Here is a 117746-nt window from a genome sequence, read left to right on the forward strand (position 1 = left end):
TTCAAATTTATGTTGTTAAATTCTAACACCACCTCTGCACACTTCTGGAGACCTCGAGTTTACAGAATCACACCACATTCCTCTCTACCTCCTCCAGGAATAACTTTCTCCCGAAATACTGCCAGTTCCTCAGATTACTTGGCACCCCCGAATAAAATCCACATGTCAGGAAATCTCTGGTGCTGCCCCGACACCAACAGTCACCCTTGGAACTGAAGAAAATGCAGAAATCTAAGGTGCAAAGAGACTTGGGTGTTCTAGTCCAGGATTCTCTCAAGGTAAACTTACAGGTTGAGACAGTAGTTAGGAAGGCAAATGTAATGATGACATTTAATTTGACAGGACTTGAATGTAAAAGTAGGAATGTAGTTGAGGCTTTGTAACACTCTGGTCAGGCCATATTTGGAGTATTGTGCGCAGTTTTGGGCCCAAATCTCAGGAAGGATGTACCGGCCTAGACGTGTGTTCAGAGGAGGTTCACGAGAATGGTCCCAGGAATGAACATTTGAACAAATAAGGAATGTTTGAGGACTCTGGGTCTATATTTAATGGAATTTGGAACAATGACGGGGGATCTAATTGAGACCGACAGAATTCTGAACAGACTGGATGTTGGGAAGATGTTTCCTTTGGTAGGAAAGGCTAGGAGCCGAGGGCACAGCCTTAGACCAAAGGGAAGACCCTTTAGAATGGAGGTAAAGAGAAACTTCTTCAATAGAGTGGTGAATATATGGAACTCACTGCCACCAAAGACTGTGGAGGCCAGGTCATTGAGTACATTTAAGCTGTGAAAGATAGTTCTTGAGTATGAAAGGGATCAAGGGTTACTGGGAGAATGGGGTTAAGAAACTTATCAGCCATGACTGAATCGCAGAGCAGTCACAATGGGCTGAATGGCCTAATTTCAGCTCCTATGGTCTTATGATACACTGATGTGTGGAGGGGTGAGGAACGGGGGGGGGGGGGAAAGAGATGAAGAGAGGAATACAATTAAGGGGAAGCTGGATACAGATGAGGGAGAAAGGAAGAGAAGGAAATACAAGAAGCGTACATTAAATTACAGAACGCATTGGAGATCTGGCATACAGAGGGATCTGGGCATAGAGATCCCTGAAAGTGGCAAAGCAGGCAGGCACATGGTAAAGAAGGCATACAGCACGCTTGCCTAGAGTATAAGAGTTATCGAGTTATGTCACAGCTATTTATTCCGGCCACATTCATAACATTGCGTGCAGTTCTGGCCAGCATGCTACCGGAAGGACGTGGATGCTCTGGGAGAGGGTGCAGAGAAGGTTCACGAGGACGTTGCCTCTCATGAAAGCAAAAATCCTCTTTGGATTTCTTTTGATTAGCGAAAACAGGTACTAATGTGGGTCTTTTGTAAAAGCAAAGTGGCATAAAGCAAACGTGTGATAAGTGGGGGATACCAGTTTGATGATGAGGGATGGGAAGGGGCGATGAAGAGGGGTGGGTGGAGGCTCAGGCAGAGCGAAAACACTGGTAGAGGCCAATTCAGCCGACCAGCCTAGCCCTGTGCTGGAGCCTCAATGGGACAGAGACAAATGTATCTATTTCAGACCTACATGCAGGGGTTGGACAAACATTACGCTCCATCCAGGGTAAAAATGTTCTCTATCTGCTCCTGCAGATCAATTCCGTAGGGAAGGTGCTGTCAGACAGCACTGGAAGTAAAGTGGGTGCAAGAGCAGCAAGTCCGACATAAAGGATCCTCTTGTCCCTCCCACTTCACCCACTAAACAGGGATCAAGGTGTGACTCAGCGGCAGTAACAGCAGAATATACTGGCACTAGAGTGTGTCCAGCAGAGATTCACACAATCGATCCCTGGAATGGTACGCCTAACATACGATGAATGGCTGATGATCCTGGGATTGTATTCATTAGCGTTCGGAAGGTTGTGGAGAGATCTAATAGAAACTTACAAGATTATGCTTGGCTTAGAAAGGGTGGATACTGGGAAGTTGTTTCCATTAGGCGGAGGAGACTAGGATCCAGGGACACAGCCTGATAATTAGAGGGGGTCAATTTAGAACAGGAATGAGGAGATATTTCTTCAGCCAGACAGTGTGGGCCTGTGGAATTCATTGCCAGGGAGCGCAGTGGAGGCCAGGACGTTAAATGTCTTCAAGGCAGAGATTGATAAATTCTTAATTAAGGAATTAAGGGCTACGGGGAGACTGTGGGTAAGTGGAGCTGAAATGCCCATCAGCCATGATTAAATGACAGAATGGACTCAATGGGCTGAATGGCCTTACTTCCACTTCTATGTCTTATGGTCTTAATTCATTGATGTTGGCTAGATATTCTAAATTAATCTAGTCCCATATGCCACCACATGGCCCATACCCCTCTGAACCCTTCCTATTCAGAAACCATCCAGATGCCATTCACATACTGTAATTGTACCAGCCTCCACCATTTCCTCTGGCAGCTCATTCTTTACGCTCACTAACCTCTGAGTTAAAAAGTTGCCCTTAGGTTTCTTTTAAATCTTTGCTCATCCACTTCACCCTAAAGCTATTACACTTTAGTTCTGGACACCCCCAAACCCAGGGGACAATATCTTGTCTGTTTACCCAATCCATGCCTTTCATGATTTTATAAATGTGTACAAAGGCCTTTGCCACACTCGGGAAAACAGCCCAAAACAATTCAGTTCAAACCCTTCAAACTGGCAGCATCCTTGTAAATCTTTTCTGATCCCTTTCAAGTTTCACAACGTCCTTGTGATAGGAGCGAGAGCAAAAGTGGCCCATCCAATGTCCTGTACAGCCACAACATAACCTCCGAACTCCGATACTCAAAGGATTGGGAAAGTTGTATTTTGTGGGTTTTGAAAACTGGGAAAGAATGGAAGTATAACCTGAACTTTTGAGGGTCAGTTTGGAAGCATCAACACTTCAGGGGGGGGGGGGGGGGGGGTGGTAGCAGAAAGAAGAGATGAGGGAAGGAAACCAAATGTGCTGCAGCCAACACAGAGCAAGAACAGAGGATGTCAAACTGTTGCAGCCAGCTTGAAGCTGCAATGTGGATCATTGCACATGCTGTACTTGAACCTGATGCATTTATTTGTGGGAATCAGATGCATTTTAAAAATAAAAATAAAGTATCTCCCCCTCCCCAATTGCTATCATCCGTCCCTCCTCACCCAGGTAATTAAGACACATACCTGAGTTGACAGAGTAGATTCCCTCCTTGAATTCACTCCAGTTGCTACAAGTGAACAGATTACCCCCTCCCTCTCTCCCTCCCAGGATGAGGAGTTGCCCAGAGGAGGGTGTTTCACATTGAAACTGATACGGCCACTTCCGCGTTGTGATGTCAAAAATGGGGCAGGGAGCGGGGACAGGCCGACAGTAGAACTCTGCAGCAGATGGAAGGAGAGCAGTTTGCAAAAATCCCTTCCCTTCAAAGAATCCTCACAGTGTGGAAGCAGGCCACTCGGCCCAACAAGTCCAAACCAACGTTCTGAAGAGTAACCCACTCATACCCCTCCCCTTATTGCCCTACGTTTATCCCAGAGTAATACACTGAACTTACACATCCCTGGACACTATGGAGGGAATTTAGCATGGCCAATCCACCCTTGAAGATATGGATCCCAGGTGGGACCCCTCCGTCTCGAGATCGGTCAAAGAACGAACGGAATGCGGACTGTACAAAGCAAAGTTATCAGTTTAATAAAGCAAGGCAGTCTGAACCAATTCTGTCCAGCAACACAGAAGTTAAAGCTTCTGAACTCGAGGGGAAATTGCAGAATTACTTTCGAAAAAAACATGTAAACGATGTGTAATTTAAGAGACAGCACAGCCTTAAAAGACCAATCAAATGTAATAAGGTGACATGTTTGACAGCAGGTTAGTCCAACATTTCCTAGGAAACAGATTGTTTTACTCTCAAAATCATCCCGTGTTTGCTAGTTCAAGGTTAGTTCGAACACCAAATTCATGATTCATATTATTAAACTCCATTGTTTTCTTTTCCCCAAAGCTAATCAACTCAGCAAAGCAGCAATTCAAGTTCACAGTATCAAATCATAACCTGAAGCAATTTTAAATTGAAAAGCCATTTTGTGGTTAATAAAAACCTACATACACCTGTTGCTCCTAACAACAGCCTAAATTCAAATTTTAAATTCTCATCTCCCCCTGGGTTCATCTCCATCATTGCAAGCTCATCAGACGAGCCCCTTGCAAGCCAGGGTGGGAGGGGGAATGATAAAGATCGAACTTGCCCTGCTGTGTGGACTTGCCATTGCCAGCAATGGTGCACAAGAAGGGACAGTTTACCTGTGCGATCCTGAGCAACCAGAGACTGTGCACCAACTATGCCAGGAACATGTCCTCGTCTGCTGAGGGACTGAACATTACCAAGAATGACTATTGCAGTGGTCAGAGATTGAACAGTTCATTTACAGAACAAGTCTAAATGGTCTTTACCCTGGAAAGGTGTTGTGTGCCAGTTTGATACCAGTTGTGCTATGAGCTACCCTGGTAAGCCTTGCCCCATCCAAATAGGTCACACCACAAAAGAGAAGATAGGGAAATGTTATCTTTCAGTCACAATTTGTTTCTTCAAAGTCACAATAGAATATTTGGCAGGGATGAAGTGGTCTGTTATGTGCTGACTTCAGCAAAAGACTCTTTGACCCCTACTGGCACCAATGTCTTCCCAATTATGGGATGGGTGGAACTGTTCTGGGTCAATAACCGCATCTCTTACCAAAAGACCTATCTATTGAACAGCCTCAAGGAAGTCACAAAGGCAGGCATGCCTCTTATTGGCAAGGTCCCTCCCTTACCTACACTAAACCTGGTTATTATTTTGAATAAAGTAAGTACTCCTCGTGCTGTAACTGTAGGAATATAGTCTCCCCTGAGTTTTGCGTAGAATGGAAGAATCCAAAAGCTCTACAAAACAGTAATATCACTCTTTGGGATATGCAGCACTCAGTGACTTTTTTCTGTAGGAGGATTTTCAGGAGTTATTAGCCATCAAAACCGTACTTATATCGTTTGTGGTCTCGCCATTTTGGGTAATGAGACAACTGCTGCTTTATTGAGATCAGGATTTAAAATTTGAATTTAGGCTGTTGTTAGGAGCAACAGGTGTATGTAGGTTTTTATTAACCACAAAATGGCATTTCAATTTTAAATAATATTTTAAAATAAATATAACAAAATGGCTTCAGGTTATGATTCGACATTGAACTTGAATTGCTGCTTTACTGAGTTGGTTGGATTTAGAAATAAAAGAGAACAATGGAGTTTGCGTAATATGAATCATAAGTAATTTGGTATTCGAACTAATCTTGAACTAACAAGCACGGGACGATTTTGCGTGTAAAACAATGTTTCCCAGGAAATATCATAGGACTAACCTGCTGTCAATCATGTCACCTTATTACATTTTATTGGTTTTTTTCTTGTAATTCAGGCTGTGCTGTCATAAAAATAAATAATGCGCAATTTTCAAATGTAATTGTGTAATTTTGCCACGGAACACAGAAGCTTTTAACCTGTGTTGCTGGACAAATCTGTGCTAGGCTGCCTTATGTCATTAAGCTGATAACCTTGCTTTAAATAGACCGTACTCCTAGTGATTCTTTTGACCGATCTCGGATCGAGAGCCAATTGAGGGGGTCCAGACCTTCACCCTAACCTGCAGAACCCCGAACACTATGGATAAACTTACCTCGGCCAATCCACTCTAACCTGCACATCTCTGGACACTGGGGGTAAATTAGCATGATCAACATACACTAACAAGAACATCCTTGGGCATTATCAGTAATTGAGCATGGCTGAACCCCCCCTAACCTGCACATCGCTGGACAGTCTGGGGAATTAAACTCGGCAAAGGCCGAGGTTACCACGAGGTTGGAATTCTCTCCCAGAAATGACAGTTGATGGTTCCCTCACCAAGATGGCCGCCCGCGCTCCCCGCCCCAAGACAACATGCGCCTGACCCTCACAAAGATGGCGGCCGGTTGCCCGGGCAACCCGAGAGCGCCTTCGCCGGTGAAGTAAACACTGGGGCCTGTGGTGATTTTATTGGAGGCCTCAGTCCTCCCCCTAGGAGTTTATAAACTCCCCAGTCTCCCTCCTCCCGCGGTTCCCAATCCTACCCTGTCTCACTGTCTCCTCTCCCCGGGGGAAGGAGCCAGTTCTTGCCGCTCGGGCCTGGCGACCTCCCCGGGATGTTTCTGAAACCTGGTCCTGTTCTGAAGGAGGATCACCGGGACCCCAAATGATTTCTCTCGGCACGAGCTCCCGGACCTGCTCAGCTTTTCCAGCGGTTCTTATTACTTCAGCCACCGGCACCATTCTGCTTCCACACTCAGTAACACCGCCTCAGTCCTGCTGCAGGACCTGCACTGCACATGCGCCAGCTCACAAGGGGTGTGGCCCAGGTATGTGACGTCTCCTGGGTTGAGGGGGCGTGGTTGGGGAGGCCACCAAACAATCGGTGACAATGGGGGCGGGGCGATCGTTTTGCCGGCCCCCAGCCTCCAGAAAGGGGCGATTTCAAAAAGTTTAAACTTAGTCTTTTTTTAACTTTTCAGCCTGTTGTGAAATGTTATTCTGGACCTCTGGAAGGGTCAAACATTAGGAAAGTTTCAAACATAAATAAAGGGATATTAAAAAATATAAATAAATATAGGTAAATTAACTTACAAAAGAGACCTGTTGGTTTGCTAAGGGGAACAGAGTCGCTGAGCTCAGTGTGGTACCTTGGAAGATGAAAACTGTGAGTTCATGGGGGAACATTGAAGTGGCAGAGATGATCTCAGTTTTTATGTTGGCAGACAACAGAACTATTCCTATTAGAATTGGCAAGTCAGGGGCTAGAGAAAGGGTAGAACTTAAACAATCAACATTGTGAGGGTAAAGGTACAAAGGAAACTATTTGGATTGAGGACAGACAAGCCCACTGATGCTGATGGCCTACACCCTGGGTCCTGAAGGAAGTGGCAGCGGAGATAGTGAACTCATGAATTACAATATTCCAAAAATCTCTTAACATGGGAAAGATTCAGTGCGTTTATTTAAGACTGATATATATATATATGTTCCTGATTGTCAAGGGGATCAAAGGTTATGGGAAGAAAGCTGGAGAATGGAGTTGAAAAACATCTCAGCCATGATTGAATGGTGGAGCAGACTCGATGGACTGAATGGCCTAATTTCTGCTCCTGTGTCGTATGACCTTACGGTTCCATGGGATTGGAAAAATGCTAATGTAACACCTGTATTCAGAATGGGAGGGAGGCCATATGTGGTAAATTGCAGACCAGCTCGTTGAACGTTTGTTATAGAGTCATAGAGATGTGCAGCATGGAAACAGATATTCAGTCCAACTTGACCAAGTCAAAAGATATCCTAACCTAATCTAGTCCCATTTGCCAGCACTTGACTCATATCCCTCTAAACCCTTCCTATTCATCTACCCATCCAGATGCCCGTTAAATGCTGTAATTGTACCAGCCTCCACCAATTCCTCTGGCAGCTCATTTCATACAAGCACACCCTCTACATGAAAAAGTTGGCCCTTAGGTCCCTTTTACGTCTTTCCCCTCTCACCCTAAATCTATGCCGACTAGGTCTGGACTCCCCCACCCCATCGAAAAGACCTTGTCTGTTTATCCTATCCATGCCCGTCATTGTTTTTCTTCACCTCCATAAGGTCACCCCTCACCCTCTGAACCTCCAGGGAAAACAGCTCCTGCCTATTAAGCCTCTCCCAAATGCTCCAACTCTGGAAACATCAGTGTAAGTCTTTTCTGAACCCTTTCAAGGGATCAGGTAGGAAAATGGGGGTGATGAGCAATCTTGATCGAATGAAGCAGCAGACTTGATGGGCTGAATGGCCTAATTCTGCTCCGAAATTTGTGAATTTTTGAACTCTGGAGCAGGCAGGACTTGAACCCGATCCAGGGTTAGGGTCACTACCTCTGTGTAACAAGACATCCAGAAAAATATCAAATCCTCCCCATCGGGGAATTGCACCCCCAGTCTCCTGAGTCACAGATGGGGATACTAACCACTACACTACCGAGGATGCTGGACAGTAGCAAGATGATGGGGATAGGGTTGGAGAATAGGTGGGTGTTTCAGGAACTATTATACACATTAAAGTGTGAATGGCATCCTTATATACTGTGTAAAAACAAGGACTGCAGATGCTGGAAACCAGAATATAGATTAGAGTGGTGTTGGAAAGGCACAGCAGGCCAGCAGCATCCGAGGAGCACGACTAAGCCAGCCACTGGCCTGACCTCTGCCACACAATCACAGTCCCCCTGGAGTGTTACCAGAGGTATGTTCAGGCTGTAGGAAGAGATCCAATTCCCAGTTTGACCTGGAATGTATTCCCCACAGGCACAGAGGGACTGGTGATCCACTTGCTCCACATGTGGGAAGGGATTCACTGAGTCATTAAAACTCAAACACATCATTGACTTCCTACTGGACAGAAAGGATTAAACTTCTCAGCAACAACCGTTTTTTAAAAAAGCCATTTTTATAGTCGTAGTGAGAATCACAGTTTTCCAAACTGTGGGGAAATACTAGTGATGTTGAGAGACCAGGTTTGGAATGCATGGCCGCCCAGGTAACAATGGTTGATGTGGGGCTCACAGTGATGACTGAGGGGCCGTCCCTTTAGATGCTCAGTTGTTTCTGTGTTGTTGATGAGGCTTGGCCTCATGGACTGATCTCTGAAGTCAGATTCAAAAGAAGGTTTGAAAATTATGAGAAAAATCATACCCAGAAAAGACATTGAAAAACTGTTCACCATGGTAAAAGCATTGAGAATAAGAATGCAGATTTCAAATCCATTACAAGGAAGAAAATGTGATGTGAGAAAGAAATTTCACACAGTGAGTAAATAGATCTGGAAGACATTGCATGGAACAGTGGTTGAAGCAGATTCAGTTAAGAGCATTGGAAAATTATTTGATGACAAGCAATGTACCAGTTTCCAAGGAAGCGTCAGGAAAATGGCACAACATCAGAAAGCTCATTTAGAGAGCTGCATGGACACGATGGGCTGAATGGCCTGCTTCTGTGATTTAGTAATTCAGTGGTTCATAATTGCTTATCAGGTCTTCGTCAGTTGTGAACGTCAAGCTAGCATCTGCTATTTTGTATGGTCAGTCAGATCGATGTTTTATAACTGCAGGGATTGGGACTAGGACCCCAGGCATTCACAGTATGTCTCAATGATTTAGATGAGGAAACTAAATGGAATATATCACAAATTGCAGATGACACGAAGCTGGGTGGAAGGGTGAGCTGTGAGGAGGATACAATGTTATTTGACAGTCTGAGTGAGTGGGCAAATGTATGTCAGATGTAGTTAGCGTGGATAAACGTGAGGTTATCCACTTTTCTAGCAAAAATAGAAAAGCAAATTATTTGAATAACTGTAACCGAGGATATGGGAAGGTTCACCAAGAACTAATCCAAGATGGAGGACTGGAAAATTTGTGGCTGTAAGAGCTGCTCCTTTTTTGAGGTATTTTCAGTGTTGGAGGCAATTTCCTTGAATTCCAGGAGCAGCAATTAATGTTTTATATGCTGATGCATTGTTTTGGAACTTTAGAGTAAAAAAATCAAGACAACAGCAATTTCAAAATGGAGAAAGACAGCCAAAGGCTGCAAGCACATGGTCTGTAAGGGAGAGAGAGAGGGAGAGAGAGAAACTTATACTACTAACGGATACAGCAGTGAATCTGCATAGTTACTGCCTTTGCTGTTTGAAATCATATATCTCTGAACATCTTGGAAAAATTAACAAACAGCAAAATTCACAGCTGATCGTGGAGGAACATGTGTAGGAGAGCTCACAGCACAGGAACAGATTAGTGCAGAGTTTTTAACATGTAACCTTGCCGTAAGTCTGCAGTAGTGAATAGAGTGGGTTCTTTCTTGATGATATGTTTTGAGATTTTAGAAGTTCACCAGCGAGTCCACAACAGGGAATGGCTGATCACCTGCTCCAGGCACAGGAAGGGATTCATCAATGCTTCCAGCCTGCAGACACACTAGCGGGTCCACACCAGGCACAGCATGCTCACCTGCTCTCAGTGCGGGAAGGGCATCACTCCCTCCTCCCACCTGCGGAGGCACCAGTGAGTCCATGTGCCATCACAGGGTGATTGAAGGAACAAGGGCCGAGTGCCATTATCGACTGGACTATCAACCCAGTTCTGGGGAGTCCTCGGAACTCCTGGGTTTGAATCCGACCACAGCAGATGGCGGAATTGGAATTCAGTCAGAAATCTGGAGTTCAGAATCTAATGATGAAATCATTTCTGGGGAAAGAAAACCCTCTGATTCACTCATGTTAGAGTCTGTCTGCAACCCAATCTTGAGTCAGATTGGTTCTGTTTCCAAAGTAGGGATTTATCACATGACACATGGATTGACTACCTGACGATTGTGTGCTTTTTGAGCAAAATATAATATATCTGCAAATAAAATTCTGCAATTGCAATTTCAGCCCATAAACTCATGTGTGTGCATGCATGCGAGCGTGTGTGTTTGTGCATAAGAGCATGTGTTTGCATTCGACCATGCTTGGTAACGTGTGTGAATAATGGGGTACAAGTCTGTGTGAGTGCGGTCACTTGTAGTGTGACATGAAACCAAGGTCCGTGTTGAGGCCATCCTCATGGGTTCCGTACGTGGCTATCAGTTATACAACACACATTGGAGAGGGCAGGGTGGGGCTTGTCTTTCAATTTGCAGAAGGTGGGAAGCTCTGGATGCTGTGATCCAGGGCAAACACATCCTGGAGGACATTCGTTCAGAGGGATGGAGCGGGAAGCCAGGCTGCAGACATGTTGAGGATAAAGTGGGAAAGTTAACCAGGCACTTTATTCTGGGAGATGGTCATTCCCTTCTGGAGAGACCCTTTTGTTTGCATCAGTGGACAGGGTCAGGAGGGTGTAAGTGCAGGTCTGGCAGGTAAAGGGGATATGATAGAGGGCTGCAGGTGGTAGGAGCTGACTGGTTGGGCAGTGGGAGTAAAAACAACACTGGGGAGGGGGAGGTGGTGGTAAGGTACAGAACAGTGACAGGGATGGTCTCCATTCTCTGCAGTTGTCAGCAGGAGCACAGATGGCATTGGTGTCTGTTTGGTGCCAGGATTTAGGAACCGATGTGCTCAGGGCTGGAGAAGGTTGCAGTGGGTGTGGTCCAACAATGTCAGGAGGAGAGAGCCTCTGCTAAGGGCACATGAAAAGTTAGAAACTACTAGGACAAAGCAGAACATCAAAGCTCTGAGCAGCACAGTGGCTCAGTGGTTCATACCACTGACTCACAATGCCAGGGACCTGGGTTCGGCCCCACTCTTGAGCAGCTGTCTGTGTGGACTTTAACACGTTCTCACCCTTCTGCCTGCATGAGATAACTCTGGGTGCAGGTCAGGGTAGATCGGCCGTGCTAACAATAGCGATGACTCTACCTGGAAGACAGAGGTGCGCAAGAAATGGCTGATCTTTAAAATTAAGAACAGCTAAAATGATATAATCAGAAACATTGTTAACATCTAAAAGCATATTAATTTATTTTTTTTAAAAAGCTGCAGTCATGTTTCTGAAACTTGCATTAAAATAGACGCATAGAGTCATACAGCACAGAAACAGATCCTTCAGTCCAACTCGCCCATCCCCTCCAGATCTCCTAAATTGATCTAGTGACCCATTTGACAGCATTTCGCCCATATCTCTCTCACACCTTCCTATTCAGATACCCATCCTGACCCCGATGCCTTTCAAATGTTGTAATTGTACCAGCCTCCACCACTTCCTCTGGGCAGCTCATTCCATACACACACCACACTCTACATGAAAGTTACCCCATAGGTCCATTTTAAATCTTTCCCCTCTCACCCTTAACTTATGCCGTCTAGTTTTGGACTTCCTCTAACATGGGGAAAAGACATACAAAGCCGGACGAAATTCAAAAGGAATAAAATGTCGAGCCACAGGGAAAAATAAAATTGTGGCTGCAGCTTTTTTTCTGCTATTGACATTTGGACGCTTAAAATCTGTCAGTAAAGCCAGCACCTCCACAGAGCATACTGCGCATGCTTCTCGGTGTCAGCGACAACTGCGCATGTACTGCGGTGTCAGCAACAACTGCGCATGTACTGCGGTGTCAGCAAAAATACTGAGCATGCTCTTTGCTGTCCGCGGAAACGGTGCTTGACTTCCTCCTGAAGGACCAATGGTGAGACCCGGAGGACCAGAAGGAGCCTGGTCCTCCGGCCATTCAGAACAGCATTTTTGTCTGAACGCGGAAGTTGTTCAGAGTTTCTCAAGATGCGGTTGTTTCTCTCTCTCTTTGAATGAAGGTTGAGCTTCACCCCAGACTGCAACTCTGTCCAACATCTGTGGGTACGGCACTCTCTTTTCTCACCCACTTTTTCATTTCTTTTTCGTTCTGGGATTCAGTTGCTGACTTGCACGAACTGAAGGGAAAGGGAGTGAATCCAGGGAGGGGACAGACCTTGGAAAAGTTGGTCCACGTCTGTGTCTCAATTGGCAAACGCACAGCAAATGCAGTACCACAATGTAAAGTTAAAGCCTATTTTAAAAAAGGCAGAAAGTAGGTGCATGGTTTAAATGAATAATATATTGGTATGTGGAGAAAGTGAGGACTGCAGATGCTGGAGATCAGAGTCAAGTGTGGTGCTTGAAAAACACAGCAGATCAGGCAGCATCCGAGGAGCAGGAGAGTCGATGTTTTGGGCACGAGCCCTTCATCAGGAATGATGTGTGGATGAACAAAGGGACCTCACCGTCCTTCTACACCAGTTGTCAGGTGCAGCAAGCAGTCAGCAAGGCAATAGGAATTGAGTTGAAAATGGGGATGACTTCCTGTAATTAGGGTGGTCATTGAATATATTCAAGGCTGAGGTCATCTGACTTTTGAACAACAAAGAAGTGGATGGTTATAGGGGAAGGCAAGAAAATGGTTTTGAGACCATTACAGAATCATACAGCACAGAAATAGACACTTCAGTTCAACTAGTCCATGCTATGTTCGCATGCTAAACTAATCCCATCTGGCAGTGTTTGGCCCATATCCCCCTGTCACAAAGCTGGTCCTTCTTCTCAAGGATACTGTGTCCTTGGTTTTTTTCAGAGTGGTGGTAAAATGGCCCTGGGCTCCAAAATGGATGGTTTAGTACAGAAATGAAAAGGGTATTGGTCGGCTTTTTTGTTTACACGTCAACAGTTGAGACTTTAGGCCCAAGCTTTTATGTTTTCGAAGTGACCTGCATAATGAAAGACAAGTGATCTGTTGTGAAAGCTGAGGCCTTGTTTCAGTGAGTTCAGCAGTGGACTGTGTGGAGAAAGGTTGTTAAACTCTCTCTCCTTCTGCCCTTCTAACTTTGACCTGTCAGCCTCTGTTTCAGTTTTACTGTATGTTTAAGGGGTTTGTTTATTGGGACAGTTGTGTACATTTGGAACAGCATAATTAAGTCTAGTTTAGACAGACTGAGTTCTGTGAGTATTCTATATTCTGTTCTTTGTGTTTCATTCTGTATTCTTGTGAATACATTTATCTGTTTTAAATCCTGGTAGTCAACCTAGCTAACCTTGGGTAATTTTCACTGTGCACTTACTGAAATAAACAGCAAAGTTACGGTCTGTGCTGCCTGCTTCAGAATGTTTTGAGTGGTCTGGCCTAGTCCATAACACGTCCAAACCTTTCCCATTCATGTCCTTATCCAAATGTCTTTTAAACGTTGTAACTGTACCTGCATCCCCGCTTCCTCTGGACATTCATTCCACATACGAACCATTCTCGATGGGAAAACTAAGGTGTCCCTCCTGTCTTTTTAAAATCTTTCTCCACTCACCTTCAAAATTTGCTCCCTAACCTTGAAACCCCCACTCTAAGGAAAGGGAACCCATCATTCACCTCATCTATACCCCTCATGACTTTATAAAGCTTGATAAGATCACCTCTCAACCTCCTATGCTCCAGTGAAAAAGGTTCCAGCCTATCCACCAAGATGTAGGTATATTCATATCCAGTTCAATGTTGGTGCAGGCTTGAAAGACCAAATGGCCTACTCCTGCTCCCAGTTCTCTCTAACTATGTCCAGGACAGCAAGAGACCATAAGACCTAGGAGCAGAAATTAGGCCATTCAGTCAATCAGGTCTGCTCCACCATTCAATCATGGCTGACAAGTTTCTCAACCCCATTCTCTTGCTTTCTCCCCGCAACACTCAATATCCTTGATACACAAGAACCTATTTATCTCTGTCTTGAATATATTCATACTTGCCCAACACAGTCTCTGTGGCAATGAATTCCATAGGTTTCACAATCTCTGGCTACAAAGGTTTCCCATTTATCTGCGTTCTAAAAGGTCTTCCCTTTACTCTAAGGCTGTGCCCTTGGGACCTAGTCTCTCCTACCAATGGAGACATCTCCCCAACATCCACCCTGTCCAGGCCAATCAGTATTCTGTATGTTTCAATTAGATCCCCCCAGCGTGGGCTGTAAATCAGCGTAAACTGGACCCTTCAGGATGAGGTACAGCATGGATTAGATTCAGCAAAGTGAGAATGGAGGGAGAATGTGTGGGATGGAGATTTTCAGCGTTTAGGAAATAAGAGAGGAAAGAAAGTTCAATCTAAATTAGAATTGAACAGATGGGCTGATGGGCCGAGGAGTGACAGATAAAGTTTCATTTAGATAAATGTGAGGTGTTGCATTTTGGAAAGGCACATCAGGGCAGGATTTACACACTTAATGGTAAGGCCGTAGAGAGTGTTCCTGCATCAAGAGACCATGGCGTGCAGATTTGTAGTTCTGTGAAAGTGGAGTCACAGGTAGACATGGTAGTGAAGAAAGCGTTTGGTGGCGCTTGTGTTTATTGAGCAGAGCATTGAGTACAGGAGTTGGGAGTCATGTTATGGCTGTACATCACATTAGTTAGGCCACTTTTGGAATACTGCATTCAGTTCTGGTCTCTTATGTTAGAAAGATGTTGTGAAACTTTAAAAGAGTTTGGAAATTATTTACAAGGCTGTTGCCAGAGTTGGAGGGTTTGAGTTATAGGGAGAGGCTGAAAAGACTGCGGCTGTTTTCCCTGGAGCGTAGGAGGCTGAGAGATTACCTTTTACAGGTTTATAGGGGCATGGATAGGAGGCCAAAATGAGGGAGAGAGAAAAAGAAATTTACATTGCAGTGAATCTGCACAGTTACTGGACATTGCAGTGCATCTGGGAAAGGTTAATGAACAGCAAAATTCACAGCTGACCATGGAGGAACCTGTGTGGGGGAGCTCACAGAACAGGAACAGAGAAGTGTATAGTCTTTAACGTGTAACCCAGCTGTAAGTCTGCAGTCGTGAATGGAGTGGATTCTTTCATGATTATATGTTTTACTGACATCTGTCTCTTGATTAAATTTTAAAAATATAAACCACAAGTACTGTGTTAGCCCAGAGCACTTTTTTAGAGCAAAAAGACGGTGCTATTTTCTGGGTCTGTAGATTGTGAAGGCCTTTATGAGAGTGATATGTTCTTCCTGTCAGACGTGGGAGATTAGGGAAGAGTATCCATGTTACTGATGATTATGTCTGCAGTTAGTGTGTTTGCTTGCAAATCCTATTGGATCTCGTGGATAAATTGCAGCGACAGTTCGAGGTAATGCGGAATTTACAAGACCTGGGGGTATGATGGTTTGGCAATGATAGGAAGGGAAAAAAGCCGCAGCTACAGTCAGGGAGATGGGTTAACCCCAGGAAAGGTAGGAGGGGTAGGCAGGTAGTGCAGGAGTCTTCTGTGGCTGTCCCCATTTCTGGTCGAAGTGGATGAGTTGGACCAAAGGGTATGTTTCTGTGCTGTGTCTTTCTCTGACTCTGGCTTGCCACTAACGTTTGCCACGTCTCTATGTTCAATTTCTTTCTGGTGTCGGTGTCAATACCTTGTTGTCTCATTCCGACCCCACCTCCCCCCGGATTGACAATGCTGACTTTTGTAATCTCTTTTTACAGACTATCTGAAGACGGAAGTTTCAAAATTAACAGCTGATGCTTGACTTTCCTGTTCCTCGGATGCTGCCTGACCTGCTGTGTTTTTCCAGCACTACACTTTTCGACTCTGAACTCCAGCGTCTGCAGTCATCATTTTCACATCAATGTCTGACAGTCACTCAATCCATCGGGACAGCAAAGACTTTCAACTATGATTCTGTGAGATGGAGCAATGCTTTTTGGTTCCTGTTTCATAACGTTTTCAGCATCAGTGGGACTGGATGAGAGACCCTACTGTTGCAGTGCACTGAGTGTGGAGCCAGAAACAGTTATACGGCCTGGAAAGAGGAATTCACACCGGGGAGGGGCTGTACACACATTTGTGTGCGGCTGAAGCTTCAGCCATGGAGAAACCCGAGGAATCCTGCCTCATGGAGAAACCGTGGAAGTGTGGCGACTGTGGGAAATGCTTCAGTTTCCCGTCTGCCCTGGAGACTCATCGGCGCAGTCACACCGGGGAGAGACCATAAGACCATAAGACATAGGAGTGGAAGTAAGGCCATTCGGCCCATCGAGTCCACTCCGCCATTCAATCATGGCTGGGCATTTCAACTCCACTTACCCACATTCTCCCCGTAGCCCTTAATTCCTCAACACAACAAGAATCTATCAATCTCGGCCTTGAAGACATTTAGCGTCCCGGCCTCCACTGCACTCTGCGGCAATGAATTCCACAGGCCCACCACTCTCTGGCTGAAGAAATGTCTCCGCATTTCTGTTCTGAATTGACACCCTCTAATTTTAAGGCTGTGTCCACGGGTCCTAGTCTCCTCACCTAACGGAAACAATTTCCTAGTGTCCACCCTTTCCAAGCCATGTATTATTTTGTACATCTCTATTAAGTCTCCCCTTAATCTTCTAAACTCCAATGAATACAATCCCAGGATCCTCAGCCATTCCTCATATGTTAGACCAACCATTCCAGGGATCATCCGTGTAAATCTCCGCTGGACACGTTCCAGTGCCAGTATGTCCTTCCTGAGGTGTGGGGACCAGAAGTACTGGACACAGTACTCCAAATAGGGCCTTTATAAAGTCTCAGTAGCACAACGGTGGTTTTATATTCCAACCCTCTTGAGATAAGTGACCACATTGCATTCACTTTCTTAATCACGGACTCAACCTGCATGTTGACCTTTAGAGAATCCTCGACTAGCATTCCCAGATCCCTTTGTACTTTGGCTTTACGGATTTTCTCACCGTTCAGAAAGTAGTCTATACTTTTATTCTTTTTGCTAAAATGCAAGACCTCGCATTTGTTCACGTTGAATTCCATCAGCCATTTCCTGGACCACTCTCCCAAACTGTCTGGATCCTTCTGTTGCCTCCCCACTTCCTCAGTACTACCTGCCTGTCCACCTAACTTCGTATCATCTGCAAACTTCGCTAGAGTTCCCCCAGTCCCTTCATCCAGATCATTAAGATATAATGCAAACAGCTGTGACCCCAACACTGAACCCTGCGGGACACTGCTCGTCACCGGCTGCCATTCCGAAACCATTCCCCTGCCCAGAGTGCAGGAAGGGCTTTACCAGCTCCTCCAACCTGCTGGCCCACCAGTGGATCCATACTGCGGAGAGTCCATTCTCTTGCCCCGCGTGTGAGAAGAGCTTTGCCCATTCCTCTACCCTCGTGGCCCACCAGCAGGTCCACACTGGGGTGAGATCATTCCCCTGCCCTGAATGCGGGAAGACCTTCAGCAAATCCTCCCACCTGCTGACCCACCGGCGGGGCTACACCGGGGAGAGGCCCTTCATCTGCCCTGAATGTGGGAAGAGCTTTAAACGCTCCTCTCACTTGCTGGACCACCAGCGGGTCCACACGGGGGAGAGACCGTTCAGCTGTCCTGAGTGCAGGAAGGGCTTTACCCAGGCCTCCAACCTGCTGAGGCACCAGTGGGTCCACACCGGGGAGAGGCCGTTTGCCTGCCCCAAGTGCAGGCGGCGGTTCACGTCGTCCAGTAACTTGCAGAGACACCGGGGGGGCACCAGCAGATTCCGCTGGTGACGCTGATGTGGGTCACCCCCAGGACTGAACCTCCTGCCTGTTCTGACAGTGGGTGCAGTGGGACCATCAGCGAGCTCTCTTTGTTTTCTGCGAGACAGCACCCCCACATCCCTCCCATCTTCCCCCAACCCCAGGTTGGCTCACGGGCAGCACAGTAGCTCAGTAATTAGTGCCACTGTGTCACATCGCCAGGGACCAGGGTTCGATTCCACCCTCAGGTGACTGTCTTTGTGAAGTTTGCGCATTCTCCCCCCATGTCTGCAAGGGTTTCCTCTGGGTGCTCCCACAATCCAAACATGAGCAAGTGAATTAGCCAAGCTGAATTGTCCCAGTGTGTTCAGGGATGTGTAGGTGCAGTGTATTGTTTAGGGGGTAATGTAGACTAATAGGGTAGGGGAATGGGTCTGGGTGGGTTACTCTTCAGAGGGTCGGTGTGGACTTGTTGGGTTAAAGGGCCTGTTTCCCTGTAGGATTCTGTGAGCTTTGCTTGCAGTGCTGCTCACTGAGCCCGGGACTGCACGTTCCCACTGAAGTGATTCGCACAAACCTCAGATGGCATCCAAACCAATGTACCAAACTAAAGGGGTAGCCATGGGCACCCACATGGGACCCAGCTATGCCTGCCTCTTTGTCGGGTACGTGGAACAGTCCATTTTCCTTAGCTACACCTGTTCCTCCAGTACATCGATGACCATATTAGTACCACTTCATGCTCTCCCAGGAGTTTGAACAGTTCGTTATCTTTATCAACACCTTTCACTCCGACCTCAAATTGACCTGGACCATCTCCCTTTCCAGGACCTCTCCATCTCTGGCAACCGACTAACCGTGGACATCTACTACAAGCCCACCGACTCCCACAGCTAGCTAGATTACGCCTCCTCCCACCCCACCTCCTGTAAAAACTCAATCCCTTATTCCCAATTCCTCTGCCGCATCTGTTCCCAGGATGACCAATCCCATCGTAGAAAATCCCAGAGGGCCTCCTCCTTCCAAGTTCGCAATTTCCCTTCCCACGTGGTTGACAATGCCCTCCAGCACATCTCCTCCACATCCTGCAACACTGCCCTTGAACCCCATCCCTCCCAATGGAACAAGGACAGAACCCACCCCTAACCGTCCTCAACTTCCACCCCACCAACCTCCGGATACATCACATCAGCCTCTGCTCCCTACAAACGGACCCCACCACCAGGTATATTTTCCTCTCCCCACCCCTACCAGCATTCCAGAGAGGCTATTTCCTCTGCGACTCCCTCGCCAGGTCCATGCGCCCACAACCAGCCCACACCCCACTCCCGGCCCCTTCCCCACCACCACAGGAAGTGTAAACCATGTGTCCATACCACTCCTCTCACCTCCATCCAAGGCCCCAAAGGATCCTTCCACATCTGACAGAAATTTACCTCGACCTCCACCAGTGTCATCCACTGTATCCATTGCATCCAATGTGGTCTTCTCTACGTCGGAGAGACAGGACGCCAACTTGTGGATTGTTTCAGAGAACCACTCTGGGACACCCACAAACCCCACCGCCCTGGGGCTGAACACTTCAACTCCCCCTCCCATTCCATCAAGATCATTGAGGTTCTGGGCTGTCTCCATCGCCAAACCCTGACCACCTGACGCCTGGAGGAAGAACACCTCTTATTCCACCTTGGGACCCTGTAACCACATGGGATCAATGTGGAATTCAAAAGTTTCCTCATGTATCCTCCTCCTCCTCCTCTTTCCCCCCCCCCCCCCCCCACCTTATCACAGCCCCAAGCCTCCACTCGCCCTCCTGACCTGTCCATCACCTTTCCCATCTATCTGCCCCACCCTCCTCTCCGACCAATCATCTTCATCTGCTTATCGCATTCTCAGCTACATTCTCCCCAACACCACCCCTCTTCCATTTATCTCTCAGCGCTCCCGGCCCACAAGCCTCATTGCTGATGAAGGGTTTATGCCCTAAACGTCAATTATCCTGCTCCTTGGATGCTACCTGACCTGCTGTGCTTTTCCAGCACCACACTCTCGACTCTGTCCACTGATGTTGTCAGAGATATAGGACCTGCTCCAAACTGATCCACAGTCCAGTTGATGGCACAGGAAACCGCTTCCTTTCTCGAGACAAGTCTCCCGAAGAGAACTTGCTGGCTAACTGATGTACTGAACTTCACAGTGCCCCACTGCTCTCAGTTATCTGGAAGGGGTCCACACATGTGCCTAAGGTGGTGCTTGAGACCTTTAATATCCCTTTGGGATTGGTCCCCATTCATTTGAGGCTGTGAAGTCATACAGCCTGGAAACAGACTGTTCAGTACGTGATCCCCAACTAAACTAGTCCCACCTGCCTGCTCCTGGCCCTTATTCGATAGTCATAGTGAAAGAGATGCACAGGACGGAAACAAACCATTTAATCCAACTCATCCATGCTGACCAGATATCCTAATATAATCCTACCGAAGGACGCAGGATTGAGAGTACTCTTTGGCAAGAGACCTTAACAAGCTGTAATAATGGACTCAAAGTATGCAATCATATTTCATCTCATCTTTTAGAGACATGGTAACTAGATTTAGCCTGTCTACAATAATATATATAAAGAGGGGGGGGGGCGGATCATAAGACAGGTAATGGGAAAATGAATAAGGAATGGAAGGGGTGGGGGGGAATGGTAGCGAAAATACAGTGAAATGGGGGGATTTCATTCCAACCTAATTTAGAGGTATGTATGAAAATATAGAGACTGCAGTACTGAACATGACAGTAAAATGTCCCTTTCCGAAAGTAGCATGTGCAAGAAATCAGACAGAGATACATAAAATCCCGACAGTGCAGAAAGAGGCCATTTGTCCCATTGAGCCTGCACTGACACACCAAAGACCATCCCACCCAGGATCATCCTGTTCTCCTGCATTTAGTATGACTAATCCACATAACCTACACATCACAGAGCAATTTCGCATGGTCAATCTACCTAACCTGCACATCTTTGGACTGTGGAAGGAAACCCATGCAGACAGAGAGAACATGCAAACCCCACACAGACACTCACCTGAGGCTGGAATTGAACCTGGGTCCCTAGTGCTGTGAGGTCGCAATGCCAAGCACTCTGCCACCTCAATATGATATAAAATTTAAACAAATGCTCTAAGCTGCAAATTTGTCCATGTGAAGAACTTACTGCAAATGATTTGAAGCAAGATCCATATGAATTGTGTTTTGGGAGAGATCCAGAACATATTTCATTAATGATTGAAAATCTTCGATCTTTGGAATGGTTTGTGAGAGAGTGTGTTGGAGTCAGATTCAATTATGGCATTCAAAAGATAGTTGGATCATTAAACTGAAAAGGAAAGTAATCCGTGTTCGGTGAAGAGTAGCACTGGATACTGTGGTGATTATAATTAGGTCAGTCAGGTGAGTTCCCTTATTGGGGGTGTTCACCTGCTCTTCTTAACATTTCACTTCAATAACCTTTAGCTTCCCAATATCTGTCGGGCGCTTTCTCTGTTCAAGCGTCGACTCGAGTGACACAGTGTCAAATTTTGTTTATGAACTATTCCTCTGATATCTCATTAGAGGGGCTATGATATTAACAGTGGGATCTAAATCGTTGTGGGTCACAATGTGCTCAAGTGAGAAAGAATAAACTGACCATTCTTAAATATTCATTTTTAAACCATGGAAATAAAATTTATGTTTGGAAAATATACAACTTGTCATGTATGAAGAAGATCAGAAATAGGAATGGGAATAGGTAATTGACTGTTGAGATGCTCTGTCTTTCATCACCATCCATGGCTGATCATTTATCTGAATTCTCTTTCCTGCACATTTCTTTCCAATGACTTCACCTGATGAAGAGGCTACGCTCCAAGCCCGTGCGATTTCAAATAGACGTGTTGGACTATAGTTGTGTAACTTATGACTGAAAAAAATTGAGTATGTTATTACACAGACTGGAGCAGTGGGATTTAAACCTGAGCCTCAGGGCTCTATGGGAGACTACAGCTGCATCACAAAAAAAACCTCTGTAGTAAATAGGTCCTCTTCTGTTGAATGAGAGGAAACACCTTCCTCCTCAACATGAGACATGACCACTGTACCCCCACAGCCCATTACAGTAAATTGAGCCCATCTCCTGTTGAATGAATGAGTGAGAACACCTTCCTCCTGAACCCCTCGAGCCCATTGTAGTAAAGGGGCGGGGACAGTGAGGGGCCTGCGAACCTCTCCACCAATCCCAAAGGCTGCGGTCGGTGCGGACGAATCGGAGAGCGACATTCCGAGTTGTGGCTTCCTTTTTAACTGCAAAGCCGGCCGCCATTGGTCAGGTGGAGTAAGGTGCGCTCTGATTGGAGGGGGCGGGGCGTGGATGACGCGCGTCACTGAAGGAGGAGACGGAAAGAAGGAGGAAAACAAAGATGGCGGCGCGAGGCTGCGGTTTTCTCATCGACTCAGCGGACGGTTTCTGACGGAGGGAGGGGGGCAGACAGACATCGTTTACCTCAGAAAATACCTTTAAAATACATTTCAAATTAAAGTCGGAACTTTTCAAACAAAAGTTGTGAAGAAAAGGAGACAGTCCCCGGTGGGGTTTATTGTTTATTTTTGTATAATTTCCGGGGCCCGGGAAGGGGGAGGTGACGGTTACCGGGTGAACGAGAAAACAAATTAAAAATGTCGGCGGTGGAGGAGAGAGAGCCGGCGCCCGCGGCTTCTTCGGCGGCGGCCGGAGCCCAGGAGCTCAACAACCCCCCGGAGCTGGAGGAAGGTCCGAGCTCCAAGAAGCGGGGGGTCCGGCTGGAGGCTGGATTTGCTCAAGGCTTGTATCTATTAACTTATTTAAATGGTACCTACTGTATGGGGCTATGGTTTACATTAAAACCGGAGGATCATGTCAGAGTGTTTGTTTATATTTAGCAGTTGTAGTTGGTAAAATACACTCCCTGGAGGAGCACCTTCTGTGATGCTGCATTTCTTGCATTCTGCCCTTCCCCCATTTGTTATCTCACATCTCGATTTTACATTTTATTTGGTCAAATTTAATTTCATATTAATGATACTTGGTATTCACTGTGTTATTAATTTGTTTGTTGGATTATTGTAAGAAAAAATTAATGGTGTCATGTCATTTCTGATGTCAGAGTTGGACATTGAATGTGCAGATGTGAATATCAGTAAGTTGTGAAAATAAATCAAGAACTTGTGGTTCTAACAAAAAAGCAGTTCACTGATTGTGAGAAACAAAGCTCGCACACCTCAATAATTGCAGTCCGAGACAAAATCTGAATCAGCAGTGTCCTTTAGTTTACACTTGCAAGTGGGTGAGATGTCCAGTGCCTATAAGGCAGAGGACATACACACACCAAGTTCAATTCATACATAATATTTATATGATTTGATGTCTTTTGTTTTACATCGCTCCTCCCCTGCTTACATCGTCCACTTCCCTAAGACCGGCCCCCATTACCCCTGTTTATCTCTTGCCTTATCCGGCCTTGTCTGTGACAAAATGCTTATTTCTGGCCTCACAAGGCTGTTTGACCTCATCCTGCTGTAGGTCATTGTTGGGCATATTCTTTCTTCATCATTATCTACCCCCTTCACCTGTGCCTTTCCCGAGGCTGTTCTGATCCCTATGACCCTTTTAATTGGGGTTTGTTCCTGTGTTTTTGTAAAAGTGGGAAGCAGATGTTTATACCTACTGTTTGTACAGGCGTATCTGGCTTAACTTCATCCCCTCACAACATCTTATCTATTTGTCCGTAATGTCTGCCATTGTTTTACTGGCACATCTCATTCTGACATACAATTTTAGCTAATACAAAAACAATTATATATTTCCTCCAATCTACATTTTATTAATTGTTACCCACCAAAAGAGAGCTAACACAAAGCCTGCTGCAATCTGGTTACGAGCCTTGAATTCATCAGGTAGCCCCCTAGGGACTCCTACAGAATCGAGATAAATCCTGCCATCGAAAGAAGTGTCTAACAGTAATCTCTTACCCCTTCCCTTTTTCCCTCCTATCTTTTCCTTCTCAAATGCCAGGGTAAATGGAATTGCCAATTGTACAATTGTACACATCCCTCTCCAATCTGGAGGTAGCGTGGGTCTCAATATTTTGCCTCCACAGTCCCACTACAGATCCGCTCGGGGAACCTTTAGTGCTGAGTAGTTCCCTCCCTTCTCCGTTTCGGTAACATTCTTAATCTCTGTACATAATTTCAGCTCCCCCAAATCTTACGACCGACTTGTACCTCGTCTACGCACACACGATGTGTGATTTCCAACTGCGCCAGAAAGCAGGGGGGGAACTTTTGCATCTTTCTTCTCCAAGGGAGGGAACATCAGAGATAGGGAGGTACAATTCCTATCATTCCACGCAGTCTCATCTTGATACAGGGCTATCATACATTTCATGCCCTTCCTGTCTCGCTTCCACCTGGAACCACCTGGAAAGGGAACCACCTGGGCCACTGGCCTACCGGAGGCACATGCATAGCAATTGCTTTTGTTCAGACTTTTCACAGTATACTTTACCCATTCAACCCAGGCATTTGCATCCCCGTACCCAGTTTCTATTTCAATGGTCTGTTTCAAGTCCTTTACCTCTATAAATTTTACTACTTTAGGATCATCGGGAGGGGTGAAAGATTGTATCTTATTACCCAGTAGTTCTACCCGTTTTCCCTGTCCTACACTAATTGAAGAACAATAGCCCAAGAAATCCTTCCCATTTGCTTTCATTTCTATCCCAAACGTTTCATTTCATTGTATCTCATAGGTGTCCAGACTTCTTCCTCAACTGGAGATTCCACTGGCCCTTTGATCCGAGTGTAATGAGTCCAGCCTTTCTCCGCTGTCCTTATTGCCGTTTCGGGAGTCAAAAGAGCCTGGTACGGCCCTTCCGAGTCCGGCTGCGATTTAGTCTCTGTCCATGATTTTCCTAAGATTCAATCGCCCGGCTGGATGGGATGAACGGTGAATTCAAGGGGTGGAGTTTGTGCCAATAAACCCTGTTTCCTGAGGAAAAACAAAGAGGAGGACAAGCCCAGTATGTACTTCTTGAAAAACAAATCTTTAGTTTCGGGAATTGGCAATTCTCCATTCGTTCCCAAGTAAGGTAATCCAAATAAGATTTCATAGGGGGATAGTCCCAAATCTTTCCTTGGGGCTGTTCGTACTCGCAAGAGAGCTATAGGTAAACATTTGGTCCAAGGGAGTCTGGTTTCTATTATCAATTTAGAGAGCTGTCGTTTGAGTGTTTGGTTCATTCTCTCAATCCTTCCCGATGATGGCGGGTGCCATGGAGTATGGAACTCCCAGGAAATTCCCAACCATTTCATTACCCCCTGTAACACTTTAGATGTAAAGTGAGTTCCTTGGTCGGAATCAATATGGTTCACGAGCCCATATCGGGGAATCATGTGGTCCAATATTGTTTTAGACACTCCACTCGCAGTGGCGGTAGCTAGGGGGTATGCCTCAACCCAACCAGATAGATGATCTACTATGACTAGCATATATTTTAGTCTTCCTACCCTGGGGAGTTCAGTATAATCTACTTGTATACTCTGGAAAGGTCTCAATCCTGGGTCTCTTCCTCCCGAGGTCTGTTTTCTCAAGACTTTCTTATTTACCTTTCTGCATATTATACATCCCTCACATATTTGTTAAGCAATTGTATATATTTCTTTACAACCATATTCCCTAAGAACTAAATCACACATTGCTTGTACTCCCCAATGGCTGCCTTGGTGTAGGACAGCCATAATCTCTCGCATCATCATTTTGTTTAACATTTCCCTTCCATCAGGTAACCTCCAATGCCCGTTTGCTGTTTTTACAGCCCCTAAAGCTCTCAATTCATTTTCTTCGCTTTCAGTAAATATAGGAGCTTCCCTAGGACTTGGGACAATAGGTATTAGGGAATGAATCACCACTTCTTGTGGGTTCAGGGCTGCTTCCTTAGCCACTTCATCGGCTAATCTATTTCCCCTAACTTCTAGTTCATTTCCTTTCTGATGACCATTTACATGCACTACTGCTATTTCTCAGGGAAGTAATAGGGACTCCAAGACCCGTTTAATCAATTCTTCATGTACTAATTCTTTCCCTCGGCTATTGATCAGCCGTCGTTCCTGCCATATCTTACCGAAAGTGTGCACAACACCAAATGCATATTTAGAGTCAGTGTATACTGTTCCCTCTTTATTCTCTAATGCCCTAAGGGCTCTTTCCAATGCATAGAGTTCACAAGTCTGAGCTGACCACCCATTTGGCAACCGTCCTGCCTCCACCACACTACTGTTTGTCCCGTCTACGACTGCATACCCATTATGTCTTTTCCCTTCAGTCACCCGGGATGATCTGTCTATAAAAAGTCTAGCCCCTGCATGAAGTGGAACATCTCTCAGGTCCATGCGGACCTTAGTTTGGTATTCTATAATGTCAAAGCAATCGTGCCCTGGATTCTGAGGAGAGTCTCTTTCCCCTTTCCAAAGAAAGGCAGCTGGATTTAAACAATTGTCAGTGACCAACACTAGATCATCCTTTTGTATTAATATTGCCTCATATTTCAGAATCCGCGAGTCTGTCAACCATCGCCCAGCTTTTTGGTTTAGGATTGTTCTCACTTGGCGTGGAGTGCTTACTATTAGGGCTCCCCCAAATGTAAGCTTTCTGCTTTCCTCCACCAACAGTGCAGTGGCAGCCACAGCCTGCACACACTCAGGCCACTCCCGGGATACTGGATCCAGTAGCTTTGAAAGATATGCTACTGGTTGTCTCATTCCTCCCCACCTCTGGGTCAATACTCCCAAAGCCGCTCCCTTATCCACGGTAGCAAAGAGGTGGAAAGGTTTATCTAGAGAAGGTAAGGCTAACACGGGGGCATGGATCAGATCTCTTTTGAGTTTCTCAACTAGGTCTTTTTCCTCATCATCCCAACTTAGACATTTTGGTTCCCCTCTAATAGTTTGAGATATAATTTCTTAGTCTTCTGTGCAGAGGAATCAATCCACAATCTGCAATAAACCGTTAGACCCAAAAATTTGCGTAACTCCCGTTTCGTGCTGGGCAGTAGCATCCCCACTATTCCCTCTATCCGTTCCGGGCTTACCTTTCGCTTTCCCTCACTAACTAAATGTCCCAAGTATTTCACTTCTTGCTCCACATATTGTAGTTTGTTTTTAGATGCTCGCAGTCCCTGCTGACCCAGGAAATTCGATAATTTGTTAGTGGCTTCTACTACTCTTTCTCTTTTTTTTTCCTGTTACTAAGAGGTCGTCTACATACTGCAACAGGGTAGTCCCCTTGGGGCTGCTAAATTTCTCCAAAATTTGTTCTAACATCTGTCCAAATAAATTCGGGGATTCCTGGGGAAGCACAGTACACCGGTATTACTGTTTCTGTCCTGTCTTAGGGTCTTCCCACTCAAAGGCAAACAAATTCCTACCTTCCTCTGCCAAGGGACAAGCCCAAAAGGCATCCTTTAAATCTATCACACTAAACCATTTGTGGTCATGAGGGATCTCACTTAATAAGGTATAGGGGTTTGGCACCACTGGGTGCCTGATCTGTACTATTCAATTTAATGTTCTCAAATCCTGCACCAATCGATCAGTTCCATCAGATGTCCGCACTGGTAGAATTGGGGTATTATAAGGAGACTTACATGGCTCCAACTCTAATCAATCCTTCAATTACTGGCTGCAGTCCTCGTTTACCTTCTATGGAAATGGGATATTGTCGCTCACAGACAACGTCCCCTTTTCCTTTTTTTAAAATTTACTTCAAGGGGAGGGATGTGTAGTTTTCCACAATTCCCTTCCCTAGCCCATACAATAGGGTCTATCTCTCTCTCCACATCCTCTGTCAACATTGCCTTTGTACAACTAATTCTTTTTCCTGAATTCCAATCCCCAGTCCTAAGAGGATAATTAAGTCTCTCCCTAATATGTTACTTCCTATCTCAGAGATATACAACAGTTCCCCTGTGACCCTATCCTTAGGACCTTCTGTCATCATAGGTTCAAATACTGGAACAGTAAATCCTTCCCCTTTTACCCCCGAAACAGTAATTGACCGTGTTGATATTCCTACTTTCTTTGGTTTAAAATTCAGCGATGACTGTGCTGCCCCGTATCTACTAGGAAGACTACCTCTTCCCTACAGGGTCCCACCTTCAGGTTTATCAAGGGTTCCTGGTGGGCCCCCAAGGGCAGGAACCCCTGACACCCCTATTCTTCATCAAAATTCATAAGCGGAATTGCCCTCTCTTCCCTTTTCAGAGCAGGACACTTCCGCTTAAAGTGCCCTATCTTTCCGCAATAATAGCATCCTGCCTGTGGAGACCTCCAGCTCTGCCCCTGTCGCTCGAACCCTCTATCAAACGCTCCCCCTTGTCCTCTCTGTCCGACATGCTGCCACCCACCGCTCCGGTTGCTCACTATTGGTTCCACTCTTTTCTTAACTATCTCATCAACCGCAGCTACCATCATTTTCACCTTCTGTTTCTGTCTCTCATCCTCTCTCTTTACAAACACTTTCTGTGCCTCTCTTAACAATTCATCTAATGGCTTTTCACTCCACCCTTCTATCTGCTGTATCTTTCTCTGTATATCTGGCCATTCCTTTGTCACAAAATGTACTTTCAAAAGACCCTGTGCCACTGGGTCCTCAGGGTTCATTCCAGAATATTTCCGCATTGAGTCTCTTAATCTTTGCAAGAAAGCTGAGGGAGTCTCACCTTTCTCCTGTCTAACTTCAAAGGCTTTAGTCAAATTCTGTGACTTCGGAACTGCCTCTCTTATTCCTTTTAGAATCAGGTCTTTCAATTCCCTCATTTCTTCCCTCATTAATTCTTTTTCCTGAATTCCAATCCCCAGTCCTAAGAGGATAATTAAGTCTCTCCCTAATATGTTACTTCCTATATCAGAGATATACAACAGTTCCCCTGTGACCCTATCCTTAGGACCTTCTATCATCATAGGTTCAAATACTGGAACAGTAAATCCTTCCCCTTTTACCCCCGAAACAGTAATTGACCGTGTTGACATTGATTTTGATTTTCCCACTGGGGGTTTCTGAGGGGAAACTTCACCTCTCCCTGTCCAGCATCCTCATCTCCAATGGGGTGTTCCCTGTCCCAATTTTAATGGCTGCTCCCCATATAAGTCCCCTTTCTTCCCCAGTAAATAGTATATTCAAAATAGACATTAACTCAGCCCAGGTACACAGACCGGGCCCCAAAAATTGATCAATTTGTTCAGACAACCCTACCGGATCCTCAACCAGGATCTTCATTTCTTTTTTAAATGTTCTGACCTCCCCACTGCTGAGGGGGACACTTACAAACCCAATCTCTTTGTCCCCTATTGGTCCCTCCCGAAGGGGATAAGTCATTACGTTCTTCCCCTTTTTCTTTTTTAAAGAAATATTGCAATATTTCTAGCTCCCCATAACTTCAAACACCAATTCATCAATTCATGCTTGACTAACTTTAAAGCCTGTTCCAACTTGTAAATATATTTTACATTTTGAATATTAAATACTGAATTCAGTATTTAATATTCAAAATGTAAAATGCATACAGTTCTCAATTTTGAAATCCACTGTAATCACCCAGTTTTAGTCCCTTAATTTAAATCCAAAATTAGTTTTCTCAAGTAGTGCAGACCAATCATTGCTCAAGTACAATACTATAGGTCGTGAAATAATCAGAGCTGCCTTAAAAGAATTTGTCTATTCACGTTAAAAAAAAAACTTCTAATGCATGAACAATGGCCGAATCCAAGGTCACAGATATTAACCAAAGAATTTTGTTTTTACCACAATCTAATGTTGAACTGAAACTTCAACTGTCCTCCATAAATCGTTTTTATGTAAAGATAAAAGAGATTAGTTAGAAACTGATAGTAAGGCAGTCATGACCTGGAAGAAGAACATTCTGTTTTTTCATAATCTCGATAGAATCCTTAACCTTAAAAGAATTCATGTTAAGTTTCCATAATAAAAATCAGATTCAAAACAGTCCCGGAACTCAAATTCCAGGGAATAAAACGCAAACATTCAATCACCAACAAACAAATTGGTGCATTCAAACCAAATCACAAAGGGTTAAACTTTCTACCAGCTGTACAGCTCTTTTCATTCACTCTCTCTCTCTCACTCTCTCTCTCTCACTCATTGACAAATAAATTCAGATATTTACAAACCCAGTCTTTGTCCGACCTGTATTTTGGCCAGAAGAGGCGGGACGAAGAATGGATTCCTTAGTCCATACGAAGCAACAATATTTAATCATCTTTTTCCCTTGTACAAGTATTATTTTGCCAATTCCACAACATCCTCCCCAAAGGACTTTCTGGAGGCATGTTGTAAGGGACCCCCCCTCCATTTCCATTGCTTTTTCCTTCTTTTGTTTTCCCGGAGGCTTTTTCCTTACCCACGGCACAACCCATATTGAGTTCCTTCGTTAGTCCCTTATTAACTACTAAAACTCAATCCCGGCCACCAAGGCAATACTTAAAAGTCAGGTTTCTTACCTTGGTCTGTGCACAGAGTTGCCTGGCCCCTTGTCGCCGTATTTTCTATCGTACGCCTATCCCTGTCTGATTCAGATGTCTCTCTTGTGGGATTCGTACCAGTCGCCCAAGGGAGCAGACCAAACCAGGACACGAGACCGCTCCTCAATGGGGAACAGGACGCGTCTTCCCAGTGTCCAAGGCCAGCCACTCCCCCCGGTGATGGAAAAAAAATCCCAGACAGCCCCCAATTGTGAGAAACAAAGCTCACACAACTCAATAATTGCAGTCCGAGACAAAATCTGAATCAGCAGTGTCCTTTATTTTGCACTTGCAAGTGGGTGAGATGTCCAGTGCCTATAAGGCAGAGGACATACACACACCAAGTTCAATTCATACATAATATTGATATGATTTGAAGTCTTTTGTTTTACATCGCTCCTCCCCTGCTTACATCGTCCACTTCCCTAAGACCGGCCCCCGTTACCCCTGGGATGCACTAACTACATAGGATCAATGTAGATTTCACCAGTTTCCTTATTTCCCCTCCCCTCCACCCACCCCCACACCACACACCTTGTCCCAGATCCAGAGTTGAAAAATGTGGTGCTGGAAAAATGCCTAGAGGCCATACCTCTCGGAATTCCCTGGCTGTTCTCTGGCATGGCACTCATCCACAGATTCGATCAACAAACACATTGACCTGGACCCAATATGGCCACTGCAGCGGACAGTTGGAACTGACAACCGGAAGCGGCAGAGACAAACCACTATAAATGCTGGAGGAAACAATACAGAAGCACTTCACAGGAGGCTCCCAAGCACTGAGGATATCACCTAGACAGGAGATGAAACGTCTGGAACACAAATTCCCAGCTCAGCGAACAGAACCACAACAATGAGCACCCGAGCTACAAATCTTCTCACAAACTTTGAATTGAGCATAGGAGTTGGGACATCCTGTTGCAACTGTCACACATGTCACACAACACAAGGCATGGTCCTTCTCTGACTGACCATCCCTTTGAATATCAGGGGGAAGACACCCCTTTAATTGTAACATTCAGGAAAGATGCCTTACTTCAACAAAGATGTGCTGTGCTCACAGATGTTTGGACAGAGGAAGGGAATTGAAGTCTGGGGTGAAGATCAATCTTCATTCAGAGAGAGAGAGGAGCAGCAGTAGCTTCAGAAGCTCATGGTCCAACCTGTGCATTCAGACAATAGGGGGGCTCTTCTGGGCAAAATCTGGGAGTGAAGCAATGTCTCCCCCTTTCCATTCCTTATCCTGGGAGGGAGAGAGAAGAGGGGAAGCACTGTTCACTTGCAGCAACAGGAGGCAGAGAGTATGAATCCAAGCAGGGAGCAGACTCTGCAAAAGTCAGCTTCAGTCGGCTTCTTCTGGAAAATTGTGTGCAATTATGGTCTCCCGCCTATAGGCAGGATGCTGTGAAACATGAAAGGATTCAGAGAAGAGTCACAAGGCTGTTGCCAGGGTAGGAGGGTTTGAACCACAAGGAGAGGCTGAATAAGATGGGGCTGTTTTCCCTAGAGCATCGCAGGCTGAGTGTGTGTTTTTTAAAGAGGTTTATAAAAACTTGGGTGTGGATGAGGTGCATAGACAAGGTCTTTTCCCTGGGATAGGGGGAGTGCAGAATTAGAGGGCATATGTTTAGGGCGAGAGGGGAAATATTTAAAAGGGACCTTGCAGTCAACCTTTTTTTGCAGAGGGTTGTGTGTGTATGGAATGAGCTGCCAGAGGAAGTGGTGAAGGCATCTGGATGGGTATATGAATAGGAAGGGTTTAGAGGGATATGGACCAAGTGATGGCAAATGGAACTAGACTAATTTTGGATATCCGGTCGGCATGGACAAGTTAGATTGAAGGATCTGTTTCTGTGCTTTATGTCTCTGACTCTATGACTGGTGAAAAGCGTTGGCATTCGTCGAAACAGTTATGCAACAGAAAATTATAAGAGGGTAAAGATAAGCCTCACGTTATTGATCCATGAATCCTGGTGGTATGGATGTATTTCCAGTAATAGAGTCAGTATAGCATGGAAGGAGTCCAAAAGACGGCTTCTTTTACAAAAAGTCACTCTTAAAACTTAAATCTGAGTCTTTTGGAAATGTAAGACAACCGTGTGTTAATATAAGACAGATAAGTCTGGGGTATATGGTACATATTTGATGGAATGTTTGTGGCTCTAAAAGCCTGATTTGCAGTTGTTTCTGAGCTCATAATATTGTACTGCAGAATATTGTATATCTTCAGTAAGAATGTCAATACCGCATGATAGATGTCAATTCAGCAACTTGAGTGAACTCTTCATGGAGTATGCAATCCACCACATTACCCTGCTGTATACATTTATATATAGATCAGCACAAAGATCTTGGGTATTAAGAGAGGAAAGAATGTTCCACAGAAACTAGAATTGTGTGTTTTGATTTTCTATTGTGGACTGACAGAGATGACCTTTGCAATCTCTTTCCACAGGAATATTACAAGAGAAGAATTTGGAGGCAGAAATCTCAGACCAAACATCACATCGAAGTCTGACAGTCGATTGATTCACCAGGCCTTGGATATTGATGGCCTTGAAAACAAAGGGGAGAAGGTCTGCCTGCTTTGTTAGGTTTTAAGCGTCAGTGTGACTGGAAACTCAGAGTCTCACATACCCACACACCAGAGCAGTGACTGGAACATGCTATACAGACTGAATGAGAGTCCTCCAATTATCAGCGGGTTCACCAGTCACACCACACACAGGCTGTAAGCGTGAGCGAGTTTCAACTGATTGTTGAACCTGGAGAAATACGAGGACACCCGCACCATGGAGAAATCATGAAAATGTGGGAACGGTTTCCCTTCCCCGCCTGCCCAATATTCATCAGCATTTATACACCGGGCAGCGGCCATTCACCTGCATTCAGCACGGGAAAGGCTTCACTCAGTCGCATCACCTCTTGGTCCACACCGGGGAGAAACTGCTCATCTGCCCTGTATGCTGAAGCAGATGAAGGACATTTTTTTTATCCTGGATGGAGCATTCTGCAGGTATACCTGAAATAGATACATTTGTCTCTGTCCCATTGAGTCTCCAGCACAGGGCGAGGCCAAGCTGCTCAATTGGTCTCTGTGTTTATTCTCCACCTGACCCTCCATCCACCCCTCTTCATTGCACCCCCATCTCTCCTCCATCAGCATAAAGGTATCCCCCACTTTTCCAAAGTTCGCTTTCCACTACTTCACTTTTACAAAAGACCTACATTAATACCTGCTCCCACAAACCGAAAGAAATCTGAAGAGGATTGTCGTTTTTACAAAGAAAGGCATAATACAAATTAATTCATGGTAATTGCTTCTTCGCTTTCGGCCATTTCGGCTTATGAAAGGAACACTCTACTTTCAAATAGTGGGGGAAAGCTGTATCAATACAATACAGCACAGTCTCAGGCCCATCTCACTTGGTTTAGGCACACACACACCCTCAAGCCTGTGCTCATTCTTAATCCTTACTTAGACCTGCTATTTATTGCCCATGTGTGGTTTCTGTTCCTCTGTTCACCTCCCGTTCATGTGTTTATCAAGATACACCTTAAACATTGTTAAGGTGCCTGCTTCCACTACCTGCACTGGCAGTGCGTTCCAGGAACCCCCACCACCCCTCTGTGTGATTCCCCACCCCCACCATCTCTCCCCCAAACAGTCCCCTGCTCACCTTGAACCTGTGCCCTCTTTTAGTTGACCTTTCCACTTTGGAGGGGAAAAAAACACCTCTGACTATCACAGAATCCCTCGAGCGTGGAAACAGTCCATTCAGCCCAACAAGTCAATACCGGCCCTCTAAAGATTAACACATAGAGACCCGTTCCTTACCCCTATTATCTACATTTACTCCTGACTAATGCACCGAACTTACACATCCCTGAACACTGGGGCAATTTACACACAGACAATCCAACTTAACCTGCCGCTCCCTGGACACTATGGGTAACATAGCATCGCTAATCCACCCTAACCTATACATGTTTGGATTGTAGGAGGAAGCCGGAGCAGCCAGAGGAAGCCTACGCAGACACGGGAGGTGGGGTGCAGGGATAATGTGCCAACTCCACACAGATAGTTGCCTGACACTAAAATGGAACGCAGGTCCCTGGCACTGTGAGGTGTCAGTGCGAACCGCTGAGCTACCCTGCCACCCCTGTCCAGCCAATCTGTGTCTCTCATCATTTTGTCGAGGTCTCTTTTCAGCCTCTGTTTTTCCAAAGAAAACAATCCAGGTTTATGCCTCCTCTACTCGTAACGAGTGCCCTCCAGACTAGGCAATGTCCTGGTGAACCTTGTCTGTATCCTCAGCCAGAGCACCCACATCCTTCCAGTAGCACAGTGACCAGAACTGCACACAATATTCCGAATGTGGCCAGAATAAACAGCTGTAATGTAACTCTTACACTCAAGGACGCGTGCTGTGTACCTTCTTGACCATCGTGCCCACCTGCATTACCACTTCCACGGATCTATATGCCCAGACCCCTCTATGCCAGTGCTCCTATGTATTCTGCCATTTATCATACAATTTTTATATTTCCTTCATCTCTATCGAGCTTCACCTTAACTGTCTTTCTCTCTTCATCTCTTTTCCCCCCTCCTCACATCAGCATACCATCAGACCATAGGAGCAGAAATTAGGCCATTCAGCCCATTGAGTCTACTTCGCCATTCAATCATGGCTGATACGTTTCTCAACCCCATCCTTCCTGAGATATGGGCCCCAAATCTACATACAGTACTCCAATTGTGGCCTGACCGGAGACTTACAGAGCCTCAGAAGTACATTCCTGCTTTTATATTCAAGTCTGATCAAAATAAATGCCTTCATTGCATTTGCCTTCCTAACCACTGACTCAACCTGCAAGTTTACCTTGAGAGAATCCTGGCGTAGAACTCCATAGTCTCTTTGCACATCAGATTTCTGAATTTTCTCCCCATAATCCTTCTGTTCCAGAGTAGCAGCAGAGATTTCCAGACACCTCGATTGTTTTCAGGGATACCAAGGGATCTTGGGAATTGCCACTATCGCAAGAGGAGGCAGAGGGGAATGTGGTGTGGTCCTTTAAACTGCAGAACTTTCCAAACTCCCTGAGTCAGCAGGAACTCTTTCTGGACCAAGAAACAAAAGGGCCACTGAGAAACTGCTACATCAGAAGATCTCAGAGGCAGAAATTAGGCCATTCAGCTCATTGAATGGTGGAGCTGACTTAATCATTCTTAAGTATCAAGGGTTACGGGGAGAATTGGGTTGAGGAACGTATCTGCAATGATTGAATAGTGGAACAGACTGAATGGCCTAATTTCTGCTAGTTAACCATCCCTGGGAAGAAGGACGCAAAACAACAAACTGTTTCCTGGGACAGATGAGCTAAGTGTTTAATAACCTCATGACAAAAGGACAATTAAGTTTGTCTGTGGAAGGAAGGCCCTGACATAAAAGGGTTTTTTGCAGGAAAGGCTGTATCAAACAAAGCACTAAACCTCGAGGATAAGAAGGTAAGCTACAGACCAGAGATCTCCAGAAGTGTGGGGAGGTGGTGTTAGAATCGAAAGAAACATCACATCACAGATTTGAAAGTGAGGAATCTCCACCAGAATTCAACCTCAGAATGATGTAGCAGCAGTACTTGGAAGAAGAATGCTGCATTGAATCCCTGACCACTTCCAGAGACATAAACTGTTGGTGGAAACTCAGTTAAATTCAGCCATCAATTGGGAGATAGCCAAGTTGTGAGTGAGGTTGAACTTGGTTACTTGAGGAGTTTTATTTGTGTTGTTACATACAATAAAGTGTAAATCATTGTTTCAGCAGTTAATTGTGTGCAGTTTCTGAGTTAAGAGCCAAATTAAGGTGATTCACCCACAACCACAGTGAGAGGCTGCGATTCATGTTGACTCCATTGCATTCAGCAGTACATCACGTCAATACTCTTATAAAGCGAAGGCTGACAGCACCGCCTTTCTCAAACAGAAACACCCAGAGGAGCGTGTCGCCCAATAATCTGTAAAATTAGCATGAAAAGTGGTGTAACCTGCTCTAGTGATAAGAATAAATCCCCAACACTTTAAAATCAACAATCAGCAATTTATTTATCCAACTGTCACGGTGAACAAATGAACAAAACTATTAACAAACTGGATACAGGCCAGGAGCAGATGGGTGGCACTAGTTTAGTTGGGGATCATGGACTGGTTGGTCTGAAGGGTCTGTTTCCAGGCTGCATGACTCCATAGCACGGAATGAATGGGGATCCATCCCAAAGATGATAAAGGTTTCAAGCACCACCTTAGGCAAATGTGTGGACTCCCTCCAGATAACTGAGGGCAGTGGGGCACTGTGAGGGTCAGTAGATCAGTCAGCCAGCCAGTTCTCTCCAGGAGACTTGTCTCAAGAAAGGAAGTGGTTTCCTGTCCCATCAGCCAGATTATCCAGTTTGGATAATATTTGGTCCTCTTTCTCCAACAAAATATGTAGTCAGGGCAGTGTCTATAACAAATATGTTATTCAACTTGGAAGAGTGCTGAAGACATATACAAGGATGTTGCCAGGACTCAAGGGTCTGTGTAAAAGGGAGAGGTTGGACAAGCTAAGATATTTTTATTTAGAGCATTAGAGACTGAGAAAGGCCCTTAGAGAAATGAAGAGATCGTGAGAGGGTGAATGCACTCAGACTTTTACCCCAGGGTTGGGGATGTGAGGGCTAGAGGGCATCGGTTTAAGGTTAGAGGAAAAAGTATAAAAGGGAACGTGAGGGGCAACTTTATTTATGCAGACGGTGGTAGACATATGGAATAAGATGCCAGCGGAAGTGGTTGAGGTGGGTACATTAACAACATTTAAAAGGCATTGGACAAATACGTGGATAGGAAAGTTATGGAAGGAAATGGGCCAAGTGCAGGGAAATGGGCTTAGTGTTGATGGACAGTATCGCTTGAAGGAAATCTTTTTTTTAAGATTAGATTCCCTACAGTATGGAAACAGTTCCTTTGGCCCAACAAGTTCACACTGGCCCTCGCAGAGTAACCCAGCCAGACCCATTCCCTTATCCCTATTCCTCTACATTTACCCCAACTAATGCACCATACCTACACATCCCTGAACACTATGGGACAATTTAGATGGGCCAATCCAAACTAACCTGCACACCTTTAGATCGGGGAAGGAAACCGGAGCACTCAGAGGTAACCCATACAGATGTGGGGGGGGCATCGTGAAAGCTACACACAGATTGTCATCCCGAGGGTGGATTTGAACCCAGGTCAGCATCGTGAGGCAATGGTACTAACCACTGAGTCACCATGCCACCCCTGAGCCACATAGGTGGGCTTGCGGGGGGTGGGGGGGGGGGGGGGGGGGGGGGAAAGGGAGGAGGGGGGGATGGTGAGTCCAGCACAAAACAAAAAAACCCACTACACCCACTGTCAGAATGGGCAGGAGGTTCAGCCCGGTGGGTGACCCACTGCAGCGTCACTGGTGGAATCTGATTGTTGGATGCACTGGTGCCCCCGCTGATGCCTCTGCAAGTTGCAGGACAATGTGAACCTCCGCCCACAGTCGGGGCAGGCAAACGGCTTCTCCCCGGTGTGGACCCATTGGTGGGCCAGCAGTTTGGAGGAGCGGGTGAACCCCTTCCCACACTCGGGGCAGCTGAATGGCCTTTCCCTGGTGTGGACCTGCCGGTGGGACAACAGGTCAGAGGAATTGCTGAAGGCCTTACCACACTCAGGGCAGGCGAATGGCCTCTCCCCTGTGTGGATTCGCCGGTGTCTCAGCAGGTCGGAGGAATTGCTGAAGGCCTTCCCGCACTCTGGGCAGCTGAAGGGCCTCTCCCCTGTGTGGACCCGCTGATGGGCCAGCAGGTTGGAGGATTTACTGAAGGCCTTCCCACACTCTGGGCAGCTGAAGGGCCTCTCCCCAGTGTGGACCTGCTGATGGGCCAGCAGGTTGGAGGAATTGCTGAAGGCCTTCCCACACTCTGGGCAGCTGAAGGGCCTCTCCCCCGTGTGGACCCGCCGGTGCCTCAGCAGGTTGGAGGAGTCGCTGAAGGCCTTCCCGCATTCGGGGCAGCTGAATGGCCTCTCCCCCGTGTGGACTCGCCGGTGCTTCAGCAGGTCGGAGGAATTGCTGAAGGCTTTCCCGCATTCGTGGCAACTGAAGAGCCTCTCCCCTGTGTGGACTCGCCGGTGCTTCAGCAGGTCGGAGGAATTGCTGAAGGCTTTCCCGCACTCGTGGCAACTGAAGATCCTCTCCCCTGTGTGGAATTGCTGGTGGGTCTGGAGGTTGTCCACCCAAGTGAACCCTTTCCCGCATACGGAGCAGTAAGACGTCCTCTCACCAGTGTGTATATGCTGGTGGGCCAGCAGGACACAAGAGCAGGTAAAGCCCTTTGCCCGCTCGGGGCTGGAGAACGGCCTCTTCCCAGTGTGATTGCACTGATGAGCCGCCAGGACAGATGGGACACGGAAGCCCTTCCCACAGTCGCCACACTTCCATGGTTTCTCAACAGGTTGTGTTTCCTCGGGTTTCTCCATGGCCGAAGCTTCACCTGCACACACACGTGTACAACCCCGCCATGAATTCTTCTTTCCAGGCAGCAGAGTTGTTTCAGGCTCCACACCCAGTGCGCTGCAACAGTAGGGTCTTTCAACCAGTGCCCCCGTACTCAAACAGGAACCAAAAAGAAAGCTTTGCTCCTTCTCACAGAATCATAGTTGAAAATTGTTGCGGTCCTGATGGATTGAGTAACTGTCAGACACTGACGTGAAAGTGAGGACTGGAGACGCTGGAGAGTCAGAGTCAAAAACTGCGTCGCTGGAAAAGTGCAGCACGGCAAGCAGCATCAGAGAAGCAGGAGAATCAACATTTTGGCCATGAGCCCTTTATCTGTTGACTTTGAAACTTCTGTCTTCAGATAGTCTGTAAGAAAAGATTACAAAAGTCATCACTGCCAGTCCGGTTAAGAATGAGATATCAAGGCATTGACACTGACACCAGAGAGAAACTGTACATCTAGATGTGGCAAATGTTAGTGGCAAGCCAGAGTGATAGAGATATTAGGCACAGAAACAGACCCTTCGGTCTAATTCATCCATGCCAACTAGATAACCTAACCTCATCTCGGCCGATTTGCCAGCATTTGGCCCACATCGTCTAAACCCTTCCTAATCGTATACCCATCCAGATGCCTTTTAATGTCATAATTGTACCAGCACCCACCACTTCCTCTGACAGCTCTTTCCTTCAACACGCCACTTTCTGCATGAAAGACTTATCCCTTAGGTTCCTTTGTTAAGTTCTTTTGCTTGAGCTTCTTACACTGCAATACGCCAACTTCTGTGAACAACCAAACTTTATTAAGTACAGTACAAGCTGTCGAGAAACTCTTAACACTCTTCGCAATGGTACACAACAGTACCAAAAAACAAACCCCTTAAACAAAGTAAAACTGAAACAGAGGCTTACAGTTGAAGTTAGAAGGCCAGAAGGAGACAGTGTTAGCAGCCTTTCTCCACATAGACCACTGCTTAACTCACCCAAATGAGACTTCAGCTTTCAGGACTGACCACTCCCCTTTCATTGTACAGGTCACTTCTAAAACAAAAACTTGGGCCTCAAGTCTCATCTGTTCACATATAACCAAAAATGCCTCCCAATACCGTTTTTCATCTCTGTACTAAACCAGTCGCTTCGGAGCCCGGATCGTTTTAATCACCCCTCTGATAATAAAAACTAAGGACACAGCATCCTTGAGAAGGACCAGCTTTTAGTAAAAGGACCAGCTTTGTGACAGAGGGATATAGGCCAAACACTGGCAGATGGGATTAGATTAGTTTGAGAACACAGCATGGAGTAGTTGGACTGAAGGGACTGTTTCTGTGCTGTTTGACTCGGTAACTGTTCTGCAATGGTCTGAAAACCATTTTCTTGCCTTCCCCCATAAACAACCACTTCTTTGTTGATCCAAAATCAGATGAACTCAGCCTTGAATATATTCAATGATCCCATAACTGCAGGAAGACATCCCCACTTCTGGACTCAATTCCTCTTGCTAACATAACACCTGCTTTGCTCATTGCTTGCTGCTCCTACCTATCTGACAACTGGCATTGACTGGTATGGAAGGACACTGAGGCCCCTTTATACACATTTATGATGAAGGGCTCGTGCCTGTAACGCGGACTCTCCGGCTCCTCGGATGCTACCTCATCTGCTGTGCGTTTCGAGCACCACACTTTTTGACTCTGATCTCCAACATTTGCAGTCCTCATTTTCTCCACATCCCAATATATCACCATTTAAATAATGCATCTCCTTTCTGCTGTTTACCCCCCAACAGGGAATGCTATCACTTCACATCGTGGTACTGCATTTTCCATGAGTTTGCCAACTGAGACACAGACTTGGCCCAACTTTTCCAGAATCTGTCCCCTCCATTAATTGAGATTGAGTGAGAAAGAGAGAGAGACACACACACACAATAGGGGTGTCTCTGATTAGCAGGAGGACCACGCTCCTTCCGGTCCTCCAGGGCTTTCTATTGGCCCAACGCGCAGGTTTTGCTGACACCAGCGAACATGCGCAGTGTGTGTTGTCACCGAGGAGCATGCGCAAGATGCTGTGTGAAGTTGCTGGTGTTACTGACAGGATTTGTGCCCAAATGACAATCGGAGATAAGAAAGGCTGGAGTCACATTTTATATTTATCCTGCGGCTCGACATTTTATTTCTTTTGCATTTTATTTGACTACTCATCTTTTCCTCAGGATAGGGGACTCCCAAACTGGAGGGCATAGGTTGAAGGTGAGAGGGGAAAGATTTAAAAGGGACCTAAGGAGTAGAAAAGAAGTGTGAAAGTTAATTCCCCTCAAGAAGTGCCCTCTCCAAACCTGCACATCTTTGGATTGTGGGAAGAAACCGGAGCACCCAAAGGAATCCCACGCAGAGAAGGTGCAAACTCCACTCAGACAGTTGCCAGAGACTGAGATCAAACCCGGATCCCTAGCGCTATAAGGCAGCAGTGCCAGCCACTGAGTCTGTTCAGAAAAAGCAGCAATTGATTTATATTAGGGTGAGAGGGGAAAGGATTAAAAGGGACCTAAAGGGCAACTATTTCACGCAGCGGGTGGTGCGTGGATTGAATGAGCTCCCAGCAGAAGTGGTGGAGGCTGGTACAATTACAATATTCAAAAGGCATCTGGATGGGTATATTAGATTACTTACAGCGTGGAAACAGGCCCTTCGGCCCAACAAGTCCACACCGACCCATTCCCCTACACCTAACACTACGGGCAATTTAGCATGGCCAATTCACCTGACCTTCATATTTTTGGACTGTGGGAGGAAACCGGAGCACCCGGAGGAAACCCACGCAGACACAGGGAGAATGTGCAAACTCCACACAGTCAGTTGCCTTAGGCAGGAATTGAACCCGGGTCTCTGGCGCTGTGAGACAACAGTGCTAACGACTATGCCACTGTGCCATCCACGGCAGGAAGGTTTGGACAGGAAGGTTTGGAGGGATATTGGCCAAGAGCTGGCAAATGGGCCTAGATTAATTTAGGATATTCGATTGGCATGGAACAAACAGTTTGTTTCCATGCTCCACTACTCTATGACTCTATTTCTACATAGTCAGAAATGTTATGACATGGACTGCACCCCCCACTAATTTAAACCCATAAAAGATTTACCCCATGTGGTATTGTGAAAATTCAAGAGGCAAGGAACTGTTTCTAAAAGTCACTATTTAAAGTTTTATTTAATGATCTAGCACACTAACTTGCAAGTGTTTAAATCTGCTGGGATTTTTAATACCCCCAAATCTATTCAAATCTGTCTAAACCAGTTCAAATCTCTGACGAAAGCCCCCAAATTTTACAACACTGGGTGCAACCTCCCCCACCTAATTTAAACCAGTAACATAGAGAAGGTTTAATCCATGCAGTAATCTGTGAAAATTCAAGAACCAAGAAACTATTCCCAAAGGTCAGTATTTAAAGTAAAAATTAACAACTTTATTTATTAAAGTCTAATGGAGAATAATTAATTAACAACTATTTACAACTCCTTTCTCTAACCTATCTTCTAACTTCCCCTGTATGATACCAGTCCAATAAAAACCCCTGATTAAGATTTACCGAAAGATTCAAACTTCAAAACCAGCCAGCTGTTAAATCTTCTCTTTGTATCTTCCTCTGTAGATTTGCTCTCCAGGTCAGTGTCCATGTTTTTTCTCTGTGCAGACTCCTTGTCTGGACAGGTACCTCTCAGAGTTCTCACGAGCAGCCTACATTTGTTGGTCTTTTGGCAGTTCTCCTGTAACTGTTCAACTGTATTTTTTGATTTTGTACTCCAAAGCATCAAATCATTTCATTGGTGTTAATATTAGATTAGATTAAATTCCCTACAGTGTGGCACCAGGCCCTTCGGCCCAAGCAGTCCACACCGACCCTCCGAAGAGTAACCCACCCAGACCCATTTCCCTCTGACGAATGCACCGCACACTACGTGCAATATAGCATAGCCACTTCACCTGACCTGCACATCCTTGAACTGTGGGAGGAAATTGGAGCACCCAGAGGAAACCCATGCAGACACGGGGAGAATGTGCAAACTCCACACAGACAGTCACCCAAGGCTGGAATCGACCCTGGTGGTGTGAGGCAACAGTGCTAACCAATATTCTCAAAATACTAAATTCAAACTTGATTGGAATTCAGTATTTTAGGGCAAGATCTAAATCGATTGGCCAAAATTGAGTATGTTTTTGTCTCCAGGCAACCCAGCTACCTAGCTGTTCCACCAAATGTTAAATTGTTACCTTGTTCAGAACGTTTGGTGCTATGTCAGGTGGTTCTGGTCACTTTTCAACTCTCTTGAAGGGAGAATACACCAATACACCTTCTAACAGAACCAATTATTCAAGACTAGGAATCGGCCATTCACCCCTAACAGGCGAAAGTGAGTACTGCACATGCTGAAGATTAGAGTCAAGAATGTGGTGCTGGAAAAGCACAGCAGGTCAGGCAACATCCAAGGAGCAGGAAAATTGACATTTTGGGCAAATTGACATTTCGGGCAAAAGCTCATTTACCCCGAACAGCCTGTCCTCAACTGCACATAGTTCAAAGCAAGTTTGAGAAAGATGGCTGCAGCTTTGTCTTAATATACAATTGAACATGCGTTCAAACTTTAATGCTGTTTCTGAATATATTATTTTAGCTATAATCAATTTGAAAGATCAGCCATTTCTCGTGCACCCCTATCTCCCAGGCAGTGTCATCACCAACCATTCTCTCTCTCTCTTCTGAGATGAGCTTGATACAGCGATCAAAGAGAGCTCGAGGCATGAGAAAGTTTAGTGGGAGTTGGAAGAGATACAGAATGGACAGGGTGACAGAGTGTGGGGGCCATTGAGAGACTGGGGGGAACAGAGGGTGGTGGGGGCAGAAAAGAAAGACTCGGGGGTCAAAGGGTGGAGGAGGAGAATGAGGGGGAGAGAGAGAAAATGGGGGGCAGAGAGTTGCGGGGCGAGAGAGAATGGATGGGGACAGTGGGTGGGGAGAGAGACAGCACAATTCCCACCTTCCCCAGGACTGGGGCAGTGTCCCATGAACTGGAACCTACTCCTCCCACAGCAGTCATTTCTCAATCCACATATGGCTAAAGCAGGAGAATTATATAATCCCTGCAGGCCATTTCACCTATCAAATTCACACCGACCTTCCACACAGCATCCCACCCAGACTCATCAACCTACCCTACAGCCCTGCAGTTCCCCATGGCTAACCCACTCTAACCTGCACATCCCTGGACACTTTAGCACAGCCGATCCATCCGAAACCGCAGATCCTTGGACTGAGAGAGGAAACCAAAGCATCCAGAGGTAACCCACGCAGACAGAAGGGGGAGAACATACCAAAGCTCACATAGACAGTCACGAGAAGGTGGAATCAAATCGCTTCTAACAATTCTCCCACACCTGCAAAACCCTGAGCACTATGGGTAATTTAGCAGGGCCAATCCACCCTAACCTGGGCAAAGATAAAAATCACATGACGCCAATCCAACAGGTTTATTTGGAAGCACTAGCTTTCGGAGCACTGCTCCTTCATCAGGTGGTTGTGGAGTATAAGATCATAAGACACTGAGTTTACAGCAAAACATTACAGAGTCATGCCACTGAAATGATACATTGAAGAAACCTGGATTGTAAAGTCTTTCATCTTTTAGAATGAATTGCTGGTGTCATGAATATGTAAATCCCAGAACTTCTTATAAGACACCTACTCGAGATAACTTAAGGCTTTATAAGAAAAGATGACAACTCAGCTCAGACAATGCATGAAAGGTGTGAGGCCAGAGTCTATCTGTATCCCAGTTTTTGAGTCAGACTGGTTCTATATCCAAAGTGGAATTTATAAAATATTCTATGTATTGTCTGCTTGCAGATTGTGCATTTTTTGAGCAAAATGGAATGTATCTGCAAATACAAATTCACCCCATAGACCTTGGTGTGTGTGAACACACACACACACACGAGAGAAAAAGTCTAGTTCCATACTGTATATCTCTATGTCTATTGCATAACAGATGCTTTATTTCTGTTGATGTAAATATTGTTATAAATCATAGCTGGGTACTAATACCTAGATGTAAGGGAGAGACAATTCTTCAATTAGGGCACTATAAGATTCTTGGCAGACCCCTATTTCTAGTTTACTTGCCAATGAACAGACACAAGCACCTATTTAATTCTAACTTTTCATCTTTTTTTTATATTTTCTGGTATGATACTCTGTGTCTGGATGGTTGACAGGCTGGGAGATTGTGGGTTGGACTTTGACTGAATGATTTATTGTTCCGGAAGGTGTCAAAGGAGGTTAAAGCTTCAGCAGAAATGAAGCAGAGCTGAGAACGGACAACAACTGTGTGGGAACAGGGAGATCAATAGAGGACAAAGAAACCAGGACCTGAAATCCGAGCTGACACCAGACGACCCTGTGATCAGTGCTTTGATTAGCAGTGTCAACCCTCTACCTTTACCGAGCTTCCCATTCGACTTGAATGCCACAAATCCCCTCAATATTTAGGATCCAATCCTTGTCATCCTGAAGTCATGTCTCTGTAAGGAGTCCCAGATCAAAATCATTCTCTTCAATGTGTGCAGTCAATTCATTCACTTTTGTTACGTTGCAGCACTGTTACGACACGGGGTAACCCCCTCTGCTAAATTAGACCATCAACACAGAAATTATTCACCCCATGCAGTAATATAAATATTTAAAGTAAAAATTAACAACTTTACTCTTTATGTCCAACACAGAGTGTTAAAACTCACAAAAATGCCTGGTTTTATACTCCAAAACATCGGATCATTTTATTGGTGTTAATATTATCAAAATACTTAATTCAAACTTGATTGGACTTTGGTATTTTGGTGCAAAATTTAAACTGATTGGCCAAATTTGAATTAGTTTGTGCCTCATGGCAACCCAGTTGCTCTATTTGTGTTGACCAAATAATACAATCTCATCTTGTTTAGAACACTTTGTTCTGCTCGCTTTTTTAACTCTCTTAAAGGTACAGTACCTCTACCCCTTCATAACAAGCACACATTCAGATACTGACCTTTTAGTTTTATTGTTTGTAATCTTTTGAATCCAGTTTTAATTGCTGGTACGTTTATTCTCGTTGTTCCTTTCTATTGTTCTCTGACGTCCATTTTCCACATCACTACATTGCTCACCTGCCTTGATTTGGATTGGCCATACTAAATTGCCCACAGTGGCCAGGGATGTACAGGTTAGGTGGGTTAGCCAATGGGAAATGCAGGGTTATAGTTTTGTAGTAATAGAAGCAGGAGTAGGCCATTTGATCTATCCATCATCTCAGCTCTTCTTACTTGCATTATCCCGAACCCCTGATTCCCTAAGGGGTGAGGGTGGGAGGGGTGTATGAGCAGGATGCTCTTCGGAGGGGTCAGAATGGACTTGATGGGCTGAATAGCCTGCTTCCACACTGTAGGGCTTCTATGATTTACCGCAGTTCACAGCTCAGATCACAGCTCCCGGAATCTCCCACCTTCTGCAAATCGAAAGACAAATCCCACCCTGCCCTCTCATTTGTATGTTATCTAAATACTTAATCGTTTCTAGTGAACACAGCCCACACCTCCCTCTGCTGCCAGTCACCTTTACAATGCTGATGAAACAATGCCGATGAAACAATGCCATTCCTGCAGTACTGAAAACCGTAAGGCTTCTAACAATACCAGGTACACACAGCTCCTTCTGATGGACAGCATTGGAAATACAATGTTGGAGGCTGGCCGAAATGAGCAGTTTAACTCAAAAATCCACCTCACCCTTCACTGGGCACCCCAATCAGCACACTGTCCTTCCTGCTGGGAAGCCTTAAAGCACTTCACCCCCACAGTGCAATGAATTCCCACTTTCCACCAAAATCCTAGATGTACTCACATACTCAGTTGCTGTCTCACCAATGAAATACTTCATTGTCACTTCTTCTGCTTCCAGTAAAGGCAAAACATCTTTGAAAGCTGCTCTGAAAGTCCAGTCTTCACAACACTTCTGCTTTCATGCAAGATGATTAAAGTCATACAGTACAGAAACACAGCCTTCGGTCCAACTCATCCATGCCGACCAGATATCCTAAACTCATCTAATCCCATTTGCCAGCATTTGGCCTGTATCCCTCTAAATCCTTCTTATTCATTTACCCATCCAGATGCCTTTTAAATGTTGTAATTGTAGCAGCCTCCACCACATCCTCTGGCAGCTCATTCCAAACATGCACAACCCTCTGTGTGAAAAAGTTGCCCCTCAGGTCCATTTTAAATCTTTCCCCTTTCACGGTGAAACCTATGCCCTCTAGGTTTGGAGTCGCCTACCATGGGGAAAAGATTTTGGCTATCCAACCTATCTATACCCCTTATAAACTTTTGTAAGGTCACCCATCAGCCTCCAATGCTCCAGGGAAATTATCCCTGGCGTATTCAGCATTTTTCTATCGCTCAAACCCTCCAACTCTGCCTATATCTTTGTAAATCTTTTCTGAACCCTTTTAAGTTTCACAACATTCTTCCAGAGGAGGGCAACTGGAATTGCACACAGTTTTCCAAAAGTGGCCTAACATGACCTCCCAACCCCTGTACTCAATGCTCTGATCAATAAAGGAAAGTGTACCAAATGCGTTTTTCACAATCCTGTCTCTCTGCAATTCCACTTTCAAGGAATGATGAACCTGCAAGGACACTTTGTTTAGCAACACTTCCCATTAACCATGTAAGTCGTGCCCTGATTTGCCTTACAAAATGTAACACCTCACATCTATCTAAATTAAACTCATTTTGCCACTCCTTGGCCCATCAGCCCATCCGATCAATTCTAATTTATATTGAACTTCGTTTCCTCTCTCATCCCCCAAAAGCTGATAATCTCCATCCCACACACACTTCCTCCATTCTGACTTTGCTGAACCTAATTCCTGCTGTAACTCATCCTGAAGGGTGTGGTTCATGCTGATTAACAGGCCCACACTTGGGGAGGGGTGAGATCTAATTCAAACAGACAGAATTCTGAATGGCCTGGAGAGAGTGTACATGGGGAAGATGTTCCTATTGGTAGAAGAGTCTAGGACCCGAGGGCACAGCATCAGAGTAAAAGGAATATCTTTTAGAACAAAGATAAGGTGAAACATTTTCAGCCGGTGAGTGGTGAATATGTGGAATTCATTGCTACAGAAGGCTGTGGAGGCCAGGTCACTGAGTAGATTTTACATGGAGATAGATAGGTTCTTGAGTATCAAAGGATTGAGGGTTACAGGGAGAAAGTGGGAGAATGGGATTGAGAAACTTATCAGCCAGAACGTAATAGTGGAGCAACCCTGATGGGCTGAGAGGCCTAATTTCTGCTCCTGTGGTTTATGGTCTCTTGCTGTCCTGGACTAGGAGTGTTCAAACTGGGGGCAGGAATAGGCCATTGAGCCTGTCGAGCTTGCGCCAGCATAGAACAGATCATAAGTAGATATGAGTATACTGACGTAAAAGGTAAAAACAAGGACTTCAGATACTGGAACCAGAGTCTAGATTAGAGTGGTGCTGGAAAAGCACAGCAGGTCAGGCAGCTCCTCGGATGCTGCCTGACCTGCCATGAATATACCTACATTCAGGTTAATAAGCTGGAATTTTTTCCACTGGAGCAGAGGAGGATTATAAAATCGTGAGGGGTATAGATGAGGTGAACGGCCAAAATCCCTTCTCTAGGCTGAGGGTCCAAGACTATGGAGCAAATTTTGAAAGAGAGAGAGGAGAAAGATTTTAAAAGGACATGACGGTCGCCGTCGCCATTCCCAGCCCCCCCCCCCCCCCCCCGAGAGTGGTTTGCGTGTGGAATGAATTTCCAGACAAAGGGGTGGATGCAGATTCAGTTAGAACATTTAAAAGACATTTGGATTAGTACATGAATGATGAAGTTTAATTTAAATTAAGTGTGAAGTGCTGGATTTTGGAAAAACAAATCAAAGCAGGACATATACACTTTATGTTAAGGTTCTGGAGAGTGTTGCTGAACAAAGAGACCTTGGAGTGCAGGTTCATAGTTCCTTGAAGGTAGAGTCCCAGGTAGATAGGATAGTGAAGGCAGCATTTGGTATGCTTTCCTTTATCGGTTACAGCACTGAGTAAAGGAGTTGGGAGGTAGGTGATGTTGCAGCTCTACAGGACATTGGTGAGGCCACATTTGGAATATTGCGTGCAACTCTGGTCTCCTGCCCATCAGAAGGACGGTGTGAAACTTGAAAGGGTTCAGAAAAGATTTACCAGCATGTTGCCAGATTTGAAAAAATTAGCTCTCGGGAAAGGCTGAATAGGCTGGGGCTGTTTTCCCTGGAGCGTCGGAGGCTGAGGCTGAGGTTTATAAAATCATGAGAGGCATGGATAGAGTAAATAGACAAAGTCTTCTCCTGGGGTGGGGGAGTGCAGAACTAAAGGTTTTGGGCGAACTGGGAGAGACATAAAAGAGATCTAAGGGAAGCCTTTTCACACAGTAGTGCATGTATGAAATGACCAGCCAGAGGAAGTGGTGGAGACTGGTATAATTACAGAATTTAAAAGGCATTTGGATTGGTCTATAATAGAAGGGGTTCGAGGGATATGGGCCCAGGGCTGGCAAATAGACTAGATTAGGATAACTGGTAGGCATGGACAAATTGGACCGAAGGGTCTGTTTCAGTGCTGTACATCTCTAGGACTCCAATATATAAGGTTCAAAGGGATATAGGTTAAACACAGGCAGGTGGGTCCAATTTAGTTTGAGAACATAGTCAGCATGGACTAGTTGGAGTGAAGGGTCTGTTTCTATAACTGATCTGGATTGGTCTTGCCTTCCCCCATAACCATCACATCTTTGTTGTTCAAAAATCAGATGAACTCAACCTTGGATATATTCAATTACGCCCAAACTGCAGGAAGGCGTCCCCACTTCTGAACTCAATTCCTCTTGCTAATATACCACTTGCCTTGCTCACTACTTGCTTCACCTGTCTGACAACTTGCACTGACTAGATTAGAAGGACGCAGAGGCCCCTTTGTTCGTCCACACATCATTACTGATGAAAGGCTCGAGCCTGAAATGTCAATTCTCCTGTATTTGCCATTGAAAAAAGACCTGAACTAACTTTCCAAGAGTCTGTCCTCTCCCTGGATTCACTCCGTTTCCCTTCAGTTCCTGCAAGTCAACAGCTCAACCCCAGAATAGAAACGGGGTTGAGAAAAGAGTGTGTTGTACTCACAGATGTTGGACAGAGGAAGGAAGTTGCAGTCTGGCGTGAAGCTCAATCTTCATTCAGAGAGAGAGGAGCAGCAGCAGCAATTTCAGAAGTTCATGGTCCTACTTCCGCATCCAGACGATGGGTTTGCTGTGATTGGCAGGAGGACCAGTCTCCATCCGGTCCTCCAGAGCTTCTCATTGGTCCATCAAAACAAGGTCACGGAGTGATTCCCCTTGTTGCGTGAGCATGCGTAGTGCTTTGCTGACACCCTGACACATGCGCAGTGCGTTACTGACACCCAGTAGCATGCGCAGTATGGAAATGTTGGCATTACTGACAGATTTTCAAAGTTAAAAATCACACAATGCCACGTTGTCGCCCAACAGGTTTATCTGGAATCACTAGTTTTCGAAGCGCTGCTTCTTCATCGGTTGGTTGTGGAGCAGAATCATAACACACAGACTTTATAGCAACAGGATTGCAGTGTCATGGAATGGAATATCAAACAACTTTAGCTGACCTCTACCATCTTTTAGAATGATCATGTTAGTTTTGATTCCTTCACATGTAAATTCTAGAACTTTTCAAAAGTTACGTTCTCAAAATAGCTTTTAACAATAGGTGTCCTCTCAATCAGATAATGCATTGAAGGTGTTAAGTTAAAGTCTGTCTGTGTCCCAATGTTAGGTCAGACGGATTCTATTTCTATCGTGGTATTACAGAATCTTACGTGTCTGAGCTTTTGAGCAAAATACAATGCGATTCTGCAAGTACAAATTCAACCCACAAACTTTTATGTGTGTGAGTGTGTGCAGGAGAAACTGAGTGATCATGTGTGTGTGAGAGAGTGTAATGGGGTACAAGTCTGTGAGAGGGTGTGTGTGTGAGAGAGAGCATTTGAGAGAGCGCATGTGTATGTGAGAGAGTCTGTGTGAGTGTGTTGGTTTGGAGGAGCACGTATTTGTCTAAATGCATGCTTGTGTGTGTGTGAGAGACAGAGAGAGACAGACAGACAGAGAGAGAGAGAGAGAGAATGTATATTATAGTGGGGTCACCTGTAGTGTGACATGAACACAAGGTCCTGGTTGAGGCTATCTCCATGGGTATTGAACTTGGCTATCAGCCTCTGCCCAGCCACTTTCCGTTGTTGCCTATCCTGAAGTCTACCTTGAAGGATGGTCATTCGAAGGTCCAAGGCTGAATGTCCCGGACCGCTGTAGTGTTCCCCGACTGTGAGGGAACACTCCGCGCTGGTGATTGTTGTGCAGTGTCCATTCATCTGTTGCTGTAGCCTCTGCTCGGTCTCGCCAATATACCAAGAGACAGGGCATCATTGCCTGCAGCGTATGAGATAAACAATGTTGGTTGAGTCACATGAGTACCTGCTGTACTCACGGTGGGTGGTGTCCCCACGTGTAATGGTGGTAATCGTGTCAACACTCTGATACGTCTTTCATCATCTGCCGTGACAGAGTTGTTTCGTCTTGTCCTGAAGGCCAGGCAGTTTTCTGAGAACAATCTGTTTAAAGTTTGGCGGTTGTTTGAAGGCGAGAAGTGGAGGCGTGGGGAAGGTCTTGGCGAGGTGCTCATCCTCATCAATAATGTGTTGCAGGCTGTGAAGAACATGGCGTTGTGTTTCAGCTCCTGAGAAGTACTGGGCAACAAATGGTACCATTTTGGTTGCAGCTCGTGTCTGTCTCCCAAAGGAAGTCATTCCAGTTTCTTGCTGTGACACATTGGAACTGGCAGTTGATGAGTTGAACATTGTACCCCGTTCTTATGAGAGCATGCTTGTGTAATTCCATGTGTCTGTCACGTTCCTCCTCACCTGAACAGATCCTATGTACGTGAAGGGCTTGTCCAGAGGGGGTGGCTGTTTTAATATGTTTCACTAGAGAAGTGTAGCACTGTCAGGTTATCCGTGGGTTTGTGGTACAGAGAAGTGCTGAGATATCCATCCTTGATAGAGCTGCATGTGTTCAAAAATGAGACAGATACTAAAGAGTGTGGCGAGTGTGATGGTGGGATGAAACTTGTTAATATCACAGTATCGTTGTTTCAGTGACTCCTCACCATGGGTCCAGAGGAAGAAATGTCATCAATATATCTGGTGTATAGTGTTGGTTGGAGGTCCTGTGCAGAAAAGAAGCCTTGTTCGAACCTCTGCGTGAAAATGTTGGCATACTGGGGTGTAAATTTGGTCCCCATGGCTGTTCTATGTGTCTGGATGAAGAACTGGTTGCCAAAGGTGAAAATGTTGTTGTTGAAAATGAAGCAGATGAGTTGTAGGACAGTGCTCAGAGATTGGCAGTTGTTGGTATTGAGTACTGAAGCTGTTACCGTGATGCCATCATCATGAGGAATGCTGGTGTAGAGTACTGACACATCCACGGATTCAACTAGTCCGTGGATGCTGAGCTTCTGGAAGGATTGGATCAGAAGTCTTGATGAATGCTGTCAGTTCACGGTTGTGCTCTTTGGTCAGATCAGCTGGTAGTTGCCTATCGTGTTCCTGGTCAGTTGTTTGTACACTTCCTTGCAGAATTCCATTTATTCCGAATTACTCAAAAACTGCATAAATCCATGTAAGATTCTGTAGCTCCCACTTTAGAAATAGAATCAGTCTGACCTAACATTGGGACACAGACAGACTTTAATGTCTCACCTTCAATCCATTATCTGAGCTGAGATGACAACTATTGTTAAAAGCTATCCTGAGAATGTAAGTTTAAAAAAGTTCTGGGATTTACAAATGAAGGAACCAAAACTAACATGGTCATCCAAGATGCAAGCTCACCTGCACACTTTAGCACAGCTGATCCACCCTAAAGTGCCAGAACACCCAGAGGTAACCAACACAGACACAAGGGGGAGAACATGCCAAACTTCACACAGACAGTCACCCAAGGGTGGAATCAAACCCAGGCTCCTGGCGTTATTAAGCAGCATTGCTAACCGCTGAGCCACCATCCCACCCAGTGCTTTGAGGTTCTGCTTTGTCTTTGCAGCTTTTATCTTCTCATGCAGCCTCAGCAGAGGCTGTGTCCTTCTGACGTTGTTGGACCACACCCATTGCACTTCCCTTTCCCACTTCTGCAGCCCAGAGCACAGCGGTTCTTGAATCCTGGCATCAGATTCTGATGCCATCTGTGCTTCTGCTGCCAACTGCAGAGAACGGAGTCAATCCCCGTCACTATTCTGTCCCTTATCTCCCCCTCCCTAACGTTGTTCTTACTCCCACCACCCCACAGTTAGCTCCTCTCCCCTGCAGCCTTCTCTCAGGTCCCCTTTCCCTGCCTGACCCAGGCTCACACCCTCCTGACCCTGTCCACAGATCCCATCAGAAGGCTCTGTCCGGAGGGAAAGACCATCTCCCGGAATAAAAAGCATCTGATTAACTTTCCTCCTTGCCCTCCCAGCGTGTCAGCAACCTGGCTTCCAGCTCCACCTCTCTGAGCCGAAGGTCCTCCAAGTTGTGTTTGCCCTCGATCACATCATCCAGAGCCTTCCACCTTTGGCAAATCGAAAGACAAGTCTCACCCTGCCCCCTCCCGTGTCTATTGTGTCACTGCTTAATCATTTCTAGTGGCCGAGCAGAGACTGATAGCCAAGTTTGGAACCCATGAGGATGGCCTCCACCAGGACCTTGGGTTCATGTTACATTACAGGTGACCCCACTACACTGTACACATTCTGTCTCTCTGTCTCTCACACACAGCCATACATTCTCACATACTCACGCAGGCACTCTCTCAGATATATGCGCTCTCTCAGATGCATACACATATACCCACCCACACTCTCACCCACACACACATCCTCTCACAGACTTATCCTGCGCACTCTCACTTTGAGCAAAATAGAATGTATCTTCAAACATAATTCTGAAAATGCAAATTCACCCCATAGTCTTATCTATGTGTGCATGCATGAGAGTGAGTGACTGTGTGCATACACTTGAGTCTGGCTGCGAGAGTGTGTGTTTGCATGTGTTCATGCTTGGTAAAGTCAGAGTCCGACGGTAGGTTCAGGTAACTTTTGTTGGGACCCAACTTTGTTGCAGCTTCAGATCGTCCCAGCAAAAAGGTGCACACAAAGTAGCTTTTTTATAAACACACACACACACACACACACACACTCCCCTGCATCCCACTTTCTTCACTATTGGTCAGCTGAGTTGTCCCTTTGTAATTCGATCCTTGGTGCAGCCTTAGCCTGGAGGAAGTATTGCTTCACTCAGCAATTGCAACCCAAGTAAGATTCTCCCCGTGCATTTGCAGAGGGGCTGTCAAGAATCAACCACACTGCTGTGGGTCTGGAGTCACATATAGGCCAGACCAGGGAAAGGATGCAGCTGGGACGACTGAGTGAATCCTTTCCCCCAACGGCAGTTTCCTCCCCTAAAGCATGAGTGAATCAGATTGGGGAGTTTGTTCCCCGAAAATGGTTTCATAATGAGCTGCTGGACTCCAGATTTCTGACTGAACTCCAAATCCGCCATCTGTTTTGGTGAGATTCAAACCCGGGAGTCCCCAGAACTGGGTTATTAATGGAGTCGATAACGGCACTCGGCCAAAGCTCCTTCAATCCCCCGGGGATGGTAGGTGAACTCACTGATGTCTCTGCAGGTGGGAGGAGCGGGGGAAGCCCTTCCCGCACAGAGAGCAAGTGAACGGTCTCTTTGATCCTCCAAGCTGAGTAAGTGGTGTGAAGTACTGTACTTTTCACAGTCACTGCACTGAATCTCCCTCATTCGGGTGTATCAGTATTCTTCCTGCCACACCAGGGTCCAAGCAGACAAAAGCAATCATTTCTTCTCGACTGGAATGGCTGCTGATATTCAAGTCCCAATGAATCAAGTGGCTCTGTCAGAAGCTGATGTATCTTTTAGTTTCAGGTTTCTTTCCCCATGTCTTCCTGCAAAAGAAATCACGAAATAAGTCACGGTCGGTACAGTCAAATGAACGGAACGTCGGTGACAATTCCTTAGATTGCCAGATACCTGTTGATCATATATTATCCATGACACAGAAACCTGAAAGCCCTCATTCAGCAAGGTAGCATTAGGTATATAAAGAGGAAAACTTCATTTAGGTGACAATGACCTGGAACAACCTTCCTACAAAGGTGTTGGAAATGGAGCTGAATCAAGGATATGAAAATGAAATGTCAAGGCTGCTTCAGGAAAGAAAGCCAGTAAAGTTGCCGAAAGACTTCCTGCTGACCTGTTCAATAAAAATGATACAAGAAATACAGGATGTAATTCCATTACTATGTTAGAAGGTGAAAAATCATAGCCATGCAGCGTGTACAACAGCGAATATCAGATATACACCAGATGAAGCAATCATAAAATCCCTGCAGTGCAGAATGAGGCCATTTGGCCCATCGAGCCTACTCCGCCATTCTTTAAGGTCATGGCTGATCTATCCATCATCTCAGCTCCTCTTACCTGCATATTCCTGACTACCCTAAATTCACTTACCATCCAAAATCCCATCGAACTGTGTCTTGAATATGCCTGCTTCTATTGCTTCCTTGGGCAAAGAATTCCATAGATTCACCACTCTCCAGGAAACGTAGTCCCTCCTCCTCTGCCTTAAACCTCCCCCTAATCTTGTTAACTAGTCTAACCCACCTGCAGAAACAACGAGATAGGGTGGGTCTGGATGGCATGCTGTTCGATGGGTCATTGTGGACTTGATGGGTTGAATGGCCTCCTTCCACACTGTAGAGCTTCTATGATTTACTGCAGTTGTGTGTGCCCAAAACCACAGCTCCCACAACCTCCCAACTTCTGCAAATTGAAAGACAAGTCCCACTCTGCCCTCTCATATGTGAGTTACCTAACTGCTTCATCGCTTCCAGTGAATAGAGCCCACATCTACCGCTGCTGCCAGTGACCTTTACAATGCTGATACAACAATGCAATACCTGCAGTACAGAAAATCGTAAGATTTCTGATGATACCAGTTACTCATTCACCGCTCCTTCTGATGCACAGCATTGGAAATACATTGCTGGGGGCTGAAAGAAATGAGCAGTTTAAAACAAAAACCCACCTAACCCTTCACTAGGCTTCCCGCTCAGGACACTTTATTTGAAACACTTCAACCCCACATGGCAACAAATTCCCACATTCCATCAAAATCCTGGATGTCCTCACTTACTCAGTTGCTGTCTCTCAAATGAAAGATTTCATTGTAGCCTCTGTTCCCAGTAAGGACAAAATATCTTTGAAAGCTGCTCTGAAATTCCAGATATCCCAAATTAACATAGTCCCATTTGTCAGCATTTAGCCTATATCCCTCTCAATTCACCCTGTTACCAGATGCCATTTAAAATGCTGTAATTATACCAGCCTTCACCACTTCCTCTGGCAGCTCATTCCATGCTTGCATCACTCTCTGTGTGAGAAAGTTGACCATAAGGTTCCTTTTAAATCTTTCCCCTCTCACCTCAAATCTATGGCCTCTAGTTTTGGACTTCCCTACTATGTGGAAATGTTTTTGGCTATTCACCCTATCCATGCTCCTTATGAACTTCTATAAGGTCACCCCACAGCATCCAATGCTCTAGGGAAAACAGCGCCAGCCTATTCAGCCTCTCTCGATAGCTCAAACCCTGCAACTCTGGCAATAGACAAACCCTTTCAAAGGTTCACAACACTTTTCCTGTAGCAGGGTAACTAGAACTGAACACAGTATTCCAAAAGTGGTCTAATCAATGTCCGGTACATGGGCAACATGACCTCCCAACATCTGTACTGAAATGCACAGACCTATAAAGGCAAGCACTGTGGAGCATGCTCCACCGTGGAGCATGCTCAGTGTGCAGGGATTTGTTACAAATTTTACAGTTAAAAAGCACAAAACACCTGGTCATAGTCCAACAGACTTATTTGGAAGCACTAGCTTTCAGAGCGCTGCTCCTTCATCTGGTGGTTGTGGAGTCTAAGATCGTAAGACATAGAATTTATAGCAAAAGATCAGTGTCATGCAACTGAAATGATATATTGAACCATCCAAGATTGCTGTTAAGTCTTTCATCTTTTAGAATGGGTTGCAGGTTTCAGTTCATTAATGTGCAAATCCTAGATCATAAGACACAGAATTTATGATCTTATCCTCCACAACCACCTGATGAAGGAGCGGCGCTCCGAAAGCTAGTGCTTCCAAACAAGCCGATTGGACTGTAACCTGGTGTTGTGTGACTTTTAACTTCGTACACCCCAGTCCAACACGGGCACCTCCATATCATGACAAATTTTAAGTGTCCAAATGAGAATACGAGAGAAAAATACCAAAGCAATTTTTTGTCGAAATGTTTTTTCCCTTGTGCCTCGACATGTTATTCCTTTTGCATTTTGTCTGGCTGCTCAACGTTTCTGTCTTTTCCCAGGGTAGAGGTATTCCAAAACTACAGAGTATAGGTTTAAGGTGAGGGGTAAAGATTTTAAAAGATTTAAAAGACTAGGAATATAACATTCACCCCCTACAGGGCGAAAGTGAGGACTGCAGATGCTGGAGATTAGGGTCGAGAGTGTGGTGCTGGAAAAGCACAGCAGGTCAGGCAACATCTGAGGAGCAGGAGAATCGACGTTTCGGGAAAAACCTTTCATCAGGAAATAGCCATGGGGAACTGCAGGGCTGTGGCGTAATCGAGTGAGTCTAAGTGGGATGCTGTTGGGAAGGTCGGTGTGAATGGCCTGCAGGGATGATATGCCTTCGCCATGCTTATATTGAGAAATGGTTGCCCCAAAACTGCTGTGGAAAGAGTGGGTTCCAGTTCGTGGGACACTGACACCAGTCCTGGGGAAGGTGGGATTTGTGCTGTCTCTCGCTTCCCATTCTGCCCCTTGTCCATTTTGTCCCCGCCCTTTCTCCCCTCTTCATACTGCACCCCAATTCTCTCCCCAACCCTCTGAACCCCAGTCATTCTCTACTCCCCAACCTCTGTCCCCTCTCCATTTCTCTCCCTTCTCCACCACCACCAGTGCCCCCGCCCGTCCTTTCTCGTGCCTCAGCCCTCTTTGATCTAGTGGCCGAGCAGAGGCTGATAGCCAAATTTAGAATACATGAGGATGGCCTCAGCCGAGACCCTGGGTTCACGTCACACTACAGGAGACCCAGCGACACAATACACTCACACACACAAGCACACTCTCTTACATACTCACACGCTCGTACAGACCCACTCTGATAGACATGCTCTCTCTCAGACACACAGTAATACATCTCCACACTGAAATCTTCGCATACGCCATCTCACATGCTTATACTCCATCACACACACACACTGTACCCAGCATGCACACGCACACACACGCTCTCTCATGCATGCACTCACATATAGAAGTCTTTGGGGTGAATCTGCGTTTGCAGGATTATATATTTGGAAATTGAACCAGTCTCACTAAAGATTAGGATACAGATAGACCCTACCCTCACAGCTTTCATGCATTGTCTGACCTGAGGTGTCACCTCCGTTTATAGAACCTTAAGTTACCTGGAGAATGTGACTTTTAAAAAGTTCTGGGATTTGCAGATTAATGAACCGAAATCTACAACCCGTTTTAAAAGATGAAAGACTCAACAGCAATCTCGGTTTCTTCAATATATCATTTAAGTTGCTAACACTATAATATTTTATTCGATATTCTGTCTCACCATCCTCCTCCACAGCAACCATAGGTCCAAGGAGATCTGTCCCAACTTTCCAATCTACCTTCAGAACTGACACTCCTCAGGCGCGGCACCATTCACGTCAACCTGTTCATACCCTGAGACCAACGAGCCACACGCCATGGGCGCAGAAGCAGCTGAGACTTGCTCAGCACGAAATACATTGTACATTGCTCCCAGAATTTCAAGCAGCAACGAGTTTCAAGAACATCTGCTTCTCAGTCTGTCTCCCTGCTCCCAGGACACTGCTGTTTGTCTGGTCCCCAGGGACTGGGCTCTCTCCACTAGCGGATAATTGAACCATTTTGTTTCTCCTTCCAAGCTGTGCTGGTGGAAGGCAGAGCCCATTCGCTCTTCTGCTCTCTCTCCCTATCACTTGGGGGAGGAGACGTCATTGACACGAATCCATCAAATGGCAACTTTAAACTTGTTCCAAAGGTCTGTTCTCGGAGAAATGACAAGGTGATGTGGTATCGGGACAGGCAGAAATGGACACCGGAGACTCTTCCCTCAGGTAAATTGATATGAGTGCCTTCTTGTGCAGCCTGTTTGGTGTTCAGAATTTGCCTTGACACAGCAATCCTGCAGAAAGTATTTTGTTACAAGGGCGTCTGTTTCTTTACCGCAGGAAATGGACAAAAACAGCAAGTCATGTGTTTCTACTTCACCAGTTCATTCCCATCTGAGGGAAGAGGTTTCACACTTGAGATCAGAACACAGCGACAGAAGAGGACAAGACAACTCAGAGCTCTACAAGGGTGCCAGCGCAACTGTGTAAATCTGACCCTAACCACTCTCTGCACGAAAACGTTCTTCATAATGTCATTTTTACTTCCTTTGCTCTGCCTAATTGTTAGCGATCCTTTCAGGCGTGGTACCATTTTCATGGTAATATTTTCTCTGTCTAGACCCCTCATGTCTTGGAAAACGTCAACTGGGCCAGATTTCAAATTTCTGTTCTCCAAGGAGAACTGTCCCAAATTTCCAATCTGCCTTCATTATTGACATTCCTCATACACGGCACAATTCACGACAACCTCTTCAGCGCTGTCTCCAATCACTTCAATTCCCCGCTTCCTGAAATTTCACTCTCAGATTTTGAGCAATAACACAGCTGGAGAATTCATTCAGACTCGGATTGTGTGGGCGAACAATCTGCAAAACATGTTCTAACTTTGAACAAATGTTTCCCTTCGCAGTGTTCGCTGCAATGGTAGCTCAGCCTCATCCCCGACTTCTGGCAATCCGATCTCGTTTAACAAAGATACTTTTGTGGAACAGTGATCAAGCACTTTTGCGATTCAGCTGTTTCCCTCTCTCTGAATCCCTTGGGTGAGAGGTGTCAGTTTCACTAAAAAGGCCCTAACTTTGCGGTTGCCTACCACTTTAACACATCACCCTGTTCCCTGGCCAACATCCCTGTCTCAGGCTTGCAGCAGTGTTCTAGCTCCAGATGAAAGAACAACATCTCATTTTCCACGTGGCGACCTTACAGCCCTCCAATCCCAGAGACAGGCAGTGGCACGGCATAAACACGGAGCATCATTCTCGCGGAGACAGAAGCCATTCAGCCCATGGAGTCCACGGCGACTGACTGTCACTTGTCTCTCTCTCTCTCTCTCTCTGAGGGTATTCCCAATCGGTGGTATCCGTCCTAATAGTGGGGGACGATGTCTGAGTCGTGATGCGGTTTCTGACATGCTTGTCATTCACGTCTGAACCAGGGTGGCGAATTACTGCAGGGAATGGCCGAAACCGCAAGGCATGGGTTTCAACTTTACCAGCTCATTAGCATCCCAAGAACAGAATACCACTGAGACCTCTAAAACCATGCCACTGGAATGGAGGGGAGTGGCTCGATAGGAAAACCGACAAGTAGATGCAGAGGCAGCTTGTTGAAGAAAGCAGATCAAGGTGAGAGGGAACGATAGCAGAGGATGGTTACGATCCATCGACCTCTGGGTTATGGGCCCAGCACGCTCCCACGGCGCCACTCTGCTCCCGCTGGGGGAGCCCGTTGCACAGAACACTTCAGATTTTTGTCTGGCACGCGGCAGGCACCTTCGAGCCTGATGTCAAAGACCTCCACTGCTGTCGTGTGAGATGCTGTTTCGCAGACGTATGAAGGCTGTGTAAATATAAACTTTTTTCTAAATTCCCACATTCTGTCGGTCGAACTGTGATTTCACACTGAATCACAACATGTGTCACAGCGCAGACGGAGGCTCTGCGGCCCACCTTCGCTCTGCTGGTTCTACACTTAAGTAAACGTGTGACTCGAGTCGTTTCATTCTCTCGCCTTCTCAGCGGAAATCTGCACATCTGAACGTGACCACCGAATTCCCTTTTGGGTCCATTGAATCTTCCTCTTTGTCAATGTCAGACAGGGACTTACTGACCCTCACCACTCCCTGTACGAAAACGTTCTTCCTAATGTCACTTTGACTTCTTTTCCTCGTGACTTAAAATTCTGCCGAATCGTTATGGATCCTTTCAGGCGTGGGAGCATTTTCACAACATTATTTCCTGTTTCTAGGTCCCTCATGACTTGGAAAAGTTCGGTTCTCCGAGGAGAGCTGTCCCAATTTTCCAATCTACCTTGATTGCTGACATTCCTCAAACACCGCACCACTCACGTCAACCTGTTGAGCACTATGGTAAAAACAATGACTGCAGATGCTGGAAACCAGATTCTGGATTCGTGGTGCTGGAAGAGCACAGCAGTTCAGGCAGCATCCAAGTAGCTTGTTGAACACGATCTCCAACGATCTTTCTCTGTTTTCTGCCTCATTCGTACTCCAGGCAGCCCACGCTGGTTTCACGATGGTGCTTTTTGAGAAAGTTAATCAGGCAGTTTTGCACAAGTCAAGTTAAAAAACGCGGGCTCGTCCGGGATTTGAACCCGGGACCGCACGCAAATCAGCGCAGTAACAAACCCTAAGCGAGAATCATACGCCTGGACCAACGAGCCAGAAAGCACGCACGCAGGGAATGCCCCAGACCTCTTGAGCGAACTGAGACATGCTCAGTATGAAATACATTTGAGATTGCTCTCAGAATTGCAAGCGGCAAAGACTTTCCCGAACAGCTGCTTCTCATCCAGTCTCCCTGCTGCTATTTCATTCCACCGCATTCGCTGTTCACAGTGTCGTTTCCCCAACGTAGCATGAAGCATAAACTGGGTGACTGCTTCGCAGAACATCCCGCTTCTGCCCGCAGAAACTAAAGGCCCTGACCTTGCGGTTGCCTGCCTTTTTAACACATCACCCTGTTCCCTGGGCAACATCCCTGTCTCAGGCTTGCAGCAGTGTTCTAGCTCCAGATGAAAGAACAACATCTCATTTTCCACTTGGAGCCCTTACAGCCCTCCGGTCTTCAATATCGAGTTCTATAACTATAGGGCCGGAACTCCCCCATGTCCTTTACCCGTACCACACAAAAGACTCCTGGTTATCACCTCGTCTGCTATGACACACGACGTATTGTTAGCCACTAACAGTCTCCATTAACAGTTATTCGCCCTCTCACGAGGATCGTTATTCACTCCTACGTCCTTCCTATTGTTCTCTCTCTGAGCTGGCGGCAAACACAGCAATGAACATTGGAGACTCTGAGCCAGCTGAAACTTGCTCAGTGTGAAGTACATTCCACATTGCTGCGAGAATGGCAAGCAGCAAAGCTTTTCCAGAACATCTGCTTGTCATTCTGTCCCCGGGGGGCTGATGTTTGTCTCATCCCCAGGAACTGGACTATCTCCACTGGCGGATAATTAAACCATTTTATTTCTACTTGCACGTTGTTCTGGGGTGGAGGGGGTGTGGGGGAATGTAGGGTTGGGGGGAGGGTAAGAGTCCGTTCGCTCTTCTGCTCTCTCTCCCTCTTTCTCTCTCTCTCTCTCTCTCTCTCTCTTTGAATCTCTTGGGGTGAGAGGAGTCAGATACATTAATGCGGGGAACATGAACAACTTTGATTGTGAACTTTCTCCAAAGGTCTGTTATCGGAGAGACAGAAAGATGCTGTGCTGGCAGGACAGAGAGAAATGAACACCGAGGACTCTTCGCCCAGATAAATTCACATTGTTGTGCAGCCTGCTTGGTGTTCAGAAATCGTCTTCACGCAGCAATCACACGGAAAGTCGATTGCAAAGTGGGCATCGCTTTCTTTGCTGCGACCGCGCAGCAGTTAACATCTGAGCCCCAAGTGTCCCAGATGAAGAGAATCCGTGTGAAACCTTTTACTCACTGAGACTCATCCCCACGGCCCTGAGCTGAGGGACTGCAGGCAGTCCAACACGGAAAGGACGGTTAAAAATGAACCATTTTTGTTGTTCAGCCTGTCTGTCCCAGAGACAGGCAGTGGGACGGTATAAACACGTAGCATCATTCTCGCGGAGACAGAAGCCATTCAGCCCATGGAGTCCACGGCGACTTACTGTCACTTGTCTCCCTCTCGTCTCTCTCTCTCTGAGGTTATTCACAATCGGTGGTATCCGTCCTCATAGTGGGGGACGATGTCTGAGTCGTGATGCGGTTTCTGACATGCTTGTCATTGACGTCTGAACCAGGGTGGCGAATTACTGCAGGGAATGGCCGAAACCGCAAGGCACGGGTTTCAACTTTACCAGCTCATTTGCATCGTGGAGAACTGGTTTTGCGATTCACTTCGGAGGAAACCGACCAAGAACAGAATATCACTGAGATCTCGAAAACCACATTTGGCGCGTGCGTCGATACGAACATGCCATTTGGACACTCGGCAAATGGATGCAAAGGCAGCGGGCTGAAGAAAGCAGATCAAGGTGACAGTGAACGATAGCAGAGGATGGTTTCGATCCATCGACCTCTGGGTTATGGGCCCAGCACGCTCCCGCTGCGCCACTCTGCTGCCGCTTGGGAGTATGACACGTAGCATCATTCTCGCGCAGACAGAAGCCGTTCAGCCCATCAACCCACGGCGATTCTCTGTCACGTGCCTCTCTCTGAAGTTATTCACAATCGGTGATCTGTCCTAATCGTGGGGGAATGTGTCTGAGTCTGATATGCCGACCGTCTTATCACTCACGTCCGAACCGAGGTGGTGAATTACTGCAGGGAATGGACCAAAACGTAAGGCATGGGTTTCAACTTTATCAGCTCATTGACATCTCAGAAAAGTGGTTTTACGATTCAATTCAGAGGAACTCGACGGAGAGCAGGAGAAGACCACTCAGACGTCCAGAAGCGAGTCACTTCACTTGCGTGAATTTGGCGAGTGTATCAGTATGATCCATGTCACTCAGACACTCGAAGTTTTGGGGAGCAGATGCAAAGGCAAGATATCGAACAGGGCCTCACTACAAAGGAAAGCTACTCAAGGAGAGCTTGAGCCATAGCAACAGAGGATGGCATCGATCTAGGGGCCTCTGGGTGCCACACGCTTGCATTGCGCCACTCTGCGTTTGGTCTGCCCAGTGTTTTCCTCAGAACCCTTCAGCTTTTCGACAGGCGTCTGGCATGCACGTTCCAGACTCATATCAAAGATCTCCACGGCTGTTATGTAATATACTGCTGTGCAGAGGTGTGGAGGCTGTGTTGATATGAACATTCTGTTGGTCGAACAAGACCACCGAATTCAATTGTATGTCCATTGAATCTGCCCCTTTGTCACAGTCAGACAGGGATTTACTGACCCTAACCACTCCCTGTACGAAAACGTTCTTCCGAATGTCACTTTTACTTCTTTTCCTCGTGACTTTAAAACGCTGCCGAATCGTTCCTGATCCTTTCAGACGTGGGAACAATTTCACGACATTATTTCCAATCTCTAGACCCCTCATGACTTGGACAACTTGCCACGCCGGATTTCAAACTTCTGTTCTCCGAGGAGATCTGTCCCAATTTTCCAAACTACCTTCATTGCTGACCTTCCTCAAACACGGGACCACTCACGTCAACCTGTTCAACGTTATCTCCAATCATTTCACTTCCCCGCTTCCTGTCCCATTCGTATTCCAGGGAGCCCAGCCTCGTTTAACGAAGGTGCTTTTTGAGAAGTTTAATCGGGCATTTTTGCACAAGTCAAGTTAAGAAAGCCGGGATCTCTCGCAAGACTGCGCGGTAGAAGACCCAATGCAAGAATCATACCCCTAGACCAACGAGCCACAGGCCGCTGCCTCCAGCACCTCCGGAACCAGCTGAGGCTTGCTCGGTGTGAAATACATTCGCCATTGTTCTCAGAATTGCAAGCAGCAAAAGAGTTTCCAGAACAGTGCTTCTCATTCTGTCTCCCTGCTCATTTTGTTCATTTTCAAATGAACAAAACCAGCAGGTCTAGTCCATATGTGGAGAGAAAGGAGAGATAATGTTTTGAGCCCAACGATCCGTCTTCGGAACTGATGGGATGTGTGGGCGGGTAAAGACCGTGGAAGAAGGTGGACAGGTTCTAAAATGATTGAACTCGGTGTTGGGTCCTGAAGGCAGCACGGTCTCTCCGGAGAAAATGAGGTTTCGCTCTTCCAGGTTGCGCTGTGCCTTGTCGGAGCACTGCAGCAGATCAGAGACTGAAATGGTGTCATGGGCACACAGTGGGAGGTTGAAGTGACAGGAAACTGGAAGCTGACGGTTTATGGGAGAAAGGACACAGAACGGGGGATATGCTACAAAAGTGTATAGAAAAGCCAAGACCAGATCCTGAACTACAACACCAAAACACAGACAAGAGAAGCTGCAGAAGGACGCTGTTCAAAAGGGCGACAACACACTGCAGCACTGCCGACCTGTGAAGGGAAGAAGAACACGTCTACAGAGGCTTCACCAAGAACGGATATCACCGCAAGTTTATCCACAATTGCCAAGCAGACAAACAACGGGACGAGGATCTGCCACGACCCAACACACTCACCACTTTACCTTATATAATAAACCTCAGAACTAATAGCCAGACATCTCCGACCACTCGGATTCATGACAGCCCATAAACTGACATCCACGCTCAAACAACAACTCACCAGAACAAAAGACCCAACCACATCATGTGGACAACAAATACAGTTTACAAGATTCCATGGAAAGGCTGCACGAAAACTATACAGTACAGGACAAACAGGCAGACAACTAGCAATCCGTAACCATAAACACCATCTACCCATTAAACACTGTCTCTGGTACCCACACAAACACAGATGACAAGGACGATAAAATCGACGAGGACAGCACAACGGTCATAGCACAACTGAACAGAGGACAGCCAGAGAAATCAACAAACACGGCACTCACCCACGGACTCCACCAGTAAACACATTGACATATGCCAATCACTGCAAAGAACAACCAGAACCGTCACACAAAAGCAGCAGAAACAGAACCAAATAAATTCCAGAAGACACAGTACAGCAGCGCTTCACAGGTGGCTCCAACGCACTGAAGATATCACCTCTACAGAGGATGCAACGCCTGCAAATCAACTTCCCAGCTCGGCGAGCTACGACAATCGGCAGCCGAGCTACAAAGCTTTCCGCAAATCTTGAACGGAAGTGTAATTCCTGTCGAAATTTGAGAGCATCCTGTTTATGTCACTCAGTTCCTGCAAACAGAAACTTTATTGTGGTTCTGTTCGCCGAACTGGGAACTTGTGTTGCAGACGTTTCGTCCCCTGTCTAGGTGACATCCTCAGTGCTTGGGAGCCTCCTGTGAAGCGCTTCTGTGATGTTTCCTCCGGCATTTATAGTGATTTGTATCTGCCGCTTCCGGTTGTCAGTTCCAGCTGTCTGCTGCAGTGGCCGGTATATTGGGTTCAGGTCGATGTGTTTGTTGATTTAATCTGTGGATGAATGCCATGCCTCTCGGCATTCCCTGGCTGTTCTCTGTTTGGCTTTTCCTATAATAGTAGTGTTGTCCCAGTCGAACAATGTTGCTTGTCATCTGTGTGTGTGGCTACTAAGGATAGCTGGTCGTGTCGTTTCGTGACTAGTTGTTCTTCATGGATACGGATCGTTAGCTGTCTTCCTGTTTGTCCTATGTGGTGTTTTGTGCAGTCCTTGCATGAGAATTTGTACACCACGTTGGTTTTGCTCATGTTTGGTTTGCTGACCTTCTATTTTTTTGGATTCAGTACCACCTGACCCATGCCGAATTCATATTCATGTTTCTGGGGCCAGTATCATTATTGCGTCACAATAGCTGCAGGCCATCGCTGGGCATGTCCTATGACGTCGTGTTGCGGCTGGAATTTCTGGTGACAGTTTTTTAAAGAGGGTCAGGCAGCTCCTGTATCGGGGCTTCCCTTCCTTCCACTTAAGTTCAAGGCCTATCAAACCGAAATTCCACAGGTATGTCTGGAAGCACTTTTTCCCGATGTTGGCTAATGATTTCTGCAGACATTTGGTAAAGTTTGAACACGGTGAGAGCCATCGGCTTCCAAACCACGTTCCCGAATTACTCGACCAATACTTAAAGCAGTGATAGTGCTATAAAAGCACCGCATGATTACGGCCGAGAAAGACTGTATTTCGCTCAGTCAGTTCGTGTTTCTAAAGCGAGACAAAAGTGACAATGCAAGTGAAACGAACGAAATTGCAGACAGGCTGCCATACCACTCTGTTTGTATCCCCACACAGGGGTGGTTTCTGTGACATGGGTGTGTCTGCAGTGTCTGTGGTCAGACCGTTTACAATGAATGTTCCAGCCTTTATTTTGTTAAAGTCACACTGATAAGGGACAATTGCTATTTCAGTAATTGTAGTCTGAAGCTGGAATTCGCTAACACTCGGGTTTAGTAATCTTACTGATATTTTACATCTCAGACTCTTTGGTGCATTTAGTCAGCAAGTCCGGCTGTTCACCAAAATAGTTGTAAGTCGAAATGGAGCAAAATTGTAGAATTAGGGCCAGACTTTTCAGGGTACATGTTCAGAAGCACTTCTACACATTGGGTTTGTCAGATGTTTGGAAATATCGTACATAAATGGCAGTGGGTACAGGATAATTTGTCAGCTTTAAATCCGAAACAGATTTTTTTTTGTTCAGGAAAGGTATAAAGGGACATGGGCCAAAGACAGATAAATGGAGTTAGGCCTCTGATCAGACATGATTTCTTTGAACGTTGGAACACACTTGAGGGGCTAAATGGCCTACTCATATTCCTATGTTCCTATAATCTTAACCGTTTCCTTGTTGCACATTTGCGGCCTGTTATCGGGGGCACAATCTGCAAGAAAATATTCTCCAATTATTTGTTCTTGAAATATCGAATACAGACACACCCAGGCATCTTATACCAATATTCGGACAAACACAGTCACAGAACAGTTAACTGATCGAATTCCTGCACTTGAATCTTTAGAAACGTAATGTTCTTGGTTTCCCGATAATGATTCGCTTTCCTCAGTCCCAGATGGAACGACACAAGAAAAAATAGAAAAGCAGCAATGTTCTGGTCCTATAATCTACAATCTTCTGCTGCCAGTGAAAAACAACAACGCAACTTAAGTCGGGGTCGACTGCAACCCGGGCCTAATCTCCCAATGAACCGAGCACAGGCTCAGCAAAACTGAGGGAGATTATGTCCTGATCACGAAACCTGCGAGCAGCGTTGGAAAAGGCCCAAGCGAGTCACCCATAAAAGTCAGTCATCTACTTTCTAAACGTGCTCAACTGCTTAGTTCCTTTATTTTATTGACCTTTGCAAATCTGAAAGTGAGAATTGGGGATATGTGGTAGCGAATGGCTGTTTGTGTGTCAGATTTGCCTGTCAGTTTTGTTGATATTGAAGCGAATTTGCTTTCAAAAAAAGGCAAAAAAAAGACAAACAACTTTACATTCAAGAAGAGAAACTGAAGAAACTGGATGTTAGCGTTGAGAAAGAAGCAAAAAGGAAGTGGAATCTTAATGATTTTCCTGAGTTTTGAGCAGAAAGCATTGGAGCTGTGGACTTCTGCTGATCAATGTATTTGTTTTCATAAAGTTTAAAAAGTTATTTCGCCTTGATAAAAGAACTGGTCACACCCTGACTAGATGTTCGAATACCTCAGGAGTAGAACAAAAGATTTTTATTCTGAGGTCGTGAGTTTGACACTCATATTGTACAATGTTCCCGTGAAACTTTGCTTTTTGTGCGGAACATTCGCTCTTTCTTCAACTGGCAATCTAATCATATTCAAACTGAGTTTTACTCCCGTTCGTTTTCTCCCTGTCCCTGTTGCTCGGTTTTGAGGGAAAGCTGAGAGTGAACGGGAGACAAGTTTGTAATTGTGGCTTAATGGTGGCACTTGAAAATTGACAGATTCTACTCATGCATCGAGGCCAATAAACGGCTCAATCACAGAATTGGAACGGTCAAGTGCTATGGGAATTAATACCAGTCCATATTAAAGAACACTGAAATGAGTAAGATGTGATTCATTTCGAGGAAAGAAATTAGGAAACTTCGTCACCCAGATTATCTCAGAGCAATCGTTGGCTATGGTATATTTTATGTTACTTTCAAAGCTCATGCATCCACTGCATTGTGACCTGATCTGGTACTCAGGCTTTAATAAGTGATTTTGATGCATTTTGTTACAGAGTTGCGACATAGGCTGGGGAGCAATTCCGGTACATAGAGATGAGGAAGTTCGAATCAATTAAACAAGAGGGCTATGCTAAACGAGGACTGTTACCAAATACATTTACCAATCTACGTTCATCCTATCGATTGTATTCGCATCATCAACACTTCTCATCAAATAACTCGAGAGACTTTAATCACAATTTTCTGTGAACAGTTCTACATTAGCTTTGCTGAATGAACCCCAAATTTCTTGAAGTGGCTCCTTATTTTCGGCCCTGATTATTAATCTCTCTACGCATGGGAATAGATCCTTCCCAGCCGCTCTATCTTTCATCAAGGTGTGTAGTTCAATTCGATCTCCCATCAGCCTCCTCTGTCCTGATCAAATCCAGGGGAACAGGGTTGGGGCTGTGGCGCGAACAGAGACAAGCTCAGTACTCACATTTCCTGTTAGAACAATTCCATGAGATATTTTAGACCACAACTTTGGGCGTGTAGTTGTGGCCGAACACTTAAGGTGTTGGCGTAGAGATCCTTTGGGGCTCCCCCGCCCAGGGTGGTAACCTGCTGGCTATGCTTTCTTCGCTGGCGATTTTAAATGACTTCCTGTTGGTTGCATTATCGCTCAAACTTCACAAAACCCGTCTCAATAAAGTCCCGTTTTCTCATGTCTGGGAATTGATTGCCATGCAGGAAACTCGGGTTCTGAACAAACAACGTACCAGACTCACGACGTCAGCTCTGTTTATCTTTCCACAGATGCAGCTCGACCTGTTGGCTTTCTGCAGTATTCTCTGTGTTTATTAGGCACAAGTGCTGCTTTTCATTCAAGAACTTCAATCCCTGTCCTCTGGTAACTGACTCTGGTCAGTGGCAATTGGTTCTTCTGATCATTAATCTGACCATTCCCACCGCTTCTTCTCCCATCATGACCAACAGCCCCAGGAAATCTCCAGTTATCCTTCTTTGCTCCAAAGCGAACATTCTCAACCTTGGCAATGTCTCCCCAAAATGGAAATTCCTCATCCCTGGACATGAGGCAAGGCGTACAATTGGGAAGAAATTTTGGCAAAATATTGTCAGTTAGGCAATGGAAAAATGTTCAAATGTTCATGAAGCAAAACAGAAATCCCAGTCTCCAGCTTTGTGAACCTTTAGAAACACTTTGGGAAGCGGATTTAGAGGAGAATGGAAGATGACCTGTCCGATTGAGCAGAGACAGTCCAGACACCGTCCCCTTGTTGAAGAGGCCGGGAGGTTGACTCTGATGTTCTCGGCACATGAACTGATCTGAGACATTGAAAGAATTGTCGTTCCTGCACATCAGGAATTCAAACCCCTTCTCCCCTCCGAGCCAATGAGAGAACTCGGGAACAGGCAAAACGCTGAAAGGCTGGAAGGGCGACGGCCCCGGAGTAAGAAAGCTAGTTCCTCGTGACATGGATGTGTCTGCAGACTGTCCCCGGTATCTCCACAAGAGATCTCCCAGGCTTGATTGTGGAAAAGTAAAACTGATAGACGACAATTGTAATTCTAGGCGGGGGGGCTGAATTATAAAATCACTACGCGATGGCGCAGCATCCGCCGGTGCCTGTCTCTGTGGCGCAATTGGTCAGCGCGTTAGGCTGTTAACCGAAAGGTTGGTGGTTCGAGCCCACCCAGGGACGGTGTGTTCCCTGCTCTCCTTTGGCATCGAAGCTGTGCGCTTTTAATGGGGTCAGGAAAATGTTCCCCAAACGGAAATCTTCTCCACAAAGGGGTTTCTGAATTGAATTAATGTCTAACGTAAGGGACTGCGTGTGCTGAGAAGACGAGACCAAAAGAGAAACTCGGCAGCTTTGACAATACCTGTAGGAGAAAACAGAATTCTGGAATCTTGCCTCTGATTCTCTTTCCACAGATGTTGCCTGACCTGCTGAGTTCCTCATGCCATTTCTAACTGAAAGTTCATTTCATCTTTTGGGGTGAAACACCTAAATATCTGCAAAACCATGTGAAGATATTTAACCCTTTCGAATCACTGTGAAGTGATTGGATTCAAACAAACTCTGCGATGATTGACTCTTTCTCAGCTCCACAGGCAGACAGACCTGGGAAGTCAAGCTGTCAGTGTGGTTCTGTATTCGTGGGCCGAGTGGTTAATGCGATGGACTTGAAATCCATTGCGGTTTCCCCACGCAGGTGTGAACCCTTCCGAGTACAAAATGAGAAATGTCGTCGAAAAGAAAGGGAGCTTGCTCCCCGGCTTCTTCTTTAAGATTCAAATCAGTGGAGGGGGAGGAATATTTCACTCAAATTGGGACTGGTGGGAATCTGCAACCCACTGCCTGTTCGGGTGGAACAAGCAGTTTACCGCAGAGCTTCTTTTGAGGCTCTGAGCAAAGTGTTTGGAAATGAGACTAGAAGAGTGAGGGGCTTGAAATCGTGATCGAAATGAAGCAGGCACCTGAGGACAAGGGTGTTTCCTTTGCCAGTGAAAGATACTGCTTCACCAAGTTGGGCCTGTGGAAGGGAATCAGTGACGGTGATTATCTTTGGTTGTTCACCTTGTGAATGAACCCATTGCTGCGCATGTCCGTGTTAACGTCAGAACTCTGCAGCATGGTGGTGTGAGCAACGCACAGGACCGGGGCGCAATGGATGATGCATCTGACTCCACCTACCTGTTTGAAATGCAGCTCACAGCTTCTTCACACACCCCAATTAATCTTTCTCATTGTCCTGAAGCCGGCATACGGTTTGAGTTCCCGATCTGCGGGAATGAGAATCCTTTCACTGTCTCGCGTCAGTAAATGTCCCTGAGAACATCTGAGTCAACTCACAGCGCAGTCAGATGAGGGGAAGCTGAAATAGCCCCACATGCTGCTCACGGGCACATTTTATTCTCCCCAACTCAACGCCTCAACCACTGTGGCTACTGGGAGTGGAAAAGAAACAATCACCAAAACCCAGTCTAAGCTCTGTGAGTCTTCAGAAAATCAGCAAACGTTCATCCCTTCGGATTTTCTATCCTGGGCTGACAGGGATGGGTTTTGTCACTCTTTTGTAGGACATTGCAAGTGGATGTTTTGCAGAAAAGCACCGCAATGCAATCTGATTAATCAGGACCTGGATGTTTTCGGTCTTTGAATGTAAGTGTTGTGCTCCAGAACTTTGTTGTTCCCAGTTTATAATACTTATCTTCCCCGTCCCCTGTATCACTTGTCGAAAATGTTTAATTTGTGTCTTGTAATCCTTTCACTGTCTGCTAATGAGGATAGCGTTTCCGTGTTTTACCTCAATTATCTTGACCTTGCATACCTCAAGCCTCAAGCTAATTTCACGAGAAACCTTCTCCAGTTCAAAAGCCAACTGTTAATGATGGCTCTGTTCCTTGTCACGTGTCCAATTTCAGATCGATGTTGTTAATGTCCCTTATACTCCTTCAGATCCAGGTTTCGCTCACAGGGCTAGAACAGAACTGTCACCAAATACATTGACCAATCTACGTTCATCCTATCGATTGTATTAGCATCATCAACACTTCTCATCAAAATAACTCGAGAGACTTTCATCACAATTTTCTGTGAACAGTCATACATTAGCTTTGCTGAATGAACCGCAAATTTCTTGAAGTGGCTCCTTATTTTCGGCCCTGATTATTAATCTCTCTACGCATGGGAATGGATCCTTCCCAGCCGCTCTATCTCTCATCAATGTTTGCAGTTCAGTTCAATTTTCCACCAGCCTCCTCCGTTCTGATCAAATCCAGGAGAACAGGAAGCATTGGGGTTATGACGCGGCCATGACAAGCCCAATACTGACCTTTCCTGTTGAACCCATTCCACGAGAAATATGAGACCACAAGTTGGGGCCTCTAGTTGTGACCGAACATTTACGCTGCTGCCTTAGACATCCTTTGGTGTTCCCCCTCCCAGGGTGGGAACCTGCTGACTATGCTTTTTTAGCTGGAGATTGTAAATGACTTATTGTTGGTTGCATTATCGCTCAAACTTCACAAAACCAGTCGCAATAAAGCCATGTTTTCTCACGTCCGTGAATTTATTGCCCTGCAGGAAACTCGAGTTCTGAACAAAAACCGGAGCACACTCAAAACGTCGCCTCTGTTTACCTTTCCACAGATGCTGCTCGACCCGTTGGCTTTCTGCAGTATTCGCTGTGTTTGTTCGACACAAATGCTGCTTTCCATTAAAGAACTTCAATCCCTGTCCTCTGGTAACTGACCCTAGTCAGTGGCAATAGGTTCTTCTGATCATTAACCTGCCCATTCCCATCACTTCTTCTCCCATCATTGCCAACAGCCCCTGGAAATCTCCAGTTAATCTTCTTTGCTCCAAAGAGAACATTCCCAACCTTGGGAATGTCTCCACAAAATGGAAATTCCTCATCCCTGGACATGATGCATGTGTTACAATGGGGAAGAGGTTTTGGCAAAATATTGTCAGTTAGAAGGTGGAAAAATGTTCCGGAAGTAAAACATAAATCCCAGTCTCCAGCTTTGTGAATCTTTAGAAACTCTTTGGGAAGTGGAATTAGAGGAGAATGAAGGATGAACTGTTCGACTGAGCAGAGACAGTCCAGACACCGTCCCTTTGTTTAAGAGGCTGATTGACTCTGATATTCTCGGGACATGAACTGACCCGAGACATTGAAAGAATTCTCTGTACATCAGGAATTCAAACCCATTCTCGGCTCGGGGCCATTGAGAAAATTCGGGAAGAGGCAAAACACTGAAAGGCTCGGAGGGCGATGGCCCCGGTGTCGGAGAGCTCGTTCCTCGTGACATGGATGTGCCTGCAGATGGTGGGATCAGGCTGTCCCCATGTCTCCATAATGAATGTCCAAGGCTTTATTATGGAAAAATAAAACTGACAGAAGACAATGGTAATTTTGGGCGGGGCGGGTTGAATTATGAATTGATTAGTAGGTTCCTCAAAGACACTGTGGAAGCGGTGCTGGGGCCAGTCTCTGTGGCGCAATTGGTCAGCGTGTTCGGCTGATAATTGAAAGCTTGGTGGTTCGAGACCACGCAGGGGCGGGCTGTTTCTTGTTCTCGCTCCTTCCGCTTTCTTGGCTGCGAAAGTGCACGTTTTTAATGGTTTCAAGAAAATGTTTCCCAAACGGAAATCTTTTCCACTGAGGCAGTACAAAGGGGTTTCTGAATTGATTGAATTTCTAACGTATAGGACTGCGGATGCTGAGAATCCGAGACAGAAAGCGAAACTGCTGGAGAAACTCAGCAGGTTTGGCGGTACCTGGATGAGGAAAAAAACGAGTTCTGAAATGTTGTCTCTGATTCTCTTTCCACAGATGCTGCCTGACCTGCTGAGTTGCTCCTGCAATTTCTGTTTTTGACTGAACGTCCATTTCATCTTTCGGTATGAAACACCCAGACTCGCCATTTGCAGATATTTAACCCTTTCGAAACCTGTGAAGTGATTGGATTCAAACAAACTCTGCAATGGTTTACTCTTTCTCAGCTCCACAGGCAGAGAGACCTGGGAAATGAAGCTGTCAGTGTGATTCTGTTTTGGTGGGCCGAAGTGGTGAATGCGATGGACATGAAATCCATTGCGGTTTCCCCACGCAGGTGTGAACCCTGCCGACTACAGTTGAGAACTGTCGTCAGAAAGAAAGGGAGATTGCTCCACGGTTTTTTTTAAAATGCAACTCAGTGGAGGGGTTGAAGTATTTCAATCACATTGGGACTCGTCGGGAATCTGTAGCCCACTGCCTGTCAGGGTGGAAACAAGCAGATACCTACAGAGCTGCTTTTGAGGCTATGAGCCAAGAGTTTGGAAATGAGACTAGACCAGTGAGGGGCGTGAAGTCCTGATCGAAGTTAAGCAGGCACCTGAGGATTAATGTGTTTTATTTGCCAGTGAAAGATACTGCTTCACAAAGTTGGGACTATGGAAGGGAAGCAGTGACGGTGATTATCTTTGGCTGTTCCTCTTGTGAATGTTCCCATTGCTGCGCATGTCCGTGTTAATGTCAGAACTCTGACCCATGGCGGCGTCAGGTTCGCACATTGCCAGGGGCGCAATGGATGACGCATCTGACTCCACCTACCTGTTTGAAATGCAGCTCACAGCTTCTTCACACACCCCAATTCATCTTTCTCATTGTCCTGAAGCCGACATATTGTTTGAATTCCTGATCTGCAGGAACGAGACTCTTTTCATTGTCTCGCGTCAGTAAATGTCCCTGAGAACATCAGAGTCAAGTCACAGCGCTGTCAGAGGAGAGGAAGCTGAAATAGGCCCACACGCTGCTCACGGGCACATTTCACTTTCCCCAACTCACCGCCCCAACCACTGCGGCTCTTGGGAGTGGAAAGGAAACAAACACCAAAACCCAGTCTCAGCTTTGTAAGTCTTCAGGAAATAAGAAAACTGTCCATCCCTTCGGATCTTCCATCCTGGGCTGACAGCCTTGATTTTAAATGGCTGTCCAGTCAGTGCCGATTCGTTTAGGCTGAAAAAAATCTTCCTTATCTCATCCCAGCATTTCTTGCCACAGAGACCTGTGTGGCAGAGTTCATGCATATATTTCCTTGTATGGTATTTTGTTAAAAACATTCGTTTGCGGGTTGTTTGTATCGGGTATTTCAGGTTCATTAGCCGCTGTTTAAGTGTGTTGGTAGGTTTGTGGGCTACCATGATGCTGAGAGGGTTGAGTTGTCTGGACATCATTTCCCAGATGTCTTTAATGTAAAGTAATGTGGCTAGGGTTTCTGCAGACGTTGTGTCTACTTGTGTCAGTTTGTTGATGTGAAATCGGCACACTGGGTTTATTGGGTATGCAAAAGTGAGGACTGTAGATGCTGGAAACCAGAGTTTAGATCAGAGTGATGCTCGAAAAGCACAGCAGGTCAGACAGCTTCCGAGGACCAGGAAAATCGACGTTTCGGGCAAAAGCCCTTCATCAGGAATAGAGGCAGGACGCTTCCAGGGGTGGCGAGATAAATTGGGGGGTGCTGGGCCAAAGGTAGCAAAGAGTACAATAGGTGAATGGTGTTGGGGACGTAGGTGACAGGTCAGAGAGGAGGGTGGAGCGGATAGGTGGGAAGGGAGATTGACAGGTCCTGAGGACAGCGCTGAGCTGGAAGGTTGGAACTCAGGGAAGGTGGGGGGAGGGGAAATGAGGAAACTGGTGCAGTCCACATTGATGTCCTGAGGTTGAATGTATCCGAGGCAGAAGTTGGGGCGTTCTTCCCCCAGACATCGGGTGGGAGGGAGGGACGATGGAGGAGGCCCAGGTCCTGCAAGTCCCTGGCAGAGTGGGAGGGGAGGTTGAAATGTTGGGCCACAGGGCGATGGGGTTGATTGTTGCGGGTGTCCTGGAAATGCTCCCTCAAACGCTGTGACTTGACTCTGCGACGGGGCTCCAGTCTCCCCAATGTAGAGGAGACCGCATCGGGAGCAATGGATACAAGAAACAACTTTTGTGGAAGCCTTCTAACTACCGTGACCCGTGTTCGATTTCCGGGCAGGGAAGCAATTTTCAGTAGAGCTGTCAAACTTCGCTACCGTTACCCTGGTGGTCTAGTGGTTAGGATTCGGCGCTTTCACAGCTGTGGCCTGGGTTTGATTCCCGGTCAGGGAAGCAATTTGCAGTGTGTTTTTTTGGCTGCCCATTCTCCTTAAATGCGCTGTCGAGTTAATGTTTGGTCTTCGGAGTCACTGGGTGCTGCACTGCGTTGTGGTTCGTTGAAATAGTGCCCTTGTTCACATTTGTTTGTATGTGTAGGGATGATTACTTCTGTAGCCAAGTACTTGGTTCACGTGTGTTGCTTTCCTGCAGAGGCTGTTTTGAATTTATCATTGACTGTTCGCTCTACTGTGACATCTCGAAATGGCACTTTGTTGTTGTTCTCCTCTTTTGTGAATTTTATGCCAGGAAGGAGATTGTTGATGGTGTTGTAGGTTTCCTCTAATTTGTTTCATTTTTTGATGACAGAAGTGTTTCATGGGTATTTCGTTGATTTGTTTGTAGGGCTTGTTATTGAATATGAAGTGGGTGGTAAGGCACAGTTCCACGAGGTTGACTGTGTTATCTTTGCTGCTGAAGTTGGTTCTGTGTTTTTGTCTTTAGTTCTTCGAGTAGTGTCTTCAGTTTTCTTTGGCCACGTTGATTTTAATGGATGTGAACAGGGCTGTTATGTCAAAGGACAACATTATTCCATCCTCTTCTATCTTCGTGTCTTTGATGTTCAGGAATTCTTGGATGGAGTAAATGGAGTAGCATAAATCTTCGACTTGGTGTTTTAGTCCTCAGTGGAGGCCTTTGACTAGTCTGTATATTGGTGCTCCAAGTAGTGAGACTATGGCCTGAGGGGGGCTCCTAGTTTGAAAAAGAGGAGAACAACAACAAACTGAATTCTTCGATGTCACAGTAGAGCGAACAGTCAATGGGAAACTTCAAACTAGCATCTACAGAAAAACAACACACACAAACCAAATACTTAACCACAGAAGCAATCATCCCAACACCCACAAACGAAGCTGCATCAGGACATTATTTCAACGAGCCACTACACACTGCAGCACAGAAAAACGACGAAGACCACAAGAGAAATACGTATATAGTGTATTTAAGGAGAACGCGTCCCCAATAAACCCATTCTGCCGATTTCCCAGTGATGCTTCCAAGCTCACTCTCAAAAATTCGGTTTGTCCCTCCATTCTTTCCTGTTTGTTTTTTGTGGGTTTTGAAAGCGTTCCCAATCCTCTGACTGAGTATTAGAGTTGGGAAGGTAAAAACAATGACTGCAGATGCTGGAAACCAGATTCTGGATTAGTGGTGCTGGAAGAGCACAGCAGTTCAGGCAGCATCCAAGTAGCTTCGAAATCGACGTTTCGGGCAAAAGCCCTTCGTCAGGAATAAAGGCAGTGAGCCTGAAGCATGGAGAGATAAGCTTATCTCTCCATGCTTCAAGCTCACTGCATTTATTCCTGACGAAGGACTTTTGCCCGAAACGTCGATTTCGAAGCTGCTTGGATGCTGCCTGAAGTGGAGTTGCGAAGTTATGTTGTGGCTGTACAGGACATTGTTGAGACCACTTTTAGAATATTGTGTGCAATTCTGGTGTCCCTCCAAGCAGAAGGATATTGTGAAATTTGAAAGGGTTCTGAAGCACCAATGGGTCCACAGAGGGGAAGAGGCCCTTCTGCTGCCCTGAGTGTGGGAAGGCCTTCAGTGATCCCTCTGCCCTGCTGACGGACCAGTTGGTCCACACCGGGGAAGGCTGTTCTCCGGCCCCAAGTGCGAGATGGCCTTCAGCAGTTCTTCCCACCTGTTGAGACACCAGTGGGTCCACACTGAGAGGCCGTTCTTCTGCCCCAACTGCAGGAGGGGCATTGCTCTTTCCTCCGACGTACTGGCCCATTGGTGTGTCCAAATGGTAGAGAGGTCGTTCAGTTGCCCTATGTGCAGGAAGGCCTTCAGCAATTCCTCGGCCCTGCTGAGGCACCAGTCTATCCACACCGGGGAGAAGCCGTTCTCCTGCCCCGAATGTGGGAAGGTCTTTACCCACTCCTCCACACTGCTGAATCACCAGCTGGACCACACGGGGGTTTGGGGGGCGGGGGGGGACAGTGGCGGAGGAGGGGAGGCCATTCTGCTGCCCTAAGTGTGGGAAGGCCTTCAGCATTTCCTCCGCCCTGCTGAAGCACCAGTGTGTCCACCCTGGGGAGAGACCCTTCAGCTGGTCCGAATGTGGGAAGAGGTTCATGTTTTCCTGCAACTTGCGGAAGTACTAGCGGGGGCACCAGCGCTCCCAGCAATCAGATCCCACCAGTGACGCTGCCTTCGGTCACCCCCCAGGACTGAATCTGCTGCCAGTTCTGACAGTGGGTGCAGTGGCAGAGTAGGTGGGCTGTTATTGTTTTCTGCTGGAATGCAATTGCCTCCCCTACACCCCACAAACCCAACCCCAAGGTAGCTCAGGGTTAGCACTGCTGCCTCATGGCACCAGGTACTCAAGAATAATTCCACCCTTGGGGTTCTGTGTGCAATTTATGGAGGGTCGGAAAATGGATCTGAGTGGGTTAGTCTTCGGAAGATCAGTGCAGATGTGTTCGGCTGAAGGTCCTGTTTTTCCACAGTGTGGGTGTGCTATGATTCTATGAGCTTTGCCTTCAGTGGACACTGTTGCTCATTGAGCCCGGGACTGCACATTGCCAATGAAATAATCCAGAGAAACCTAAGACCGCAAGACCATCGGAGAAGAAGTTTGGCCTTCTCTGCCATTCGTTCGTAACAAAAGTATTGGATGAGATTAGCTACAGTGTAGAAACAGGCCATTTGTCCAAACAAATCCACACCGACCCTCCGAAGTGTAACCCATCCAGACCCATTTCCCTCTGACTAATGTACCTAACTCTATGGGCAATTAAGCATGGCCAATCCACAAGACCTGCACATCTTTGGTTTATGGAAGAAAACAGGACCACCCAGAGAAAACCCACGCAGACATTGGGAGAATGTGCACACTCCTCACTGACTGCCACCCAAGGCTGGAATAAAACCTGGGTCTCTGGCACTCTGAGGCTGCAGGTGTAACCACTGAGCCACTACATATTGCAACCCGAGGTTGGCAAGCCGGGGGTTGGGAGAATACAGCAAGCCAGGCAGCACCAGGATGTGGAGTAGTCAGCGTTTTGGGTATTAACCCTTCTTCATTACTGAAAGAGTGACTTATCTATGAGAAAAGATTTACATGAATGTTGCTGGGGGTTGGAGGGTTTGATTTGCAGGGAGCGGCTGAATAACGTGGGGTTGTTTTCACTGGATCATCGGAGGCAGAGAAGTGACCAAACAGCGGTTACAAAATCATGAGGGGCATGGACAGGGTAATAGACAAGGTCTTTTCCCTGGGCTGGGGGAGTCCAGAACTAGAGGGTATAGGTTTAGGGTGAGAGGCGAAATATATAAAAAGGGACGACATCTTCATGCAGAGGGTGGTACTTATATGAAATGAGCTGCCAGAGTATGTGGGTCAGGTGTTGTCAAATGGGACTAGATTAATATAGGATATCAGGTCAGCATGGACAAGTTGGACCGAAGTGTCTGTTTCCATGCTGTACGTGTCTCTGACTACTGGTCCTGATGTAAGTTTAAAATAGAGTCCAAGTAACTTTGAATAGTTCAATCTTGTTGAGCTCACCTCCTGAAAAGTTTCAGATGAATCCCTCTGAGAGATACTGTTTAAACATGCTGAGTTGGACAAAGTATCCCATCAAGTTCAACACAAACCCAGAGTTGAAGAAGTTCAGAAGTCAGAACACCAAGGGGACCAAAACTGATCACAATATTCCAGGTGCGGCCTCATCAACGTCCTGTATAACTACAACATAACTTGCCAACATCTGTACTCAATTCCCTAACTGATGAAGGCCAGTGTGCTGAAACCTTTCTTCACTACCTTGTGTACCGATGTTGTCAGAGATATAGGACCTACTTTAAACTGATGCAGAATCCAGCTGCTGAGAGCCCAGAAGCAGAGTTGTGCTGCGTGAGTGTGCTGGGCTTTAGATTTTGATACCACCTCCCCACACCTCTAGAGACCTCAGGTCTGTAGCTTGCCTTCTTATCTTTGAGGGTTTTCCACCTGTTTGAAACAGCCTGTCCTGCAATTAACCCCTTTATGCCAAGGCGTTCCTTCTACAGGCAGAATTAATTGTCCTTCTGTCACACAGTTATTAAACACCATTATCTCATCTGTCCAAAGGAACTGCTCATTGTTTTGCCTCCTCCTTCCCAGCGATAGTTAATGTATGTTATTTGTTAACTCCCTTGTAGCAGTTTCTCATTGGCCCTTTCGTTTCTTGGTCCAGAAAGAGTTATTGCTGACTCATGAAGTTTTCAAAATTCTGGAGTTTACAGGACCACACCACATTCCTCTCTGCCGCCCCCAGGAATAACGATTGCTCCTGAGGTACTCACAGTTCCTGACGTTCCTTGATATCCCCAAATACAATCCATATGTCAGAAAATCACTGGTGCTGCCCTGACATAGATAGTCAATGTTTGAACAGAAGATTATGGGGAGAAAATGCAGAAATCCGAAATGCAAAGAGACTTGGGAGTTCAAGTCCAGGATTTTCTCAAAGTAAACTTGCAGGTTGAGATGCACTTTCCCCTGCAAGTGCCGAATGTGTGACACCAGCCCATTTACCTATTCCCTCCTCGCTATCCAAGGAGCCAAACTTACATTCCAGGTGAAGTGGCCCTTTACCTGCACTTCCCACAACCCAGTCTACTGCATTTGCTGCTCACAATGTTGCCTCATCTACATTGGGGAAAACGAAGCCTTAACTGGGTGACTGCTGCACAGAACATCTACGTTCTGCCTGCAAAAAAGACCCTGAGCTTCCAGTTGCCTGCCAATTTCACACCCCACCCTGTTCCCTGGCCAACATCTCTGTCTCAGGTTTGCTGTTGTGTTCCAGCGAAGCTCAGCACCAGCAGAACGAAGAGCACCGAATATTGCACTTGAGGACCACACATCCCTCTGGTCCCAATATCCAATTCAATCATTCGAGGACCTGAACTCCATAGTATCCTCGTCCCTTCCACACACACCAAGCCTTGTTATCACATAGTCTGTCATTCCACACTACTTCGCCACGAACAGTCTCCATTAACAGTTATTCACCCTCCCACGCAGATCGTTATCAACTCCTTTTTCTGTCCAACAGTTCTTCCCTCGCTTTGGGCTCTGTCCTGATCTCCGCCTTCCTCCCACAATATCTCCTGCATATAAACCGACATTTTCCCAATCACCATCTGTTCTGTGGAAGGGTCAACGACAACTCCTGTTTTTTGTTCCTGATATACAGCATCCGCAGTTCTTTCAGGTTTTTATTGAGAGAGAGTTGGAAATTGTTTCGAGAGACAGAAGGAGAAGGGGGAGAAACAGAACAGACATGAACGTAAAATCATTGTAGTGCGATCACTTCCCTTAAGCATGAATAGAGCGCATGGGTCATCTGTGAGCTTGTGGCGCAACGGTAGCGCGTCTGACTCCAGATCAGAAGGTTGCGTGTTCAGATCACGTCAGGCTCACTACAATCAACGTCTAACATTTCGAATGAAGAAAAGAGTACGTTGTATCGAAAGTTCTTTGCGGAATCTTTCGATCACACGTGAATCTTTGCTGTCAGTTTGATTTGTGAACACTGTGTCAGGGAGGTGGTGTGCCCATTGTTTGGGTAAATGCTCAGCTCCCCGCAATGTGAGAAATAAAACACAAACTGTTCATCACGGGATTAAAACACACAGCCGCTTCGTTCAGTTGGTGACAGCGCAGTGTGAATCACATTATACCGATATTTTTACAACTTAATCGAGACATTTCCATCCAGGTTTTAGTCACATCAAACTGCCACGTAATGCTGTCATGGCCTCAGTAAACTATAATAACGTGAAGATCGCTGGGATGATTTTCTACATCCGACTGCAATATAAACACAGATCATTGTTTCCAATTTTGGTGGAACAAAAGACATCATATTGGTGGATAATTACAGTTAGTGCAAACACAGCTAGCCATCGATAAATATTAATCCTGTTCCCTTCAATGGCCAAATTTCAATTCAGAAACCAAGTGCACTCGGCTGCTTGTAACATAGACAACATGACAAAATGGCTCATAGGAGGAGAAATGGGGCATTGAGAAGGAGTGAAATGTTTGCTTTTGGTCACCTCTACAATTGTTAGAAAAACAGGTTGAAAGGATTCTTAAAAGGTGTCTGAAGGAGTGGTGAGGGATAACACTTCAGACAGCACAAAGTGGAAGACCACTTTCTAGTGGAAGGAAAAGACATTCCTTATTTCTGAAAGAACTGGGAAACAGAAGAGGGGATGAAATCTGACTTGGGAGCTATTTCCTATTTGTTGAGGATGTCGCTTCATCACAGTCTTGGTTTCGAGCATAATCTCTTCATCAGGAATAAAGGGTGGCCCAAGGGGGCTGAGAGATAAATGGGAAGGAAGTGGGGCTGGAGTGAAGGTAGATGGGAGTGCAATAGATAGATGGAGGTCGGGATTGATGGTGATAGGTCAGAGATGAGGGTGAAGTAAATAGGTGAGAAGCAAGGTGGACAGGAATGACAGGTCAAGAGGTTGGTGTCGAATTGGAAGGTTGGATCTGGGACAAGGTGGGGGAGAGGAAATAAGGAAACTGATGAAATCTGCATTGATACCATGTGGTTGGAGGGCCCTAGAGCAGAAGTTGAGGTGTTTTTCCGACAAGTGTCGGGAAGCAAGAATTTGGCAGTGGAGGAGGCCCAGGACTTGCATGTCCTTGGTGGAATGGGAGGGGGAGTTGAAGTGTTCCGCCACAGGGCGGTGTGTCGGTTAGATTTAGAGTCCCAGAATTCTTCCCTGAAATGTTCCGCTAGTTGGCGTCAAGTTTCCCCAATGTGGACGAGACCATATCACGAGAAATGGGCATAATCTTATAAATAGATTGCATAAATCTTAGCCCGCCAGAGTTATTTTCTTTAATTAAATTAAAGAAAATTTTTATTCAGTTGGATGACTGCATGAAACGGTTTGTTGGTCAGATTTGAATCATCACACCCAAAAGAGACAATGCCATGAATATCAGTGAACTGCTCTTTTTGTTAAAAACCACAAGTTCTTGATTTATTTTCACAACTTACTGGTATTCACACCTGCACATTCAATGTCAAACTCTGACATCAGAAATTAAATTACAGCATTAATTTTGACTTACAATATTCGAGCAAACAAATTAATAGCACACAGTGAATCGCAAGTCTGATTAAAATGAAATTAAATCTGACCAAAAAAAATATAAATTCAAGATGGGAGATAAGAAATGGTGGAAGGGCAGAGGGCAAGAAATGCAGCATCATAGAATGTGCTCCTCCAGAGAGTGCATTTTACCAACTACCACTGCTAAATATAAACACTCTGATATGATCCTCCGGTTTTAATGTAAACCATAACCCCATACAGTAGGTACCATTTAAATGAGTTAAAAATACAAGCCTTGAGCAAATCCAGCTTCCAGCCTTATTCAGTCGCTCCCTGTAGCTGAAACCCTCCAACCCCCAGCAACATTCCCGTAAATCGTTTCTCACAGAGAAGTCAACGGTTCAGTCCTGAAGAAGGGTTAATACCCAAAACGCTGACTACTCCACATCCTGGTGCTGCCTGGCTTGCTGCATTCTCCCAACCTCCTGCTTGCCTACTTCGGGTTGCAACATGTAGTGGCTCAGTGTTTACCACTGCAGGCTCACCGTGCCAGGGACCCAGGTTAGATTCCAGCCTTGGGTGGCTGTCTGTGAGGAGTTTTCATATTCTCCCAGTGTCTGCGTGGGTTTTCTCTGGGTGGTCCTGTTTTCTTCCATAGTCCAAATATGTTTAGGTCATGTCGATTGGCCATGCTTAATTGCCCATAGAGTTAGGTAAATTAGTCAGACGGAAATGGGTCTGGATGGGTTACTCTTCGGAGGGTCGATGTGGACTTGTTGGGACAAATGGCCTGTTTCCACACTGTAGCTAATCTCATCTGCACTACATTTGTCATTAACGAATGGCTGAGTAGACTCGATGGGCCGAATGGCCTAACTTCTGCTCCAATGCTCTTGCTGTCTTAGGTTTCTCTGGATCATTTCATTTGGAAATGTGCAGTCCCTGGCTCAATGTGCAGCAGTTTCCAATGAAAACAAAGCTCATATGATGGTTGAACTCCTACAGTGTGGAGACATGTCCTTCAGCCCAACACATCTGCACAGATTCTTCGAAGAGTAACCCACTCCGATCCATTTTCCGACCCTCCATAAATTGCACACAGACCCCCAAGGATGGAAGTATTCCTGGGTTCCTGGTGCCATGAGGCAGCAGTGCCAACCGTGAGCCACCATGAGGTTGTGGTTGTGGGGGGTGGGGGAGGCAATTGCAGTCCAGAAGAAAACAAATACAGCCTACCTACTCCCCCACTGCACCCACTGTCAGAACTGGCAGGAGGTTCAGTCCTTGGGGGTGACTCAAGGCAGCGTCACCGGTGGGATCTGATTGCCGGGAGCGCTGGTAACCCCGCTGGTGCTTCCGCAAGTTGCAGGAAAACATGAACCTCTTCCCACACTCGGGCCAGCTGAAGGTCCTCTCCCCGGTGTGGACACACTGGTGCTTCAGCAGGGCGGAGGAATTGCTGAAGGACTTCCCGCATTCAGGGCAGCAGAAAGGCCTCCCCCCTCCGACCCCATCCACCCGTGTGGCCAGCTGGTGCTTCAGCAGTGTGGAGGAGCGGGTAAAGTCCTTCCCACATTCGGGCAGGAGAATGGCATCTCCCCGGTGTGGACGGACTGGTGCATCAGCAGGCCTGAGGAATTGACGAAGTACTTCCTGCACTTACGCAACTGAGCGACCTCTCCCCCATGTGGACCCACCAATGGGCCAGCAGGTCGGAAGAAAGAGCAAAGCCCTTCCTGCAATCGGGCAGAAGAACGACCTCTCCTCAATATGGACCCACTGGTGTCTCAACAGGTGGGAAGAAATGCTGAAGGCCATCTCGCACTTGGGGCCGGATAAACAGCCTTCCCCGGTGTGGACCAACTGGTGCGTCAGCAGGGCAGAGGAATCACTGAAGGCCTTCCCACACTCAGGGCAGCAGAAGGGCCTCTTCGTCTCTGTAGACCCATTGGTGCTTCAGAACCCTCTCAAATTTCACAATATCCTTCTGATAGGAGGGAGACCAGAATTGTACACAATATTCCGAAAGTGGTCGAAAAAATGTCCTCGAGAACCACAACATAACCTCCCAACTCCAATACTCAGTGAGAGGATTGTGAAAGCTTTCAAAACAGGAAAGAATGGAGGGTCAAACCGAATTTTTGAGAGTCAACTTGAAAGCATCAATGAGAAATCGGTGGAGGGGGTTTATTGGGGACCCGTTCTCCTTAAATACACTATATACGTATTTCTCTTGTGCTCTTCGTAGTTTCTCTGTGCTGCAGTGTGTAGTGGCTCGTTGAAATAATCTCCTGATGCAGCTTCTTTTGTGGGTGTTGGGATGATTGCTTCTGTGGTTAAGGATTTTGTTTGTGTGCATTGTTTTTCTGTAGATGCCAGTTTGAAGTTCTCCATTGACTCTTCGCTCTACTGTGACATCAAGGAATGGCACTTTGTTGTTGATCTCCTCCCCTTCAAACCAGGAACCTCCCTTAGACCAGAGTCTCACTGCTTGGAACACCAATATACAGACTAGTCAAAGGCCTGCACTGAAGGCTAAAGCACCTAGTCGAAGATTCACTCCACTCCATTTATTCCATCCAAGAATTCCTGATCACCAAAGACACTGAGACAGAAGGAGATGGAATAATGTTGTCCTTTGACATGACAGCTCTGTTCACATCCATTAGCATCAACGTGGCCAAAGAAAACTGAAGACACTACTCGAAGAACTAAAGACAAAAACACAGAACCAACTTCATCAGCAAAGATAGCACTGTCAAGCTCGGGGAACTGTGCCTTACCACCCACTTCATATTCAGTAACAAGCCCTACCAGCAAATCAACGAAATACCCTGAAACTACCAGCGTCAGGATTCCTCGCAGAAGCAATAATGCAGAGACTCGAACAAACAGCCTTTCCAACGATCCAACCCAAACTTAGAGTCTGCTACAGCGATGAAACTTTTACCATCAAAAAATTAAACAAATTAGAGGAAACCTACAACACCATCAACAATATCCTTCCTGGCATAAAATTCACAAAAGAGGAGAACAACAACAAAGTGCCATTTCCAGATGTCACAGTCGAGCGAACAGTCAATGGTAAATTCAAAACAGCGTCTATAGGAAAACAACACACGCGAACCAAGAACTTAACTACAGAAGCAATCACCACTACACATACAAACAAATCTGAATCAGGACACGATTTCAACGAGCCACGACACACTGCAGCACCCAGGAACTCCGAAGATCAAAAAATGACTGTACAGAGCATTCACGAAGAACAAGTAGCCTGCAAACCACCTGAAAACGGTTTCACTGACCGGGAATCGAACCCGGGCCGCGGCGGTGAGAGCGCCGAATCCTAACCACTAGACCACCAGGGAGATGCAGACAGATCCTAATAGCTCTACTGAAAATTTTTTCCCTTCCCTAAAATCGAATCCGGGCCGTGGTCGGTCGAAGGCTTTCACCTGTGTCTCCAACAATGTCATTTCTTGTAATTATTGCTCCTGATACTGTCTCCTCTACATTGGGGAGAGTGGAGACTGCTCGCAGAATTAAGTGACATCGCTTGAGGGAACATCTACAGGGCACCCACACCAATCAACCGCATCGCCCTATGGCCCAACATTTCAAACCCCCTCCCACTCTGCCGAGGACATGCAGGTCCTGAGCCTCCTCCATCGCCGCTCCCTCCCCACCCGATGCCTGGAGGATGAACGCCTCATCTTCCACTTGGGATAAATTCAACCCCAGGCCATCAATGTAGACTTCATCAGATTCCTCATTTCCCCTCCCCCACCTTACCTCAATTCCAAACTGTCAGCTCAGCGCTGTGCTCATGACCTCGCCTACCTGCCAATCTCCATCCCCAACTACCTGCTCTACCCCCCTCTCTGATCTGTCACCTTCATCCCCAACCCCATTCACCTATTGTGCTTTTTGCTACCTTTGGTCCAGCACACCCCACCCCCAATTTATCTCTCCACCCTGGAGGGGTCCTGCCTCTATTCCTGATGAAGGGCTTTTGCCCGAAACGTCGATTTTCCTTCTCATCGGAAGCTGTCTGACATGCTGTGCTTTTCTAGCACCACTCTGATCTAAACTCTGGTTTCCAGCATCTGCAGTCCTCACTTTTGCCGACCCAATAAACCCAGTGTGCCGATTTCACATCAACAAACTGACACAAGCAGAAACAACGTCTGCAGAAACCCTAGCCACATTACTTTACATTAAAGACATCTGGGAAATGATGTCCAGACAACTCAACCCTCTCAGCATCATGGTGGCCCACAAACCTACCAACTCACTTAAACAGCGGCTAATGAACCTGAAATACGCTATACAAGCAACCAGAAAACGAATGTAATTTACAAAATACCATACAAGGAAATATATACATGAACTCTGCCGCACAGTTTTTTTGTGGCAAGAAATGCTGGGATGAGATAAGGAAGATTTTTTCAGCCAAAACGAATCGACACTGACTGGACAGCCATTTAAAATCAACGCTGTCAGCCCAGGATGGAAGACCCGAAGGGATGTACAGTTTTCTTATTTTGCGCTGACTGTGAGAAGTGCTTCAAACCATTTTCTCAGATTGGGGAATTAAAATCACACCCCTCGCAGTGGGAAAGACTATGTCCCCGCTCTATTTGTAATTTCAAACCCAGAGCAACACAAGGAAAGCTCCACCCAATGGGGAAACCGTGGAAATGTGGGGACTGTGGGAAAGGATTCCCTTCCCCATCCATGCTGGAAACCCACAGACGCATTCACAACGGGGTGAGGCCGTTCACCTGCTCAGTGTGCAGGAAGGGGTTCAGACAGAGAGAAGCCATTCACGTGCCCCATGTGCAGGGGAGAGTTCACTCAGTCAGCTGCACTGCTGACCCACCAGTGGGTCCACACTGGAGGGAGGACATTCACCTGCTGTAAGTTCCAAAAGGGCTTCACCTGCTCCTCCCACCTGAGGAGGCACTATCGAGTTCACGTGCCGGCATAAGGGGATGGAAGGCGTGATGGCGAAGTGCTCCGATCAACCCAGCACTGGGGCGTCACAGGTTCGAATCCCACTGCGGTAGATGGCAGAATTAGAGTTCGGTCAGTAATCTGGACTTCATAATCTAAGGATGAAATCACTTTTAGGGGGTAAAAACACCATCTGATTCACTCATGACCTTTTTAGTGAAGGAAACTGCCGTTGCGGGAAAGGGTTCACTCAGTCATCCCAGCTGCATGTTTTACCCGGCTGTACCAGGGATCCAGTTACAAACGGACAACTCAGCTGACCAACAAAAAATGTGGGGAGGGGAGAGTGGGTGCATTTTGAGATGGAGGTGTTTTCTTTAAAAACTACTTTTTGTAAGCCTTTTTCCTGGGGAAATCTGAAGCTGTAACAAAATAGGGTCATAGTAAAGGTTACCTGAACTTACCGCCCGGCTTAGACTCTGTGAGGTCCAACAGGTTTTGTTTTAAAGCTGCTCATTTCTTTCAGCCTCCAGCACTAATGTCATGTCTCAGAAGGACCAGTGAATGAGTAGCTCATATTGTTACAAATTGTATATTTTTTCAGGACTTCAGGTTCATTGTTTCATTGGCATTGCAAAGTTTACTAGCAACGGTGGGAGGTGTGCTGTATTCACTAGAAACAAAGTTTTAAAATCTCACAAACACCAGGGTTTATTCTAACAAGTTTATTTGGAAGCACTAGGTTTCGAAGTGTTGCTCCTTCTTCAGGTAGCTGTGGTGTAGAATCACAAGACACAGAATATATCGCAAAAACATTATAGTGTCATTCAACATAAGTGATGTATTGAAGAAACCTAGATTGCTGTTAAATCTTTCATCTTTTAAAATGGGCTGCAGATTTCGGTTCATTAATATGTACATTCCAGAACTTCTTTTAAGTCACGTTCTCCAGGAAACTTGATGTTTTATAAAAGGAGGTAACACCTCACATCAAACAACGCATGAAAGCTATGAGGTGAGATCTGTCTGTATCCCAATCTTGAGTCAGACTGGTTCTATTTCCACCTGTATAATCCTGCAAATGCAAATTCACCCCAAATGTGTGAGTGCATGCATGAGAGAGAGAGTGTGCATGCTGGGTAAAGTGTGTGTGTGATGGAGTATAATCATGTGCGAAGATGTATGCGTGGGTGTGAGTGGGGTGGTGTGTTAGTGTGTGTCTGAGAGAGAGCATGTCTATCGGAAAGGCTCTGTTCGAGCGTGTGAGTATGTAAGAGTGTGTGAGGGAGTGTGAGAGAGAGAGAGCGAGCGTAACAGTGAAGTGGGGTTACCTGTCATGTGAAATGACCCAAGGTCGTGATTGAGGCCATCCTCCTGGATTCCGAACTTGGCTATCAGCCTTTGCTTAGCCACTAAAAATGATTAAGCAGTTACACAACACACATTGGAGAGGGCAGGGTGGGACTTGTCTTTCGATTTGCAGAAGGTGAGACGTTCTTGGTGCTGGAAACGAAGGAATACACATACTGGAGGAGCTTCGGCACAGAGAGATGGAGCTGGAAGCCAGGCTGCAGACACGTTGGGGGATTCACTGTGGAAACAGGCCGTTTGGCCCACCAAGTCCACACTGACCCTCCGAAGAACATACCCCACCCCCTGACCCACCCGATAACCCCACAGCTAATCTCTGAATTTAGAACGCCCAATCCACTCTAGCCTGCACATCTTTGGAAAATGGGAGAAAACCCGAGCACCCAGAGGAAACCGACGCGGACAGGGGGTGGGGGAGGGATAGGAAAGTGCAAAATCCACACAGTCACTGTGAGGGTGGGATTGAACCCAGGTCCCTGGCGCTGCGAGTAATCCCCTCTCCAGCTCTCGGCAATCGATTGGCTTCTCCCCAATCATGGTGACACTACAATCAGTTTGAGGAATTCAATTTGCTCCCATAGAGTTTCCACGGGGCAGGGGTCGTTGTTACTCGGCAGATTCAATGATCCAATGAAGGCCTCGTCTATAGCGAGAACACTAGTCCACATTTCCTTGAAAAATTAAAGTCCTCTCCGGAATTAGAACCCTTGAGGACTCCCACGCAGGCTGTGTGCATTCACGGGGATTCTCAATGCATGTTGATATTTGAAATCATTTCCTGCAGACAAACATTTCCCCTCCTGGATTCAAACACTGCAGATATTCAGGCCCTGACTAAATTTCTTGTCCATGCTTGAAAAGCAAATCCTCCTCTGCTAATAACGTGAGAAAACAGATCACTGCTGTCAGTGCAGGGCAGAAAATAGGATGAGAGAATTTTGGTTTGCACAGAGCAACCTTCTCTATCTTCTCCCCGAAATCTCTGTCTCTCAATTCTTCCACCTTTCAATGGATTCCAACCCAAATTCATCCTTCCATCCTCCTGCCTTTGCCCAGCTCCCCTCTCCTGAAAGTGCTGACCCTCTGTTCAGTTTCTCAGTCACATCTCGCCATCCTTAGTATATAGCCCACATCTTTATTTAGTTTTTAAAACAGAAAGGCAGTGGTTTGCTGATGCCAGCATGTGCGGGTGACTGCACTCACACAGTGTTCCAGACTCGTCTCTCGTGTCATTCAGAAAAGTCTGCACTGCACATGTGCAGAGAAGGGGATGCTGGGAGTGGGTGGGATGCATTTTCACCTCCCCATCCAATCATCCCCATAGCGTCCCATGTCAATTTCCTCACCGCCACCCATAGCATCCCTGCCCATTCTCTCTCTCTCTACCCTAACCTACCAGCCCCTTCTCTCTCTCTCCCACACATGCCACTCTCCCCACCCCGTCCATTCTATCTCTGCACCCTCTGCCTCTGTCCAGTCCCTCATCCACCCTCTGTCCCCATCCATTCCCTTTATCGCTCCACCCTCTGCCTTCCCAAATCCAGTCCCTTCCCTTACACTCATTTTCTATCACCTCCCACACGCTGCCCCCATCCATTCCTTCTCTCCCCCACCTTCTCCTGCCATTCATTGTTGCCCTCTTTCTCCACCCTCTACCCTGTCCATTCTCACCCCAACCTTTGCCCCGTCCATTCTCTCCCCACCCACTGCCCCGTCCATTCTCTCCCTACCCACTTCCCCCGTCCATTCTCTCCCCACCCACTATCCCCATCCATTTTCTCCCCACCCATTGACTCCTGTCCATTCTCTCCCCACCCACTGCCCCGTGTCCATTCTGTCCTGAACACTGCTCCCCGTCCAATCTCTCCCCATCCACTGCCCCATGAATTCTCTCCCCACCCATTGCCCCAGTCCATTCTCTCCCCACCCACTGCTCCTTCCATTCTCTCTCCCCACACTCTGCAACCAATTTCTTTCACTTCACACTTTGCAACTCCCCATTCTCTCTCTCCTCCCCAATCCTCTTCACCACATTCTCTCTCTCTGCTCCTACCCTGTGTACCCCCATACATTCTCTACCCCTGATGCTCTGCTCTCCTACCCATTTTCTCTCTTTCTCTTCCCCCAGTCTCTGCGCCCCCGGTCAAATCTCACTCTGAGTACCCTCCCCCCGTCCTTTCTCGTGCCTCGAGCCCTCTTTGATCGCTGTATCAAACCCTTCTAATGATAGAGAGACAATGGATGGTGATGATGACCTGGGGTGGGGGTGGGGATGGGAAGCGTGAGAAATGGCTGACCTTTAACATTGAGAATAGCTAAAATGATGTATTCAGAAACATCAGTAATGTCTGAAAGCACATTCAAATGTTTAAAAAATGCTGCAGACATATTTCTGAAACTTGCATTGAAATCTGCACAGTTTGGCCACAGTTGAGGACAGCCACTAAACCTGGAATGGCCTATTCCTAGTCTTGTGAAATTGGTTCAGAATATGTAGAAATACAGCCATAGAGTTGCAGAGAACAGAAACAAACCTTTCGGTCCACTCCGACAACATTTCCTAAATTAACCGAGTGATCCATTTGTCAGCATTTGGGCCATATCTCTCTCAGCCCTTCCTATTCAGACCTCCATCCAGATGCCTTTTAAATGTTGTAATTCTACCAGCCTCGACCACTGCCTCTGGCAGCTTATTCCAAACGCATGTCACGCTCTGCGTGAAAAAGTTACCCCGTTCGGTCCCTTTTAAACCTTTTCCCTCTCAGCCTAAACACCTCTAGTTTTGGACTTCCTCCACCCTGGGGAATAGATATACAAAAGTTGAGCTGCCAGACAAAATCATTGGGAAACAATTTCCTGAAACCATGAAAAACGTGCACATTAGCAGCCAATAAAGCGTTAGGAGTGAGAACCAGAAACACCCCATCCCTGGGTGGTCTCGAACCACCAACTTTTCGGTTAATAGCCGAACGCGCTGACCGATTGCGCCTCAGAGACGGTTCCCACCACTGCTTGCACAGTGTCTTTGAGGAACTTACTATTCAATTCATAATTCAACCCGCCCCGCCCAAAATTACCATTGTCCTCGATCAGTTTTACTTTTCTACAATAAAGCCTCGGACATTCATTATGGAGACATGGGAACAGCCTGATCCCACCATCTGCAGGCACATCCATGTCACGAGGAACGAGCTCTCCTACACCGGGACCATCGCCCTCCGAGCCTTTCAGTGTTTTGCCTCTTCCCGAATTTTCTCATTGGCCCCCAGCCGAGAATGGGCTTGAATTCCTGATGTGCAGAGAATTCTTTCAATGTCGCGGGTCAGTTCATGTCCCGAGAATATCAGAGTCAATATCCCGGCCTCTTAAACAAGGGGACAGTGTCTGGACTGTCTCTGCTCAGTCCGTCAGTTCATCCTTCATTCTCCTCTAATTCCACTTCCCAAAGAGTTTCTAAAGATTCACAAAGCTGGAGACTGGGATTTCTGTTTAACTTCCTGAACATTTTTTCACCTGCTAACTGACAATACTTTGCCAAAACCTCTTCCCCATTGTAACACATGCATTATGTCCAGGCATGAGCAATTTCCATTTTGTGGAGACATTCCCAAGTTTGGGAATGTTCTCTTTGGAGCAAAGAAGGTTAACTGGAGATTTGCTGGGACTGTTGGCAATGATGGGAGAAGACGTGGTGTGAATGGGCAGGTTAATGATCAGAAGAACCTCTTGCCACTGACTAGGGTCAGTTTCCAGAGGACAGGGATTTAAATTCTTTAATGGAAAGCAGCATTTGTGTCGAACAAACACAGCGAATACTGCAGAAAGCCAACGGGTCGAGCAGCATCTGTGGAAAGGTAAACAGAGCTGACGTTTTGAGTGTGCTACGGTTTTTGTTCAGAACTCAGTCTTTTGCCTCTTCCCGAAGTTGGTCCAGGTCTGTGTCTTAATTGACGAACACATGGCAAGTGCAGTTCCGCAATGTGAAGTTATAGCCTTTGCTGTTTAAAAAAAAAGCAGTGCATTGTTAAAATGATTATATATTGGAATGTGGAGAAAGTGAGGACTGGAGGTGAAAGTCGAAAAATGTGGCACTGGAAAAGCACAACAGGTCAGGGAGCATCTGAGGAAAGGGACAGGGAACGTTTCGGGCACGAGCCCTTCATCAGGAATGATGTATGGATGTACTAAGGGGTCTCAGAGTCCCTCCACACCAGTCAATGCCAGCTGTCGGGCAGATGCAGCAGGCAATGAGCGAGGCAAGTGATATATTACGAAGAGGAATTGAGTTCAGAAGTGGGGTCATTGAACATATTCAAGACGAAGTCCATCTGAGTTTTGAACAACAAAGAAGTGGATGGTTATGGAGGGAGGTAAGAAAATGGTTTTAAGACCAGTACAGGTCAGTCACAGAGTCAGACAGCACTGAACAGACCCTTCATCCAACTAGTCCGTGCTGAGTATGTTCTCAAACTAAACTCGTCGCACCGACCAGTGTTTGGCTCATAACCTTCGAAACTTTCGTATTCATGTACTTATCCAAATGTCTTTTAAACGTTGTAACTGTACGTGTATAAAATCATGAGGGGCATGGATAGGATAAATAGACAAAGACTTTTCCCTGGGGTGGGGGAGTCCAGAACGAGAGGGCATGGGTTTCGCGTTAGAGGGGAAAGATACAAAAGAGATCTAAGGGGCAACTTTTTCACGCAGAGGATGGTACGTTTATTGAATGATCTGCCAGAGGAAGTGGTGAAGGCTAGTCCGATTGCAGCATTTAAAAGGCATTTGGGTAGGTGTATGAATAGGAAGGGTTTGGAGGGAGATGGGGCCGTGTGCTGTCAGGTGGGACAAGATTAGGTTGGGGTAGTTGGTCGGCATGGACAAGTTGGACCAAACAGTTTGTTTCTGTGCTGTACATCTCTATCTCAATGTTAAACATACTCAGTGACCTGGCCTCCACAGTTTTCTGTGACAATGAATTCCATAGATTCACCACTCTCTCGCTACAGAAATTTCTCCTAATCTCCATTCTCCCTTTATGCTAAGGCTATGCCCATGGGTATTAGTCTCTCCTCCCAATGAAAACATCTTCCCAATGTCCACCCTGTCCAGACCGTTCAATGTTCTGTCCGTTTCAGTTAGATCTCCCTTGAATGTGGGCCTGTTAATCAGCATGAACCAAACCCTTCAGGATGAGGACATCCGTGATTAGATTCAACAAAGTGAGAATGGAGGGTGAGAGTGTGGGATGGAGATTTTCAGGTTTTAGGGAATAAGATAGGAAAGAAAGTTTAATATAAATTATAATTGATCAGATGAGCTTATGGGCCAAGGAGTAGTGGATGGAGCTTAATTTAGACAAATATGAGCTGTTGCATTTTGATGAGGCAACTCAGGGCAGGACCTGTGTGGTTAATGGTCAATTAATGGAATTCTGTGCTCAAAAAAGCAGTAGAGGGAGCTTCATTAAGACACTGTTGGATGGGTTTTCTGCGTGGTAGGGGAATTAAGGGACGTTGGGAAAATGCAATTAGGAGGAGCTGAGACGATTGATCGATCCGCCATGATTTTAATGAATGGTGGAGCAGGGTCGATGGTCCAAATGGCCTACTCCCTCTATTACTTTGAAACTATAACCCTGCGTTTCCCATGGCTAACCCACCTAACCTGCACATCCCTGGACACTGGGCAATTTAGCACAGCCAATCCAAATCAAGGCCAGTGAGCAATGTAGTGATTTGGAAACCAAATACCAGAGAATGATAGAAAGGGACAAGAAGAAGAAATGTATGAGCAATCAAAACTGGATTCTAACCATCACAAAAAATAAAACTAAATGCTCAGTATGTGAATGTTACTGCATTGTAACAAAAGCGAATTAATTGACAGCACACATTGAAGAGAATAATTATGATCTGAGACTCCTTACAGAGATGTGGCTTCAGAATGACAAGGATTGGATCCGGAATATCGAAGGGATACGAGGCATTCAAGTCGAGTGAGGAGCTCAGTAACGGTCGAGGGTGGGCACTGCTAATCAAAGCACTGATAGCATGGTAGTCTGGTGTCAGCTCGGATTTCAGGTCCTGATTTCTCTATCCTCTGATCTCCCTCTTCCCCCAGAGTTAAATGTTGTCTGTTCTCAGCTCTGCTCGATTTCTGCTGAAGCTTTGATCGCCTTTAACACATTCTGAAGCAATGAAATATTCTGAGCCTCCTGGAAATGACACATTATCTATACCCCTCCTGATTTTAAAAATCTCTAAAGTTATCTGTCAACTTCCTCGGCTCAATTGTAAAAATGTCCCAGTTTCTGCTCAATTCAAACCCTCCATTCCCTGCAACACGCTGGTAAAGTCGGGAATAGGGAATTGCATCAAATCACATAAATGTACTGTCTGAAACAATCTAGCTGTGTTCTGGCCTGAGATATTGAGAGTCCCTGGTGGAAGTAATTACGAATGCAATAATTTTGGTCACAGAATTGAACAATCACTTTGCAATAAAGGGGTCTACTTTGATAAGGAGGTAGTGGTCATTTCTAGGGTAAGTGAACAGTTTGGAGATCAGGGAGATGAAATTCCAGACACTTGGGAAGGGCAAGAAATGAATTTGATAAATAAGACAAAGAACTGTGGATGCTGGAAATCTGAAACAAAATCTGAGAACACGGGAAAATCTCAGCAGGACTGGAAGCATCTTTGGAGAGAAAGCAGAGTTAGAGTTTCGAGTCCAACAACTCCTCTTCGGGATTCTGAAATAGTTTGTGAGAACCCCTTAAGTCATCTGCCCAGCTTTAAGACCATAATACACAGGAGCAGGATGAGGCCATTTGGCCCATCGAGTCTGCTCCACCAGTCGATCATGGATGATATATTTATCCATCCCATTCTGCTGCCCTCTCCTCATAACCCCTTACTAATCAAGAACCTATCTCTGTCTGAAATACCCTCAATGACTTGGCATCCTCAACCCTTCTCGTAGTGGAAACATCATCTCCACGTCCACACTGTCCAGCCATAGAGGAGCACAGCGCTGCCTGACCCACTGTGATCTCCAGCATTTGTTGTTTTCAGGAAGGATTCCAGCATCTCCAACAACGCGCTTCTAAATTTTGTACCCAGTTGGTTAGCTCTCCCTGGATCCCGTGAGATTTAACCTTACTCAACAACTACTGTGTGGTACAATTAACAAAGTTCCCAGCCCCCACCTCTTTCTGCACACATGGGCAGCACAATAGATCAGTGGTTCGCACTGCTGCCTTACAGCGCCAGGGATCCGCTTTCGATTCCAGCCTTGGGGCGACTGTCTGTGTGGAGTTTGCCCATTCTCCCTGCCGTGTCTGCTGGGTTTCCTCCGGGTGCTCTGGTTTCCTCCCAACATCTAAAGGTGTTCAGTTTCGGGAGAAGTGGCCATACTAAATAGGCCCATAGTGTGCAGTAAGTGTAGTGGAATGGGATCGGGGAATGTGTCCACATGGGTTCCGCTTTGGATGGTCGGTGTGGACTTGGGCTGAAGGGCGTGTTTCCACATTGCAGGAATTCAACGTGGCATTCCCCCAACTCCAGAGTCTCAGCACTCTTGGTTTTTCCCATGGACAGTGTGGGGAAGGGAAACAATGTTTTACACGGGAGTAAGGTTCAGTGAGTGTGAAGCTAAAAGTAAACGCAGTGCTTGAGCTTTTTTCCCCGGTATACCAAAGGTTGAGGGGTGATCTTACAGACGTTTATAGAATCATGCGATGCATGGATAGGGTAAATAGACAAGGTCATTTCCCTGGGATTGGAGAAGTCCAGAACAGGAGGATAATATGCTTGAGGTGAGGGAGGCAAGTGTAAGGAATGATCTGCCGGAGGAAGTGGTGGATGTAGGTCCAATTATAACATTTAAAATACATCTGGATAGATATATGAATAGGAAGAGTTCAGAGGGATATGGCCAAATGCTGGTAAGTGAGACGAGATTAATTTAGGCGATCTGGTTAGCACGGATGAGTTGGACTGAAGGACCTGTCTCTGTGCTGTGTATCTCTGTGACTCTGGCTTGCCCGCAATGTGTTCAGTTTCTGTCTGGTGTCGGTGACAATGCCTTGATATCTCATTTCCTCCATCTCCCCACTTCCACCTCCCCAGATGTTAACCATTTTGTGTCTGGTTGTTTCTCAAGAAGCTGCATTGAAGGTTCATCCTGAATTGACACTTTTTTTTGCTTCCCAAAATCAGACTTACTCACTCCTACATATCGTGAAATATACTAACTTTCAGGTGGAGGTATCCAAAATTCAGAGGTGTCTATCTTGATGTTTTCACTTTTCGGTCTCTGTAAGATCCTGTATCAGTACCGTCGGGAGGATTAGTTTGAGCGGAGTGAGAATAGAGGGGTGAGAGGGGGTGGGATGGTGCTTTCAATTTTGTAGAAAAAGAAAAGAATGTTCTGCAGAAAGTAGAATTGCTTGTTTGGAATTTCTAACCTGGACTGACAGTAATTGACTTTTGTAATCTCTTTTTACAGATTATTTGAAGATCTGAAGACGGACGTTTCAATATCAATAGATGAAGAGCTTTGCCTGAAACATTGACTCTGCTGCTCCTCAGATGCTGCCTGATCCGCTGTGCTTTGACTCTGACTCTCCAGCATTTGCAGTCCTCAATTTCACGTCAATGTCTGGCAGTCACTGAATCCATCGGGACTATAACAATTTTCGACTATGATTCTGTGAGAAGGAACCAAGCTTTTTGGTTCCTCTTTCAGTACGTTTTCAGCATCAGTGAGACTGGAAGAGAGACCCTACTGTTGCAGCACTCTGATTGTGGAGCCAGTAAAAGTTATACAGCCTGGGAGGAGGAATTCACGGCAGGGAGGTGCTGTACACGCGTTTGTGTGCAGCTGAAGCTTCGGTTATGGAGAAACCCAAGGAATCCCGTCCCATGGAGAAACCATGAAAATGTAGCGACTGTGGGAAAGGCTTCCGTTTCCCATGTGACTTGGAGACTCATGGGCGCAGTCACACCGGGGTGAGATCGTTCCCCTGCTCTGAGTGCGGGAAGACCTTCAGCAATTACTCTGTCCTGCAGAGGCACCAGTGGGTCCACACAGGCGAGAGCCATTCTCCTGTCCCGAATGCGGGAAGGGCTTCAGCTATTTCCTCCATCCTACTGACTCACCGCCGGGTCCACATATTGGAGAAGCCCTTCAGCTGCTCGAAGTACGGGTAGGCCTTCAATGATACCTCTGCCTTGCTGAGGCACCAGCGGGTCCACACCGGGGAGAGCCCGTTCTCCTGCCTCAAGTGTGGGAAGGGCTTTACCCCGGCATCCCCCATTCGGGTCCATCCGGGGGAGAGGCCCTTCCCCTGCCCAGAGTGCGGGATGGCCTTCAGCAATTCCTCCCAACTGCTGAGGCACAGGTGGGGCCATACCGGGGAGAGGCCGTTCACCTGCCCCGAGTGGAAGCGGAGGTTCTCATCATTCTGCACGTTGCAGAAGCGCCAGCGGGCGCACCAGTGCTCCCAACAATCTGATTCTGCTGGTGAAGCTGCTGTGGGCCACTGCGCAGTCTGAACCCCTGCACATTCTGACAGTGCTTATAATGGGAGAGCCGGTCGGATTTTTTTGTTTTATGCCGTCGTGCTCCCCCACCCCTGCAACTTTGCTTCCAGTGGGCGCTGCTGCTCGTTGATACCAGCAGCTGTTCTCTTTAGTTTTTTCTTGTCCAGTTAAATAATTATTGACTTTGTCTGGGAACGAGCTCCAGTCTGTAAGAAATAGCTGAATACTTCAGGGTGTCCATTCGCATTCAGCAGTGACTTAGAAATTAAATTTACGGTTATGTGCCTGTGAACAACTCATCATTGAAGGATTGCCCAACAGCTTGGCACTCGATTGCTGGAAACGGTTGGCTTGAATTGATAATTTTAAAAATTCTCTTCCTTAATTTACCCCTTAAGTTTCTGTCTCGGAAATGGTGGAGGACTTGATCAAAGGGAATAAATCATTGCTATTAACTGGATCATCTTGTTTAACTTTGCACGAGTAAATTTGCGGTATTCATAATTGTTTGTTTTTGTCTAAATTATAATTCCGGTGTGCAAGATCTGTTCATCAAGTGTGGGTCTCTTGATGAAACTGCTGTGGGTCACTGCCAGTACTGACCCCCTGTGTATTCTGACAGTGTGTGTGCAGTGGGAGAGTCAGTGGGCTTTTTTGTTTTATGCTCTTGCCCCGCCCAGCCCCGTTGCCAACTTTGCTTCCATTGGACGTTGCTGCTTGTTGATCCCAGGAGCTGTTCTCTCTAGATTCTACTGTCCAGTTATAGAATTGTTGGCTCTTTCTGGGAATGAGTCCCAGCCTGCAAGAAATGGCTGAATACTTTGGGGGGTCTATTCACATTCAGCAGTGACTTTTAAATTAGATTTACAGTTACGTGTCTGTGAAACAGTCATCGTCCAAGGATTGCACAAAGGCTTGGTAATCCATTGTTGGAAACTGTTTGCTTGAATTGGTAATTTACAACAAAAATTCTTTTTTATTTTGCCGCTTAAGTTTCTGTCTCTGAGATGGTGGGGGACAATAATTGTTGGTTTTTGTTTAAATTATAATGTTGATGTGCAAGATCTGTTCATCATCAAGTCTGGTTTGGAACAGTTGAGAAATTGAGGGACATTGCACGTTTTAATTTCACTCTGTTGTGAATCTAGAGACAGTGACATTCATTTGTATTGGGTTGCTTACCCTTAGTTGTCGTGTCTTCCACCCCAACTATTCACGATGGTAGTGAGTTCCACAGTCTCACCACACTCTGAGGTTTTTCATGAAATCTTTCGTAGAGAATTGTAAGGGGAAATGTTGACAAGGGCAGAATATAGGGTGTTTACTGTAAAAGCCAGGAAGACATTCGACAAAGTAAAACCATGACAATGTCGGGATAAATAAGGAACTTTGACAGCAATGAAGAGGTCACACGTCAGAGTTCAAGATAATGGTCGTGACAAAAAAAAAACGTAATCTGCAGATATTGGATATAGTAATTAAGCAAGTTTCTAGATGCTGTAGTTGGTTGAATACGATAACGTAAGAGATGAAATAACCAAAACCACGAATGTAATTTGATGTCGGTAACCATAAAGCAAGTGCATACTATTGATTGATAGAGGCCAATTGCGTGCAAGTAGGTCATTCAGGCCATCGAGTCAACATTGACTGACCGTCCCACCCAGACCAAGTTTGTTCCACTATCCCTGTAACCCTGCATCTCCCATGGTCAATCCACCCTCACCTGCACATCCTTTGGACTGTGGGAGGAGGCCAGAGCACCACAGGAAGCCAACGCAGACACAAGGGGAGAATATGCAAACTCCACACAGACAGTCGGCCCGAAGGTGGGATCAAATCCAGGTCACTGATGCCGTGAGGCAGCAGTGCTAACCACCGTGCCACCACCACATGCTGCTCTTTAAAGAAGTGAATTTCAAAGACTCGAGGACACTTGTGAGAAAAACAAAACTCTCCTATCTTAAATGAGAGACTAGTCTCTGGCTAGAATTGAGTTGACATTACATTTACATTCAGTCCTCTCCAGATGTTATACAGCTACATCGGATCATCTGTTTCTTCTAAACTCAAACTGATACAAGCCCAGCCTGACATCCCCTTGTCCCCGCTTATAAGTTGAGTAAATGAGCGACCCTCGACCTCACTGGCATGACAAAGGATGCCCTCAATCCAAGTTGATTTTAACTGTCTAACCTCTTGACCCCCACGCCACAATGTGGTCAGCCGCAACTCAGCCCTGAACGAGAGCAGAGGAACTGAATACACATCAGTGAGGTGGACATTGCATTCCCAGAGAATATTGTTCAAGTGTGAATTTTGTTCAGCTCACATTCGGATCACTGCAGGGACAATGTCTCCTGTCATTTAAATGTCTTTGATCCCAATAACAGTCTAGTTTTGTTGTACATTTTGTGTGTTTTATCTGTGTTTCACCACATGATTTTCTGTTGGTGTTATTCCCATTAGGATGTGTGAATTCAGTACCAGATAATAGTCTCAGTTCTGAATTTTCCTTGAGGATTGTGTCGGACGTACTAAGTGTCAGTCAGAATGGAAGAAGGTCTACTGTTTATTTAACCCTTTGCTGTCCTTCTCCTGGGACTGTATGAATGGGGAAGTGTAGAGAAAGTTTTACTCTGTATCTAACCCAATGCAGTCTCTGTCTTGGCAGTGTTTGTTGGGGACAGTGTTGAGGTAGCTTCACTTGAAATTTAAGAGTAGAGGAAGCTTTATTCTGATTGTCATCCCATGCTGTCCTTGTCCTGGGAGGTTTAGATGGCATCTATAATTGAAGTGAATGCAGACTTGGCTGTGGGAGTGGAGGGTACTTCTACCTGAGCACACCCATCTTTGAGATTGCTGTACTGATCAAGACAATCTCAGACACCTTCATGCACTTTTCCAACCAACCACAGGGTGGTTAAGGATGGGTATAAATGTTAGCATTGCCAGCGATGCCCACACCCCATGCATGAATAAATACTTTCTGTTTAAAAGTTACATTCACGTTCCAAACCCTCTAATGTATGATTACTTACATGGAAAATTCCTGTTTGCTGGAATTTCATTTTAAAACATAGGATTGTGTCAATCATGTAGAAATATAACAAGAACAACAAATGGAGAAGTTAACAGGTCATGAGCAGGGCCAGAATGCTGAGTCAGCCTGACCCTGAAGGCTGAGAGAGTTCTCCCAGATGTTAAAGTTACACCAGTGCCTTTTACTCTTGCAGCTTCCCCAAAAGTTTGTCCCTGATGTAAGATCATTCAATGACCCGAATTACGAACTGTTTTTATCTCCATAGCTGGTGCCAGACTTGCTGAGTAATTCCAACCCTTCTGCTCTTCCCTTTTATGGGATTTGAGCTTCCCTAAGTCAATGTAATGATGAACTGCAGATGCTGGAGATCTGAAACACAAAAGTGCATCAAATGCTGGAGAAACTCAATAGGACTGGCAGCACATGTGGAGAGAGAAGCAGAGTTAGCATTTCAAGTGCTGTGACCCTTCTTCACAACTGTTCTGGACTCAGGACAGGATATTGTCTTTGTTTCTTTCTCTCTCTCTCCACTGGTGTTGCCAGACTGGCTGAGTTTCTCCAGCAATTTCTGTTATGACACTTTCATAAGGTTGATGTTTGTTATCCATCCCGAAGTGCAAGGTATCTTGCTTGTACCAATTCAGAGGGCAGTGTAAGAGTCAACCACATTCCTGTGGGTCTGGAGTCACATGTAAGACTGACCATGCAAGGATGGCAGTTTCCCTCCTGAAAGGACATTGGTGAACATGGGATTTATGACAATTGTCGTCAGTGCCATCGATACCATACTGAGACTAACTTTGTGTTCCCCATTTATGATTTGAATTATTCACATCTCACCTCTTGCTGTGGTGGGATTTGAACTCATGTTCCCTGGATTACTCATCCTGTGACATTATGACTACACTGTTGTTTCCAATTCTTTGCTATTTTGTGTTTGCTGTGCACGTCCTTGTCCTCTGATGTTTGGGAAATTGAACCTGTTTAAAAGATTGCCCTAAACTTGCCCCTTTGACCAAGTCTTTGGTCACCTGTCCTAATCTGTGCTCCGGTCTTGTGATTTTTAAAGGAATTCTCATTATGTTCATGTGAAGCACTTTGACATAGTTAACTGTACCACAGGTATTATTTGATTGCTGCTTGTGTCCCTATCTTAATATCTGAAAGTACAGGGTCATACTTTAAATGTAGAAGACAAAAATGAGGATGATTTCTTTTCTTTCTGAGGGTTGTGTGTCTTCTTCAAAAGGCAGTGGATTCAAGATCGTTAAGGCAGAGGTAGATAGGTTCTTGATAACCAAGTGGATGAAAGATTGTCGGGGATGTGTTGGAATGTAGAGTTGAGGTTGAATTCAGATCAGCCATGATCTTATTGAATGTTGCAGCAAGCTCAAAGTGCCGATTGGCCGACTCCCGCCCATTATATGTTTGTATCAAGCATTCTGTGTCTCCCCTCTTGTAGCTATGAACTGGGTAATTCCTTTCCAATATTGCCTCTTGTCGACATTTAATTGAACACCAGATGGCCCCCTATTGGGAGCAGGCACATTGTAGCAATTGCAGTATTTCTTGTGTTAATTTTGTTGCTTCTTACTCAGTGTTGCTGAGAATCTTCTAAATAAAAACCAAAACACTTCTATTATTATCGCACCAATGGAAGTGTATGTTTGGATGTAACATTGTTGAATTAGCCATTCCCATCTTTTCCAGAATTCTGTGTTTAAAGCCCTCGAGTCTGGTTTCCACCCCTGAAACAGTTCTTATCAAGGTCATATTTGACATCATTTGAAACGGTGATAGGGATAAACATTCCCTCGTCGACCTGCGGACAGCCTTGATCAGAGTTAATGACAGTACTGACCCTCTCCAGCATCACTCTATCCTCTGGGAGGGTCTGGTTTTATCGTCTTCCATTCTGATTTGTTTTACCGTAGCTGCTGGTGTTGGCATCTATACTGATGATATCCAACTGTGCCTGAACACCACTTCTCTCCCGACTCATCTGTCATTCATAATTTACCAATAATTTCATCTGAATGCCTGCCCAATTTCCAGCATTGGATAACCATAAACATTCCCTTAGTTAAATATTGTGAAGTGTGAAGCATTGTTTTAGTCCCCAAGTTCGACCTGAGCCCCCGTTCCCCCAACCCCCCACCCCCACCCCAGTAACTCTGTTGACAGCCTTCATATCACTTGAAAACTAGGATCGATAGATTCGTGAAGAGTCGGGGGATGAACAGTTACAGGAAAAGGGCAGGAAAGTGAATGTGGGGAATGCCAGATCACCCAGAATCCTACTGAATGGAGAAGCAGGCTCAAGGGGCTGAATAGCATATTCGTGTTCCTATTTCTTATGGTTCCCGAGCCCTTAACTCTGATACAGGACACTGACTTCAGTGTGTGCCATTACTGAGAGTGCTGATGTTCCCTTGTGTAATATCAACAACTTAGCAGCTGCTAAAACCTCTTGCTCCTTTATTACCTCCAAACACAATAAGCCAATGTGTTCAGGGGAGACGATGGCCGACTTTATTGTCAGCAGACTATTCACCCAGGTAATGTTCCGGGGACTTGGATTCACAACCTGCCACGGCAGACGGTGGAATCTGAATTCAATATAAATCTGGAATTAAGAGTCTAATGATGAAATCATTGTGGTTTGTTGTAAAAACTTATCTGGTTTCCTGCTGTCCGAACCTGGTCTGATCTACGTGTGATTCAGATCCACTGTCAGCTGGTGGAATCTTCACTGCACTTTCAATCAAAACCTCCACTATAACTTCCCTACTTTTATACTCCATTTAAAGGCCAATCTCCCTTCTGCCTTCCCTATTAGTCACTGTGCTCCCAGAAGCAGGATTGTGGATCAGTTTAAAGTAGGTTCTATATCTCTGATTACATCGGTACAAAAGGCAGTAATGAAAGGTTTCAGCACACTGGCTTCCATCAGTTCGGGAATTGAGTAGAGAAGTTGGCAAGTTATGTTGCAGGTATACAGGACGTTGATGAGGCTGCACCTGGAATATTGTGATCAGTTTTGGTCCCCTTGGTGTTCTGACTTCTGACTTCTTCAACTCTGGGTTTGTGTTGAACTTGATGGGATACTTTGTCCAACTCAGCATGTTTAAACAGGGATTCATTTGAAACTTTTCAGGAGGGGAGCACAACAAGATTGAACTATTCAAAGTTACTTGGACTCTATTTAAAACTTACATCAGGACCAGTAGTCAGAGACACATACAGCATGGAAACAGACCTTACGGTCCAACTTGTCCATGCTGACCTGATATCCTATATTAATCTAGTCCCATTTGACAGCACCTGACCCATATACTCTGGCAGCTCATTTCATATATGTACCACCCTCTGAATGAAGAAGTTGTCCCTTTAATATATTTCGCCTCTCACCCTAAACCTATGCCCTCTAGTTCTGGACTCCCCCATCCCAGGGAAAAGACCTTGTCTATTACCCTGTCCATGCCCCTCATGATTTTGTAACCTCTATTAAGTCACTCCTCTGCCTCCGATGCTCCAGTGAAAACAGTCCCAGCCTATGCAGCCTCTCCCTGTAGCTCAAACCCTCCAACCCCCAGTAACATTCCTGTAAATCGTTTCTCATGGAGAAGTCAACGTTTCAGTCCTGAAGAAGGGTTAATACCCAAAACGCTGACGACTCCACATCCTGGTGCTGCCTGGCTTGCTGTATTCTCCCAGCCTCCTGCTTGCCTACTTCGGGTTGCAATATGTAGTGGCTCAGTGTTTACCACTGCAGCCTCACAGCGCCAGGGACCCAGGATTGATTCCAGCCTTGGCTGACTGTCTGTGAGGAGTATGCACATTCTCGCAGTGTCTGCGTGGGTTTTCACTGGGTGATCCTGTTTTCTTCCATAGTCCAAAGATGTTCAGGTCATGTGGATTGGTCATGCTTAATTGCCCATAGGGATAGGTATATTAGTCAGAGGGAAATGGGTCTGGATGGGTTACACTTCGGAGGGTCGATGTGGACTTGTTGGGACAAATGGCCTGTTTACACACTGTAGCTAATCTCATCTGCACTACTTTTGTCACTAACGAATGGCAGAGTCGAATCGACGGGCCGAATGGCCGAACTTCTGCTCCGATGGTCTTGCGGTCTTAGGTTTCTCTGGATCATTTCATTTGGCATTGTGCAGTCCCTGGCTCAATGAGCAGCACCTTCCAATGAAAACAAAGCTCATATGATGGTTGAACTCCTCCAGAGTGGAAACAGGTCCTTCAGCCCAACACATCTGCACTGATTCTCCGAAGGGTAACCTACTCAGATCCATTTTCCTGACCAACATAAATTGCACACAGACACCCAAGGGTGGAAGTATTCCTGGGTTCCTTTTGCCATGAAGCAGCAGTGCTAACCCTGAGCCACCATGAGGTTGTGGTTACGGGGGGTGGGGAAGGCAATTGCAGTCCAGCAGAAAACAAAAACAGCCCACCTACTCTCCCACTGCACCCACTGTCAGAACTGGCAGGAGGTTCAGTCCTTGGGGGTGACTAAAGGCAGCGTCACTGGTGAGATCTGATTGCTGGGAGCGCTGGTGCCCCCGCTGGTGCTTCCGCAAGTTGCAGGAAAACATGAACATCTTCCCACACTCGGGCCAGCTGAAGCGCCTCTCCCCGGTGTGGACACACTGGTGCTTCAGCAGGGAGGAGGAATTCCTGAAGGACTTCCCGCACTCAGGGCAGCCGAAACGCCTCCCCCCCTCCACCCCCCAATCCCCCATGTGGACCAGCTGGTCATTCAGCAGTGTGGAGGAGCGGGTAAAACCCTTCCCACACTCGGGCAGGAGAACGGCTTCTCCCCGGTGTGGACTGACTGGTGCATCAGCAGGGCTGAGGAATTTATGAAGGCCTTCCTGCACTTAGGCAACTGAACGACCTCCCCCCCATGTGGACCCACCAATGGTCCAGCAGGTCGGAAGAAAGAGCAAAGCCCTTCCTGCAATCGGGGCAGAAGAACGGCTTCTCCTCAATATGGACCCACTTGTGTCTCAGCAGGTGGGAAGAACCGCTGAAGGCCATCTCGCACTTGGGGCTGGAGAACAGCCTTCCCCGGTGTGGACCAACTGGTGCGTCAGCAAGGCAGAGGAATCACTGAAGGCCTTCCCACACTCAGGGCAGCAGAAGGGCATCTTCATCTCTGTGGACCCATTGATGGTTCAGAACCCTCTCAAATTTCACAATATCCTTCTGATAGCAGGGAGACCAGAATTGCACACAATATTCCAAAAGTGGTCCAAGAAATTGTCCTGCACAGCCACAACATAACTTCCCAACTCCAATACTCAGTCAGAGGATTGCGAAAGCTTTCAAAACCCAAACAAAACAAACAGGAAAGAATGGAGGGATAAACCGAATTTTTGAGAGTCAGCTTGAAAGCATCAATGAGAAATCGGCGGAGGGGGTTTATTGGGGACCCGTTCTCCTTAAATACACGATACACGTATTTCTCTTGTGCTCTTCGTAGTTTCTCTGTGCTGCAGTGTGTAGTGGCTAGTTGAAATAATGTCCTGATGCAGCTTCGTTTGTGGGTGTTGGGATGATTGCTTCTGTGGTTTAGTATTTGGTTTGTGTGTGTTGTTCTCCTATAGATGCTAGTTGGAAGTTCCCCATTGACTGTTCGCTCTACTTTGACATCTAGGAATGGCACCTTGTTGTTGTTCTCCTCCCCTTCAAACCAGGAGCACCAGCACCACCACCCCCCCCCCCCCCCCACACCCCTCAGACCATAGTCTCACGACTTGGAACACCAATATACAGACTTGTCAAAGGCCTCCACTGAAGACTAAAACACCAAGTCGAAGATTCACTCCACTCCATTTACTCCATCCAAGAATTCCTGAACACCAAATACACTAAGATAGAAGAGGATGGAATAATGTTGTCCTTTGACAGAACAGCCCTGTTCACATCCATTAACATCAACGTGGCCAAAGAAAACTGAAGACACTACTCGAAGAACCAAAGACACAAACACAGCACCAACTTCATCAGCAAAGATAGCACTGTCAAGCTCGTGGAGCTGTGCTTTCCCACCCACTTCATATTCAATAACAAGCCCTACAAACAAATCAACGAAATACCCATGATACCACCAGCAGCATCTGGATTCCGAGCAGAAGCAATAATGCAGAGACTCGAACAAATAGCCCTTCCAACGATCCAACCCAAACTTTGAGTCCGGTACAGCGATGACACATTTGTCATCAAAAACTGAAACGAATTAGAGGAAACCTACTACACCATCAACAATATCCTTACTGGCATAAAATTCACAAAAGAGGAGAACAACAACAAAGTGCCATTTCGAGATGTCACAGTAGAGCGAACAGTCAATGGTAAATTCAAAACAGCGTCCACCGGAAAACAATGCACACGAACCAAGAACTTAACTGCAGAAGCAATCATCCCTACACATACAAACAAATCTGAATCAGGACACTATTTCAACGAGCCACTACACACTGCAGCACCCAGAAACTACGAAGATCAATAAAAAACTGTAGTGAGCATTTAAGAAAAACGGGTAGCCTATAGACCCCCTGAAAATAGCTTCCCAGACTGGGAATCAAACCCAGACCGCAGCGGTGAGAGCACCGAATCCTAACCACTAGACCACCAGGAAGATGCAGCCCTGCCATGATAGATCTACTGAAAATTTCTTCCCTGCCCGGAAATCGAATCCGGGCCTTGGGAGGTCGAAGGCTTTCACCTGTGTATCGAACAATGTCATTTCTTGTAACCATTGCTTCCGATGCGGTCTCCTCTACATTGGGGAGACTGGAGACTCCTCGCAGAGTCAAGTCACAGCGCTTGAGGGAAAATCTCCAGGACACCCGCACCAATCAAACCCATCGCCCTATGGCCCAACATTTCAACACCCCCTCCCACTCTGCCGAGGACATGCAGGTCCTGGGCCTCCTCCATCGCCGCTCCCTCCCCACCCGATGCCTGGAGGATGAACGTCTCATCTTCCGCTTGGGGTAAATTCAACCCCAGGCCATCAATGTGGACTTCATCAGTTTCCTCATTTCCCCTCCCTCCGCCTTGCCTCAGTTCCAACCTTCCAGCTCAGCGCTGTTCTCATGACCTGTCCTACCTGCCAATCTCCCTCCCCACCTATCCGCTCCACCCTCCTCTCTGATCTGTCACCTCAATCCCCACCCCCATTCACCTATTGTACTTTTTGCTACCTTCGGCCCAGCACACCCCACCCCCAATTTATCGCTCCACCCTGGGGGAGGGGGAGGGGGAGGGGGTCCTGCCTCTATTCCTGATGAAGGGCTTTTGCCCGAAACGTCGATTTTCCTGCTCCTCGGAAGCTCTCTGACCTGCTGTGCTTTTCCAGCACCACTCTGATCTAAACTCTGGTTTCCAGCATCTGCAGTCCTCACTTTTGCCTACCCAATAAACCTAGTGTGACGAGTTCACATCAACAAACTGACACAAGCAGACACAACGTCTGCAGAAACCCTAGCCACATTACTTTACATTGAAGACATCTGGGAAATGATGTCCAGACAACTCAAACCTCTCAGCATCATGGTCGCCCACAAATTTACCAACACATTTAAACAGCGGCTAATGAACCTGAAATACCCGATACGAACAACCAGAAAAGTTTGTTATTTACAAAATACCATACAAGGAAATATATACATGAACTCTGCCGCACAGGTCTCTGTGGAAAGAAATGCTGGATGAGATAAGGAAGATTTTTTTCAGCCAAAACGAATCGGTACTGACTGGACAGACATTTAAAATCAACGCTCTGTGTTGGGAAAGTGAAATGTGCCCGTGAGCAGTGTGTAGGGTCTTTCAGCTTCCCCTCCTCTGACAGCGCTGTCACATGACTCTGATGTTCTCAGGGACATTTACTGACGCGAGACAGTGAAAAGATTCTCATTCCTGCAGATTAGGAATTGTACCCATACGCCGGTTTCAGGACAATGAGAAAGATGAATTGGGATGTGTGAAGAAGCTGTGAGCTGCATTTGAAACAAGTAGGTGGAGTCAGATGCGTCATCCATTGCCCCATGGTCCTGAAAGTACCTAACGCCACCATGCTCTGACGTTATCACGGACATGCGCAGCAATGGGAACATTCACAAGGTGAACAACCAAAGATAATCACCGTCACTGATTCCCTTCCACAGGCCCAACATTGTGAAGCAGTATCTTTCACTGGCAAAGGAAACACCCTTGTCCTCAGGTGCCTGCTTCATTTCGATCACGATTTCAAGCCCCTCACTGTTCTAGTCTCATTTCCAAACACTTTGCTCAGAGCCTCCAAAGAAGCTCTGTGGGTATCTGCTTGTTCCACCTGAACAGGCAGTGGGTTGCAGATTCCCACCAGTCCCAATTTGAGTGAAATATTTTCCCCCTCCACTGATTTGAATCGTAAAGAAGAAGCGGGGGAGCAAACTCCCTTTCTTTTAGACGACATTTCTCATTTTGTACTCGGAAGGGTTCTCACCTGCGAGGGGAAACCGAAATGGATTTCATGTACATCGCATTAACCACTCGGCCCACGAATACAGAACCACACTGACAGCTTGACTTCCCAGGTCTGTCTGCCTGTGGAGCTGAGAAAGAGTGAATCATCGCAGAGTTTGTTTGACTCCAATCACTTCGCAGTGATTCGAAAGGGTTAAATATCTTCACATGGTTTTGCAGATATTTAGGTGTTTCACCCGAAAAGATGAAAAGAACTTTCAGTGAGAAATTGCAGGAGGAACTCAGCAGGGCAGGCAACATCTGTGGAAAGAGAATCGGAGGAAACATTTCAGAATTTTGTTTGCTCCGACAGGTACTGTCAAACCTGCCGATTTTCTCTTTTGGTCTCGTCTTCTCAGCATACGCAGTCCCTTGCGTTAGACATTAATTCAATTCCGAAACCCCTTTGTGGAGAAGATTTCCGTTTGGGGAACATTTTCCTGACCCCATTAAAAGCGCACAGCTTCAAAGTCAGAGCATGTGTGAGCTTGTGGCACAACGGTAGCGCGTCTGACTCGAGGTCCCAAAGTTGCATGTTTGAATCTCAATTGGCTCCATAACGTCGACTCCTTTTGTTTCAAATCACGAAAGGAGTCCGTTGACTCCGTGTATCGTTTGGCCAAGTCTTGCCGTTTGCGTATAATGAATCTGCCTCTTTGTCAGTTTGGTATTTACTGACCCCAACCACTCCCTTTACAAAAGAGTTCTTCGTAATGCCACTTTTGTTTCTTTTCCTCATGACTTTTAAACTCTGCCGAATCGTTGCCGATCCTTTCAGGCGTGGGAACATTTTGACGACATTACTTTCTCTGTCTAGACTTCGCATGACTTGAAAAGCTTCAATCGGGCCAGATTTCAAACTTCTGTACTCCGAAGAGAGCTCTCCCAAATTTCCAATCGACCCTCATCGCTGACATCCCTCAAACACTGCACCACTCACGTCAACCTATTCAACGCTATCTCCAATCATTTCACTTCGCTGCTTTCTGTCCCATTGGTTCTCCAGGGAGCCCAACCTCGTTTTACGAAGGTGCTTTTTGAGGAAATTAAACAGCACTTTCGCACAAGTCATGAAACGCGGGCTCCTCCGCGATTTGAACCCGGGATCTCTCGAACGCCTGCGTCAATGAATACCCAAAGCAAAAATCACACCCCGACACCAACGAGCCACACGGCTAGCGTGCTGGCGCCCTTGCCCCCACCCTAGCTCTTGAACCAGCTGAGTCTTGCTCAGAGGAAAGTCCAGTTGACATTGAACAGGCTGGGGCTGTTTTCTCTGGAACGTCGGAGGTTGAAGGGTGACTTTATGGAGGTTTACAAAATTATGAGGGGCATGGATAGGATAAATAGGCAAAGCCTTTTCCCTGGGGTCAGGGAGTCAAGAACTAGAGGGCATAGGTTTAGGGTGAGAGGAGAAAGATATAAAAGAGATCTAAGGGGCAACTTTTTCACGCAGAGGGTGGTGCGTGTATGGAATGAGCTGCCAGAGAAAGTGGCGGAGACTGGTACAATTGCAAAATTTAAGAAGCGTTTGGATGGATATATGAATAGGAAGGGTTTGGAGGTATATGTGCCGGGTGCTGGCAGGTGGGACTAGATTGGGGTGGGATATCTGATCGGCGTGGACGGGTTGGACCGAAGGGTCTGTTTCCATGCTGTACATCTCTATGACTGTATGAACAGCTGCTTCTCATTCTGTCTCTCTGCTGCCGTTTGCCCGTCCCCAGGAACCGGGCCCTCTCTACTGCCAGAAGATTAACCCGTTTTCTGTCTAAACGTTTCTCTGACACCGGAGTGACCAGTGACAAGTATTGCCCTCCTCAACATAGGGTACAGAGAACAGGAGAAGACCCCGCAGACCTCCACGGGTGTGTCATCTCAACTCTGCATACTGGGCCTGTGTATCAATATTTACTTCGAAGTTTTTTGGGAAGCAGATGAGAAGGCGAGGTGCACAACAGTGCGCCGTTATACGGGAAAGCTGCTAAATTCGACATTGAGTGAATAGGGAAGATGGTTTCCATTCTGGGTTATGCTCCCATCGCGCACCGGCCGACATATCGGCGACGAACAAATATTAACTCTGTCTAAATTGCCACGTTCTGTTTTTACGAACCGTGATTTCACTCAGAAGCACAATTTACCTGCTCCCTCCTGGATATCCTTCCAGGTGAAGCAGCTCTTTACCTGCACATTTGCTGCAACCTAGTCTACTGCATTCGCTCGTCCTCGTGACTTTAATGCTCTGCCGAATCACGATAGATCCTTTCAGGCATGGGAGCATTGTCACAGCATTATTTCCTGTTTCTCGGCCCCTACTGACTTGGAAAACTTCGGCTCTCCGAGGAGAGCTGGCCCAATATTTCAATTTACCTTTATTGCTGACATTCCGCAAACACCGCACCACTCACGTCAACCTGTTCAACGCGATCTCCAACCATTTCACTTCCCTGTTTTCTGCCTCATTCGTATTCGTGGCAGCCCAACCTGGTTTCACGAAGGTGCTTTTTGAGAAAATTAATGGGGCATTTTTGCCCAAATCAAGTTAAGCGACGCAGCCTCGTCTGGGATGTGAATCCAGGACCGCACACAAGTCTGCACAGTTAAAGACTCTACCTGGGATCATGCCCCTAGACCAACAAGCCAAACAGCGATTCATTCCTCATCCACCGCACACCTCTTGAGCCAGCTGGGACTTGCTTAGTGTGAAATACATTTGACATTGCTCTGAGAATTGCAAGTGACAAAGAGTTTCCAGAACAGCTGCTTCTCATTCTGTCTCCCTGCTGCTGTTTGTCCCGTCCCAAGGAATCGGGCTCCCTCCACTATTTCAAAACTTTTCTCTGACACCCGAGTGGCCAGTGACAAGCATTGCCCTCCTCAACATAGGATACAGAGAACAGGAGACCACTCAGAGGTTGTCACCTCAACTGTACACAATGGGCCAGTATATCATTGTGAAATATTTATGTCGAAGCTTTTTTGGGAAGCGGAGGCAAGGTGCAGAACAGAGCGCCATTATACGGGAAAGCTGCTAAAGACGACGTTGAATGAATAGGAGAGAATGGTCTCTCCTTTGGGTTCTGGTTCCAACACGCACGCGTTGTGCCATTCTCTTGCATTGCTCGGCAGTTTTTCCACAGAAGTATTCAGCTTTTCATCTGGCGTGTGGCAGGCACGTTTGAGAATGAGGTCAGAAGATCTTCACTGCTGTCGTGTCATATGCTGTTGTGCAGACATATCGTCGATGTGCAAAAATAAACTCAGTCTAAATTCCCACATTCTGTTTTTCGAACTGTGATTTCGCTCAGAATCACTAATTTTCAAAACTCGCTATATTCAAACTTTAACAAAGTGCTCATAGAAATGATTAGTGAACACCTGGAAGAAATTCTTCCAAACTTACCTGGGGAATTTCGCTTTGAGGGGTCTTGAACTTTGTGGAAGGAAGGGAAGTTTGCCTCCAGGCTGTTTAATGTGGAGATGTGTTCTCCATGTAAACTGGTCGCAGTTGACCATCCCAGTGCTTCCCGATGCAGGGCTACCTGACCCCCAGGGAGGTTTACTTGAAGCAACTGGAGAGAATCCAGAGAGGGAGCAGATTCTGCAAAGGTGCTCAAATACTTTCTATCTCTCTTTTAGGTCTTTTCCTTGTGTATTCCCTCAGTTTGGCACGTATGCAGTTTGCACCCTGGAAAATGATTGTTTTTTTCCTCATGTTCACAATTAAAAGTGTAGTTTCTCATGGAACTGATCCGCATTGACAGGATTGGCATATTGATATGTATATATGTACACGTATTTAGTTTAAGATTAGATTATATTTGAATGAAGTTTTCCTCTAAACACACCTGAGCCTGTCTGGCTGCATGAGGGATTTCAGGTTTCTGTGTGCTGGGTATTATGTGATCAGCAGGCATCTGGCAAACTACAGGAACTGTCACCTATGTTATGTTCGTTTGAGTGTACTGACAATGATCACTTATTTTGTGACTTTTTTTTGCAGGAAGACGTGCCGAAAGAAATCTGAAAACAAATGATACATCAACTTCTGACAGAGCCGCTTGATTCATTGGGACTTGAATATCAGCAGTCATTCCAATCAAGAAGACATGGTTGCTTTTGTTTGCTTCAGAGATTTTGGACACTGGTGTGGCAGGAAGTATACTGAGACACCGAGTGAGGGAGATTCAGTGCGCTGACTGTGAAAAGTGCTTTACACCATTTACTCAGCTTGGGGGTATCAAAGTCTCATCCCTGACAGTGGGGATAGACTATGTCCCCGTTCTGATTGTAATTTCAAACCCAGACCAACACAAGGAAAGCTCCCCCAATGGGAAACTGTGGAAATGTGGGGACTGAAGGAAAGGATTCCCTTCCCCATCCGTGTTGGAAACCCACAGACGGAATCACAGCGGGGAGAGGCCATTCACCTGCTCGGTGTGCAGGAAGGGCTTCAGTGGGATGAGCCAACTGGAGACGCACGAGTGGGTCCACAAGTGAGAGAAGCCATTCACGTGCCCCATGTGTGGGAGAGGGTTCACTCAGTCAGCTGCACTGCTGACCCACCAGTGGGTCCACACCCACTGATACATTGAAGAAACCTGTTCAGTCTTTCATCTTTTAAAATGGGTTCCAGATTTCGGTTCATTAATCTGTAAATCCCAGAACTTCTTTTTAGTAATATTCTCCAGGTAAATTAATATTTTATAAAGGGAGGTGACACCTGAGTTCAGATAACGCATGAAAGCTGTGAGTTTAGAGGCGTTCTGTATCACAGTCTTGAGTCAGACTTTTTCTATTTCCAAACATATAATCCTGCAAATGCAATTCACCCCAAAGACTTCTATGTGTGAGTGCATTCATGAGACAGAGCGTCTGAGTGTGTCTGTGTGTGTGTGCATGCTGGGTAAAGTGTGCGTGTAATGGTGTATAATTGTGTGAGAAGGTGTGTGCATGGATGAGAGTGTGAGGGGTGTATCCATGTGTGTCTGAGAGAGACCCCTGTCTATCAGAGAGGGTCTGCACGACCGTGTGAGGACTTATGTGTGTGTGTGTGTGTGTGTGTATGAGAGAGAAGAGAGAGAGAGAGAGAGAGACAGATTCAGAGAGAGAGATAGGGTTTGTGTGTATTGTGGAGCTGGTTCTCCTGTAGTGAGACATGAATCCAAGGTTTCAGCTGAGGTCATTCTCGTGTGTTCCAAACTTGTTATTAGCCTCTGCTCGGCCACTAGAAATGATTAAGCAGTTAAGCAGTTTCACAACACACACTGGAGAGGGCAAGGTGAAGGGCTTATGTCTGAAACGTTGACTCCCCTGCTCCTTGGATGCTGCCTGACCTGCTGTGCTTTTTCAACATCACACTCTCGACTCTGATCTCCGGCATCTGCATTTCTCACTTTCTCCTCATGGGCGAGGTGGGACTTGTCTTTTATTCACTCATTCACTCTTACAGCCTGTCCTTGGTTGTGGCCCAACTGTGCATCCTGAAGAAGGGCTTATGCCCGAAACGTCGATTCTCCTGTTGCTTGGATGCTTCCTGACCTGCTGCGCCTTTCCAGCAACACAATTTCAGCTCTGATCTCCAGTATTTGCAGTCCTCACTTTCTACTCAGAGAATAGGGCCCGTCAAAGATCAGAAAGGCGGTCTTTGTGTGGAGCCACAGAAAATGGGGGACATACTAAATGAATACTTTGCATCAGTATTTACTGTGGAAAAGGATATGGAAGATATAGACTGAAGGGAAATAGATGGTGACACCTTGCAAAAAGTTCAGATTACAGAGGAAGAAGTGCTGGATGTCTTGAAACGGTTAAAGATGGATAAATCCCCAGGACCTGATCAGGTGTAACCAAGAACTCTGTGGGAAGCTAGAGAAGTGATT

General features: G+C 46.2%; 1 protein-coding gene, 1 long non-coding RNA gene and 5 other non-coding genes across 10 annotated transcripts; 3 read left to right on the forward strand and 4 right to left on the reverse strand.

Annotated features, from left to right (window-relative positions):
* Positions 1 to 12264: 12264 nt before the first annotated feature.
* Positions 12265 to 36490, forward strand: LOC140460358 (uncharacterized). The gene is made up of 3 exons (XR_011954015.1): positions 12265 to 12426; positions 16051 to 22912; positions 33122 to 36490. It is a non-coding gene; the product is annotated as an uncharacterized lncRNA (long non-coding RNA).
* Positions 36491 to 38042: 1552 nt separating this feature from the next.
* Positions 38043 to 50671, reverse strand: LOC140460355 (uncharacterized). Of its 4 annotated transcripts, XM_072554845.1 has the most exons (3): positions 50492 to 50671; positions 42817 to 43000; positions 38043 to 39596 (listed from the first exon to the last, which is right to left on the reverse strand). In XM_072554845.1, exon 3 carries the CDS (start codon positions 39209 to 39211, stop codon positions 38120 to 38122), a length of 1092 nt encoding a protein of 363 aa, XP_072410946.1. In that variant the 5' UTR covers positions 39212 to 39596; positions 42817 to 43000; positions 50492 to 50671; the 3' UTR covers positions 38043 to 38119. The 4 variants fall into 4 exon arrangements, with proteins under 4 accessions (XP_072410946.1, XP_072410945.1, XP_072410948.1 ...); XM_072554844.1 differs by lacking the exon at positions 42817 to 43000 and having other exon boundaries at positions 50492 to 50668; XM_072554847.1 differs by lacking the exons at positions 42817 to 43000; positions 50492 to 50671 and adding an exon at positions 40848 to 41162.
* A 13295-nt stretch (positions 50672 to 63966) lies between these two features.
* On the reverse strand, positions 63967 to 64038 carry trnam-cau (transfer RNA methionine (anticodon CAU)). The gene has a single exon. It is a non-coding gene; the product is annotated as a tRNA-Met (tRNA).
* Positions 64039 to 71271: 7233 nt separating this feature from the next.
* On the forward strand, positions 71272 to 71345 carry trnan-guu (transfer RNA asparagine (anticodon GUU)). The gene has a single exon. It is a non-coding gene; the product is annotated as a tRNA-Asn (tRNA).
* Positions 71346 to 82677: 11332 nt separating this feature from the next.
* On the forward strand, positions 82678 to 82749 carry trnaw-cca (transfer RNA tryptophan (anticodon CCA)). Its single transcript has one exon. It is a non-coding gene; the product is annotated as a tRNA-Trp (tRNA).
* Positions 82750 to 87707: 4958 nt separating this feature from the next.
* Positions 87708 to 87779, reverse strand: trnae-cuc (transfer RNA glutamic acid (anticodon CUC)). The gene has a single exon. It is a non-coding gene; the product is annotated as a tRNA-Glu (tRNA).
* Positions 87780 to 93661: 5882 nt separating this feature from the next.
* On the reverse strand, positions 93662 to 93735 carry trnan-auu (transfer RNA asparagine (anticodon AUU)). Its single transcript has one exon. It is a non-coding gene; the product is annotated as a tRNA-Asn (tRNA).
* Positions 93736 to 117746: the final 24011 nt, after the last annotated feature.

Source organism: Chiloscyllium punctatum, chromosome 36 (assembly GCF_047496795.1).
Source record: "Chiloscyllium punctatum isolate Juve2018m chromosome 36, sChiPun1.3, whole genome shotgun sequence".
NCBI classification, from domain to species: Eukaryota; Metazoa; Chordata; class Chondrichthyes; order Orectolobiformes; family Hemiscylliidae; genus Chiloscyllium; species Chiloscyllium punctatum.

Excerpts from the sequence above, each read along its gene's own strand:
- LOC140460355 (XM_072554845.1), bottom strand. The coding sequence starts at position 39,211 with ATGGAGAAACCCGAGGAAACACAACCTGTTGAGAAACCATGGAAGTGT.